General features: G+C 42.8%; 2 protein-coding genes across 2 annotated transcripts; both read left to right on the top strand.

Moving 5' to 3' along the window:
• The first annotated feature begins 31,894 nt into the window (after window positions 1–31,894).
• On the top strand, window positions 31,895–80,075 carry TFAP2D (transcription factor AP-2 delta). The gene is made up of 8 exons (XM_067294857.1): window positions 31,895–31,933; window positions 32,840–33,337; window positions 36,876–36,936; window positions 48,123–48,288; window positions 49,759–49,877; window positions 55,717–55,858; window positions 62,977–63,090; window positions 79,758–80,075. The coding sequence occupies exons 1-8, from the start codon at window positions 31,895–31,897 to the stop codon at window positions 79,975–79,977; spliced, it is 1,359 nt and encodes a 452-aa protein (XP_067150958.1). The 3' UTR covers window positions 79,978–80,075.
• A 24,419-nt stretch (window positions 80,076–104,494) lies between these two features.
• Window positions 104,495–131,048, top strand: TFAP2B (transcription factor AP-2 beta). The gene is made up of 8 exons (XM_067294856.1): window positions 104,495–104,575; window positions 107,755–107,781; window positions 109,059–109,517; window positions 114,873–114,933; window positions 123,053–123,272; window positions 125,876–125,994; window positions 128,470–128,611; window positions 130,748–131,048. Exons 1-8 carry the CDS (start codon window positions 104,495–104,497, stop codon window positions 131,046–131,048), a joined length of 1,410 nt encoding a protein of 469 aa, XP_067150957.1.
• The last annotated feature ends 13,131 nt before the right edge of the window (window positions 131,049–144,179 follow it).

Below are 144,179 nucleotides of genomic sequence, written 5' to 3'. Positions count from 1 at the left end.
CTGCTGCTGCCAGGGCCAGTGACTCTTGAGCCCCGACCCATTTTTTGTGTATTGCAGTATGGAATAGCAGTATGGATTCCTTTGTCCTGTTGCAAGGAATGGGAAACATTTAGAGATGAAGGGAAGGCAACTTCTCTTTCCAGTCAATAAACATCACGCAAACATTTTTTGATGCTCTGTTCTTGTTTGAAGTGATGCTACTAGTATTATTTTTACTATCAAAAAATGATTTAAACATTTCATCAATATAAAAAAGACCTCTGGTAGTGCTACATATATCAAATACATGCTCAGTGTCAAATGGCCTAGAACACCAAGATTGCCAGCATTATCCCTTCAGTGTATGCTGTAGGGGTAATTGTACTTTCTTTTAACACAACCGACAGTAGACAGCACTTTGGAGAACTGGAGACACCAATGATATTGGAATTCCTGAGCTCTTTTTGGACAGGGGACTTTACAGGGAACCTAAAGTCTCCGCTCCATCTCTTTTCCTCCGACTTTCCTTAGCAAGACAGAATCATAACATGGCAACAAGGAACACTAGTCAGTACAGTGCTAATAAGGCCTCTGAGGGTACAAATCACAGACGTGCGGAGAGAGGTCTAAAAACTGAGTCAGACTCACGGTTTGTGAGTGAATCTGTGAGTATCACTAAATACAGTGCAAGTTCTTCAATAAGAGTCTTGAGCAAGGTTCTTACAAGTTTCTCTGGACCTGTGTTGACTGAGAAGCATAACTTTTCTGCCACAGACTCCACTTTGTCCTTTCTTACTACACAAAAAGAAAAAAGAAAAAAAAGAAAAGCAGGGACTGCATCAGTCAACTGATATTTCAGCAAATGGAAAGTGTTTCCTTCCTGGAAACAGAGTGCTTTTCCAGACTCTTCCAGCATGGACTGTAAAGTTTTCTGTGATGGTAATAGTGTAGGTCTCTTAGGGTCTAGCTTAATGGGTATTTTTTAGTTCATGCAATGGAAATGAGAGTAGAAACTATTTTCTTTGGACACAGTTTTTGGGTTTTTTTTTTTTTTTTTCAATTGAAGATATTCCTTTATTTGTTACTTCATGAATATAGTGTTGAAATATTTGGATATGTTTACCTTTTGAACAAGATTGTTTAGAGCAGGTGAGGAGGGCATGATATTGAATGTCTTGGACATTTGAATAAGATATTTAATATTTTATAGGATATAAACACCAAAGATTTTAATAAGACTTTTGAGTCATATGCACACATTAATGTTGCTAATTAGGAACTGATTCTCACATAGATGTGTGATCAGTGAAATAAACCCAAATATAGTGTATGTTATAAAAGGAATATTTGGTGAACAAAAATAACAAATAAGGCCAGACCCTATATAATCTCAGTCTTGTCTGATTGTCAACACATTGTCTGCTGTAAATAGTATTTGTGGAGAATTTCAAACTGTTTGCAGATCATTTACCATGATTTTGAAGATGCTGCTGGTTATGTGAAAGTATTTGCTGGTAGCTTGAAATTAGTTAATTTATCTTCTTGGGCTTTTGTCAGTCTTTGGATATTTACTTTTCACTGTTCACTGTTGCAGTATGTTATTAATGTAAATCTCCTACCATTTATTCTGATATCATGTGAAAGCATTCTGAGAATTTGAACCAGATTAAAATTAAGATACGGAAAATTAGTAGGGTTCTAAATAAATTACACTTGGCAATAGAGAAGAAGATTTTCATAGCTTAAAGGAAAAACACCTTGTTGCTTTCTATAAATCAGATAACTCTTTTTATTAAATTCTGTGTCATATTTCTAAAAAAAAATTAAACACTTTCAGTATAAACTAAGAGCCAGTGTTATTATGAGATTAAGCTTTCAAGATACATGGAAATCAGAGCAGAGCAAATCATAAAGGAACAGAAGATGAAACAAGCCTCTCCAAATCAGTCTAATGTGTTTGGTATGCACAAACACGAAGGTTAAATTCACTTTTTGTTTTAGGCTTTATTCACTGGCATCCCTGAAATCTGAAAGCTGGTACTTGCTCTGGCTAACATGTCTGGTGTTTGCAAGATGCAGCAAGCCGCTTGGAAATTAGCAGAGACAGAAGGCAAAAAAGAGTTTAATTAGGACAAGAGAGGGCAGGAAAGAGGAGGTAAGTTTTGTAGAACAGAGTGGAAGCTGGGGCAGGAGGAACAGAGAGGAGAAAGGAGACAAGAAGGGAAGGTTTTGGAAGCAATTACAGATGTGTGAATTCTGGTGCATTGTAACAGTCCTCTTCATTTGTTCCCATTTGTTTACCCAGTTCTCTAGGCCTTCTCAAGAATTTCTTTTCCTTCTATTCACATGTTTTCTTTCCTCTTTATCAGGCCTTGACCTTCTATCCACACGGTAGTTTTTGCCTTCAGAAGTGAAAAAAGTACAAGAAAATAAGCATTTTTTGCTTTGTGGTAATCACTTTCTATCCAATCTCCAAAAGCATTTGGCTGTCTCCTTTTTTGCCTCATGCCTTTCTTCTACACACGTTACTTCTATACTTCTCGTATACATTGTTCTCCAGACAACTTTCATGATCAATGGATCATGTCTAACTTTATTGCCACGCTCTCCCACAGGGTTAACTAAACCTCACTGTCAACCCTTGTTCCCAGACACAGTGAATCAGCTACTTCCTTAGTTTGTTAATTCTTCTAATTCAGAAGATCGTGAAAAAAATTGCCCACATGCCAGTCTTGGTTTTTGGCATTTTTTAACTTTTCATTTTTTTCCCAACTGAAAAGACCAGTAGTGAAGCAGGTATTAAGGTAAACAACTGTGCCACAGTGCCATAATTTCTAGGAGAAAATGGAACAGAATGTATGGACATTTTAACAACTGTATCTTTTGGAAATTAAATTCGAAAATAAAGAGAAAACACCAGCTGAGAATAGATGAAACATGCAGTATAACATCCTGAAGAATTTAGATGGCTATCAGCTGTACTGAAATTAGAACAGAACAAAACAGAGACAAAGAAGGATATTTGTATGCTTCCAGCTCCTTACAACATTTAGCTTAAACACAGCTCCAGAGTTGGAACACTTAAGTACCTTTTTCCAACAATAGAGAAGGAAATTTCTGTAGGGCTGCAGTACAGGGCACTCAATTCAAATGCCTACCATCATCTAAGGTGTCTAGAAAGAACATCCAAAAGATAGTGAAGGTTACTGAAGCGTGCAGGTTTCTACAGTCACTAGTATTTGCACCCTTCAAGCTGCAGAAAGCCAGAAGATTGCTTTTCCACGCTGTCTTTCCTCCAGAGACCACTTTGCTCTGTTTCAAATGAAGCTAGCAGAAGGCAGGAACAAAACAAACAAAAGGAAGAAGTTCATTACGCAGCATGCAGTTAAGCTGAGAGACTCCTTACCACAGGACACAGTGCGTGGCAAGTCTTTAGCATTGGTTTAAGGGGAGATCGGACAAATTCATAGATTACGGAATTCATCAAAAACGTGTCTGGCTTAGAAAGTTCTAAAGCTACAGATGGTTAAAGGCTGGGAAAGAAGCTAGAGGAAATATGTTTGCCCTGTTTTTATGGCTCTTCCCTGGGCATCTGCTTTTTGGCAGCTGTCAGAGGCAGCATGCTGGGCTAGATGGTGAGATTCGGTAAGATCTCTCTTACTTTCTTATGATCTTAGTGGGACTCAGACAAAATAACTTGACTGTAAATTAGCACTGCCTGTACTACAGAATCACTGAAGAATGCAATAGTACTCAAGGGGTGCTTTAGACTTCTCTAATGCAGACATTCATATGTGCCCTTGAAGGAAACAGGCACATTCAGGCTTGATTCATTTGACCTACTTGAATGCTCTATTTTTGGTGAGATCAGTTACAACCTCAAGATAGCAATTCCTCTCCATTGACCACAGAAGGAGCCCAGGGTGACTAGCTCAGAGGTAGTCCTTTACATTTCAGACATCAACATTAAATTAGATTAATTCTATCTGGAGTATCTTTCCAGTAAGTCTGAGGCATTTGAGTCATGTTTTGAGAGAAAGAAAAAAAGTGCAAAACAGATGAATCACTGATTTCCCCCCACCCCCTAAACCTGCATTTCAGCCCACAGATGAGAAATGCTACAAAATGAGGCAACACTTGCATTTAACAGTCATGTAGATAGCAGGTCTAAATGCACATCAATTTTACATCTTAATGGCTTTTTTGACAATGGCTGACATTATGATAGAAACAGCAGGTAGAGACAGCATCAGGCTAACATGTCCTACAGGGGTCTAACTCCAACCACTACAATGGCAATCACTTGAATCACAGTGAAATTAATGTAATGTGATTTGTTTACTGCCAGTTTTTGACCCGTTTCACTCAGCTTCAAGGAATGAATGAGATAGGACACGTCCAGACCAGTGCAAACTGGTAGGCTCAGATCAGAAAGAAAGAGAAGTTGTATAGAGCCTGATCAAACATTCATCTAGCCCCATATTCTGTCTCAAAAAAATGACCCCAAAACGGGTGTCTTGAGAAGAGTATAAAATAGAATGAGATTAGATAATGCTCCCCTTGAGTATTATTGCAACCTTGAACAATTTGTGGCCAATAAACTTCTTGACTCCTGTGTTTTCTACACATCGGGAACCCCCTATGGATTCCTTCTCCATGAACTTGCCCAGCCTTTCATTGATCCCATATAAATTTTTAACATCCAATTAACATCAGGTACTTAATAGAGATGCCTAGATTCCCCTTACTTAGTCAGAGAGAGGAGTTCTTCTAGACTGTGATTCAGTATTATATATAAGAGCATCTCAGACAGGTAAGGATCAGTCCCTGTGGATTGTCTCTGTCTATGAGCTCTAGAAATAGGCAGGATGATATGCTTAGATGAATACCTAGTGTTTTTAGCTTGTCAGTGTTACAGGAGATGAGAACCTCAGAGTGTGCTAATCCTTTTCTATTAACAAGAGTTACGCTAGGTTCCCAGTTTAGGCATCAGGAGCTTCCATCTGAAAAATCTGGGCTCTAACAGAAAATTGCTATATCCCATGTTTAACGTCAAGGAGGGGTACTTTCCACTGGTTCAACTAGCAGCTTTGCCTATCCATGCTTAAAACATCAAATTCCACCTTATTATACATACCCTACCTTGAAGTGCTAGAGTTCAATTAAGACACCTCCAAAGCAGATTTGCTACAGATGGTTTTAATGGGGATTACTACTCATTGCAGATAACGTGTGAGCACCATGGGACTTAATGTCTAAGATCACTGTCCTTTCTCATCCTGTTCCCTTCTCCTGTTTCTCACATTCAGTTTTGCTTGCAAAAAATCTTACCACATATCAGCTGACTGCTGGTAACCAGCCATCTTCACACCTTGAGCCAAACTCAAATGAGAAACTAAGTGTCTTAGAAGGATAATGCTTAAGCAGATGGAACTTTTAAATCTTTTACCCATATTACCTCAAACTGTCTATAACTTCAGAACATGGACGTACAACAGGTCAACAAATAAGTGATAAACTGTGGTAACTTGATCAACTGTCTCAGCCTAAATTCTTTAAAACAGGAAACATTTTAGACCTTAAAAAAGCAATAGGAAGGTTTGGTCTGCTTTTTTTTAATTTTATTTATTTAGCCACAAGAAACTGCTGAAGAATAAAAATTAATAATAATTTAAAATAATCAGGACAGAAGAAGAAAGCAGAGGGAGAAATCAAATATACAAAATTCTCCACCATAGTGGATGACATTTTAAAGAAATGTCTCAGCTCAGCCAGTTGTAGAATGGATTTTTTTCAGTGATTGATAAACTCCAAATGGAGTTGTAGAAGTAGGTATTGTGCAACTTGCTCTGTATATATTCATGATACAAAATCCAGGAATCATATTTTAAAATTTTAAAACATGGCCTTGATTTCAGCTGAACTGGAACATTGCTCTTTAAAAAAATATGGAAAAAATTGGTCCTTCGGAAGAATCCACTCATCTATACTGGAATTTTAGAACAAGTTGCTATCAATGAAGAAATCAACTTTTTTTCTGAAAATTTCTCTGAAGCGAATGCTTTTCAGTTGCCATATAATTTATTGAGGGAAAAAAAATCATTAAAAAAATCAGTTTAGAAACAATTGATTTACACAAATTGTAAAATTCATATCTGGGACTAGAAGATAACAATTGAATTTGTATTACAAGAAGGAATGAAGGAAAGAATGAACAAAGGAAGGAACAAAGGAAAGAGGGAAACATTGCTGCTTTAGGACATTTATTTTTTCAAAGTATAACTGACATATTCTTAACTGTGGATATTCATGTGGAACAGTGGCGGTGATTAAGGCATTTCACCAAAAACCTGTGGTACAAAATGAATCCACCTTCCAGGTTCATGCGAAAGGCAAGTTAACCCAGCCGTCATATAATCATCCAGGCTGAAGTTGGGGGAGCCAAGGTAACTAATCCTGATGCTGGCCATATCGCTGCCTTATAGGTCTTTGGCTGCAGAAACTAGAATATCTTGGCAATGCTAGTCATGCAGGCTTGCATGTATCCCTGGTCCTTTTGATAAAGGATCTTATTCAGATCCATGGGAATGAATTGACCCAAACATCTGGACTTCAGCTGGATGCTAAGAATACTGACAGCAGTTTGCCATTAGTGGGGCATCTGATATGCCTGGATGTGGATCCAGCACCCTTTCCCATGGAATATTGGCAGGAAGTTTATTTTCCTTTTAAAATATTGAGTATGGATCATATCTTAGTGGTCTGTGGATATATAGCGACAACACCTAAACTATCTACTGAGAATGATCTCTGGCCCATGCTAATTCTTGCCTATGCCTAGGAATTATTTGAGAGACTGATAGCTGGATCAGGCCAAAATGATTCTTTAATAATTTAATAGTACAGATGACCAAGTTCCAGTGTTTTGGGAACAAGCTCTGGCTCTATTTAATACGTTAGTGCCAAAGAAAACATTGCTAGACCCAATAAAATAGAATCAAAGGCATGAGGAAGAAAGCAAGTTCTTATACTTGTTCTTCTATATACAGAGACTAAACCTGTGATCTTCTCCCACTCAAGATGTTTTCTCAAAGACTGTCTCCTAGCATGAAGACACCCAGAAATGAAGATGAAAATGATCATACATCACTACTCCGAAATATCCTCACCACCTTGAGAAGGCAAACACAGACAGTGATCTGTGAATTACTAATCCACGGCTGAACACCATCTGTAAGGGAACACAGTACAGTGACAATTGCTATCAACAAAATGACAGTTTCCAGCTGCATCTGGGAGCCCATGGCATTCATGCTAGAGAATTATTCCCAGGCATTCTTTATATATACAAGAGAAGCTAAAGGCACAAACCTAATTGATTATTCAGTCTATCTTGGGAAAGAGCAAGAGAAAAAGTTGTGTGAAGTGGCATGTTTGTCCATTATGTGATGCTTAGCTTTTCTACGTATAAAAATAAATATGTTTGCATTGTCTGTGGGATAGCTGTGGTTCTTGCTAATGTTTTTCCAAGTCATTATATTGTAACATGAGTGCTTTCCGCTCTTGGATCAGAAATGATTGGTTCTGTTAATATTATTATTTACCATTCTCACTGCAGTAGCAGACAGACCTTAACCAGGTGAGGATTCATTGTGAGAGCTTCTGCACAGACATGGTCAGTTATAGTCCCTTTTCTCAAAGGGTTTGCAGTCCAGTCTGTAGTAAGTTTGAGGGGAGAGGAGAGGGTGTTAGTGTATAGAACTGCTCTGCTCTTCCATAATACCTCACTGGCTTTACACGTCTTATGATAAGACTTTCAGGAGACATGTCATGGCTCCAGTCCTATGCATAGGATTAGAGGAAGGAGTGGAGGAAAGGAAGTTTATCAGTTAGTTTTCTGTTGGTCATATGAGGAGGGATTCATATCAATTTAGGTATCTCAAGGATAGTTACCCTGTCTAAGCCAAGCTTCTAGCCTTCCTTTGCTATTACTGGAGAGGGCTAGGCACCTCCAGAAGGTGAATCATCCCATCTGTTTCAGACACCTCTATTAGGAAGGGACTGAATAACCTTCTGGAGGTGCCTAGCTCTCTCCCTTGTCTCCCTCCAAAGTCACAAAGGTAATCTAATTGATATCCTTAGATTAGGGGTTAAAATCAATTGCATAGCACAAGGTGCTGTTTGAGATGCCTTACAGGGTGTATGACATCTGTTTGGGTCTAGTAGATGTAGCAGCTGACTTAATGGTAGATTCACCTTCTAGAGTGGCAGCTGAAAACCAAGTGGGTAGATACCTACACTGCAGATTCAGTGCACCTAAAGGTAGGTGAAATTATTCCCGCTTACAGTTAGATGTGATGGATTTCATCCTTAGTTTCTAACCTATATGTCTTGACTGCAATTCCAGGAAGTTTGGACCAGCCTAAGCCTGGTCTTGTTACCTGACTTGCTAAAATCCATGCAACAAACAAATTGGACACATATAGAAGGTTGTGTCCAAATAGCCCTTTATCAACCTGCAAGTTAATTCCTTCTCTGCAAAATGAGAATAATGCTTACTTTCTCTCTCTCTCTTCTCTTTTGATTGTGAGGTCTTTGGGGCAGTGAAGACTGTGTGTGTGTGTGTGTGTGTGTGCATGTATATATAAAATATATATGTATATGTATATACAGTGCTGTGCACAGCAGACACCTGATTTCACCTGGGACCTTGAAACACTGCTGAGCGGTATGCATTTAAAAGAAAAAAATGTCATGGATTGCTGAAATTCTGAAAGACCTTGTGGATTACATACTGCACTGAAATTTTACCAGTCCAAAATTTCCAAATGTGTTAAAAATATCAGCGTCTGGGAGATGCGGCTATTTTTTAAACTCTCCGCTGTAGAGCTATGGTCGGTTCAGACTTTGTGATTTTGCAGCTTCAAAAAACATGAAGCAATATCACTTGCCATGCTATTGTGCTTGATATGGACTGCCAAGCGATCATTACATTAGAAAAATATATATATAAATATATTAAAGAAATAACCGGAGAAACTCATGATACTCTGAAAGTAAAAGTATGAGCCGTCACCTGAGCCATGCCATTTAAGAAGCCTCATGCATTAAACATAATGGAAGGGAGCAGTACAGCTCCAGTTCAATATGTGACTTGCGAGCTATCACAGGGCTTCTGACTCAGTATTACTAAGAAATGTTCACTGACTGTCACTGCAAAGGTATGCGAGGGAGATTCTCTAAGGACCAATTAATGGGAATGGAAGAGAATTCTGGTAGATTGGTTGCCAGTGGGAGGAAAGCGAGTGGAGAATGGTGAAGAATAATGTATGTTTGCAATTTACTTATTAGCCCTATATAAAAAAAAAGCAACACATGCCAAATGAAATAACAAAAGATCTTAGCAGCATTTGTAAATACCATTTTAATTATTTAAGCTGAATGTGAATAGTAAGCTTCTTTTTTTTTCTTTTTTTTTCTTTTTAGGGACAATGTTGCTAATCAACTCAACAGCCCTATTTTGTGTCATAAAACCATAGCGTTCTGCCACAGTGGAAGCTCACTGCTGCATTTTCTTAAAGCTTGTATCCTTTAATCACAGCTGAAATAATGGCATCTTAACTCTGCCAAGCTCGTGTTGAGATTTATTATTTTGCTGTTTCCCTTTCTGTTCATGTGTTTGTTTTTCCACTTGTGTACAAACGTCTTTTATCTGAGGCTCTCCAAGCTCACTACAAAGACTCATTAATTAAGCCTCACAGTACCCCCATGCAAATTAGGACTCTGAGAATAAAATTTACCAAATGCTATATGGCTGTAGTTCCGTTTGATAGCAAAGGGTCTTATGATGAATTGTTGCACAAATTTGGGTTTTGTTGTACATTTTGTTGTACGTTTATGTAGTTGGTGTTGCACCTTTCAGTCTCAACCAATTTACTGTAAATCTTTGGCTGATGTTCTCTTTGTATCTGAAAAAAAGAGCTTTTTGTTCAAGCTTCTCTATTTTTCAGGAAATAATATAGCTAGTCTAATTCTGACTGAGAGAGGCAAATTTCTGTCATTAAAACCACCTGGCTTTTGAGCATGGCAACCCAAAGCCAAATTCCTTCAGATACACTTGTGCAAAACATTTTGGTCTCTTAATTGCCAAGGTCCTGATTCATTCAAGCACTTAAGCGTGTGCTTAGTTGTGAAAATCTTGTTTCTCAGAGCCAGGAGGCTTTTTATTGGATTTTATTATCTCATCAGAAGAACAGGATTGAAAATTAAGAATTTTAAGGAATTGCTATCATAATCTGGACAATGTTCTAACAGAGTAATTAACTCCTAGACTTATTTTTAATTTTGTCTTTTAAATCTGATATACTCTAGAAATGTCCTGGGGTCACTAAGGCTGGTGCCACTCTGCTCCTATTAGTAACCATAGGCAGAGCAGAAAGTGAGACGGTGGGATGGAAAAGGAATGGGTCTGCAGCAGTTTTCATCAGCTAGGGAGTGACCCAGGAGAGTGTTCATTTTTTTGTCAGTATAAATTTCCTTTAAGTTAATGAGAGAGATCTGAAACTGGTGAGTTACCAGAGCAAGGAATGAGGATGAATTCACCTAAGGAATGGTACTTCTTTTGGTCTTCAAAGAACAGAAGAATTTGATTGCCATACTGATAGGTGGCACAGTGTCCTGTGTTTCTCTAGTGGAAGGAATTTCATATAAAAACTTATATAAAATTAGTCTTTTCTATTTAGCTGGCAAAGAGTGATTTCAGTAGGCCTACTGAGTGTGGTGTGAGGGTATGCGTGCATAAGTATGTGTAAATCCGTTTTCTCAACTTGGGAATTGCAGTCAAAAACCACAATTAAGAGAGATGACAGGAGTCATCGGGGAAAATAAATGTCCCTCAAAAATTCACAAATGGTGTGAATTTTGCTCTTCCACTTAGAAACTTTTTCATTATACAGAAGCTCTTACAACAAAAAGCTGATTAGCAGTAAATTGAACACAGAGTGAAACAGGTCTCTGTTTGGATCTAAGTGCTTACTAAATGTTATAGTCCTCTAGAAAATAAATTGAAAAACAAAATTCAAAGTTAAAGTAGAAATAATAGGTTCTGGTGTTATTTAACCTACATATTTATCTGTATAGTCCTTTAAATACAGTGTTTCTATGGGTGTGAGCTCTATAATTGGGATTTCCAAAGGTGGGGGGGGGGGGGGATGCTCTTTACAGTTTTGTTGGTGGAAAGGGAAAAGCCTACCTGATTCTCAGGATAATAGCTCCACAAAAGGATCAAAAAGAAGAAAGAGAACCTGGTAAGAGATGCATGCAGGGCTAGAGGCAGCCATGGTATGATTGGAATCTAAAGCTAACCTTTTTAGGTCTTTTCCATTTTCCCCCTCCTAAATTTGAAAATTCTTCCCAACAAGATGTTTTTTCCTGGTTTCAACAGGTCAGAATTTTCTGAAGAGAAAGTGCTTACATATACATTCAATTTTCTGTAGGAGACAAGAAAAAGGAATAAAATTTCTAAGTGGTTACGCTGGATACTGCAGAGGAAGTAAGAACTATTTCAAGCAAAATTTCCCCAGTACTACATTCCTAGGTCAGGTCTCCAAGGATATTGTCTAGAATGATGGACCTGCACCCTAAATGGGTGAGCTGCTCTGTGAGCTGCATTAAACTGAGACAGTTTCTTCATGAAGTCAGACCTTCTGACTGGCAGGGACCCATGGTTGGAAAATGATATGATGACAGTAAGGATTAGAATGACCTTACCAAAGATACAGTCAAAGCCTGGTTTCATAAATCCAACTGTTTCTATCTAACCACTATGTCATTTGTTTTGCTCTCTGGTCATACAATGGCTGTTCAGCTGCATTAGTATTACAAACCCAAAGCAAGGCAACAGTGAGTCAGGACTCCCATAAAGTACCCATGAGTCATTTAATGTATCCAGTAGTATAACAATTTAGAGAAACAATCAGTTTAGGCAACTCTTTCTAAAGGTCTTTGGATGCTTTTATGAAAACGTAATTACTAGCAGAGCAATTTCCCCACATCAGTGAATCAAAGCCAAAACCTTGATGAGAATTCCTATTGAAATGGAATATTAAATCACTCAGTTGAAGTGATGCAAGATTTTTTTTGGTAAATAATTTGTTTGGTAAAAGAAAAAAGAGTTTGTGGTCATCTTCTGCAACAAGAGTAAACAGGAAGTAGCAACGAGCAGCAAAAAGAACAGTTCAGAGGAGAAGAATTGGTGAAAAGTTCTGTATTTGCAGCTTCCAAAATATAAAATTGCTAACTTATAATGGGATTCACCTAACATCAATCGAGCCATTTAAAAGGCAGATGTCTCATTTACGACAAGCATGTGGGATGTCTCTAGAGCTATTGGAAAGACAGGCATTTTCAGACAGCAATTCACCCCATCCTAAACAGAAACCTAAAGTGGATGAGAAGGAGCAAACAGCCATTCGTTCATAATGGTATAGAACTCTATCTGAGTATGGAGCTGGCCAGGTGGAGGCATCTCCAGGTCCTTTAACTTCTAAAATATCTTATACAAAAAGTTGTCAAAAGGATTCAGCCAAGGAGGAAATCTAGGTGTAGTCAAGAGGTGATGATGTTGTGCATACACCACAGGAATTGGGTACAGGTGAAACAGTGGTATGTTTTGTACAACAGATATCACAGCTGTGATGTTCATGCTGGATGCCTCCTGTAAGCTGATGGAGGTAATGAAACCTGGGGAAGCAAGGAAGAGACAGACAGACAGCACAGGAGAAGGTAGAAAGCCACCTTTAAAAATATTAACTGAAATGTGGTTTTGTCAGAAGACAGATGACAGAAATTTCTAGAAGAGTAAATTCTGAGCAGGTATGATAGAAGCCATGCAGGAAATCAAGGAGCTTTACACATCTAAATCTGGTGGCTAGTGGTTTTAAACTGATAATTAATCCTCCAAATATTTCAAGCCTGGCTTGGGAAGGGGATGGTGGATAGAATGAACTGGAGAATACAATTTAACTACCTAGACCACTCCTAGGCAGCTAAATGTGAAATATGAGTATGAACACTAGAGTACACTGACAACAGTTCAGATGGACAGAGACATGTTCTGGAATACCATCATCATTATCATCATCCAGTAAATAAAAATGTCAGACTTTACCAAACTTGCTCTATTACCTTTTTGAATAAAAACTACCTTGCTTATCCTGCCCCCAGTCAAAACTCTGGTTTCAGTACATCTCCTTTTTTTTGTCCTTCCAAGAAGTGTTGAGGATGATTCTCAGACAGAATGGTGATGAGTGCAGTGTTAAACACCAGGTCAAATCCTCAGCTGGAGTAAAGTGGTGTAATTCTATTGAAGTTGCTGGTGCTTTGCTGCTAGAGTCTGATTCAAAGCCTTTGGGAATCTTTTCATTGACTTCTGTGGGCTTTGGCACTGTTAAAGATCTGATCCTTCAAGTAAGAATTGACAGGATAAACAAGGTTGGCAGTTGTGGGAAATGTGGGAGACTTTTTTACTATGGAAGCTATGGTCAAATATAAGTTAGAAGAATTAGTGCCACTTCAAAAGTGAGACTAGCCCAATATGAAAAAATATGAAGGCATGAACTTTAATGATAACAAATGAATCCTTCTAGCAAGAACAAATGCATGCAAAATACTTAGCTAGTAAAACAGAAGCTTTGTCTACTTCTCATTTTATATGAACACATTCATTTTGCAATCCTCTGTAAATCCTATCGAAACAAAAAATGTGTTTACAATGTTACATATTCCATAAAACATGTTTGCTACTCAGCAATCTGCTTGCTTCTCTTAAAATGTATTTTTGTGACAAACAATCATTAAACCTCACAACCACCGTGTGCAGATAAATGAAACTAGCGCAGATATTACCATTTGGTTGACACATTTGTTTTGACATTGTAAAAGAGCTTTACGGATTTTTTTTGTATAAAACTCTTCCTTTTTTCTCAGAAACAATAATATGTTCCTGCAAATGCTGCAAAAGATCAAAAGCTGTTCAGATCATATTTACAATACTAAAAGCACAATGAATGCCCCTGTAAATGACATGTAAATTACTGAACGATGATTCAACTTCAGTCAGCTTTGCAGATGAATTGAAGGACCTTAATTCCACTTCAGCTTAGAAATCTGATTATTCTACAGCTTGTAAGAAATCAGCTTTAATCCTCTTTTAAATGTCATTCAACAGGTTCTTTCTGCACAAAAGATGTAAATGAATTTTCCCTTACAATATCTTTTCAAATTCATTTTCTTTTCACAGGACATTCTTAGAAATAATTTAAGTCTGGGCTATCATCCTGATAACTCTCCTTTGCTGCATCTGCTCAAGAATAATAGTCATGATTCACATGTTGGCTTTGTGATAGCATAACTCCAGTGACCTGTGCTTTATTTTTACTGATGTAAATGAGATCAGAATTAGGCTCTCTGATACCATTTGCAGCTGAATTTATATTCAAGAAAACAATAGAATTGTCTTCCTTCAAGGTTAAATTTACTCTGGAAAGAGTTCAGACAAATGCATACCCCTGAATGGGTCGTGCAGCCCACGTAAAATTGAACACGTGAACATTCTTTCATCATCACTTTGTTTTATTCCTTTAGTTTCCAGTATCTATAGATTGCTCCTATGTTATGTTGAGAGGCTTCTAATCAAGAACTGTCTTTTTGGCATCTAGTTGCACTCTAGAGTCCAGTTCCTGATTAGAGGCAGACTTATAACAGGCACATGATAATGATATCTTCTGTTCATGAACCAAACTCGGTGCCAAAAATCACAGGCTGGCTGAGCCACAGCCCCAGTGGATGTAAAATCAACACAGGTCCTTTGGGAGTTGTGCTGGTTTACACCAATGACTACAGAGAGGTGTTTTTTAAGAGAATTGACCTAGATGATCCACTCGTGCAAAAAGGTGCAACACCACAGATCATGTGGCATTTGAGCACTTGTTCCTCCCATTTCCCATCAGAGCTTTTGGCCTCTTGGTGACTGAAAGAAAATCCAGGCCTGGGTTAGGACTTCAAACAGTGCAGATGAGAGAAATGAGATGAGAGAAATGAGAGAAAGTTCTCTCTGGTTGATCTTCAAGAAAAGGTTGCTTTCCTGATATATATTTCAGATGACTTAAAGGAAAGTCATTTGAGAATTTAATTTACTCAGGTGCTCTCATTTTCTTCATTCTGAATGCCGCAGTTGAAACCACTGTACTTCACAATGCCCCAAATATATGCCATTACTTCATGGCAGTTCTAAAAGCCTCATTCACATCGGGGGGGGGGGGGGGGGGAAGAGTGGAATTGTGCCATTAGTAATAGTTAGGTAATAGCAGTAGCAGTGTACTTTCAAGAAATTCCAGGTGGTTGGAAATTCAGAGTCAGGACAAATAGGAGTGGCACCAAAGGTGGGGAACTGGCATAAGTGACAAGGACTTCTAACTCCACACCTTACTGTATGGAGGGAGGAGGAGAAGGAGGAGGAGGAGGAGGAAATATTTCTTTCCATAGGGGTCAAGGGATATCAGTGGCAAGAAATAAAATGTAGCATAAGAAGATTTTTCCTGATAGCCAGTGAAAGAACCTGGCTGCAATTTTAATGACCATATCTACTATGGTAGCTTTTCATTTATCGGTGTGGACCAACCAACAAAGCCTAAAGCTTTCATTGCACTCATCAGTTTTATCTTTTTAACTAATGGAGTGTCTCTGTTTGTCAATAGCAATAGCAGACTTGTACCCTTTATACGGACCTGCGCACAGGCTGTGACACAACAAAATCTTTCAGAACAAGTTTAAAAGGGAAAAAGTCCTTAAGTGTTCTGAGGATTCAGTCCTTAAGTGTTCTGATGTATTACACTTGTGTTTCCTAGAAAGATGCAAAACCCTTTCACTGTTTGCATTACGAGTGACCTCAAGCTTATATCAAGGTTCCCTTTTTCCTGAGAACGGTATAGTCAGACAGAAGAACTCAGCCCTCACCTTGAGGAGCTTAAGTGCAAAGAGGCAAGACATAGAAAGAAAAGAAGAAAAGGGTATACCATACGAGCAAAAGATAAGGAATGTAGTAAGAGCTTGATCAGTGATTTGTCCAAGGTCACGCAGAAAGTCAGTGGCAGAGGCAAGAAGCGATCTTAGGTCTTCCTTCCACACACAGCCCAAAACCTCCCCCCCCACAATCATCCATTCTCCTCTAATCACATGCAGTGCCTACTATGTCACAAACTGCAGCACACATCACAGCGACTTGGAAATTCTCCCCTTGGTCTGTCAAGCATGAACTTATAAAGTGTGTCTGTAACACTGTTCTAAAGGCCTTGGAAGCATTAAAGAGCTTGTCTGCTAAGGATGTGTTAAGGTCACAATACCAGGAGCTGCTGTTGAAGGAGAGACATTTTTTTGCGTGACTCTGACAACAAACAGGATCCATCTCTGCCGTGTAACAGGTGTAAAAGACTTGCACTGACATTTCTCTTCCTAAAGTACAGGGGCACCACTTGAAAATATAATATAGCAGAAGCTGATAAAATTCAGTGGTACAAATCTTGATTAGTATGACAATCCAGCCTTCAGGATAACAATAAATAATGCAAAGAAGATGCAAATGCATTACATTTTAGTGAATGGTGATACAACCCTATTGAAAATACCTTGGGATTGAGAGGCGATTTCTTTCATGGCAGGAGGAGTTTTCACATTTGAAATGATCATGTATAAATCCTATTAACCAAGCCTATCTTTGGCCTGGTGCTTTCAGTTTGATATGATGTGACCCGAATTTCTGCCCTAATGTAACACTCTTATCTAGTCCTCATCCAAGCAGTCTCATGGGCAGCTGAGTTTATGCTTTGAATACAAGAAACCATTTTCTGCTTTTGAGGGGCAGCACAACTGAGCACAGGAGTCTGATAAAAGATATCCTTTATGTGAAGGGAAAGGTGATATTCAGGCACCCCCAAATTGAAATTAGGCTGACAGATTTGGAAGGAAAAAAAACCCCTAAACCAGACAGAGAAGCACCGTAAAAATACATAAATGTTAGGAATTGATTTATAGGAGGAAAAAAATGTGGGGAAAAATAAGAGGCAGAGTCTTCCAGGAGGAAAATAGTTCTCTGCTTATTTTGCTTTTGTGGTAGCCTTTATCATTTCCTGCCAGAACGTGATGACGTGGGTCATGGAGGAAGACCTCAAAAAGTGAAGGCCTTGGAGGTCAGGTTGTGGTCGTGTAGCCATTTTCTTAAAGTTAAGAGAGAAAAATGGAGTTAAAAAAAGGAATCTGGTTTTACTGTATTCCCCCCAAAGCTGTCCTGAGGCAGCTGTGTTTTTGATGATTTCTCCCATGCCTGGGCAATGATGTCTTATACCTTCCTCTTTAACATCTGGAAAAGTGGGGCTCCAAAGTGCACATTCTTTGTCCCCTGTCTGTCAGTGTTCTGCTGTTCACTTGACTGCTTTCTGAGCACTTTGAAGGATGCCTGCAGAAGTCTTCTCAACATGCTGACCCTTCAAACACGCTGTTTCGTGAGCACACTCTGGAGGTATCCTCCAATGTTGCCTGGATTTGTGACTGCAGCCTCAAGAACTGCCCAGTCTAGTCCTGCAAGTGGTTGAATGGATGGCTGCAAAAGGAAATGGAAACATACCCTTCAGTGTCCACTTCCAAGACAACTGGATGTCAATAGTCTCAAAGCATTGTGTTAGTGAGGTGCTGATCCCGCCACACCCTCCTGACAGCAGAGGACTTTCCTATTCTCTCCAAACAATTTTTTTCTTAGAGTTTGGCTTTAGAGATCAGGCCTTCACTGAGGGCTGATTCTCCATGCTCTTACTGGCCTGCTCAGAAGATTTTTAATCTCCTGTTTGAGCCACAACTGTGTCAAAACCCTGCTATGAGACCTATTGTGTGGATATTTCCATGGCTGTACAGTCTGCATGAAAAGGAACTCTGTTCAAAAAATGAATGTCATTATCTAAGCCAGTGAAGGGCCAAAACCTAGCTAATTATAATTACATTAATATTCCACAAAAACAAATTTTGCTCCCTCCTTTTCAGACATTAAGCATTTCATGTACTGTGAAATCAAAAACATTCCGCAGTACGCATTGGCAAAGTCAAGTACACAATTGGCAAAGTCTGAACCACAGTAACCTGTAAGTATGCAATTGCAAAGCCTTCTGGCATAGTCTATAGGAATGCATATAGGTTGTAAAGAGGCAAATGTAGAGTAGTCTTCTCCACATGGACTCTTCAGAATGACCTCGGTCCATTCTGTCTCCTAAACCTGCCAAGACTTTGTCTTAGAGAGGACTAGTTGTCACAGAACAAATCTAGCTCTAAGCTAACAGTTATGGAGTATGGCCAGTGTTCAGGCTTATTTCCTGGCCTGATTTATTCAGCAATGTAAATATAATCTCTGCATTAAAAGATATTGGGTCTAATAGGGAAACCTCAGATAGAGGCATGAGGATTAGGAATAGATAAGGACTCCGGTCAGTAAAGATCATAGCATGGTCTGAGGAGATTCATGGAGCTTCACCCTGTCCCATCACCATGTGCCAGGATAGGTGCCCAATGTCCTGTGTTAAGACCATTCACATCCCTGAGGTTATATTGTCAAGGAGCCCGGGTCTTAGAGATCTGTCAAGATATGTCATTCTGGTGCCATCTTTCTGGATCAGGCCCAAGGTACGATCTAAAGGAGACTGGCATTAAATGCAGCGATACACACAGAATTTGGAAGAACAGTCATGATTCACTCATTTGGTGGAACTCTATCCTCACTGAAGCATCTGGGGAGAAACAAATCCAAGAGATCCAAAGCAACTGACCTTTTTCCTTAACCTTCCCTCCCCTAGGTTTTACTGCAAGGGGGATAGCAAAGCCAAGTGGATCAATTGCAATACTTTGATTTGCACCTGAAAGCTATCAGGAAGTTGGTGGAGACTTCAGAGATTGTTTAAAGAGTCTGGGTGTAAGAAGTAATAAATATTTAGTAGTACAGATGGGGGAGGAGAGGAGAGAAGTAATACAGGCAGGTAGAAACACAAAAGGAATGAGACCAAGCTTAATTCTAATATTGCTGCTAATTTAATCATCGCCAATCTCATATATTGGTTGCTGGTATGTTTAGTTCTTGCCTCATATAAGCTGCCAGTTGTTCTGATGTCTAATACATTCGACACTTGTGGAAATCCCAGACAGATCTTAACTCCCAGAACTAGAAACAAAAGAGAGAAAAAAAAATGGCAATCCTAACAGCACAGATGGGATTTTTTTAATGTAAGTAGTAAAACCATTTCTATACTTTCCCCTATGTCTGGATGCATGTGAATGTGTTCTACCACAATGTTTTTCTCAATGTATGGCTTCTAGAAGTCCCCTCTATCTCTATTGTTCCAGGATCTTATGATTCTAGATGCTCTTTTCAACTATTTAGATATTGTGCAGGCATTTTTCTTTTATTTTTTATTCAATTTTTTTGAAAGACCCAGTGGAAGCAGTCAATTGAACACTATCTTTGAAGGAAGCAGTAAAATCCCAAACAAACAGGGAGGAGGGCTTGACCATGGTACAGCTGCAGGAATTTAAAAGAGCAGATTCAGAATACATGGCACTCCAGTGACCTGGCCTTCAGGCTCTGAACCCCAGAGGACTGAGTGCCATTTACCCACAGATTTTTGAGGAAAAGCACCTGTAAACCTAATCAAGAGAATTTCATTTTTGCACTTGTCCTTGAAGACTATGTGCATGGTAAATTTCTTTTCATATCTCTGCACAAAGTCTGTGACTTATTACAAGTCTTATTTTTTGTCAGGGCAGTTTATGTCGCTATTTCTGGAGGCTACCTGACTCAAGATGATGGCTAAGAGGTATCATCATGCATTTAGGTTGTGCCTTATTGAAGTCGCATAGGAACATCCTGTGAGATTTCTCTTAATGGTGATAGTTCCATTAACTCAATGAAAATGGTTGGCAGTGTGTCATTCTGCTGTTCAGACACTGCAAAGCAAACAGAGAACTTTTTGACAGAATTTGTCTTGTCTCAAACCCTTCACCCCTTTCCTTTAAAGATCCAAGGTCTCTTTCTTGGAAATAAGAAATTTATACCACTCCACTGTCCAAAAGTTTCTTCTTATGAAGTGAACAGAAATCTGTGACAATCCATTGATTCGAATGAGACCAGAATTTCATCCTGGGTTCAGTTTTCACCCAGACAACTTGAAATATGAACAAAGTATCTGCTGATGTGAAGAGAAAAGAACTTCACTATCTCACTACTTGAGGCCTTCTTGTGAATGATATGGCTAATATATGGCTGTAAAAGTACTTCCAGGACTAAGTGCAGAAAACTCTACAACTTAAGGGTTTCTAGAGGAAAGCTTTATGCTGTAACAATCTATCCTATTTCATTAGCCACAAAAAGATGCAAGTCTCACATGAGTCCCCCTCCAATACAGCATTTGCCCCTCCATATCAAGAAATTCAGTGAGGCATTTCTGTATCTGCCTTCATTGGATTTATGGCCCATTTCCATACTTTATTGAATCCACTTTCTCTTGGAGCCTGGCCAGAAATAGTGTATTTTAACTGCTACATTGTAAAAAGCTTTACAAAGGAGCTGCAAAACTGTCAAATGGGAAACTGAAGATAAACAAGGAGATATGACTTTAAACAAAGCCAACATCTCCCATGTCCCAAGATCTGTGTGATATACTAAGTTATCCTGTTTTCCTAAGACAACAGCTCCTTACCCCTCCATCATTATCATGATGAATAAGCAACAGGCTGTAGGAAGGAATGCCAGACTCCCAGTTCATGTGGTTTTGTTTTGTTTTGTTTTACCTTAAAAGTCCCTTTGATATTTTTTATACCATCAGACAGCAGCCAGCTCTTTTTTTTTTTTTTTTAATCTCCTCCCTCTGGACAAGTGGGATATTAATATTATCCCTGTAACAAGCAGCAGAAGGAATAAAACATCTAGGTAAACACTGCAAGTGAGATTAAAACTCTCCAGCTTTCTGATGTAACCCTGTGACATAGAGTTTCCAGTGAATTAAACCAAATGTACAAGTATTTAACGACTAATCCTTTTAAGCATTTTAATGCCCAAATGAAGATTTCTTATAGGGAGAGGCAAAGCATATGTGGTTTCCGTTAGAGTCTGCCTGCAGGCAGAGGATTGAGCAGATTGGCTTCTTTTTTTTTTTTCTTTCTTTTTTTTTCCCCCCTTCCTTCTTCTTCATTCCCTCCTCCCCCCTCCCCCCCCCTTCCTTGTTTTTAATTAATTAATATTTCCCTTCTTTTGTGTTTTGGCGGGCAGGCAGCACGTGGACCCGGGTCCTGAATGGACAGCTCCTTTCAGGCCGGCTACAAAGCGGGAGCGCCGCCCCTGCGAGGGGGACCCAACCTGCTGGTCCTCCAGGAGCCAAAGGCGAGGGGGGCGGGGGAGGCGGGGGGGGGGGGAGAGAGCTTAGTCCAAATAGCAGCCTGCTTCTTGCTACAAGAAAGAAGAGGGATACCAAGCAGGCTTTCTTCCTCCCTTGGGTTACTACAAACGGCTAACCTAGCTCAGGGGCTCTTTGAAGACGATAAAGAAAAGTAACTTTTCATTTTAGAAGCCCATCCTGCAGGGCAGCAGGTATTAAGCTGATGATAACACTCCACATCTATCTATAAATAAATAAATAAATATATATATATAGAAGCCCAATATATAGGGCTTTTTTTTTTATAGATCTTCATAACCATAGGGAATAATATTTCCCCCTCTATTAATAGCCAGGCCAGTGGCTTGCACTGCAGGGAGAAAAATCGATGCTCATAGCTATAAACAAAATTGATCTTCTGTTTAAGCTAATCTTTCAGGGTTGCAAATTTAGGGTCAGGGTTAAGGTTGTACGGAAAGCAAACCCTCATATTTCCAAATGAGAGAAATGTATCCCCTTCCTATGTGCTTTTGATACCCAGTAACTAAAATCATAATTTGGGGGAATGCAAAAATGGGTGCAAAGTCTACACTATGCACTTGGATATATGCAAGGAGATGAGATAGCTCACAATATCTTAGCACTTCCAGTTGGTGTGATGAGGAATTACAAGTGCACAAGAAGAAAGTGTGTTTGTTGTTTTTCAAAATAGTAGACCAGATGCTCAGCTGATGCAAATGGGAGGTGAACCAGTGATGTTAATGTAACTGTCTTGATTTGTCTAAAATGAAGATACAGTCATGAAATAGCTGTGTAAATGAGTGCAAAAATCTCTCTTTCTGCTTATCTTATGTACATATAGGTGGATGGTGCATCTGTGTGTGTGTCTGTGTCTGTGTCTGTGTGTGACATACATAAAAAGACAGAGGGGTCTTTATATATTGTGGTCACAGTTTTATTAGGAAATACACAGATATATTTTATTTCAATAACCTTCATTATTACAAATAACAATAAGGAGTATATTTATGGTAAATGATCTCTTTGTTTATACATCATATAATACATGGCCCACGTTCCTTCTACCCATATACACCTGAAATAAAATTATACCCTCTGCTACCCAGAATACCAGTTCTGTTTTCATCCTGAGTGAATGTTGCTTACTGATGCTAAATGCACTTCCTTGCACTATTTTTTTTTATTTTATTTTACATGCAGAAATAAAGTTAAGCACTCGTTTCAGTTGAGTACTTTGCTGAATGGAGTCAGTGAGCTATAGCCCATTGTCTGTAAACTGCTAAAGTGCTAAACTTCAATTGTGGAAATTTGTTGATTGTCCATGTTTTGTTTACTGGTCTGCAAATAATGATTTCAAAACAGCCAGGCAATATGAATGAAGGGAAATTACTTCTGAAAATCTCATATTAGGCAACAGTTTAGAAACTGATTAATTAGGCAGTTCACAGTTTTTAGTACATGTATGCACATCAATATAATGGAGGAAGGAAGGAAGGAAGGAAGGAAGGAAGGAAGGAAGGAAGGAAGGCAGGCAGGCAGGCAGGCAGGCAGGAAGGAAAGTTTTTTCTGATGATTTAAAAATATAAGAAATATTTTTCAGCTTTCAGATTATGTAATTAACATTTTTAAATAGATATTTTTAAAGAAACATTTTCTAGGTGACATTATTACCTTATTATTATCCTTTTTCTTCTTATATTTTAGTCACAATACAAATCCCAATGCTTGTTTAGAGCATTTTCCACAGCCCATTGAATTCCAGGGAAAGAGCCCCATTGACTTAAGACAATCTTTGGATCAGATCTATCATGCAAGGGAGCCCTAGTCTTTTCCAGCCTGACCCCTCCACCTTCGCTAGCATGCTCAGGCCCATGGAGGTCAGGGAGATAACTGGCTTATGCACGGATTACTGGTGTGAGCAGCGGTTGCAGAATGGGTCTCACAGTGAGCTCTATCAGCACGTTCATTATGAATCCTCTGCCAGCTATTGTCAGGTAGTGAATGGTGTCTCCTCTACCAGAGATATCAGATCTTTCAGACAAGATCTTATTTCTGGGGGGGGGGGAAGAATCTCCTTTGCCAAATGAATTTTAATGCCCAATTTTAAAGTAATAGAAATCCTAAATTCTCTTGATTTTATGCATGAGCTATTATGATCAATTGGGAAATTAAAATATGTTTTTAAAGCATAAATACCTATTCCCTTGGTGGAAGCTTATGTCTCTGAAGTAGCTGGCTTCAGTTTTGGGGATACATCTTATGCATTTTAATAGCAAATGCCTGAATACTGAACCAATAAAAAATATATAGTGGTTTCTTTGCAGCTACCCAAGATTCTTAGGTCAATACAAGTGCCATTTTCAAATATGTTAACAAATATATGTGTTCAGTGAAAATTATATATTACTTAACCTAAATACAGATTTACTTGAGCTATTCAAAGCAATTTCAGGCTCTTGAGGAAAGAATCTGTTTAAAATCTTAATACTATTACACCTCAATTTAAAGTGTTAAGGCTATAAATTAAAAGTAAGGGGTAAAAAAATCCATGAAAATGGATATCCATACAGGTGCCCAAGTGGAAAAAAAATGGAAAAAGCTGTCAATCCATGATTCATGAGTTGAGGACACAGATGCCAGCCTTATCTTTGAATTTACTCTTTTAAGTTTGTGACACAGTCTTAACATTATTTAAACATATAGTAGTGCTCTGTGTTTAATTAGGTAAGGAATCTTGCTCACTATTACTGCCAATGCATTAGTATATGAGCACAGTGGAGTATATTCAATAAGCCAAAGAACCTGACACTGTATTATTTATTGGAATGTCTGCATTAATTATGGATGACTCTAATATAAGATACATCTTTAATACATCACAGTCTACAGATGTTTTCATTCTCCACTACCAGAGAGAAGTTTAATGATAAGATTTTGCCTCAAATATCGAAAGGCATCCTGAAAATAATGTGGATAATGTCATCTTAGCCAGTTCCTGAATAGAGACTTTTCTAAAGATGTAGTTTATCCAGTTACATGTAGTAGAGTTTGGCTTAAAATCGCCCTGTGAACTAAGACTGGCAACCCCCCCCAAAAAGTTTTAATTAGATGCACTAGTTAGTTGTCAAGCTTCCTATTTTAACATCTGTGTTTTTTTCTGGATAGCAAAATGTAAGGTTGTGTTGACAGTTCCCAGTGAACTTCAGTGAACTGATACAGAGTCCCTTGCCATATATGAGGTTTTTTCCTGTTGCCTTTGTTGAGTATGGATATTACTCTATGTCACTGAGTAGAAATATCCCATACGACTTCCTATAGTGCTTTCCACAGAAGTAGGCTTTATAACTTTTCTGCAGTAGCTAGTTAAAAAGAAAAAAAAATCAATGAAAAAGCCTTACATATTTTGATGAAACCAGAATACTTTAAGGAAAATGATGGATTTTTTTATGGGATAGTTTACCAAAGCCAAATGTGGCTGGCAGGAAAGGATAGCTCTGCTAACTCCATCTCTTTCCACTGTTCCATTCTGGTCCTGGGGATTGTCCCTGTTGAAACCCATAAGCTTTTCCACAGATTGTTGGCTCTAGAAAAAATAGGTTCAAATTTCCACATCACAAGAAGTGGAGCAAGGATTTGAGCCATGACTCATGTTAATATTCAAGTCACACACCTTCGAGGCTTTTCACTGTCATGTCGTTTTCCAGAACCAGGTTTCACCCTGCTCTACTACGGAACTAAATTGCTAACTCCACCCCATTTCATGAACTGGGTTGGTTGTGTCTGGATTTTCTTTTATCAGTTTTCCAGTGTGGTATTAATAGCGAAAGTAGCTTACAGTGGCAATATTGCTAGGGACATCCTAGCAGAAGCAGTAACAAGGCATGGTCAGAGCAAGAAAACACACGATCACAGTTTGGGGGGGGGGGGGGAAAGCATTATCAAGAGTATTATCAAGGAGAAGGGTTCTCTAAGGGAGAACTTTTGACTTCTGTCTTGATATAAACTTGAGGGCACAAAACATTGCTGATATATCAGTGACTGCTTCCTTTTCCAGAACTTAAAAGGAGAGCTTGAAAAACATCAATCATTTGGAAGCAAAGAGGAAATGACTGGAGAGCTACTGATGTGAGGGAAGGCAAGGCTCTCACATTAGAGCAATTAGAGTCTTGTAAGGCCTGTAATTATAACCAAACATTCCCTTTCAGACCAGCAAAACACACAGAACATGGGAAATTTGACAAATCATTAGATAGGCAGGGAAAAGAAAAAGAGAGATTATTAAAAGAGTCTCCAAAATTATCGTCAATCTGTTACCCACAGCAGTAATTATCCTGAGGTGACCACAGAATCGAGAAAAAAAAAAAAAAAGATTTAAGGGTAAAAACGGTGAGGTAGGTGGATCAGGTAGGTAGAGAAGACATCTTGGAAGATTACCTAATGAAGGGAAGAAAGTGTAAGAAGAACGAGAGCAGCCAAGTTGAGGAATGAAGGGATTGCACAAGAGAGCAAGATAAATAAAGTAATAAGGCATTCTTCAAGTACAGAAGAGGTCCATAGAAAATAAAAATGACCTCTAAGAGATGGCAGGAGCAATTGCCAGAAGAACTAGCTTTTGCTTTCAAGAGAAGCCTGGCCGGAGGGAGGGGAGCTTTTTATTCTCTCAGTGTTTGCAGAAGTGGAGAGAGGACAGCTGCCACAGCCAGTCATCATGTTCACCCCTAAGGGACGCAGTAGAGATGCTGGAAGAAATTAGGAACGTGGCAGTAAAAGGCACTGGCAAAACTACAGCTGTGTGTGAAGTTTGGAAGGGGGGAAATCCCAAAAGGGAAAGAGTGGAGCCAGCCTGGCTTTTCTGATGCAGGTGCCTAAAGGAGAGAGAAAAAGCTCGTAGGTAGCTTGAAAACACACCCGTTAAAATAAATGCCTTAAAGCAGGAGCATGTGAAAGACCAAGACAAACCAGGGGCTATTGTCAAGGTGAACCAGGTGGAGAGGTCTCCATGGAGTGGGTACAGCCCAAGCAGTGATGCAGGAAAGGGCCCTAGGCAGCCTCCCCAGTAGCATCTCCCCACTTCTACAAGCCTGAGCCAAGCAAGGCTGCTTTCCTGGGGTCTGGCTGGAGAGCAAGGACAGATGGGATGGGACACTCAGCAGCTCAGGAAGCTGAGGGGGAAACATGGAGAAAATGTTGAGTGGGGCGCATAAAAAAACAAACAAACAAACAAACAAGCAAAAAAGGAGCAGCTCTGTGAAGGAAGCAATCCTGTGGTGGAATGGACAGGGTGCTTGAAGGAGAAAGCAAGGAAATCATTTCCCCAGGACAGCCATCGTAGAAGCTGCTGGGTAGAAGTAACAGGACAGGGACAGGGACTGTGAGGTCCACAGCCCCACTTGGCCAGCAACAGGCAGCAGCCAGCAGAGAAGAGAGAGGCTAAGGAAGGTGAGGATGGGAGAGGTAAACCAGGAAAAAAAGGAGGGGAAGAGGGTTTCTTGTTGACCCTTATCCTGACCCCTTTGGAGAAAGGCCCTTGATGACAAACAGAGGGAGAAGGGGCAGGGCAGGGGGTGGATAACCCCTACCAAAAGTCCAGGCTGGCTGGAAAGTCACATGGCAATGCAGTGGTGGTGAGGTCTCCACTCCTAATGCTTGCCCAGAGTGGTCTGAATGGCATTCACCGCAAGTGAGCATTTCTTGCAAGGCAATATTGATCGATACGGATCCCTTTGAAGTCATCTCCCCTCTTTCTTTCCTACTGACTGTGCATGATGCCAGATATCTGGCCTGCAATACAGCTGCCCTTGAGTCTTCATGAAAGTCTCAGCAAGCAGAACGTCTTGCTGCCATCAAAGAAATGACTGGAGACACCAGTTATCTCCTTTAATTTTCGACTAATCTATTCACAGCATTTTAATTGCTTGCAAATGCGTTTTCTCTATCCCATTATGTTGCCTTTTGGCTGCTGTGTTGAGGCAGAATACAAATTCGCAAGGAGGAGGAAACATGGTGGTGGGCATCAGAGAGGTTAGTTATGCTCAAAGGGAAGGTGAAAGGGCTGATTTTTTGCAGTACCCTGGGGCTGGACATCTCTGCCCATAAGCTTGAGTTGGAGAAACCGCCTCCAAAATGCCCCGCACTCACCGCCCACAGCAGCAACGTGTGAATTGCTGTGTCAAATCTTCCTCTGTCCTTTCCCCCCTCCTTGGAAGAGAAAAGCAATGAACGGCTGTAAGTTGTGGCCTCAAAATGATTTTTAAAGGGGAACAAGAGAAAAAAAGAAATCCAGTCTTGAACCTTCCGAAAAACCTCTTGCTGCGATATCTTTTTGTTCCCCCCCTGGAGGTCTGCATGGTTTATCTGTTTGCCAGTCTGGGGTTGTCTCTGCCTATTTGGGTGAGGGGAAAGGTAGACGCATACGCAGGTAAGGAGATGCGTGCCTGGAAGCAGAGGTAGATACTCTGTGTGTGCTTGTGGGGGGTCAACAGCTCTCGCGTCTTGCCCTCCATCCTGCAAAGCACCTCTGGGCTCCTCCCGGAGTTTTCCCTGCGGGCGAGGTGCAGGGGAGGGAGGACAGAGCGGCCCATGTTCAGGTTTCCCCCCTCTGCCAGGCAGGATTGAGGAGTTCAGTGTCTCGGGGGGGAGCAGGAGAACTCGAAAAAGCTTTGCCGGGGGGAGGGAGAGACAAAGGGGTCGATAACAACAGACCTCCTGCAAACAATGGGGCTGCCTTTGTTTTAGGCCGGCCGAGTTTGGGACTCACAGCCCCCAAACTTCAGGAACTGCGGAGGACAAAAGGGGAAGAAAATGCACATTAAGGAAAAAGCTGGCCACTTTTCTGTGGGTCCTTGGCACACAAGGGTTTCGGGTGGACCGAGCTGCGGGGGCGTCCTGGCACTGCAGACCCCAAGCTCCCTTTGAAGACCTGAGCTGCTCTCCGGCTCGTTTAGCATGCAGGAAAGTCCCAGAAGAGTCGCCGGGAGTTTAGGTCCAGCAAGGACCAAGCTTTGGTGACTCTCAGTGGAAAAGCAGGCTCTTAATTAGGAAAGAAAATAAACAGTCATGGAGCGGCCAGCAGAGCACGGAGGCTAAGGCAGGGTGGGAGAAGGAAAGGAAAAAGAGAAGTGACTTCAGGCTGGTCTCTAAATACTGGGGAACCTTTTTGGTTCAAACACCAGGTGAATGAGCTCTGTGAGTCCAGGGAGCCAGACATCAAGCCCTGACTCTGCCCCTGCGGCAGCACCAGCCGCTTTGCACACTTCAGTGAACTACCAGGGAAACGGAGATGATCCCAGAGAGGGAGCTTTTTTTTTTTCTTTCTTTCTTTTTCCCTCTCCTTCCAGCAGCCCAGTCTGCCTTTCCCAGCTTTCTTTTCAAAGGATAAAAAAAAAAAAAAAAGACCGTTGTAGCCCAGGAGCAGAAGCAAACCTGGAGCAGGGGACCACGCTGGGGTAAACAACGTGCCCAGCCACAATGAAGCTCAACGCCAAGTCTGTCTGCTGTGACCACCGGCTTATGGCGCTGGTTGGAAAACCAGAAAGCTCCCAATTAACTTTCCTCAAAGAATTTCGTCGGGAGCAATTAATAAGTGCTCTGCAGTTTGACTCGCTTTATTAATTGGGTTGCGGGGGGGGGGGGGGGAGCGGGGGGAGGTAAAAGCGCGCACGACGCGAGCGGGCTATATGATTTTTAAGGTCTGCAAGCGAAGCTAACAGATGGAACTGACCAGTAACGTGCATCTGGCAAGCCGGGTTTCGTAGAAACTTCCCCCCCCCCCCCCCCCCAGACAAAACCATTTCGGTGGCTTTGTTGTCGTTTGAAGCGAAGTTCGGGCTCCGAGCTGGCTGGGTGTTGTGGCTGTGGGTTTGTCTGGGCCGTGCGTGCGTGGGGAAGCGGGGAGGGAGACACGGGGCAAAGGGAGGGGGGAGAAGGGCCGGGAAGGGGGTGATTATTTTTTTGCAAAAGGCGGGTCTCCTCATTTTCCAAACAATTAGAGGGACAAGGTGTCCCGTGGAGACGGTTGCTTTCCTCCTCGGAGGGAAGGGGGGTCTTTCCCCTGTGGCAGGAGTGTGTACTCAAGACGTCTTAACTTTTTGTTGGTGGTGGGTCTAAGCCGTCCTGGTCGAGCCTGGCGGGGCTGCAGGCACCGCCCGCTGGACGCCAGCGGAGTTTGCCTGTTGCTCTGAGCTTCTTCTCTCAGCCGTCGTGGTCCTGAGGTGTCCCAAACAGAACGTGGATTTGGAAGAGTTCCTAGACATTTTAAAAAATATGTATTGGGAAGAAATATCTGTTATTTCACTAGCAGCGTTAGAGCAATCGCGGTAGGAAATCCAAATGAAAAGAAGCAATCAGTTCCTTCCTTCCTTCCTTCCTCTCTTCCTTCCTTCCTTCCTCCTCCCTCCCTCCTTCTTTCCTTCCTTCCTTCCTGCTCTCCATCCTCCCTTCCTTCTTTCCTTCCTCCCTCCCTCCTTCCTTCTTTCCTTCCTTCCTGCCGTCCATTCTTCCTTCCTTCCTGCCGTCCGTCCTTCCTCCCTCCCTCCTTCCCTCCTTCCTTCCTCCTCCCTCCCTCCTTCTTTCCTTCCTTCCTTCCTACTGTCCATCCTCCCTTCCTTCCTTCCTCCCTCCCTCCTTCCTTCTTTCCTTCCTTCCTGCCGTCCATCCTTCCTTCCTTCCTGCTGTCCTTCCTTCCTTCCTTCCCTTCCTCCTTCCTTCCTTCCTTCCTTCCCCATTATCCTCCTGCTTCCCGCTCTTCCTTAGGAAGGAGAGGAAACGCCACAGCCCCGCCGAGCCGAGCGCCCAGCGCCGCGCTGGCGAGGCAGAGCGCGTTTGCTGCTGACCCCTGCGCCCGCCTGCGTGACCGCGCGTCCCCCTTCCAGACAAGGCGTTTCAGTCCTAGCCGTGCGCCTTTGTCCACTCGTGGAAGGAAACGAGGGCTGAATGACAGCTCCTGTTAGCCTGCAGGAACAGATACCGAGAAACCCTCCCCAAACCTGGACCTTCAAAAAATAAGAGAAAAAAAAAAAGGGGGGGGGGGGGGACGAGAGCCACATGCCTATTTGCCTGCGGCTTATTATTAAGACACCTTCGCAGCTTAAACGCTTAAGAGCGGACCAAATTAAATGGCAACTAAAAGCGAGTTACACCCTCTCCCGTCTCCGGGCTTTATCATTCGTGGGAGCTCGCCCTCGGCAGAGGCAGCCCGGCGGGAAGGGCCATTTGGCCAAGCGCCGCCGCCGAGGCGGGTCCCGCCTCCGCGCAGCCCCGCGCAGCCCCGCGCCGCCCCGCGGGCAGCCAGCGCCGACCCGTCCCGGGGCTGGGAACTCCGCAGCCCCAAACGCACGAGCAGCGCCAGCCCTCGGGGCTGCGACCCGGTGTGACAGCGCAGCCTCCGCCGCTGGGACACGGCGGCGCTTGCCAAACTGGAAGGGAAGACAGCCGAGATGGTCCTCAGCTCGCCCCTTCCCTTCCTTTCTCCCCCCTCCCCTTATATATAGATACAACTCTTTAGGTCTACATGTATATTATGTATAAATATAATATGTCGCTGCAGTGATACTTTGTGATCTCACCCTAGTTTTATGTTTGAAAAAGCTATTTAAAGAAGCTTGTAAGAGAGCATATTAGGAAGCTTTACAAGCAGGTTGGAGTGTGGGGTGGACTTAAATTCGATGTAAATTCAAGGGTAAAAAAAAAAAAATCAAAACCAAAACAAACCACGGAGTTTTCATTTAGAAAAAAAAAATACAGTTAAACAGACACACATACAAATGTGCATTCTTAGATGCTGGTCAATATTTAAAAGCAGTATAATCAACAGGAAGGAGCACTTACCTATTGAAAAGGACGGTTTTAATAATAAATATTAATATATATTAGCTCTATGTCTTCCCAATAAAATGTATACAAAATACCCCTTTCGATCAGATTAGCTCCCATATTAGCCTGGGTAAGAAAAAGCATTCTAAAGAGTGGAGGAGAAAAATGTATAAAAATGTTGAAAGAACCTACAGTTCCTTATTAGGCGAAGATACAATATTTATTCCTTGTCTCCTGGGATGAAGCTCCTCTATCTATTGTCCTCCCAGTTCTCAGTGCTGATGCTTAATTTTCAAAACTTCTATATTACCAAGGGACCTACGACATCAGCCAAAGAAATACCCAGCAAGTACAAAATCTGATCCAGGGAGCAGCTTTTGTGCAGAGGGAAAATTTTGTTCCTACAGGTTTTTAAGGAGGTGCATGGAAAAGCGAGAGATCTGATCTATGCAGATACATTTCAAATTCTCTCTGTCTGTAGAGATTTTTTTCTAAAAAAAAATTGGGGAAATACATGAACTTTGGATTTTTTAAATTTTATTTTATTTTTTTTTTCTAATTTGGAGAGGGGAATTTTATCCAGAGTTTTTTTCTTTTTTTTATTTTTTTCGGAGAACCAAAAAATGTCAACTACCTTTCCAGGTCTCGTCCACGATGCAGAGGTATTTTGTGTGTGTGAGAGTGTGTGTGCGTGTGTGTGCGCGTGTGTGTGTATGTGTGTGTGCGTGTGTGTGCATATGTGTGTGTGTATGTGCCTGTGTGGTTGTTTCCATTTTTTTTAAATCCATATTGGACCGTTACATTTAATTATAATCCGGCTTCAGAGATAACTTAAAGAAGTATAGAGAGAAAATTCGTTATGACATCTGTCGCCAGAAAGGGCAACTCATTACCACGTTAAAACCGTTGCCAGAACGAAAATCAGAATAATACCCCTAATAATATAATGAAGTGGAGAGAAATCACCAGCTCGCCAGGAACAGGGAGTTCTCGCTAAAAAGCAGGACTCCCCTTTTCTTTCAATACACAGGAAAAGGAGGGGGGAAATTTTGGATCTGATTCGTTATTTAAAAAAGAAAGAAAAATAGGGGTTCAAAAAAAAAAGGGAAGGGAAGGGAGAGAGAAAGGCGAGCAGGCGGCAAAGCTTTCTCAATGTGTAACGCTCTAACATAGGGACGGGACTTGTGTGTATTCTCGTTAGTTTCTTCTGTTTGATGACTTTTTGTGTCAGCCCCAGATATTACAGCTGTGATCAGGAGGTGGATAGATAGATGGATGGATGGACAAATAGATAGATAGATTTTTTTTTTTTTTATTTCAGTGCGTGGATTTCTTTCGCTTGACGGTATTAAGGGCAGGCTGGGCTGTTTATGATTTTTTGAACAGACCTTTATGGCACCAGCCCAAGGTGGGAAAGGAGCTTTTGTGGCTGGGGTTGCAGCTCGCAGGCTTAGACGCTTCTGAAGGGCGAGAAGCGATGCAGGACAGCGTGCTTGGAAGACCCGCACCCGGGGTTTTAAATGACAAACCTCCAGTTTTTGGGTCTTCTTTTCACTTCTTCCTTTCAGATACGTCACGATGGATCAAACAGTTACCGCTTGATGCAGCTGGGATGCCTGGAGTCTGTGGCCAACTCGACCGTCGCCTATTCCTCCTCGTCTCCGCTCACTTATTCTACCACGGGCACCGAGTTCGCCTCCCCGTACTTCTCCACTAACCACCAGTACACCCCCCTGCACCACCAGTCCTTCCACTACGAGTTCCAGCACAGCCACCCGGCCGTCACCCCTGACGCCTACTCCCTCAACTCCCTGCACCACTCGCAGCAGTACTACCAGCAGATCCACCACGGGGAACCCACCGACTTCATCAACCTGCACAATGCGCGGGCGCTCAAGTCCTCCTGCCTGGACGAGCAGAGGAGGGAGCTGGGCTGCTTAGATGCTTACCGCCGCCACGACCTGTCTCTTATGAGCCATGGGTCCCAATATGGGATGCATCCAGATCAAAGACTCCTGCCGGGACCAAGCCTCGGGCTTGCAGCCTCGGGAGCAGACGATTTGCAGGTAAATAGCGTGCGAGCTCCTTCCGAGGCACCTTCTTCTCCCCTCCCCCTGCCTTGTCCCCCCACCCCCCCCACCCCCCGCACCCTCCCCGTTTTCCTCTGCTCAGAATAGCTCTCGTGTAGCTCATACAAAGGAGGGAAGATTCACCCCAAATCCGGTCCAGAGCCCGTCCCCTTCAGAATAAGAACAATAAAAAAATTGGGGGGGGGGGGGGAAGCAAGTAGTCTTTCTTGGCCAAACAAAAAAAAAAAAACTCGCGCCTGACTTCACAGCGTAGCTTGTGTCTCTGTTTAGACGGAGACCATGGGATTCGTCGGGAGATTTCGGGGTGTGTGCGTGTGCACTGCCCTCATCAGAGGCATTAGCAAGAGCCACAAACCAAACCACACCAAACGCCCCTCCCTGCTTTTCTTTAACTTTTCCTTTCTTTCGGCGAGCGCATCCGTCTGAATAACTTGCACCGACATAGCAGGCAAACGTGCTAAGGAAGGGATGAAGTGGGAAAACAGGAAAAGGCAGGACAGGAGAAAAAGAAATCTGCTTTTCCGCACACGTAGAAAGGCAAACCTCCCGTTGAACTCTGAGGCATAAAGCAGGGAAGAAATAAACGGGAGCAAATGCTCGTCAGAAATATTCAGTATGATAAAAATCCCTCGCAATATCAGATCTAGATATTGATAGGGAGGGATACAAAGAGATGAGCTGATTTCTTCTATGTACCTATCTCTCTATCTATTCATCTGTCCCCCCCCCTCAACGGGGCTCTGGACCCGTCAAAAACCTCTATTTATATGTATCATAACCTGACTTCTGCCCGCTCAGAAAGCCTTTCCCCATCAACTAAAGATTCACCGCTGGTAAATTCAGCTGATGCCTGAAATGAAAATTGTATTCAGAAATGAAAACAACGCCCTCCTGTAAATAGTGCTCATTTCGGAAAGCTCTCCCAAATCAAACGCAACTGAAAAACCGAAGGCTCCCAAATTTGGCCGTATTTACTGTACTCTCTTTCCCCCCTTGTTTCGCTCCCATTCACACAAAGCCGGCTCTTTCCAAAGACACATAGGAGTCAAAATCTCGGAAAACCCCGAAGTTTGTAGAACTAAGAAAGCTTATTTTCTTCCCTTTAAAAAGAAACTCCCAAACCCTCTATTTAAATCGGAGGAAAAAAAATCTTTTTTTTTTTAAAGGGGAAAAAAAACCCAACAACCCAACAAAAACGTTATCTTTTATGTTCGCGTGGAGGAAACCCTAACTATTTAAACCTGGCTTTCTCCATTAAAATTCACTATATAATTTTATCTTCTCTGGGCATTTTTGTTTACATTTTTCACAAGGATCTCCTTATGTTACCCCCCTCAAAAAAAAAAAAAAAAAAAAGTCTGCCATTCACTGCTCAGCCCAACTAAAACCTATTTACTCCTTTTTATAACCACGTCTGCTGCTGATTTTTTTGTATCTGTACAAATTTTTTTTCTTTGGCAGGCACAAAGCCTTGTATTTTTCAAAAGAGGGGATTAGGAACGTTTGCAAGACAGCAGACAATGCCTAAGTCCCGGGCAAAAAAGCACCATAGTTTATCCAATTTTCGACTTAGTGCCATTCAACTGGTCATTTATGCAATGTCATCCGACCAAACAACATGTTTCCCCTTTTTTTAAAAAAAAAAAAAGGTTTGGTTAAGCTGCTAGAGGCACATTCTTATTTTATTTATTTAAAGAAGAAAAAATAAACAGCTTTTCTTTCGAAAATATTCATCTTTCGATCACACTTTATTCGAAGATAAATATCCTAATTTTCCACTTACGTCTTTGTACCTAACCATTTATTTATTTCCCTCCTTCCTCTTTTCCGAAAAGAAGAGGGAAGTGTATTGAGGTATCGAAAAGCCTGAGCGGTGAGAAGTTGAAAATACTAATATTTGTCTTTATGATTTAGGTGATTCAGAACAAACTTAGACTCTTGCGAATATCACCTTGGGCTTAGTGGGAAGCGTTTTGGTGGCGAACAGAAATAAGACTGCACGCAAACACTTTTAAACCAAAATTATGGTCTAACCAGTCTTCCCCCTTTCTCCTTAGTCTTTCTTTTTAAAACGTTCATCAGCATATGCCTCATTTCAAATGCAACAAATGTAAATATACTTTTCCCTGCACAGAATTTTAAGTGAATGTCCAATAGTTTCGAGGGCGGTTTAAGTCAGCCTAACAGATGCAAACAGTCTTGGAGCTGGAGTGGCATCTTTCAGTGCCCTAAAAAGATTTTCCATGGGCAACAAAGAAAACTGTCACACCTTTTCCCATCACCGCTTTAATTTATGCTCAGTCGCCAAGTTTTTTTCATATTGATTTCATAATCACTTTAAGGCAGAACACTTAAAATAAAAAAGAGCCTTGAAAAGGAAGGTCTTACAGGGCCAGCGCCAATATGGTGAAAGTGGGGGAGAGAGCCAGGACTGTAAAGGTTGTTTTGTAAAGTGGGGTTTTTATTATGCACCGACTCTCTCCGCATTTACTTAACTCTTCACGGGCTGTTGAGTAGGTTAACACCCTTAAAGGCCTCTTTCATGTCCAATACCTCGTTTGTTTGTAAAGGAAAATGCGTCTTTAACACATTTCCACCGGGCAAAGATTTAGGTTTGGTTTGTTGTGTTTTTTGTAACCCCCAACATAAGGAAAACCCAAAGAAAACCCAACCCTTTCAAGTCTTTTATGATTCCAATAAAAATATTTATTAAAGAGGGCGAAGATCTCAAAATAATAAGAGTCTTAACAGGAGAATAAAGAAGCGAGCTCTCTTCGGATGCACAGCAGAACCCGTAGGCAGGCTTTTGGAGGGTTCTTCACGCCGTACTCACATATATGTGCCTGTGTAGCTGTGTATACGTGCGTGTATGCACACAGATGCGTATTCGTCCCCACCTATGGACAGACACACGCGCAGACAGACGCATATCCTCGTCCCCATTGTTGCACTCCTTGACTTTGCATAGCCGGCAAAGCCCACCAGCAGCTCCTCTTTGTGTACTTTGCGTACACTTTGGAAGTCGATATATATGCGTCACTAAACATATATATTTAGATGTGAACACACATATATATTACTGTATGTAAACATACAGATATAGTATATAAAACCGTGTATTTTTAAGTTTCTGCGTCCAAAAGCACATGTATTTACGCAACTGCAGAGCGCGTATATATCTGTAAGGTCCGAACACACTATTCTCTCAAGAATACTTGTTTGCCTCTCTATCCTGCCGTATAGCTACCGATCAACCTCCTCCGTCCAGGAGAAATTCGTATTTAAATGACAAAGAAAGTGACATTGTTCTGCATTTCATGAGGTAGGGACAGACTGCAGGATGGCGGTGTGTTTTCGCGTTGAATTCGGTGAGAATACTTCTGTTTTTCCAGTTCACCTTAACTATTGTTCCTGAGAGAGTCCTGTGACAAAGCAAAAGCCGTATGATCTGTCTGTGGGTTTCGGTATCTGAATTTTCTTTCTTTTCTTTCCTTTTTTCCCATCCTTACTTAAGAGCTCAGTGGAGGCCCAGTGTGGACTTGTACTGAACGGTCAAGGAGGTGTGATAAGAAGAGGTAAGAGGTTGTAAATACTTGTGACTATAATTTTTTTTAACATAAAAAAGCCTTCTGTTTCTTTCTCTCTCTTTCCTTCTGCAACTGTTTAGCGTAGTTTGGATTTACTGCTGAAATACTGATAATTTGAGGTTTGACAGAAGTATGTCCAAACTGGCTTAGAGCACGTCACATTTCACAGTCCATTTGCACTTTACAAGTGATCTGTTCCTCGGTAGCTCTCGGATAATCCCGCTGAATCCAGAGCTCTCTTGTCTCGTTTTATCGAGTTGATCCCTGATAGTGAGTTTCAGAAACGTGCTCCCTGGCTCCGGGCTGTTAAATTGGCAGTTTGATCTCATGTGGGGAAAGGAAAGAGCTTTTTTGGAAATGTGATTTCAGTAACGCTACAGGCCAGTGTGGAACCCGCTTTTGACAGCGTAACTTTATTTGATACCATCTATTGATGAAAATATCTAATGTCGAAGTTAGAGGCAAGATTTGAATTCTTACTCAGTTCTTCAACATTTGGGGAATTTGAGCGTTCTGGGGGCTTATTATCATTATTTACTGCGAAAAGAAACAGAAGAAGTCTAAAGGCCTAATGTAGGAACATATTCTAACAAGCTTAAAATCCATACTTTCATTCACAGTATAAAAACGAATAATGCAGTCGGAGACAGGCTACTTCGGGGCTCAGCCTCTTGGAATACGCTCTTCTCACTCAATTATTGTCTTTCCTTGTTCATTATTTCCGCCTTGAAAGTCGATATTTAGGGAGAGATTTTCGGTGAAGTGACAGGATAGTGGCAGAAAGCTGATTTTAGCAGCCAGCTCCCTCGGCAAACTTTATGCAGAAATAACCGCCTCAGGGTGAGGAGCAGATCTGGGAACGAGTGGACACACAGGCGGTTATCCTCAGCCGATCGGGGTGGTGGTGGGGGGGGGGGGGGGGGCTCCATTCCCAGCGCCTCCTGCCCCTTTGGGAAGCGCTCCCTGAGAAACCGCAGCCGCGGTGGGGAAAGGAGGCGGGGGCGCAGGGAGGGCGGCTTTGTCTGGGCTTTCCGCGGGGCGGCCGGCGGGAGCGGCGGGCCGGGGCCGGGGCCGGGGCCGGGGCCGGGGCCGGGGCCGGGGCCGGGGCCGGGCGGGCGGCGCGGCGGCGGCGGCGGCGGCGTGGTGCTGAACGGACAGCTCCGCTCGCCGCCGCGGCCGGGCGAGGGCGGGAGGCGGCGGCGGGACTCCGCGCTGCCCCTCGCCGGGATGCGAGCTAGCAAACCCCGGGTGCTCTCGGTGCGTGTGTCACTGATTCCCGCTGATATTAATTACCCCCAAGGCAGTGCTTTCGGTTTTGACCTCCTCGGAAGAAGCGGGGGTTGTTCGCCAAAAGAGGGAGAGGGAAAGGCTGGATCCCCTTCAGATGGGGTCGGTGTCTGTCATGTTTGACTGTGGTTCTCATATCCCAGCTGATGGGCGATTTAAACCTCAGCTCAGCTCAACTCCACTTTATTCATCTCTCCAGCTCCTGCTAAGGAGATTCCAATTACCTGTGCAGATGATTATAGTCAAGTCTCTCTCTTTCTCTCTATCTCTTTTTTAAAGCGATCAAATTATTCAAGGATTTAAAGATTGATAGTATAGGAAATCCAGGATGCAAGTTCAAGGTTTTCTCTACCCTGATCTAAGTGCTGAACTACTACTGCACTGCTATCTATCTCTTGGCATATTCAGGGACGATATCAAAGACGAGCGTATAAGTTTCAAATGTATATTAAAAATACATAATAAATATTGTGTCCGACTTCAAAAAAAAGCGATAGGTGTTAGCAGTAATCAAACATCCTGCGCCTAAGCGCTATACAGTATCCCATATAAATAAATCAGACTTCTTTTCTAGTAATACATCAGTAAGAATATATTAACTAGAGAGTGGCTTCCCTAATATTTTAAACATCTTGTGTCAGATTTTTTATTTTATTTTTTCACTAATACACACATATATTTTTGTAAAGGTTGCTTTTGAGTGTTTTAAATGTGATAGCAAGAAGGAGAGGAAAAAGGAAGGAAAGAAGGAAGAGGAAAAGGAAGGAAAGAAAAGGAAGGGAGGGGGACGGAGGGAGGGAGGGAGGAAGGAAGGAAGAAAGGAAGGAAGGAAGGAAGGAAAAAGAAGAGAAGAAGAAGACAGAAAAGAGAGAGAAAAGAAAGAAAAGGAGAAAGAAAGAGAAGGAGAAAGAGAAAGAGGAAGAGAAAAAGAAAAAGAAAGCTAGAGAGAGAAAGAGAAAAAAGGACAGAAAGCAAAAGAGCGAGAAAGAGTGAAAGAAAGAGAGGGAAAGAGAGAAAGAAAGGAAGCAAGGAAGAAAGGAAGAAAGAAAGAGAGAGAGAGAAATACTTTCCCAATGGGCAAACACTATTCTGTAGTCCTCTCCAAAAAGCAATCTTTAGGAAGGCCCGTGGTTAGCAATCCTGGTATTAATACTGATAGGAATGACAAACCTCACAAGCACGGCTCTTCCCCGCTTCCATCTCTGGCTGCCATTGCACATATCATCTGCCTTCGAGATTGTTTAGTGCAGTGATTTGGTGTTTGCTTTTAATGAGGCTCGGAAAGTAAAAGATTTTTGCAAGGCTTAGGTGCTGGCGAGCTAATTACTAGCTAGAGAAAATATTTGCCACCGATTCCAGGGCAGAGATCCCCATGCTATCACTTTCAGTTAATGGTGTGCAGGATTTAGCCCGGAGCTTCCCTGCTCTAACCATCAGAACCAATAATCTTTACTTTTCCTACTGCTCGTGTATCGATAGCTTCTCTAGCCTCAGGCAGCGGCTTTGATATGTTAATATTTCTGAGTACCAAATTCTGCAGAGATCATATTAATGTTGTACATACAGAGTGGAGCTTTGCCTTAAAGTTGAATATTCAGATCGCTCGTTTCAAAAGAAATCACTTGAAGAAATGAAGCTTCTATTTACAGGAGTCGTCTGTGTTTTTTAATCATTAAAAAAATCCCTCCCCTCTTATACATTCCCATTAATCGTCTCAGGCTTTTATTACATACCCACTCCCTTTTAATTCCCTTCTAGGTTGCCATTTTAAAAGCAGAAGAACCTGATTCCTGTTTGATTTCTCTCTTTCTCTCTCTCTTTCTCCCCCCCCCGCCTTTTTTTTTTTTTTTTTTTTTTTTTTGTGGAAGCTTCTTTTTAAAATGCTCCCCTCCAAGCCCCCTTCCACACCCATCTCTTCGCCATCCGTCGTACACGAAATGTATGCAGTTTTGGTGTCCTCACCTCCATATATTTGGATTAAAAAGACAACACGGTGACATTTGGCCTGCATCGTTTTATGAAATCGAGATGGCAAACTCCAAAAAAAGCTCTTGTTTCGCTTTGTGATCATCCATCGTTCCTGCCCCAGGCTAATTTCAGAAGCTTAAATACTGCTATCGCCTCTGGGCCATGAAGAGAGAAGGGCCAACCTATCGGCAATAGCTCTTTTTCGATTGCCCTTGGCAACATAAAATACAAACTTCTTTGAATCAAAACATTTTTGGGGAATTAATATGATCTGAACTCTGCACGTTTTAAGAGATCTTGAGTTTGTCAAATCGCTTAGAGGTGACTGACATCCGAATGCATTAGTGCCTAGCTAGGAGCATCCTCAGATCTTATTTGATTAAAAAAAAAAAAGAAAGAAAGGAAGAAGAAAAAGGAAAGAATGAAAAAAAAAATACTCTTCTTAAAAGCTCAAGCATCAGTCACCATAAAGTCTGCCAATAAAATCCGGGGAAAGACGCTCCCCTTTCTAGCGTCTGCCTTTTATGTACTTAGCCGTAGTAGCGCCTCTCATTTGAAAGGCGCTCGCTGAGCCTTGATCCTCTTCCCCAACCCGAAATTTTAATTTGAGGCCCTTAAACTGCCTCTTGACGACTCAGTCATTAAGGGCGAACTTCTGGGCAAGGAGGTTGTAGGAGGCGAGTGAAGGCTTTGCACCCCCCTCCAGGAGAGTTTTGGGGCACAGGCGACGGGGAGAAAACAGGGGGCTGGGGCGCTACTACTTTTCCACTGCTTTACCCAGGCTTTTTCCCAGGTGGGCAAGGTACAGGGGCTTACATCCCCCGCGTGATCCCTTCCCTGGCCGGCTCCAGGGGAAGAGCCAGGCTCAGGCCCGCGGATCTCCCCGCCAGGAGCCCCGCTTTGCAGCCAAGGCGGCCTCGGGGCAGGTCCGCTCCGACTGCCTTCGCCTCGCTCTTCTCGCCTTTCCCTTTCCCCGGCTCTTCTGCGCCCCGCAAGAGCCTCGGGACTCCGGTAAAAGCCCATTACCGTGTGTTCGGGTCCTAATGCGCTGTCATTAGTAGTGTTGTCTTTTTTTTTTTTTTTTTTTTTGTTCTCCTTTCTTTCCTCTTCCAAGGGCCAATTTAAATCGCATTAAAACCCTAAATAGCTGGCTTAATTAATGGCCCTCGCGGCTCCAGCTGAGATAATCTCCCGCGGACTAAAGCCAGCGCCTCCCCAAATCGGGCGGCGAGTTTCAGGTCTCCGGGAGTTTGGGGCTGGGGAAGGCGGCGGAGGTGTCCGAGAAGCGGGGCTGCAGCGGGCTCTGTCAGGGCATCGCCTGCTCGGGAAGGGAGCAGAGCTGACTTCTTCCAAAATGGTCCTGGAGGGAGCGACCCCTTTGGGAAAAGTTTAGGAAAAGGATGTGAGGATGGCTTTTGGGGGGGGGTTGAAGCTTTTTTTTTTTCTGCTGATCTGCGAGGAGATCTTTTGTGGCTACGTACAGAGGGGCGGTAGGAAGCCTTTGGGCAGGGATCCTGGGGTCTGTGCTGCTCCCCTCTCCCTGGTGGGACGGGGAAGGTTGTGTTTTATACCTCTTCTTGCTCTATTCCGAGCTCGGGGCTTCCGTGGTCGGCACAGTCTCGGGCTTGTCCTGCGTGAGCGGGGATTTCGGAGCCGCGCACACGCGGCGCACACAGCACAGCGCAATCCCCCGCACCCCGCAAACCCGGGCACGCACGCAGGGCAAAAAGCGTAGACAAGCAGGGCACGCGTGGACAGCAACACACACGGCTGAAAAGGGAGAAAGCACACGGGGCACCCAGCAGGACCCCCCCCCCCCCGCGTAGGGTTGAACACAACACGCGAGCTCACAAACATACACACACACACACGCTCGGCAGCGCAAGGCCACGCACACGCGCCACCTGCCAGCGCCCCCTCCGCGCACCCCCGCGGAGGGCCCGGGTCCCCCCGCCGGCACCGCTCGCTTTGCCCCCGCACGCAGCGCAACGCGTGGGACGCCACGGGCAGAGCCTCAAACCCTCACCCCGCGCTCACACGCGGAGGGCAAAACCCGTGGCGAAGAGCGCGCACGCACAGCCGGAGCGGGCACGGGAAAGTGCGGAGGAGCTCTTGCGGCTTGTGCATACGAAAGAGAAATGGGGCTTCTTCTTCTTCTTCTTCTTCTTCTTCTCTTTGGGCTCTATTCGTGGTTTGGGTCCCTGTGCTTCACCCTGAGAGCTGGGGAGGTGTGAGCTCCTGCACTGGAGCGCCGGTGGAGCGCTTCTCCCGGGTGGCCGAGACTTAAGGTCTTTTTGCAGATCGGTGCAGTCTTCAAAGTTGAGTTGCAGAAACGGATCCTCTTTATTTATGCTATTGTGTTTCCACCACAATTCCTTGCTTCTGCCAGGCTATATTTTGCGTGGTCTAAACTTAAACGCTTAGTTCTCTTAAACGCTGTACGTGCTTAAGTGACTGGTCTTAAAAACTGCTGACCTCATCATTCCCACTGAGTAGATGTGCTTAAGTTATATGAGGTGTTAAACCTGACTGAATAATCCACGCTTATCTTCTAGTTTATATATAAAAAATATTCTGTGCACACAGGTATGCCCGTGCTTCCATAGGATGAATGTTGTGGTGAAGGACGTTTTCTCAGAATTGTTCATGGCCACGAAATGATCTGGTTTATGTGACTAGTTACATAATGCAAAGTTTTAACTCATAAATTAAAAAAAAAAAAAAAGGATAACTGTGCGTGGAGGGGGGAGCGATACTTATTCTATATTTTTCCTGACTAAAGTACATGAGTTTTAGAATTTTGAATATTTAGTTCCAGACCCAATTATTGGGTCATTTGAGGATAATTTGAAGATAATTTAAATAGCTTATAGACCTTTGGGAACTGAACATGGGATTAAATAAGACTGATAAACCATATACAGTTAACTGATTGCCTAGATTTGCCACTTGTTAGAGGAAAAAAAGCTGAAGAGGGGCAAATTTTCATGCCTTCATTTTGTAGCATATTGTAACCTTGCCAGAATTTCAGAACAGAGCAGAAAATATAAGCTGTAGACTCCTAATAACAGCACCTGTAGATATAAATAATGGACTAATAAAAAGCATAGCACGTTATTAATATTTTATACAAGATTAATCTCTAGGCACTCACACGCGCTTATACTTAATAATGTACACAAGCATACACAAATACATATATCCTGGAAAACAAAACAAACAGCACATCCTCAGCATTGTCACCAGTAAACTAGGCAGTTTCCTTCCATAGCGGCACTATATTTGTGGGTGAATATTTTGGAGAAAGGGACTACCTTTTCTTGAACAAATATAAATTACCCGTCGTATTGCAGCTGTTACTATTAACAAACAAGAAATTACATTGGAGAGTGTGAGTATGTGTTTATCTATACAAAATTATACACATACATTAAAAAAAAATTTTTATATCTAACATGCTAAAAGGTGATCCCATGATATCGATGGAATTTTCTCTATTTCTAATAAAGCAATAGCATTACTTGTTATGAAAGGTATAAAATGTGTTTTTACCTTTTACTTTGCGGAAGAATAATATGAGAATAGGTATTTTGACAATATGAAGTTACACAAATATTTAATGCTGAGGGCATTGGGGGGACTTACATTTGAGCAGATGCCTAAGCGCATAACTTAATCAGAGAATAAATCATCTCTAGCCACCCTGTTGTCCTGCTCATCTATACAAAGGAAAGCCTACAATCAAAATAGAACAATCCCCTTTTGCATCACGAGTTTTTGGGATTTTCACTGTGTTGACAAGACTGGAGCATGTTGCCGTTGGGTTAGAGTATGGCTCTGTTGCTGTTCTCACTGCTGTCATCTACACAACTCCTCATCACTGTGTGCTGGCTTTTTGCACTGACTTGCGTTATTTGATGGGCAGGCAGGAACAAGGAAGGGGAAACACTCTCCCGACGTTTGCTGTGACTACCTTTTTCAATATCACGTAGCCTAACTTTTGTTTGTTCTGGGCTTAGGAAATGAAGCAATAGCGCAGTTCACACAATGGAGTACATAGCGCTCAAGGCTGAACCAGTCAGCCAGAGAGAAAAGGATTGGGCCCCAAAAGAGGGGCCGCAAAAATGAACGTAGTCTTTCCTTATTCTTCTCTCTCAGACCATTTGACAATAATCTCACCTTCCAGTTGAATTTATTGTAGCTGAAGTGATTCAGGATATGGCAGAATTGGGCCCAGGGTCTTCCACTCAGATGTGGTCTGCTGTTCCTTCTCCACAAAGTGTCTGTCTTCTCCTCCTGTCCTTCTTCTTTCGAACAATTATACTTGTTGAAATCAGCACGAAGATGACAGATCAGAGGGTGAATTATGCTGTGAAGAAAGAAGAAGTAATTGAATAGATCTGGATAAAAGACAAGCCCTGAAGAAGGGTTTGTGTGCCTGAAAGCTTCTCTCATTTTTTTCTCCAAATCTATCAGTTGTAATATAAAAGATATTCCCTCTTCATCTAAATCTTGTCTCGCTTGTGCCCTTAGACTTTTGCAACTGTAGCTACACAACTACCACTGGTTATAGTCATATCTAACACAGCATTTTATGACAACAGTTAATGTGGGACCAGACCACGTAATCACTTCACTGCGTGAATAGTCAGCTGTCCTAAAAGGAGCCCTTTAAAGTTCGCAGGTCCATGTCGGGTGGTACCCGGACCAGTAAATTGCTGAAGCAATCTGCTGGGCCATCATACCAGTTATCTCAGCTTCCACCTGCTCGGATATTCTTTTTCCTAGCCTCAAAGTAGGACCACTTGCATGGGTTAGGAAGCAATCGGCTGCAGTCTCCCCTCTTTATGTACACTGGTGGGCACATTACCTTGCCGTGGCTATATATGGGGCTCATCTCATGAGATAACTACTTCTTATGTATCCTGACACCAGAATCTAGCCCGTAAACATTTCTAAAGAAAGTAAAAGCTACAAAGAGGAATATGGATCTCTGGGTTGAACTGCCAGACTTGTGAAAGGCATTATTTCCATTTTCTTTTTACGGGCACTTCCTTCTGCTTCTTTAACTGTTTTCTGTTAGTGTCCCACCTCTCAAAGACCCCGTTATCACAAGAGCAGCTCAGTGGTTGAACAATGATTGACTTTTCTAACAGCAGCTACAGGGGCATTGGGCTGACACGAAGGAAAAGCTGGTCGCTGCCACTGCTGCTTAATGCGATATAAAATATCTTGTCCTCTCCCTATTGAGCTGCACTTCTTCACAACATAATTTCTCCGCTTTAATACACAACCAGAGTACACTAAAGAGTGTGTGTTTGGCAGAAAACATAACCCCTCATCCTCCAGTGTGGTTACACTTATCTTTTCCGTTTCCACCAGCCTTACCTTTATTTACTGCTATTTCTTTTTTTGCTACCGCTTGGTGTCAAGGCCAGAACGTCATCCCTCACCTCTCCAAGGTGGTGTCTGGGGGAGGAAAGCCTTGCCTCGAAAGCTGCATGCAGTTTGAGACAAGGACACAGCTTTGTCTGGAAAGCACCACACTGCTCTCTGTTGCTGTGTCAATGAATAATTAATATAGTGAAATAATTATATGCAACAGATTTTGCCTTCTTGTAATTTGCAACTTGTTCTCCATGTTTCTGGAAAGCAAATGACTTTGACTTGTTTTATTTTACATTTAACCTATACCTGGCTTACTTGGAATTGCTTGTCAAGGTGTTTTTAAACATTTTAGGCTGCAATTAACCTTTTACTAAGTAGTAATGAGAAGTGTTCCAATAAATCTGGTTAGGGTAGGAGCAGCTGCAGGATAATATATTTTTGGATTAAAGGAACAACTATTTATCTGGTATAAATGGAGCACATACAAGCTTAACCTGGCAAGGAGATAAACTTTAATATTGCACTGATTTCAGTGCAGTCTCACTGATCATAAAATTTACAGACTTATTGAAGTAAATAAATATGTACCCATTGCTACTGTTTTCTTGACACATATATATGTACATGTGTGTATATATATTTGTGTATCAGTGTGGCAAGAGATGCCAAACAAACAAATCTACCCAGTGTTAACACTCTTCACAAATGCACCTTACAGACCAGAAGTTTGAAAATGTTGATTGAAAATATTTATAGTTTTCTGTGCAGCCTTGCCTTAAATATGAAAGAAAAAAAAAGAAAGAAAAGAAATTCAGGCATGTGGCACCAGATTTCTGCATTTGAGCATCTGAGCTCATATACTGTAACACAAAGCTGTGCAAAAATGTGCATATGTGACCTTCATGTGTATGCATTTTTTGATGCATGATTTGTCTTTATATCCCAACAGAGAAGTGGACACTAACAACTTGCCTATACTGTAATTTGAAAAGTCCTAAAATACCCTGCTGTTCTGAGTCAGAATCTCACCCATCTGGGATTTATACCAAGAGATGTTCTTTTCCAACTTTGTTGTCAGTGCAAATGTTTAAACGTACCTTTGAGAGCTGAAATATTTGGAGAGAAATTCTGTTTGCCTTACGCAAACAAGCAATAGTGTGCTTTTAATGAAGTTTCATCCTTGGACTATATCCCTCTATCTCTGATAAAGCTGGAACATACATAATCACCTTGATTTTAAGAGGTTTTACTTGTGGAAGAAGATAGAGTAAAAGTCTTAGGATCTGGCCTAAAGAGAGCTAATCTACTCTACTGTACTCTACTGTACTCTACTGTACTCTATTTCTAACAATAATAAAGCAAATTTTTGCAGTGTAAAGGAAGCAAGATGTTCATAGGAAAGAAAAAAATGTAATGGTAGCTTAAAAAATACAGTATCTTTCCTTTAAACATGAAGGAGGTGCACGAAGTCATTCTGCTGTAAGAGGGTCTTTATATCATCGTCCTCACAGAAACCATCTGAATTCCTTCCAGTAGCACACTGAATGATGTGATATGTTATATCACTGTCATATGCAGTTCATTCTTTTTCTCATCTTTCCCCCAGGGAAGAATTGTGCATGCAGTGGTAAGATTTATTTTTTCCACAGATTTTTTTTTTATTATTATTATTGCAGTCAGGTTGGAGAAGGCAGGTCAAGGAAAAGTGCTTTGCACTTAGTGATGAAATATGTGCTAGTTAGTCCTTAAGTTTTTTTTTTTTCTGAGAGTTTGTCCTATCCTCTTGGATCAGCTCCAGAGAAAGTTTTCTCTCTTGCTCTCTCACAGATTAACTTTATGAATATGGTTAAAAGCTCCGTTTTGCCTGAGGAGTTATTGATCACAGTCTTCGTTGAAAGATTTGGTGATCGTTCAGCAATTTTAGAACCTGGCCAAATAATTGCTACTTTCAAGAAATAAACAGTGCCAGAACTAATCTGAGATAAACTGCTGTAGCTCAGTAGAACTCAGTCATTAATATCAGCCTAAGAGCTGACCTAGCTCTAGAGGTATATGAGAGTTCAAAGGTGTGAAAAGCTGTTATGGCTGCAAATCACTGCAAACCTATAGCTCTCTCGCATCTTTGTGATCCTAAACACTGCTATGAGAGATAAAATGAGCATTTGTCATTGGATAGATATCCTAAATTTTTCACCAGCTGTATTTTTTAAATCATGAGTGATACTTGAATCTGATTCAATCATATGATATTGCCATACTGGATACAAGAATCTTCTGTTGACATTATGTAATTTTTACCGAGTGCGAGATCAGATGAGGTAGCCCTAATGACCTGTCGTGACTGTAAAGTTTCTGTTATCTAATACTTCACTTTTCCTGAACTGAAATTTCAATCCATTCATCCTTCTCAAAGGCTGTGGTGCAACATAAAGAAAAAAAAAAAAAACAAGTACACGACAGCATTGCTCCTCATGATTGAATTTGTCAGAGTACAAGAGTTCCCTCCCTCTAACGCTTCATTTGTTTTGTAGGTGGTACCTGCGTTGTGAACCCCACTGACCTGTTCTGCTCTGTACCTGGCCGCTTATCTCTACTCAGCTCCACTTCTAAATACAAAGTGACCATTGCAGAGGTGAAGAGGCGTCTTTCACCACCAGAATGCCTCAATGCTTCTCTCTTAGGAGGTATTTTGAGAAGGTAAGTTGAGGGCAAGAATAACAACTGCAAGAATGTGCTGTCATTTCTGTGATTTTATTTTCCCCAAATATATTTTTTCCCCCCACTTGGATAGACGATCATAGCTTGAGAAAGCAGAAGGGTGTAGATTGTGAGTAAAGACTGTTTCTAGGGACATTTTCAATTAAAAAGAACAAAATTAAAGATTGTGTTGCCATTTTCACAGGAAGGTTACATTTTTCAGTGAACTGATTTTTTTTTTTTTACTACATCAGCTCTTAAAAGGTGGACAGGTGTTGTTTTTCTTTGTTTTGAATAATAAAAGCAAACCAAACCAAACCAACCTCTGTGCATGGAAAATTTCACGAGACCCACAAATTTGACTTTTTGTTGAGAAACTATTTGAAAGCAAACTGTTCTACGAGGTGTAGTCACAGTCCTCGCCAAACCAACAAAGAGAACATGGAGGTGTGGGGCTGCCTCACTCTTTCAGCCTTCCTTGAATGTGCTTTGAATACAGAAAGGACAGAGATAGCAGAAGACACTGGTTTAGTTCTTCTTGTTGTGAGACACTGGAGGAGAAGGAAGTATTTGGGTACACCTGCAGAGTAGTCACAGAAAGGAGGAAAGCGGCAGATTGTGCATCACATTACAAGCGAAAAACAAGGAGGCAACTGTAATTCAGCCAGGCGTATTTAAATCGCAATGTCCCTGAGGCATCAACTTAGATGGCACAAACTACTCGAATGCCCTTTGATCAAAACTAGCTGGAAACTCATAGACTGTTTCACTGCTGTCACTGAAGGCCACATTGATCCTCATACTCATGCTGAAAGTCATTTTACACAACCTGCACTATTCTAAGACTTATAGTAGTCCAAGAGCTGTCTCAAGCCATCTTGCAGAGGACTAGATCCCAAAATTGTTTCAGGGCACAAGTCACGTTTAACTGCCTTTATGGGCTTCAAAATCCAAAATCTACATCCTCAAAAATTTCACTCTGCTGCTGCTTCACCCTGGAGTTGCTTTCAGCTAGTAGTCACATCGTATTCACTTTAAATGCTCATACCAAAGACCTCATTAATACCAGGGCAAGGTATTAAGAATGCAAGGCCACGAACCTGAACACTGGGGCTCAGTTGTCTCTGCTTTAAACTGTTAGAGGGTCCCCATACGTTTTTGACTCAGGCCAAATATCAGTCTCCTAAATCATTCCTGGGCATGAGTCAGGAATTAGCACAAACTGTGAACTATTCCCAATCAGCAGCTTGGATGCAGCCATTCTGTTTTGCAGGGATGAGAGTGTAGATGTATGGAGTAGGGAGTTAAGAATCTGGCTCCGAAAGACTTTCCACTGGCGTCATCAGAGCAGACATTACCCTATATATTTACTAGTAAGGTGTATATGATTTCTAGTGTGATATGAATGGGCGGGGAGAAAAAAAGCAGAATAAAGATGAGTTTCCCTTTCCTACTCTTCTCTCATGACAGAGCAAAATCCAAGAATGGAGGACGCTGCTTGCGGGAAAAATTAGACAGACTGGGACTGAATTTGCCTGCAGGAAGACGAAAAGCAGCAAATGTCACACTTCTGACTTCTTTGGTAGAAGGTACGGTTTATAATATTGCAATATAATGTAAGCATAATTCAATTGTTTCCCTGTATACAGCATTTCTCTGTCACATTGTTAAATACCATAATCTGTATTTTGTGCAAAGAGGTGAATTGACTTGCCTAAAGCCACAGACAGAACCACTGGCAAAATGGAAGTTCACTCTGAGGTGTCTTGACTCCCAGCAAGTGATTTGGTCATGCAGTTTCCTCAGCATTAATCTGTGCTTTTTGTGCTGGAATATGACTTACAAATCAATGATCCAAGTGTCCTTGTGAGAGAGATGAATGTCTTATATCAATTTGACAAGTAGGATTGTTTATCTTCTCTCTTTTTTTTTCTGACTAGTGAATTTCCTGGAACTGATCCAAAAGTGTGATGTTTTTCTCCCATAAGAAGGCATATTATTTAGACAACCTTTCCCCCCCTCCCCCCCCCCAAATGAATGAAATCTGTTTTCAGAAAAACTCTAGACTGACCCAGGAGATACTTTCATGGTCTTTATTTATTGTTTAAATATCATTCACCAAATACTGCCAGGCTCTTGGAGCATTCAGCTGGGAGATGCAGGTTCAAACCCCTCAGGCAAAGGGAAGAAACTCTGCCTGAATCTCTTTTATTCTGTGTGAATCCACTAAGTACTTGGTTTGTTGTTTGGCTGTGAGTAGCAGCCTCGGGAGTTTCAGATCCCTCCTTCTTGATGTTGAGAGCACTCAGTCCATCATAAAGGTCAACACCATTTAGGTTCATAACCCGAAATGTCCACACAGATCTAGGCAAGTAGGCAGGAGTCTCAGCATATATTACTGCAGAATCACAAAATTACAGAATGGTTGAGGCTGGAAGGTACCTCTGGAGATCCTCTAATAAGACCTCTATGCTCAAAACAGGGTCAGCTAGAGTAAGTTTCTCGGGATCTTGTCCAGTTGGGTTTTGAATATCTCCAAAGAGGGAGACTCCACAAGGCAGGAACAGAGCTGAATACACAACAGCGGAGATTGTTCAGCATCTAAGAGGAGAAACTCAGGTCCTCAGAGACCACTGAGCACACAGAACTACACTGGGATTGCTCTGAAATACATGTGTGTCCAAACCACACCTGGCTGTAATAAAGAGAGAGCCCAAATGGAGTTGCAGTCTTAGAAAAGGTACCAGTTTAGGGTAGTAAGAGATGTTCCTTTCCTTACAGTCCTTCACGGGTCTTGAGTTTTAGCACAGAAGAATAAACAGAGCTATACGGACATATACCCTTTAACTAAAAGCTATGGAGAGGGAGAAAGCTCAATTTCAATTACTGGCCTGAGATTGACAACAATTTACTTTTACTGCAAATCAGAAATAGATTCCTTTTTTTCCCAGGGATGGAGCTGTTTGTCTCCCTGCCCTTTGCTCAAAGCCAATAGTAAACCTGTTTTCAAGCCTATGACATTGCTTTTGTTCCTTGACTGGATTACTGTGAGACTCTCAGACTAAGAGGCCTCCTAACGACATATGCTGAGGAGACTGAGTTCACTTTGGCACGGACCTGCTTGCCTAGACATGCTAAGCATGAATCATGTATACTGGAATTTTGGGGGAAAGGGACCACCATGTGTGCTAATGTTCCCACGGAAATCAAGACAAGGCCCATTTTCTGTCTACATGAACAGTCCTTGATCAGACTTGGCAGTTTTCATTGAACTTTGTGGGTGTATAAACTGTCCTCCCCTTGTACATGCAAATATTATTGCTGTAATACCCCCAAGCGATACTATTTTGTCAGATGAATCCTTCAAAAGAAACTGTCCCTCAATGGCCCCTGTTGCTGGAGGAAGCAGAAGCAGAAAGACACGTGCTTACCCCAGGTTTTAGAGGACATGAAGAAAACAGCATAGGCTTTTCTTATGTGATGTCAATACACAAGCTGACATAATCATTTATTAGGCTTATTAAATCCCCATACCTCAGGTGACTGTGTGGACTTCTCATAATAACCTAGGATTGTGTCATTCTTGTTTTTCTTAGATAAAGTTTCTTATTACTGGAGTTAATGAAGCACAGTCTTCAATGTATTGATGTCTTTGGTATCTTTGTGAGGTAAAAATGTGCTTGACCTATTGAATATCGCTTTGAGGTAAGAAAAGGCAAAAACTAGTTGTGTGGTGATTACGTGTCATGACCAAAGGTATCTTGAAAGTCACTGGCAAGACTAAGACTTTTCTTCCTCTAAATTCACTAAACCCACTGAGCCTTTGGGCGTATTGCTAAGTTCAAAAGAGGGACTGTTGAGAATTGCTAGGCTGTGGTGGTCATGTGAAGATCTGGACTTTGTGAAAATTATTCTGTGGCCTTTGTTTTCTGCAAACTCACTTGTTTTTGGCTGCTGGCTGGTTAGTGGTGTTCTCATTCTGATCAGGCTGCACCCTTAGCGTCTTTGGTGAAGACTTTTGGGATCCAGAGTAGGAACTGTTTTCACAGATCAGTCCTATTCTTTGCGTTGTCATCCACATAAATCAATGCAATGGGTGGAAACACGGACTGGGAGAATAAAATCAGCATTGCAAGACGATCCACAGCAGCATGGGACAGAGCTTTGTGTAACCTGTAAGTGAGGGGTGCCCTCTAGTGCCTGGATTAGACGAAGGGAAAGGTCACTTTTCTTACCGGCTCTTAAAAAAATCAAAAAATTCTACTGCTTAGCTAACAGTGTAAAGACTTTTCCATTAAGTACCAGCAATGCTAGGGTTAAGACTTACTGCTGTCCCAAAGGAGTTGAAAGTATCCCCAGTAGGAGTAAGGAAGGATGTGAGAAGATAGATATCCCATCTGTTTGGACATGTCTCTATAAGGCTGAGACTTAGTGTAAATGTGATTGCAGATGCAGGTAAAAGCAATGACTGGATGAATTTAAAAATATCAAATTTATTTATAAAAATCAGAAAATATCACTTAAAAAATCTGTAATTTATTTTCATGTCAAACCTAATTAAAACACTAAATTTACTAGACACAGAATTGACTATATTGATGATCTGGGGAACAAAACTGTTGAGAAAATAGGTCAGTCGTTACTTTTGTTCACCCTGCTATCAACTGCTGCACTTCCCTCATTCCTCAGCTTTTGTTTTAGTATTATTCCACTTGTTCCTCCTCCCTTCTCATCCTATGAATAGAAAAAACAAAAACAAAAACAAAACACTTTCCTTGCACTTCCCACCTGTACCTCCTCCCCCTAGAGGAGGTGAAGCCAAGGAGAGAAAAGGAGGTTCAGATGCCGAGTGGTCCCCTCCTGGGACACCACTGCTGCCTTCACTCCAGATAGGAGCATCTCTTGCTCCTGCTAGACCCAGGAGAGTTTCAGGCTGCTCCTTGCACCTGCTGGCAGAAGCCTGTCAAGGTACGTGGTCTGGTCCCTCCATGGAGGCTTTCCAGAGCTGTTTCTGCCGGTTCAGCCTCAGCAACTGTCCTTTTCAGTCGTGCAAAGCTCTCTGTTCAATTAAGATATATAGGAAAGGCTGCACTGCCTATAGCATGGCCAAACAAAGCCGTGTTCTGGATTTAAGGGAAAGACTCAATGATCCCTGGCACCATCCTTTGTCTCCATCCTTTGTCTTTGAGGAGGAAAGAGCTGGGTGTATTGCACGCAGGGGAAATTGGTTTTGTATTGAAATGAGGCAACTGACTACAAAGACCTGGGATTTTAGGGGTTTCTAACTTTCATGTGACTCTTCCCTGACGTAAACAGTAACAAGCTGGAGGAAGGTGAAATAAAAGAGGTCAGATGATCAACATTTCCTACATTTCTGCTTTCTCCCCTAGAACAAAAATGTTTGACACAATTTTGATGCAGAAAAAGGAAGAACATCTTTTATGACATTTTGTACAGGTTACTTCTCCCCACTAAGCAGGCTAATTTCTTACTCTGCAAGGGACATCTATTCACTGAGATTAACAAATAATATGCATAGAAATATAACACAATCCACTTCTAAATACATTGTCATCTTGTCGTGGTAGAAAATGACATATTTGTTCAACAGTGAGGTATGAGAAATCATGTTCTGAAGAGTATTTTAATGTCCAGATTTGTATTTTTATTTGGAATTTGATGTTGTAATTTAGAACACCTATTCCATAAAAAATTAAAGCTATTTATTTATTTACATATATTTACCTCTCAGACTAGGGGTATCATTTGATTTAGGTGACTGGGGGGGCATTATTACATGCATATATATAGTGTGTATAATCTATATCATCTTAACATCTCTGTCATAGTTGCTTCTGTCATCTCAGATCCATTGTAGTCAATCGGGAGAAATCAGCGCCTCTGGGTTATTAAAAATTAAACACCAGACTAGGTTACCCAGAGAAGGGCTGAAGTCTCCATTTCTGGAAATATTCCAGCCTAGGCTTGAAAAGGCCCTGGATAACCTAATCTTCAACAGAAGATTGGACCAGATGATTTCCAAGAGGTCCCTTCCGACCTGAATTTTTCTATGAACCATCTGACCCGCTTTTGCCTTCTACTTTAGCATGGGATATGTTCTTCAAGTGACAGTTTCTCTCCATTGACTAAGGAGTCCCAGCTTAAATGTCAATATTGACATTTAGCCAGATGAATCCCACTGAAGGTATTCTCAAAGGGGTGTATTACAGGTCCTGCATCCCTCCTAACTGTCCACCTAGAACATTAATCTGGTTTCCAAAAGTCCAGGTTCCAAATCCAGCTCTCAATTTGGCTCTTAAACACATCTCTGAAAAAAGATCCTAAAACTATTCTGGAGCAAGTCTCTGGCAGTCCCTCACACAGATGTGCTTCAACATACACCTCTGGTCAGCTGACCTGTTTCTGACTTCTACTTTGAGATGAGAGAACGTGTGATCTAGAAATGCTTATTTCTCTTCAGAGAAAGATTAACTTAGGTGCTGCAGATGATCGCATTCAAGACAGCTATGTTTGATCAGATAAATCCCACACCAGGGTTGTCAGAGTGAGAGAACACAGGCCAGAGAGTGTTCAGTTAATCCTAAAATAAATGTCTGGGTTCCCTAAGTTCTCAGTGGAAACAAGCAGGTACTTCCAAAGGCATTTGACACCCAGCATGGAGGTGGGTTATAATGTCCAGGCTCTATAGCTGAGGTAGAGAGTCATTCAGTTCCTGCCTCTGCCACAGACGCCTCAGAAAGCTCAGTCAAGTCACATACTGCTTTTTCCTTGATTTCCCTACATATAAAATAGGGACTGTGATATTCATTACCTTCTCTTTTGGTCTGTCTGGTCAATTTTGATTGCAAGCTTTTTGGAAACAGGAGTGCTTCTTGTGCTCTACTTAGGGGTCTGCTCATCTTTAGAGTGGATTTGTATAGTGCCTGCTGACTTAAATTAGCCCCTGAGCAAATACGCTGAACTGAATTCATTATCCCCACAACACTCTCCTGAGGTAGAAGGTTATTCTTCCTTTGTATAAAGGGAAGTGAGGCACCAAAGCCTGAATCTCAGCTCTTCAGATTTATTCCCACCTCCCACAAATTTTAAATACCAATGAAGATCTAAGCTTATAAAACTTGGCCAGTACACTGGTGGCAAGGGAAGGAGTTAAGCCCAAGTGTCCTGAATAGTATTTTCTCATGACAGGAATACCCCTTCTCTCTTCTGGGTGGCTAAGTCTGATGACTAAGTATAATCGGGCCAAGTGGGTGGAAACCTGTACTGGTTCGGGATGCATGGCTACAAAAGTGACTTGTCATTGTTCTTTTTTTTTTCTTTTCTTTTCTTTCAATAGCAGAAGAAATTCTATAAGCCCAAAAAAATAAAAATCCTAAAAACTGACTGATCCATTTTGTTTGCCCACAGGGGAAGCGTTACATTTGGCCAGAGATTTCGGCTACACCTGTGAAACAGAATTCCCTGCCAAGGCGGTGGGAGAGCACATTGCCAGGCAGCACATGGAACAGAAAGAGCAGACAGCAAGGAAAAAGATGATCCTAGCAACAAAGTAAGAAAGGAGGGAAAAAATAATGTTGAACTAAAAAAGAAATCTGTCTGTCACTTTTTCATTTTGAATCTGGGGGCTGCGGGAGGGGGGGAGTGGGAGTAAGGAGTTGGGATTATGATGACAGCTATCACAACAGTACTCAGTCAACGCAAGTGAGAGAATGCCTCTTTAGAGTCACTGTAAGAGGAACCTTATTTACTTTAGTAAGGTTCTAGTGGCTACACTGTAATGTATGAGGTTAAGCCAGCACATACGTCTCCTCAGGCCAGGGATATCATTTGATTTAGGTGACTGGAGGGGACATTATGACATGATGAGAGCTATAGAACAGATCCTGTTTTTTCTCCTGTTTGCAGAGAAACAATACAAGGTCTTGATGTATGAGTAGATCTTAGCACCTACTGAAGTACTGTTAGATATTTATCGTCAGTCTGGCGAGGGAGAGCTGGTCTGCAGAGGGACAGATCCTCTCTGGCGGAAATTGCGAGAGTTCTCCTGAAGACAAAGGAGCTAGAACAGTGTGCACCAGCAGGGGAGTTTGGCTAAAGTCATTAAAGAAACACGGAGACACCTGACTTAGTTCTAAACAAGCCACTGACCTCCCTGGAGCAGTAACATCATGTTAGGATAACACTTCATCCAGGTTAATTAGCCTTGATGAGGGAGGAATTAACCTTCACAAAACCTGGGAAACAGGCATAATTAGTCTTCATGGCATAATGCAGACCCGCACTAGGTGTGCAGTATGCCTGCATAAGGGTACCCTTGAACATAACCATATGAGCTTACTGTAGTGTTATGCAGGGAGGCTGCAGGAGAGCTTGGACCAGAAGCCAGAGCTTCTGAACTGTCATTCATCTTTCTCACCCAATGCTGGAAATGTTTGGAGATGATTTAGTCCTGGATGTAACCAGTAGAGAGTAATCATGCTGCTGGGGTGGGGATGGCCAACAGCCACAAGGACTGTTCCCAGCATCCTGATGTCCCTGTGCTTTGTGTTTGGGTGGGGAAAAGGACCTCTGGCCTTGTATGCTTTGGTGCCTTGGTGTCCCTCTTGTATCCAGAGCTCTTTGCCCTCAGGGTGACTCAGAGACAGCAAGTATTGAAACCTCTCAGGCTTGTGAATGCCTAGAGTGCAGCCTGTGATTCTCCTTTGGGTGGAAAGCAGAGTGTCATGAGGGTCAGAGGGCATTTGCCTATTGTGAGCATTGATGGGACACTTCACTCATCATGCTCCTAAGTCCCTTGTAGGTTAAAGAGAATAATGCGAGAGGAATATGATCCAATCTTTACCTACTCCTACTCTTGCTTTAAGGGCCCAGGGGGATCCAGAGACATCAGAATGAACCATCAGGGCACATCTCTCTTCTGAAAGCTGTATTGTTGTATAGTTCTTTTACAATCAGCCCCCCTATAACTATTTAGAGGTGGATTGTACTTCTGAGTGCTAAGCAAAGGTTAAGACTGTAATTTTCCCCACCTGAGTACTTGTCTCAGGAGATGCTGTAACTCAGCCTTGAAGATACAAATCTCCTTCTTTCTCATCCGGCACTAGGGAGAGAGCACAGTGCCACTAGTTGTTATTATCAGTGGCTGTCATCAGGGGCTGTCATCTACTCCCTCCAAAGGACATTCCCTTGAGGGACACATAAGAGTCTGGTTACTTTTTTTCCACCACTCCATACCTACTTTCCCACCCTCCTTTACTACTGAGGTGGGGAGTCATGGGCGTGCATTGCTCCAAACCCCCATGAACTTTGGGCATTTAGGCTCTTGTCCTCCATTTTAAAGGGATAAAATTCTTTCCCTCCCCTTCCAACACACCAGCAAATTGTTCGGAGTGGTCTGTCGACAATGTAAGCAGAAGCCATATGCTACTGCAGTCAGAGTGCTTGTTCATAGGGGACCGATGGGCCAATGTGTGTGCTACTACTGCCCTCTCCTGTCTGGAAGTAGAACAGTGACTTCACCAGACCAACTCCATCCAGAGGACACGAGACACAGGTCCACAGTGTCAAAATATTAACATCATACTTCCAAGCCATACTTCCACTTATCTGATAACAGGTACTTAACTTTAGTCATTTGTCTGGACTTGCAATTGTTTAGTGGGTGTCCAGGTTTGTAATTTTCATTAAGTTCATAGGCGTCCTTGTGAGCTATGACACCAGAAAAAGCAGTGGATTGCTATGCTGTCAACAGAAATGACGCTGAAATTCCAGGGTGGTAAAACTACCTAAGGCAACCTTTGCTTGTGGAAGGAAGTGGAGAGCCATTGCCTGTGTGTGCTGCTGTTGCCTTCTACGGCACAGTCAGGAGCCCTTCGAAGTGTGTCTTTGGCAGAATTGGTGAGATCATCCAAATGTAGGGGTTTTGAGGAAAAATAAGGGGAGGGAACAAAAACATTTCTATAATTCCTAGTATAGAGCTGAAATTCAGTTCTGGATTCAGACATCTAATTTCAGGGGTTTGTTTCAGTTACCTAGACACGGGTACCTACTGCCGTTTGAGATGAACTAGGTTATCCATCTTGGTTACTGGCTGCTGCTCCAAAAGAGCAGTGTTCCTTTTGTTACTGTGTTGTATATGCCAGTTCTTACCTATGTCTCTGATACCACAGATTAGTTCATGGGCACCTAAATAGAGCTGTTAATGTCTACAGTTCAGGAGTTTCCACCAAGCGCTAGAAGTTCCCAGTATAATCAAGGGAATCCAGAGAGCTACCCATCCACCCTGACTAGATGTGGTTCACTCTCCATGCACAGAATTGTGATCTGTGAGCTACTGAGGACTGGAGACTGCTCCTTTAGATGGCAATAGGCATCTTTAACCCAGCAGGGCACTAAACTTGAGGTAACACTCTTTTTACTGCCTTGCTTAGCCCTGCTTGGTCTGAGTCTATGTTGATGCTAGTACAGTGAATGAAACCAGGACCATTCTCTGTCATGGAATAAAACATATTCAATGTGTTAAACTAGTTTACCTTCCAGAACTACCTCTTGGAAATGGTCCCTCACATGTGTTAAAGCAGGACCTTGTCCAGGTGGGTGCTAGCTGGTCTGGGTCAAGATGATGCCACGTCCAATTCTAATAATTTGATGGTCTAGACAATGAAGTAACCTTACCTGATGATGATCATGAGAAGAAGAGACGATTGGGCTGTGCAGCCAGTATACAGTATCGAACACAAGTGACAGCAAGGGCAGGATGGGAGAGAAGCAAGCATTGTTTAAGAGTTGAATGGACAAGAAAAGGAAAAGTAATGGTAGAAGCCTGTCTCCTAATATTCTCTTTCTCCCCACGCACCTCCACTGACTAAGCAGATGATTATGTGAGTGCTACAGAGCAATATGCTTCAAAAAAAAAGGACTGAACTGTCATAATTCTGGCCAACAGGTGCTGATATTGGCCTCTTAACCCTAGGTTTTTTCAAAGGTTTCAGGATAAACAGGTTTAATCCATACAGTAAAAAAAAAGGGTGTAGGGGGAGGTCTGGAGGGACGTTAAGTTCATTCACCTTGCGGAGGTGTAGGAAAGGCCCTCAGTGACTTTATGACATGGGACAGAACCTGACCAGATTGCAGTAAGGGCAGAGACAGAACTGTTGAAGGCTCTGCCAACAATTCCACTTGATGGAGAGGCACGCTGTCTAAGGAAAAAATCCCAGAGTATCCCAACAAAAGGCCTAAGACGTGAGAGAGAGGACCAGATACACACACATTTACACACACCAGAACAGATCAGTGTGAATAATGGTTTTATTGTGGGTTCGATTATCACCTATGCAGGATAACTAACATCAGTGGAGACGGCTGTTCAGTGTGCAGCACACACACTTGTTATTCTCTGGTGTTTGTATCCCACTGCTTTCTCACTGGTGAGGAACTTTGTGGATTCACCGTATAGCCACGACACAATGTGCTCAATGTGCTGCTTTTAGGAAAAGTAGTTCTGAGACAGGGCGGACAGGCCCTGCTGAGCACTTCTCTGATGTCTGATCTTTGAGTGCCTGGAAACTCTGACATGCTTGGAATACATCAGACTCATGAGCACACGTTTGCCCCATTCTTGCATTCTTTCCTTACACATTTTTGGCCACTGCTAGTGATAGGATAATGGGCTATATGGGCTCTGATCCATTACAGCCTTTTTTATCTTCTCATGATCATATATTGGAGCATCTGCCCATCTGTAAAAGATCAGTAGGTGCCTCTCTTGCAGGAGTGACCAGGGTGTATATATTTTTTTTTTCTTTTTTTTTTCTTTTTTTTTTCTGCTGAGACTCCTGAGACATAACCATGTTCCTTTGCTTAGGCAAAGTCACAGTCCATCTCAGAGCAAACCCAGTGGCCCTACCCCAGGTGATGTTTTATTTGTAGTGGGAGGCACTGAGACAACACTTTACCTAGAAATCCCCTTGAAAAAGTAGGTTACTGCCTTTTGCAGGTTTTCATGTATAATACAAAAATGTTTTTTCTCCTCTTTCAATCTGAAAGACTCAGTAAAGACTTTTGACATATGAAGATGGAAAGGAACTTAATTGCATACTTGGTTTTGACACTTTCCTTTGTCAAAATATACGAACTCGTAAGATGAACTTTCTCAACAGGTAGAAAGTAAAGGTTGGAGGGGAGAGAGAGGAGCGATGCTGACAGGGCCGACTGGGGATAGTAGATTGTTTAGAAGCCAAAGTGACTGACTGTTTTCAGTTGTTAAAAGGAACTGTTTTTCCTCTAAGGACCTGATTCATTAAAACTGTATGCTGCATTTACATACATTTCTGCTGAATACCTCTCTTTGCCTGAAAGGCTAAGATGATGCTTCCCTTTCAAGCAGCTGGTGTCTAGGTTCATACCGATGACAATCATTTACAGAAATCAGGCTTGGATGAAGTCCAGAGGCACAGCAGGAAATAGTTTTCTGCATCTTTTCTCCTGTTAGGGATGCTGTGGTGTCAAAGTCTATGTCCAAATCTTGCAGAACAGTGGTATAATGAATACTAAAAGCAGGTCTGTGGAGTTTCCTTGCTTTTAACTGAGTAATGCAGGGCCTTCTAAAGATGAAGAAGCTGAGTTCACCCACTTATTTTCCATTATGTCACTGTACTAAAGGACAAGCATTACAAGAGGATAACCAGGGACTTGAACTTCATCTAGGACCAGACACGCAAAGCAAGATTCTTCTAACAGAAGTTAGGGACCACAAATACCAAGTGCTTTTCTTTAGTATTAGAGACTGAGCCCAGATACAGTCATTGCATCTGTACTAACAAAGTAAACCATGCACAAGATGAGGAATAAGATTGTAATTGTCTATATTATTAAAATATTAGAATGGTTCCTGGAACTCATCCAAACAGCTTCTGGGCACATTCTGGGAGATAGCTCGGACCAGGGTCCATTCTCTGGAGTCAGTTTGGATGAAGTCATCCTGCTTAGCAGGCTAGGAAAGCTTAAACATATGGACCTGATCAGATGGTGACAATCGGCCTCAGGACCTGAGGACAACCGATGGCACCATTTAGTTTATTAGTGTACATGTAGTTACTATGACAGGATTAGGCATCTAACACATAAGTAGATGTGTCTATATGTTAGGCATTTAGTTCAGGGCAATCTAGTTGAGCGCTCTGATCATCTGGTGGGCATCATGCCCTCCTGATCCCACAGTAAGTGTCTACATTTCCAGAATAGTCAATGGAGAATGATAGGCTCATTTGAAGACTTGGTGAGAGAGAGATCCAGACACCTCTCCTTTTCTTAATTGACCGTATCATAAATCAATTGAAAATGAGTGATATTTCTCTCCATCCATGGTCCAGAGAGCAGTTTAGCACTCTTCTGAGGACATGCACCATATGGATCTGGTTTGGCTTCTGTTTTAAACTAAAATAATGCATTGGTAGCACATTCCTAGCTTAATTTGCAAAAGAAACCAATACAACAATATTGCAAGAATGAAAAGGCCTATTTTCAGGTCTCTCTTAGCTTTAGGTCCCATATCCCATATCCCTTGTGCTATATCCCACGTCTCATATACCAGGTGATGTTTTTAACCCCCAGGTGCTGAGACATTCTGAGAGGGAGAGGGAGGGCAGCAGCACTGTCCATCCTTCCCAAAGAAGTTTGACTGCCATGCAGATGGGAGATCAGGGAAGACAGAGCCTGAGTTTCCCATTACAAGGGGAAGAATTGGGGTCCCAGGTCCTGCTTACTGAAAGTATGCGTTGCTCATGAAACCAAGACAGATAAAAAGGAGAGCTGACGGGATTTGTCTCACCTACCTGTGCCTTTCTAATATGTAGATACTGAAAGCTAAGGCAGTCACTCAGCTCAGTGACTGCAGTCACTGGAGAGAAAGAGGCTACACTGGGATGTGAGTCCTCCAGGCTGTTATAGACACCTACTTTAGCCTGCCTGATGCAGGGTGGAAATGTAAAAAAACAACAGCAACAACAAAAGTATGTTTCAATAGGAAGTTAAAATAGTTGCTACTGGAATGAATTCTTACTCTGGACAGACCTCTGGGAGAGGTATCAGTTGAGGGGCTATTGGTTTTTCTGCCCCAGAGCCACAAGGAAGCAGAGTATGGACACAGTCAGGAACTGAAAGAGCAAAGAGAATATTTTCCTTCACAAATCCCTGTGCTGCATTTTGCTTTAGAGCAACTCAAGGCCAGAATTGCTATGACTTTTACATGCAGATAAACCAATGTACACAAGCAAATGCTTGTATCTGCACAAACTCTTCAGTCTTGTTCTAGTGCTAGCTGATCATTTTCTTTAACCATAACCCTTGCTTCTAGTGTAGATGATCTAAACCAGACTTAAATTGTCAAACTGGACACAATCTAGGGGAGAAATCTCATTTTAAAATGTCAATACCAACATGGTTTGCTGTATGAACTATTCCCTTTCAAGGGAAGATTTCAAGGGGTTCTTTATGTTTTTGGCTTTGAGAATTCAGGGCAGGGAGGGGGGATTCTTTTGTCTTTATTTCTTTAACACTGCCTCTGCCAAACATTTCTGTTATGGAAGAAATTACTGAGGAAAAGGTGGGAGTCAGCTTTGTGAGAAGGATTACACCTATGTTATTTAAGGATTTCCTCTTTCCTTTTAGACAAATATGTAAAGAATTCCAAGACCTTCTGAGTCAAGACAGATCACCCCTTGGATCCTCCAGACCAACTCCAATATTAGACCTCGACATCCAGAGACATTTAACACATTTCAGGTACAACTTTGAAAGTGGAACAATCGCACAGAATTGGTATTTTTGGTAAAACGGGAGGGGAAATGAAGAAGAGACATTAGATATAATTTGTGGCAAAGTTCATCAGTAGATATTTTGTTTCTGAGTTTGGAACTAAAGACTACATATGATGATAGAGAAGTATTTGTTCCCTTATGTAGAAGACTAAGATTATGTCTATACTCTGTTATCTGTGCCTGTTAAAAGCTCATATTTGTCCAGAACTGTGGCTGAAGCTAGTTGCATACACCTTGCTTCTAGGACCAGTCTGAATTTGAGCCAGTTCTTTCTTATAGCCTCTGGCCAAATCTGGCCATCTGGCCAGAGGGATTCCTTGCTCTAAATGCAAACCAAATCACAAGCCAACCTAAAGACAATGTGGATGGTGCAGAAGTGTGGAGACTCAAGTTGAGCCAGACGATAGTATAGATGAATCAAAATAGCAATAAAAGGAGGAAGACTTAGGCTGCATCCGTACCAATTAACTAAATAGCTCAAGAGTCTCTTCTTTGCTGCTGAGCCTATTTGACACCAGCTCGACATGTCCACACTATTTACTCTTTTAGCCTCCAAAGCAGATTGGCCTCAAAGCAGACTGCCTGCTGGGAATGGTCTCACTGCATTAATTCCTGAACAATACCTTGGAATGGCCTGGGAGCTATGTGGCTCAGACCAAAACTGTGCCAGAAACTCTGCTAAACATTTACTAGCATGTTTAGATCCAGTGCTTGGATCCATGCCCTAGCAATATTAAATCTACTGGTATAGACAGCCTAAGAAGCTGTTATGGAGATGAGGACTTACTGTGCATGCACACCAAGTCCACACAGTATGGGAAGTTTATCCAGATTGTTGGTGAAAGTGTATAGATGGCTTTGGACCAGCAAGATTTATCATCTCAGGAACTGCTGCCCAACTACACATTTTCTGATTTAGGCTGTATGCCAGATACAGCTCAGAGAGTGGTGGGAACTTCCAAAGAGCCATTCTGAACTAGCGCAGTCACCTAGCATATTTATCAAGGATAGGTATGGTGAAACATTGTGGAGGTTCTCCTGTCTTTACCCTGACCACAGAGGGGAATGCATGACTAACTGAGGCTACAAATTTAAATTCCAGCTCTCCAAAATGAGAGCATATGAATTCACTCCAAGATTGTTCCTTCTTCATACTGAATAGTTGAACATGACAGATCACAGCCCTTGAGCATATTCTTACCATCCAGAAGGTACTTTATTTGATCGCAGAGGGGCACCTCTGTTCTGGAGAAGGGGAGAAGAGACATTAATTCCACAGTGTCTTCATTCTTGGCCTCTGATAAGCACGGCTCACAAAACTGCTAGCTCTTACTCATGGAGAAGAAGGTAGTTTAACTGTATGATAGTTAAATGACATGATGGAGATAAATGCTGGTTTGGTTTGGTTTTGTTATGTTTTGTTTTGTTTTTCTAGCCATTAGCTAGTACCTGAAAAAATCAACAAGTAAAGAACTGCTTGCAAAGGGTTGTTTAAAGACCATGACACCAAGCAGGTTCATTAGGCCAATAAAGCCTCAGGGAGGTGCTGCATGTTCTTTAACACAGCCCTCTGGGCCGTTCACCATTCATTGGCTAGATAGATACCCCTTGTGCCCCAGCACCTCAACAACTTTTAGCTATTAAGATTCTGATATGTTATGAAGTACCTACCAGCCAGCTAGTGTGATACCTCACTTTTTTTGGCATCCAGATGTTGTATGGAATCCAAAATACCCAGCATCCCACCTCTTTCATCTTTCTGCACTGGGGGTGGGGGGTGGGGGGAACAAGGGTATGCAATATATGCATACAAATTGGGAAATTTATTGGATTACAAGATCCCAGGTTTCCTTCCAGTGAAAACAGGAGCACTGAGGGGATGTTGTTCCCCCAGCCTTACACCGACATGCAGCCCAGAGAAGGACAGGGTGCACCTCTTGACCCAGGAGGAGAGAAACTTTTCAGTCCTTAAATTAAGATGTAACTTTTTTTTTTCCTAGCCCACAAATGCACACACCCTGTTTATGGTTATGCCTACCAGTGTGCACCCTATGCATTTATGAGCACACCTACACAACATCACTTCTATTTTCATGCAGTGATGTACACACACACACACACACACACACACACACCACCTACATCTCTGCATACTTTCCCTTATACACACAAGCTCCATAATACCTAACTACACAAGTGCACCCATTAGGGCATAACTATCTACACAGAATGCCCATAGAAGGACTTGAATTTGCCACCTAGGCTAGGGAAGACACAGATAATTCCCCTTTACAAACACACAAGGTAAATGTGATACAGGTCAGCTAATCCCCAAGGATTTCTGTGTTTAAAGAAGAAATAGCAGTCAGGCAAAAATGCTGAATACTTCGGCTACAAAATCTAGCAACTGGTATAGCTCCCATCCTTCTTTCTCTGCTTCACTCCAGTGGGTTAGAGCACAAACAAAGCTTCTTCAGGCAACTCCTGGATTATTCAGTACTTTCTTTCATGCCTGCTGTAGGCCATAAGTGTTGGACAGAAGATGGGCGCCTAGAAGAGCACAGGTCTTGATTCTACATAGATGCTTCCCCAGGCTTAAGTCAGACAGCCTTCTCTGATGTCTCTGCTCATGGGAAAATGAGTACTTCAGCTTGCCTGCTATCCAGGTCTGCCAGAGCCAGAGGGAAGAAGAGGATGAAATGAGACCACCTACTTTTTCCATCTATTATAGAGAGGTCAAGGTCAGATCCAGCTTCTGACCCAGACCTCTAACTTTAGTCATCTACATTTAGGTGCTTCTATTTCAGCCAGATGTCTGGTTCCTCTTCTAGTCCTGGGGATCCTGTCCATACAGCCAATGACTTCTGTAGTACAATTAAGCAAGCATCTACTTTAATGTGACATTAATTTGTCTCTAGACTCCACTGATTGATCAGTCTAGACTAGATCTTCAGCGGAATGGGAGCTTAGATAATCGGTGCACATGTATATACTTATATTGTAAATATGTATATTTAAGTGTAGGTTAAAAAAAAAAAAAAAATCCTTTCCCCTATATCTGGCAGCCTTCACAGCTAGGTCGTCTGAACCACTCCTACCACTACTTACCTTCCTGATCTTAAATATCACAGAAGGCACTTAAGTCTGTCTCACATGTCAGACAAGATGTGAGAATACAATTCACCGTGCTTTTCAGGAACACTGAGTATTTTCAGAGTCAGTGTTTCAATGCAGACTGCTTCTGACCGATCACTTGGTTTCTCTGCCTTTCTCTGAGGGATGATGCTCAAACTGAACTGACCTCCAACACAGGCAATTCTCACCTGATCAGTTGGGGAAATCATGGGGGAAAATTCCTGGTACTCAGACACAAGGAGAAAGCCTTGTAACCCAGGAACAACATGGTCAAGGCATAGCACAGCCTCCTACTGGTCACAGACATAAATAACTACTTGTCATTATATGTCAGTTGGGAATAATTTTATAACAAGATGCTGAAAGCATTCGATATGCCTAACTAACAATTAAAATATTTAATGTATAATGGCCTCCACATGCCTAAGCATAGCCTCCCCCCAAAACCCCAATCAGATTTCCGAAAGAACAGGTTGATCCAATCTGTTACAGTAGAATGAACATAGTTATATATCTATAGATAAAGAGCATTGCAACTCCATGCCAGAGAGGTATTTGACTTTCATACTATAGTCATTGTCAAATACTCTAATGACACCTATGGTGGTTAGATTCTAAAATTGGACTATCTTAATAAGTGGCTGGTCTGAATAGCCAGATAAAATTAATGTTATTTATGTCCAAAATGCCCAAGAGCTGTTGGTGCTCCGCAAATATGTTTTGCAGAAGGGGCATAAATCTGATGCAGTGACTACTTGCAGTCATCATAAATTTCATAACATGCTTTTTCAATAGTGAAGTTTCATATTCATTCTCATCTGTATTCCAGAACTTTGGTCTTTTTCATGATAAGCGCTCTATTTCTATGCTACATAGATTTCTGGATTGGGATGGAGCCGTTATATTACCTTTGGAGAGGTCAGGCCATAGACTTTCACTGGCACCTCTGACAGGTCTTTGTGAGTGTTTTTAGCATAGGCAGACAGCCTATCCAGTACAAGCTGATTTACAACCATGGGTAGAAAACATGAGAACTCTCATATAGGTTCATACAGGTTGAATACAGCTAGAGGAGGTCAAAAAATTCTGCCGCATTAGCCATTGTCAAGGGAATAAACAAAGAAATCACAAGATGAAAAATTGAGATTATATATTTTTTTACATCATTCACAGCCATCCTACCATACCCTGTGGTATGATGTCAGAAAGTCAAACAGGTTTTTTATGAACAAAAAAATTGACAAGTATCATACAAATCTCAAGTGCTAGAATAAATTACAAGATAATAAAAGCTGTAAACAACTATTTGAAGGGGTATAAAATCTTGTATCTAGAGTATAATCCAGCCTCTACTCCCTTTGAGTCAAAAGGAAATTTTCTTTAGGAATAAATTACCTTATAGTTGGTAAGTGTGAAGTTATATGCTCTACTTGCTTGTGATGTTACTTCCTCAACATTAATAATTACCATGAGGGATTGCAGACCGGCACAGGTCAGATCCAGGCAGTGATTCCTGTTTCCTCTGTTTTAATTCTTCAGGCTCACATTGCTCTGTGAAGTTTTTTCACTGAGTCCCAATTCATCAAGGTTTGTACGCATGTGTCCAACTTGAAGTGCAAGACAGTCCCCACGAAGGGATCCAAATTGCTGGGTTTGCTCGAACCCCAAACTCAAAGTTCATGCAAAACTTAGAACAAGGGAAATCTTCAAAGAAACCGCCAGTGAGCCTGAAAACTGCTGAGTTTTGCACAACTCCACTAGGCAGGCAAAAATCAAACTCTCATCCACACCCCGATACAACCACGTGCATGCAGCTGCTTTCTGAGATGCCCATCTGACCTGAATACAGAAAGCTCTAGGCAGCAGGAACATCGATTTCCTAGTATTGTTTGTCCCTGAACAGCTATTCTGGAGACACTGTTCATACCAGCAATAACTTTTTACTATCTGAGACTTGGTAGGGAGTTGTAAGTGCCTTATACAAGATTCCTCTCTTTTCAGTGCCTTTTGGGGTATCTTACTGCAGAGAAGTTATATCTGTATTAGTAAACAAAAAAGCACCAGGGCACAGGCATGTTTTGGCTGCCTGTGCTGCTTTTTAGAAAGATCCCTGGGTTTCTTTTGGCCAGACTAACTAGCACTGTTCCTGACTATTCCTGGGCACGGTTCAGGAGGTGGATCAGGATGTGTCCCAGCAGTCTGGGTACAGTTTGTGAGGTTAAGAAAGCTTAGCCAGACTGACTTGGCCAGATGGTGCCATTTGGACTCAGGGTCTGAAAGCGGGCCCTGAAAGTCTTTATTTAATAATGTAAATGTTGCCTGAGAATATAAGCATCCGCCCTTATTGCAATAGCCCATTTTTACAGCACAGGCAGGGCTGTAAAAATGTACTAAGATTTAGAGAACTCCAACTTTGTCAGGTCTGGATCATAATAAGCCACTGACTTCATGGGCTAAGTGTTGGGGCAGCTCATGTTTCTAAGCACCTCCGTAAGTGCAGTTTCAAGAAGAGGTGGTAGGCTGCACGGCACCCATGCTGTCCTTCAGCTGTTCTTTGATTCCTTCATGATAAATGCAAGGGGAAGGTGGAATAATCCTGTGGGTTGTATCTGGTGCGACAGCCACCAGCTGAGATACACAGTCCCCCCTGAAAACAGAATTAGCATTAAGCAACAGGGTGAACAGGATAACGCTGGAAAAATCCAGTTCCATTGCAAAGTGCTGAGACTTTCTGTCTGGATACATGAGTGTGTCTGTTGTCCTGTAAAGGCTGATCCATGTATCAGCATGTATGAGTCCATTGCAGTAGAGCGCAAAGCCATTAAATCGATGGTCCTCCTCGTGTTTGCACAGGATTTTATCCCATCAAGCTGGCTGTAGACATTCTGTAAAGGCCAAAGCTGACTATGAGGATTTTCAATGAGAAAGAAAAACCAACACACACAACCAGCATACTGGTACTAGAAAAGAACCCAAATGTTTCCACCACTTTAATGAGAGGAGCCCATTTCTCCAGCCCTTTGCTTTCAAAATGCAGTGGGCATGACAAAATAGGAAGGAAGAGAGAGGACAGAGGAAGGAGGAAAGAGGAAAGAGAGAGAGAGACAGAGAAAGAAAGAAAGAAAGAGAAAGAAAGAAAAAGAAAGAGAGAAAGAGAAAGAAAGGGAGGGAGGGAGGAAAAAGTTTTTTAGAGAAAATACTTTATTTTAAAATGCCTCCTATTACTTATAATTCAGAGTTTCTTCTCTCACTTCTGTGTACATGTGCATGTGTCTGTGTATGCAAGAAAAAAAAAGCTGGGTTTCTAATTTATCCTGAAACTAAAATCATTTTCAAATCCCACTGATGTCAGTTAAGCTGAGATTTCATCTTGATTTATTTTTTCAGGATAGCAAGGTTATACAAATCTCTCCCTAGTATTAGAAGTTGGTTTTCTTTGGTTTCAGAACAGATAAAAGCACCTATCTGCACACTCAGTGAAACTGAGAGACAGCTCTCAATTATCCAAGGGGATGAGAGGGAAAAGGGGAATTGGCAGAGTTAAAGAAAGCAAAAAGATGGATGTAATCAAAGCACCTATATAATGATTTGAGAGCAGCTCTCCTTAGAAAACCTTGAAAATGGTGAACCAGGGCAATCACGAGCAGATGAAGACAAGCCTGTCTGAAGGCATGAGAGCTCTGAGACACACACTCAGGGACCATATGGTGCAGGTAGTCATTATGGAATATGGTGAAGGCTTGGCTAAACCCAACACATATAATCCTGCCACTAACTCACCAGAGCTGACTGGGTGCGTTGCAGGTCAGCAGTTTCTTCTGCTGATTCTGAAACAATGTTAACTACTGCAATCATCGAGCCCTAGCCATCTGCAGTTAACGGTGTGCAGCTAGATCTTGATGAACCGGTTGGGGTTATCTTGCATGTTATCCGTCTGTCTGGTACCTTAGATCCTCCCAGGCATTTAGTGCATCAGGTCCCCTCCATAGCAGAGAACTAGACTAGATGAACCAGACAGCCGCTTTCAGTTGTATAGATCCCTGCTGTGAAGATGGGAAATGCTTCTGTCCTGTTTCAGAGAGGCAATGGGGACATGGGGTAATTAAGATCCCCCCAAAGATATATGCAAACTAATCTATTAAACCGTGTGGATATGGTCCCAGACACTGGAACACAATTGTCCATGAAGTTGGATTGCTATGGTGGTTCCTTGTATGAATCTGGCCTAGACCAACTCTTATCGTCTCAAACAATTCCCAGGCACAAGTCAGCATTATTACAGTCAAGGGACTGTTCCCAACTGGAAGCTTAGATATTGCCATAACCTTACAAGTTAGTAGTGAAATCAGTAGTGAAAATGAGGTCAGACTGTTCTACATGGCTCAGGACCAGAGAAGGAGCCTGGGCACTCTTACTTTGCTGACACAGGTATAGATGACTACAGGCATCCCCTACCTCCAGTTTAAGTACTCCGGGGGGATTCAAGTGTCTGATCATAGGGATCTAGGGTTATTTTCGAGGTACCAGGTCATCCTGTCTCACCTTTGTCTGCCCTCCCTGAGTTTAAGGTGTTTTTGTGAGTCCTGTCTCATATCTACCAGCCCCATGCTCTGGATGCCCCACAGCAGCGCTGATGGTGCGAGAAGCCTATGTTTAATGAAGTGATTTCTATCCTTTGCCTCCCTCATACGGTTTATGGGGCTCAAATGAGCTCACTAAAGGTCAGGGCACTAAGTGAGAGTATTTGCTTAAAGTCTTGCAGTGAGGTGCCCTGTTTCAGCTGTGAAAAAGGGACTTGATGACGGCATTTCTCTGAGTATCTCAGAGGCCAACATATTCACCCCGTATATGCGAGACACAGGCTTGACACTTTCCCTTTGATAGGGAAATGAGAGTTACTGCCCCTACCTTCCAGACAAATGGTCTAAAGCCAGGTGACAAGCAGGCACGTGTGAGCCTTCGTGTTCACTTTCCATCCCTCCTCTTCAAGCTGCTCCCATTTGCAGAGGAAAAATTAAGGTTGGAGTGAGAATGAGAGAATATGACTGTATAATGTAGTGGCTTGTGCATTAAGACAAAGCTAGAGTTCCGCAGCAAGGATTCTGCCTTATTCGTTTTATATTTAAGTTAATCAATAAAGTACCTATGCAGCCTTCAGCATAAGGATCAGAATTTAGGACATCCCTGCATCCTGAACAAATGCCCAAACCACTCATGATGGTATTTTCCGTGTTTTATACCCTATCCCTCTCCTGTTGACTGGAGAGAAGGCTTGTATCTACTTACCTCTTCCACTTCACTGTACTTTCTGACCTTCCCACAGACTCATCCATGGATCTGAGAGTCACACTGATACACGTCTTCTTGTCATTGCCTTCATAGCCTGTCCTTGCTTCTGAGCAGCCTTGCTGTCTGCCTGGGACTGCTCAGTCTTTAGGTGAAAGCAGGAGTTGGGTTTATACTGGGAAAGTAGCTCTGCTAATTGTATGGGCAGATTCACGCTCCTGGAAATGAGTGGTCTCTGCTTACCTGGTAGAAGTTAGAATTATTAATGTTTTAATGTGGAGTAGATATCTTTTTTTATTATTATTATTTTTTGATGGAAGTCTTTTTTAACCACCCCCCCCAAAAAAAAATAGTAACATACTGAGATTTCATCTTGGTTTTGCCAAATTTTATGTCCACAATGTCAAACACAATGCTTTAGGGCTTTTATTTTGCAGATGATCTTTTGAGTTTTTCTTCGTTATTAAAACACTAGAAACTGTATAAGTCAGAGGTCAAAAAAAGGACTTACTGAATCACCAAAAAATTAGTGATTTTTTTTTTTCCAGAAAGATCCAATAGAAACTGGAGTTACCAGAGAACTCACTGAAAGTGATCCAAATTCTGTGCTTGGAAGCCAAAAAATGTGGCACAAAAAACCACCCAAACTTATAAAGAAAGGATTTGCTGAGATTATACTCAAGAGATCCGCGCACATTTCTTGGCTTACAAGTGCACAGACTCCCTGACCTTGTTAGTCAATCCCTTGATCTCACTTTTCTTACTTGTAAAATTGGGGTATAAACATATCTTCTACATCTGCTTTAGGGACACTTGTAACCATAAGAATCTGTACTGTATCAAAAGCTTAGATATCCTAGTGATGTCGTCCATCATATAAGGAAAGAAGAACACCTACCGGTTACAGAAGTTGGATTTGATCCTTTAACTTCAAGGTTACATTTCTTCTTAACACAAATGACTAAGTCAAGATACAAATTACACCCAGATCATTGATTTTATATATAAAAGATAAAGACAGCAAAAAAGCAAAGGGAACACTTTCTTGCAAGTTACACTTTTCTCAGTGGAGAAACCATATATAAACAGACAAAAAAATAATAGGCTCAAAATACTAAAGCTAGATAATGAAAGCAATCAGCATCCTCACAAATTTTTGTGCGTTTTGCCTAGCAATCCAGCTGCTATGAAACACCCTTCCTGTGAAACCGTTTGAGACGAGAGTTTTGTCATTTAGCTAGTCTGAGCCTGGAGCTGTCAGCCTCCTGCGAGCACCTGGCATCACGCTGACAAGGTGACACGGAAAAGCGACAAGCAAGAAAGCAGCGGCTCAGATTTTGGGAGCCAAGAGAAAGTAGCATTCTTCTTTCTGAAGGGTAAAAGAGAGCAATGAAGTGGGTTTTGAAGCTCGACACATTTTTTTAAATTGCAACAAAGAGCCAAGCCCAAAGCCTTACTGATGGGTTGCCTTTACAGATCTGCTTACCCCCTTGCATATTGTTCTCTCTCTGGTGCTCTTCTTTGCCCATCAGTAGTTAGAGCAGCTGCTGTCATAATTCCAGTCATCTTGATTAGTGGTAGCAGCTTTCTGTTTGGATGCATGGACTGGAAGAAGCCTGGTGAGCTACGAAGTTCGTGGTGAAGCAGCTCTGGTGCCCTCTAGAGTTCCCTGATTTCCATGGTCTCTCTCAATCTGGTTTTAGATTCAGCTATTGCAGAGGGACAGCACTGGTTCTTAGGGCTGAGGTATAGTAATCAACAAATTGTTATTTCCTTTTTTCTTTTTCCTTTTTTTTTCTTTTTCCTTTTTCCTTTTGTTCCTTTTTCCTTTTCTCTTTTCTCTTTTCTTTTTTTGGTTTTCAGGGTTTTTTTTCATTTCTTGTTTCTTTCATTTCTTGGTTTTTTTCATTTCTTGTTTTTTGTTTTTCTTTTTCTTTTGTCTGTTTTTTTCTTTGTTTGTTTTTTATTTTTTGTTTTACTTTGCTCCTTGTTTGCAAAAGTCATTAGGGCTCCTTCCTCTGGGATCACCCCTCATTCCCTTTCTCAAGGATACCATCTTACGTCTTTTCCTGCTCTTCCTTTAAGAAGAATTAGGAGATTTTTGTGAGCGGGTGATGAATTGCCACTATTGCCAAATTGTATTATTTGTGTTGTGAGTCTTGTGATACCAGATACTGTTAAAGTCACAGTTTCTGGAGTCAGGAAATAGATGAGAATCTCAGTTTTGTTCTCTTTATCCTCCTCATTAACAAATAAATTTCATGATTGTGGAGAAAAGGACATACATACGTTCCACAAAGATGAAAAAAGCTTGGCAGGGTTGATTTTGTTTTTCAGTCCAACACTTAATATTTCTTAAAACATTTAAGGCAGTCACCTGATTCGCAGGAAAAGGAATGCCATCTTCTCATTCCCAAATGACTGGGTTAGAAAGCTGCATTCTTCTCTGTCATCACTGTGTCCGTAGGTCTTGGTCTTTCTCAGTGCAACTTCTTGGCTGTATTAGCTGCTTTACAAGAAAAGTCTATGCATGACAGCAAGTTGGTTGAATCTCATCTCATTTGCTTCTTTGCCTTGTCATAGGGCAGAGATGTGACAGCTGACTAAGGAAAAGGAGAGGCTGAAGGAGTTGATGGCTGTATGGGGTACATGCTTGCTCTTTTTCAAAAGCACCCACTTGTCTTGGATCTCTTTGTGGTTTCTTCAGTCTGTTTGGCTCCCCAGGTAGCGATGGACAACAAGACCAGATTTTTTTCATCCATAGTTAGCCTGAAGCTTGCACTTTTCTTTTTTTTCCCCCCTCATTGGAAATCAGCCAGTTACAGGGTTATCTAGTGTTTTATTATTGCGGTATAACATGCTTTGCTAGAAACACTTCTTGGTGAGTACCCAAGGGCTTCTGTGAGTGCCACCTGCACCACCGTCCCCAGCTTTATCTTTGGCCTGTAGCTCTGAAACAGTCCATAGTCTCAGTCTTGGATGTTTCAGAGACTTCCCCTGGGCATTCTCCTAGTGTAGAAGATCAACCCTGAGGTCCAAAATCTGCACAGTTGAAATAGAATATTTTGGAAATACAAGGCATCAGCTCTAGCACTTCTCTCCCGACTCTCTCACGGAAACTTCATTGCTTTTATGAACAGTAAAAACAGATCTGTCTGCTTAGGAAGACATTTCCATAATGCACTTGTTTAGTTATGAGTGGAAAACAATCATCAGGGCCTACTTCAAGCTTTGCAACTTTTGTATCTGCTGTTTGCCACCCTGATTCTATACAACGATTATCCCTGTAGTATATGCAGGTCATGTTCCAATGTTTATCTTGACACTCAGACTAATCATGCAACATGGTTAGGCCTAGAGACTTTCTCAGGTAAAGTTAGCACAAATTAATTCCCCAGGCAACCTTCAGAGGCAACATCTTGAAATCAGTAGAAGCACCCTGAAGTCAGCAGAAGCAACTCTAACTTTATATTCTGCTCATATTAGTAAAGATAACCAAACCTGTTTCCATTTACTCTACAGCTATGAAAATCTTATCTGATTTCTCATTTTGCCATCCACTATGTTTTGTTAAATTTTGGTAAACATGCAGTGTCTTTCATATTCAGAGTTCTGAGAAACTTAGACCAAGTTCAAGCTTGCTTTTTTCTTTATTAACATTGTTTTACAGTATTTATTTATTTTAAATGAGGATATAAAGATTCAGTGCAGATGGCCTCTTCCTCCCCCATGGAGAGGGAATCTGTTTCTTTTGCAGCATGTCGGAGTTTCACCAGCCTGGGGTATGGAGGAGTCCTTGAGGTAGCTGCCAAACAAGAGTCCAAGCCTTCAGGCACACTTGGATCTTTTCACTTCTAAGTAAGGCCATCATTAAAACATGAGCAGACATAATTGCATCATAGTGCTGGGCAGGATTGCAGGCAGGTCTGGATGTCCTTAAGCATAAGGGTTTATAATATCTTGGCCTGCTATTCATTGCTTTCTTTCTTCAGATCTCTATGCACAGTACCAAAATCAGGGATTTTAGCTTTGCCTTTTAGAACAATTAAGTCACTAGTTTATAGGAGTCACAATGAAATGTAACACAGTACAGAGCTGAGAATACCCAGATGACTCCATTATGAAGCCACAATGTTTAAATTAGGCTCTAAAATCTAAAGTATCACTATGAAAGCAACTCACTTCCTAGGTGTGGGGCCTACCAAAATTGGACTGTATTCAGAGGGAGTTCGGTCACTCTGAAAAATCAGACAATTAAATGTGACTTCCAGGAAGCACATTTGAATGCTTTGCCATTAGCCTTCTGTCTGTCATACCTTGCATTTAAATATAAAATTAAACTTTCTCCCCTGACTGGAAACATATTTTGATCAGCAAAGAACAACTATCCAACATTCTTAGATTTTTCAAAGACTTTAATTTGCAGATGAATAAAGTTCAACAAAATTAGAGCGGGGAATTACTTATAAAAAAATAAGATAAAGTAGAAAATAATACCTCTCAGCCTTTTTACGGTCATTACATAAGGTGTGGCTAAAAATGCTCACAGGAGCAAGGACGGCTGGTCAGAAATTTTGCATGAAATGGTTTCTTTCAATGAAATCCAAGCAGAGCATCATGGGGAATTTAATGGGTTTTGCATATCCCCATCTGTGGAGAAGAATACACTCATCAGGAACCCAAACTAGAGTTCCCATGAGACACTGCAGTGCCATTTCACTATTTTTCCCCCATAGGAAATGCAAAGCTTTATCATGAAAAAAACTGCTGTGTTTGATGATTAGTTGTATATGAGAAGCTAAAAGGAGATAGGCTCCTATAAACCTTCTCCTGTGAGCACTGGTTTTCAGACAAGAAGTGTAGTATCTTGCTCTGGATAAAATGCCAATAACTTTGTGTGTCAATATGACCTGGGTATCCGAGCTGCCATTATTGCCAGTGAAGATCTAGGCAAGCTCTTCAAGGAAAATATAGCTGAGTAAAGATAAGCATGCAGTGTCTTTTTAAATGCTATGAGGTATTCCACCAGCCCATTACTTCTTCAAAAGGGTGCTGGTCTCCTGTAAGCCCTCTGGGTTATCTGGCCACCTGATGCAGATGTCTTGGCACCATAGGGCAACTCAAATGACTGTAGAGTCTTAAGTATAGGAAAATGAATTAAGCTCCCTTGGACTATAATGGGAGTTTAGACACAGCTGATGTATACATATACTTGTAGACACCTACACTTACACACCTTGATATCAGACTTTGTCCCATCCTGGTGTTTTCTACAGTTTTGTTCATCATTTGAGAACATTAAAGTTTTATCTTAACCCCGTGGATCATTTCTGAGCCAATCCCTGTAACTTTCCACTACAGTATTCCCACTTTGCTCTTCAGGGTGTATTGAGCTATGATATGAACACAATACTATTTCTTTTTCTGCTCAAGACATGGAGAAATGTTCAAAGAGAAGCAAGACAGAAGATATTTTTTCTACTCAAACCTTTGTAAAACTTTTTTTTTTCATCTGTTGGAAATGATTTTTTTCAGATATTGCCAAATCTTAAAATAGATTAACTAGTTTCTCTTGCATGCAAGTTTGTAAATATTTAATATATCTCTCAGTAGTAGCCATTTTCCAAAATCCCAGAAGATCCCATAAGCAGTGTAAAAATTATGAGACATTAAACTAGTAACGATACATTTGGACTTCCTTTTCATTGCTTTCTGGTATTATAAGTTCCTTTGCATTTTCAGTCATTTCTCTGGACTTACAAAAGCAAGAAATGATGATAAAATGCAAACTGGAATCTTCTTGAAGTCACCTGACTCCTAAATCTTGGGCTTGAAGCACTAAAAAATGCTATTATTTTACTACTACTGGTGATGTTGCTATTGCTACTATTAAAAACATGGCTTATGATGACTTTTTTCCTGGTGTGCCAGACATTTCTCAAAAAAAGTTTGAAATTTATAGCCAGGTATATTTACCTCTTTTTTAATGCTCAAGAAAAATTATCTTTTTTTTTTTTTGTAATAACAAGTCCAAACTTTGAGAGTCCAAACTTCAAGAGTCACGTGATATCATTAATTGGTGTCTGCAAAAGAGTCCTTGTAAATATTTAATTACCATTTTCATCTCATTACTAATTGGGATAAACATAATATCCTCCTTTGAAAAGTGCCTGGAGACTGATGGATAAACATCCTAAAAGCTAGTTATTTAGTAATTGATAGTGCCTTTGGGAGACCATTCATAAAAGACTGGACCACTTCCAGTCTGAAGTGGAGGGATATCTCCAAACTGAGCTCTCATTTTGAGTAGGACCCCCATAGGTTTGGTATCTTCCTTAGGATACCAGCATTCCTGGTAAACAGGATTCCCATCTCTAGCAGAGACAGAAAGATCACCCTGAAAGTTTTGGAGCCTTTCTGCTGGTCCTTTTTGGAACTTCCAGCATCCTGCCAATTGCCCATGCCCTGTACAACATCTTTTGCTTTGACACTATGTAACTCTTTTTCACTCATTTCTAAAATTCCTGGGAAGACTGGAAAGCCAAAGTGCAGAGGAAAAGGGTTCTCTTGCTCACTAAAGTGACATGCTCCCATTTCTGACCTACATACATTTCTCTGCATTAGATCAGGGTTTATTGGCATGGTGCCTCAAACAGCCAGAAGGTCACCACAAGGACAAGATCTTACCTGCCCTGGGATGGGAAACAGCTATTGGGTTTTTTTTAAGTAAAAAAATCACTGTAATCTGATTTTTTTCTTCATCTAAACCAATATGAAATATTGATTTCCCCAAAATGCTAGTGAACTCAAAAATCAGATCCTGTTTCTATCCCTGTCTTATTTATCATCTCAACAGAACTGAGATAATTGAAATAAGACTTTTAAAACTGCAGTGACATTTTAACCGTTAAAATAATTTTCCATTTATGTTTCTAAATGAAAACTAACAATGTTGAGGGATTTTGGGGGGATTTAGAGCCTACCAAAATAAGTCATTATAACAATAATTTGGTTGTCCATACAAAGGTATCTAGGGCTATTTGAGATGTCCTAGGCTTTACATGACTATGTCACACTGTGCACACAAAGTTTAGGCAGATAGGTCTGGAGTCAGTTACCTAAAAACAGGTCTCTAGTGCCATTTGAAATGTCCTAGGGCAGTTGAGACATCCTCACAGTGCTGATATCTATGACACAGGACCTGTGGGAAACCTACATGCTTGTGGCCCAAGAGCATTTCAATCAACTATAGGTACTTAGGTGTGCACTGAAATGCTCCTCTAAATTTAGAGACCAACCCACTGCAGCTCTGCCTGTCCACTGCATTAATAAATCATTTCAGTAATTGTGAGCGAGAAGCACCACTGACATTCAGCTACTTTGCAGTGCAGCATTACAGCAAGACAAATTCATGTTGTCTTGAGAAAACTCCTTATTTGGATAAAAAGTGCTGTGGGGTAAATTTACACTAGCAAATTCAACACCACCAGGACAAGACTGTTGGAACTTAGTTATTTTTACTATTAAATTGTTAGAACAGTCTCTGGCTGAACTACCTCTCTCCAAAACATTTCCTGGACATTGTTTGGGCATTAGCATTGGCCAAGGACCATTCCCAATAGGCAGTTTGGATTCCACCCTGTTGGATGCTCAGAGGGCTTAGTGGCATGGGCATGGCCAAACTATGCCAGTTGCCATGAGGGTCAAAGATTGCACCTTGGCATTGCTTCATTCCCAGTACAGATGCAGCCATATGTCCACGCAGAATAATCAGAACTTGTTGTTTAAGAGTCTGGTTTGGGAGACTGAATAAGCCACACACAACTGATTTCATCTACCTGAGACGGAGGAAGTCATCCCTTCTGGGAGCGAAACAGTAGCAATGCTAGAGAGCCTAGGGCACAGATCCTCTCCTGACCTCTCTGAAGTCAACGATGCTGTGTCAATATACATCAGCTGAGGATCTGTCTCATGGTGTTTCAGAGCTGATGTTCCTACCAAAAACAACCTTTGAAGCTGTATGTAGTCTGCTCTACTGCTCTTCTCTTTTCTATTTCTCCCACAGGTAATAAATAGTTTAGGGAGCAAATCTTGAATTTCACTGTAGCAAAGTCAGTGTACTGTAAACTCTTCAATGTATGTGAGTGCTTATATATTTATGTGTGCGTGTGCATTTCTTTCTTTTTCTCTCTGTCTCTCCCCCATTTATAGTTTGATCACTCATGGTTTTGGAACTCCTGCAATATGTGCTGCCCTAAGCACTTTCCAAACTGTTCTCAGTGAAATGCTGAACTACTTGGAAAAGCACACATCGCACAAAAACGGAGGAGCGGCGGAATCCGGCCAAGGACACGCCAACTCGGAGAAAGCCCCCCTGCGGAAAACTTCAGAGGCTGCTGTGAAAGAGGGCAAAACAGAAAAGACAGACTAGCTACATCAAACAGAATCTATTTCAAGAGAGTCTTGCTGCTGATATTTTTTTTAAATATATATATCATTGAGGGTGATTTATCTCCAGTGGAGCAAATCCAAAAAAAGGGGGAAAAAAGAAAAAAAAAGAAAAAAAGAAAAAAAAGAAAAGAAAAAGAGAAAGATTAAAAGAGAGAAAGAGAGCGTGAGAGAGGAAAGTATTCAACCCTAAGAACAGCAGTGTACAGTAAATGTGTGATGAAATTGTCACTTTTTTAAAATTTATGTTGCTCTAAACTACTTTTTCGTGCACGTAGTATTTGATTGTTCTGAATGATACACTAACACTGTTTTTTATAAGCACTTCTGGACTTGGCTGAGGTGGCACATGAAATTTGTCACAGGCTAACTTGAAGCACTTTCTTCTCCGGCAGCATAGTTAGGGCCAGCACATCCGTTGTGGGGCACACGGTTCCAGCATAATGGCTTTGCTCGCACGCTGGCTAGATTGAAAGAAGGGCTTCCTCTGATCCATCAGAAATGCCTGATCCACTCACCATTGGGACACACTATGGAAACCTGGCAAGAGAGGAATCCTTGGGTCGTGGGACGAATGAACTGTTCAGTGTTGGGGGCTGTATACCCCGACATAGGAATGTACAATAAAGCTGCACTGGAATGAGGCCAGAACCTGTTAGGAAACTGTCCTGACCATTCAAGAAGCAGCCATGGTGTCTCTTGCGAGAAGAGCGTCACAGACTAAAGTGAAAAAAACATTGATAGTTTCAGTAAGAGCCCTGATCCCTTTGTGAACTTCAGATTAAATGACAGCACGGGCTTCTGTCCTCTCTCTTCTCAGCCCCTGGTCCCACAGCACTGCAGTCTGCCGTATCTGGGTCTCTATTTAACCGGATGAATGCAGGCAATTGGAGTCGCCTTTTGTGTTGCCTTGATTTTATGATACTTTCTTTTCTTCAACAACTAGTTTCTGCAGCTTTATTGTCTTTAGAAATCCAACTGAGGTGCAGAGGTTCACCAGAATCCACTCACTTACAGAAAAAAAAATAAAATAAAATAAACCAAAATGACAACCAAGACAGATTGGCTTGGTCCACAACAGCTAAAGGGTTAATAACCTAGCTCTTGTACTTCTGAAATATTACTTTACTACCTACCACACATCTTCACAAAGAAAACATTTGAGGCATACTTTGAAATCAAGCCTCTCTGAGCCCAGAGGCTTTTTCCAGCCACGTTCTAACTCATCCTTTAACAAGACTTTTATTCCATTCCTTTTCTTGTTTTGCTGATAAAACTTTACTGAGAAAGTTAGAAATGATAGGGTGGGGTTATGCCGGCCATCTAAACTCCCTTTAAAATCAACAGAGCCAGAACTTTTCTTCCAAAGGACAATTCATCTCATGCTACAGTAAGACAACATATAGTTGCCCACATGTGAGTGTTTAGCACCATTTGAGATGCTTTAGGGCATCTAAGACAGCCACAGGGTTTTGACAGGTATGACATGAAACCTACAGGAGATGAGGACCCTCCTGGAGCAGGAACTGGAGTATTCCAGAAGACAGCACTAGACAGATACCTGTGGGTAGCCAACTGAACCCCACACCAGGTGTCCAAGGCAAGTAGCAGGAATCATGTGGAAGTGCCTGTCTCTCCACAGGTAATAGCTGGAATTTAATGGTGGCATTTTCCATTGCGCATGGAGTAGTCATCTTTCTCTCCCTATAACCAGTGGAGAGGAAAAGGCACTTGCAGGGTGAAGATGAATCTCATCCCAAAGTAATGATGAATCATGCCCTGGAATTGCGTGTTTTTCTCAACTAGATATAAAGCAAACAGGATAAAAGTGCTCATACACAGGTGACTACACTGTATATTTCTAGAGCTAGTTAAGATGCATTACATCTTGGATGATCAGCTATAGACTCACAGACCTGGGGGATGTGAAGACTATCCAAGGGCATTTGCAGCTATGCTGTAAGGAGCCAAACTGAATTAACAGGGTCAGAGCAATTATGGCATGATGCTGTTCCTCTTGACATCAGTAGGGATGTTGCCATCAATTAGGAAATATATTAGGAGTTAACTGAGCCCCTATCTGCTTGTGTAAGGAAATCTGCAAATCAAGTGGAACCCTGTGGTTTAGCCCAGATTCGTCCTACCTATGGTAGGTATATAACTGAGACACCTACTTTAATGCAATCAGTCTAGGCTCCCTCTGTACGCAGTGAAGGAAGTAGATGTGTGTTCATGGGACTCCACCTCCCTGACTCACTAAGATCAGCTAAGTGCCTAACAGAACTTAACCTTTACTGAATGAATTTTTCACTTCGGCACCTGTGGAAAAGTGCTAAAATCAAATGAATGTTCCCCAGTGATGCCTGCAACAGAAGCATTGCAGAATTACTCTAGAACATGAGATACCTGAGTGTGAAAGCAGCTCACCACCGATTGAGAGTGAAAAAGAAACTCATACTTCTATTTCTATTGCCCAAACTGAGGGGGAGAAAAGGAGAGGGGAAAATTTTTAAGTGTTTGACTGTGTCAGATAAACAGACTTGCCGTATGAAAATGTATTGTAAAGCCGTTTAATTGTGATCTTCTATTTCAAAACATGAAGAAATTTAAAGTAGATTTTGATGGGGGGAAAAAAGAAAAGAAAAAAATTTAAAAATTCCTTTTCAATTTTTGTCACTAAAATATCAAACTCCTGGAGATAGGGGGAATGAGTCGCTATGTAGCTTATTCTGTAAAACTGTTGAGAAAGCAGAATTATTTTATTATTATCTTATTCAAATAACTAATATTGGAAATAACATGTATACAGCATTATTTGGAATATTCAGCTATTCAGGATACATTCCAAAGTCATTACAATAATTTATTTAAAGACTTACATCTTCTGTTGTTGCACAGTTACTGTCAGTCTCTGCTCTTCAGGTAACAAATTATTTTTAATCTGGACTACCCTTTGATCTATTAATATTAATGAAGCTGAGCACTGCTGAACCCCCTTAACTTCCAGCTTTTGTCCCATTGACCTCTACAGATTTTTAAGAATGTTTCTGTACAGAATTTATTCAGGCTGATTGAACTCCCTGAGATTCTTAACATTAAGAAGCTATCTACATTTGCATCCTGGTCTTTCCCCTGTTTTTTTTCTTTAATATCTTCACACCTTTTGAAAGTAAAATTCTTTTAAAAAGGTATCTGCAAGGTTTGTTGACATTCACATGCTCTCTGTGATTTTTTTATCTGTAGGTATTTCATTAATTTTGTTGAGAGGAAAAATAATTATTACAACCTTTTCTGTTGAACTACCTGTAAGAGCACCTTGGTGTCAAAATGTCTTCGGTTTTTGAAATTGGAACTTTCAGTGGGGTTTTAAGCAATGAATTCACTGATGTTCCTCTGAAAATTTCAGCCTAAGTTCTTATCCATTTTCCACATATACAAGCACATTCCCATTGCTTTCTTCTGTTTTTAGTCCTTGTCTCTGTGGAAATGTTACCATCTCAGAACACATTCATGAATTAGATCAGCCTGAAGGAAGGGCATGGTTTGAAGTTACTGGGTGGCAAATTCAAGTATATTTGTACCTTTTTGACTTTCAAATAAATCTGGTCTGAAAAAAGTCCTCCTTTTGAGAGATCATGAAATTGTTTATTCCATTCAGGTCAAAAAATCTAGGGAATACAGAAAAGTGTCCAAACCTCCATCCCCAAAGCAGTGAGTCATTAAGGGTTGTAAACTTCAAAAACGGATACACAGTTCAAGTGCTGGCTGAGTATTTGGATCCTGTTATACTTCAGCCCATTGCCCAACTTTATAAAGTTCAGCAGTATTCCAGCTTTCCCACCACAGATCTCAAAATACAGTAAGAAGGTCCCAGAACTTACCTTATATACTGTATTTTAGTGCTATATATTAGGACCAAAAGCCGTAATACATTTGAATCACAAAGACCAGCTATTGCTACTTGGACTTATTAGTAACCCACTCATCAAGTAGACTCACTGACTAACCACATGCATTTGTTTATAGAGCAAGGTGTTATTCACAGAGAGTAAGGTGAGCACAAACACCAGCTACATTGACTAAGTTTTGAAGGTGAGCCTCTGGCAGAGCTAGGGGTGAGATTCTCATTTCCAGTCTCAGCCCTAAGTTTTGGACCTCTTTTCACACTAACTTCCATTAGTACCATTTAAAAGTAGAGAAATGTAGCAAAGGGAGAGTTTTATGCAGATGACAAGAGAATTGGAACAGTATTCATATGGCTGGTAAAGGGGAGTGAACCACAGACAAGCAGTGATGATCCTGCCACCTTCAACTGAAGACTGTCAAGAGTTTTGTCCTTCTTGCTGCAATACAGAGCAGTTTGCTGCCATCCGAAACCCTAATTCCTTCCAGGTATCAGTCTGTTGCCTTGGAGAACTGGCACAAGGGATGAATTTGGACTCTACTTTTTTAAAGATAAACTCCAGCATCCATTGGGAGAAGACTTTAGCTCTCCAAACCAACAAGGAATCCATTCTTTGAAGCTTCTCTTTAACTTTTGCTAAAAGCAAAAAATATCTGCTACAAAGCAAGCACAATGTATAGTCCTTCCAAATCCTGGACCTCTGTGTAAATACTTCCCCAGCTCATTTCCTCCTTTGAACATGAATCACTGGCACAGCTGTGGCTCAGCACTTTGCAGCAAGGCTCTTTCGAGAGGGGCTGCCTTAGTGTCCTAAGAGCCATGTTCTCTAATGGCTTTTCTTTTTCTTAACAACAATAAACAATTTTTGGTCTTAGATATCTTGGGTATCCAAAAGGGCTGCTGGTGAATTCCAAGGTCATCTGACTTTCTTTTACCCTTTGGAGAGATAGCTCTGCTGCTCTAATTACATATTTTTAAGGGCAAGAAGAAACAGCATTAATAGAAGACACTAGCCTGCAACACAAGGAAAATCAATGAACATAATTATACAGGAACTGTAATTATAAAAATATCCTCTGCCTCTGACCTCATTACAGGTTCTACAAGACTTCAAGTATAGCTGTGTGGGGAATGGGGGAGAGAAGAAGATAATGCTATTTTCCTTTGCCAGATGAAGGTCATTTGGAGAGGTCTGATATTTTTTATTGCTATTCTTTTCTTTTCTTTATTTTGTACAATGAATTCTGTTCTGTACAGCAGCTGTTGTGATTGTATTTAAATGTGAGTGTGCACTTGGTCACCAACAAACAATGTCCTATTTATTGGTTTGGAGTTTTGTTTTGTTTTTTCTTTCCACTTAATTTAACTTAATTTATAATTCAGTGGTGAAAAACATAATCTTTTATATTTCTATTTCCTATACAAGCTACCTGTTTTACATGAGTCTATGAAGATAATGACCACATTTGATTGAACATTTCACGGCAATAAAATCTATGTTGATTTAACCCCTGGTTTGCCTGGTGCCTGAAAATAATTTACATCTCTGGATAAATAAGGACAGCCAAACCTGGCCAGGAACTCAGCTTATACAGAGATTAAGGGTGGGGTTTATCCCACCTAACTGCATCTATTCTAAATAGGTATTTTTTCTAAAATCTGATAAAGCAATTTCTTTCTTGGTGTACCAAGAGAAAAATATGCATGCAAGGCAATGTCCTAAAACATGACCCCAAGCTAGATAGTACGCCTTACATTAGATTAGTCTCTCTCAATTGACCATAGCAGAAAACTGATAAGAGCCCAAGTCGCTCTCCATTGATGCTGGATGGAGTCTAGAAAACTACCTTACATTGGATACTTGATGTTTAGATGTCCAAAGTAAATTGCTATAAGTGACAGCAGAGGTGCCTTGCCCATGATTGCAAAGGAAGACTATGACAATGCTGGCAATTAAATCCACATCTCCACAAATTCAAACTATTCTTTTAATCTTCTCGACATAAGTTTACAGCAGCTCAATTCCAAATCCTACGTCAGCTCAGGGTTTGGGTTAACTACCAGTGCTCTCCCTTTGGATTCAGGACCCAGTTTACTGACTCGAAGTTTGACTTTTCCCAGGCAGAAACAGTGAGAGTCAAGAAAACTGTCTCTAGATGTAAATCACCACCTTGCAGCTTTGGTATGAAGCAACTCTACTTTATGTTTATTGAAACCTTCCAAAGCAAACGGATCTGAAAAATTTTGCTTAAAATTTTTCAAAAAGTTTTTTTTAAAAAGGAATTTCCTAGACATCTTGTTTCAAAAGTGCTTGGGAATCCAATGGCAACACTTCTTCCTGTGTTGTTTTAGTGCTTGCAGAAATGACTTTATGAGTAATTAAAAACAATGACACACCAAGCGCAAAGCTGCAATGGCAGAAGCTTCACAAGGATTTCAGGTGAAAAAGGAAGCAGTTTGGAAGGTAGTTCTATATTTTTGAACCTGATTTATCCAATCTCCATCTCAGTTCCCTAACAAATGAACTCTCAGTAATTAATATTATCCCTCTAATCTTCTGGGAAATGTAATTTCCCTGGCGCCACAGTGAATTCCTCTGATCAGTCTTGTATGTGCTCTTGTCCAAAGTCAGAAGAAATACAACCATGGAAAAAAATCATCAATATTTTAACTACAATTACATGAGAGGTTGGCTCTGCTATTTCTCTGCACTTCAGTGTGTAAATTTTTGTATTCACTCCAAACAGAAAGAAGACTAACCCACTGAGATTCACAGAAGTGCACTGCCAAAATACATGTCAATATGCACAAGTAGCCTCTAATTTGTAGAAACCACAAACAACATGCAACATACAATCTACCATACAAATAAGATGAAAAGCAAAAGTAATAGAAAAAAAATCACCTCTGTCAGATTTTATATAAAAAACTGCATATAGAAAGTTTATGTAAATTTTCATTCAAAGTGAGAGACCAAGCAAAACAAGGGACCAAATCTGTAAAATGCTGAGTATCTTGAACTCCCAGATTTATCAGAATCGACCAAGTATATATGGTAATATTTGCCCCTGTGTTCAATGACAAAATTCTCACTTATGCTAGAAAGGTTTTTCTTTCACTTATGTTTTGCTGAAAAATTCAGTTTAGTTTCTAAGTAGGCTCCAGAAGCCAAATCTAACAAAATGCGGAGCCTCTTAACTGCTATTTAGACTCACCTTCCTGTTGAAATGACATGACCAAGAAATCAGTGGGAACTTGAAGCCTTAATGGAAATTGTTGCTCTGGACAAAGGTTTATTTTATTTTACTTTTTAATGGAAAGATATTTGAGTTAGTGATATATCAATGCAACTTCTGAAGCAACTCAAAAAAACCCTACTTTTGGAGAAAACGTCATTAGGATTACATTTCAGCATGGGTTAGAGTTCTGATTGTCCAGGATTTATCACACTAAGCAGACCCGCACAGAGAAAATCAGGTTTGTTGTCATTTTATGCCAATAGACACAATGAAGGCATGTTTCTGTTACCTGCATATAAGCATCTCATGACATTTTAGGCAGCCTTGGATATCTTGCCTGGCTTCCCACTGGTTCTCCAGGCAACTGGAGAATTCTCCGGAAGGACGTAGGCCTCTCACAGCTCCTGCACCATATTTGTCAGTCTCTTGTATACATCTTAGATACCCAAGGGCATCTGAAATGGTATTAGACACCCATCTTTCAGCAAACATTGATTCCTACACATATAATACTAGCTCTATTAAGTTGCCCACACATAGGTACCTGGTGCCATTACAGCAGCCCAGGAGTACTCTGCCAGGAGTCCATCTGCCACTCCAGAGAAGCACAGGCTTCCTACAAGTCCTGTGCCACAGCTGTCAGACCCTCATGGATGTCTCAGGTATTCCAGGGCATCTCCATCAGCATCAATTACCTGTATTTACATGACTGAAACACCTCCTACACGTCTTAAAGTCAGGTGTAAAGTTTAAGCTAGACATCTTAGCTCCTGAAATCAAGGGAGAGATATGGTCTCCTTTCTCAGAAACCAAGAGGACAGCATTGTGGAAAAGCTCTTGTACTTTTCCTGGAAAACTGGCACAACTGGGTGCCTCTCTGAAGTGCCTGAACACTAACACATACAGCATGGAGAATAAACAGGAGGAACTGGAGGTCTGCCTGCAGTTCCAGGTCTATGATCTCACTGAGGCAACAGAGGCATGAGGAGATACCTCACACAACCAGAGTTCTGTGATGGATGGATACAAGCTCTTTAAGAAGAACAGGCCAGGAAGGTGAGGAGGGGCAGCTGCCTGTTATGTGAGAGAGCAGCAGTAATGCATGGAGCTCTGCCTGGGAGTGGACGATGGGCTGGCTGAGAGCTTATGGGTCAGGATTAAAGGGAAGGCCAATGCGGGCGATGTTGTGGCAAGTGTCTGCTATAGACCACCTGATCAGGAAGAAGTGGATGACAGATGGCTTATTCAGACAATTGGAAGAAGCCTCACATTTGCAGGCCCTGGTCCTCATGGAAGACATTAAACACCCCAATATCTGCTAGAAGGTCAACACAGCAGGGCACTAACAATCCAGAAGGTTTCTGGAGTGCATTGGTGATAACTTCCTGACACATGTGTTTGATGAGCTGATGAGAAGGCTCTCTGTGCTAGACCTAGGAAGAACTGACTGGGGATGTGAATGGATGGGTTGACCATGGGATAGTGGAATTCAGGATCCACTCCTATCTTCAAGAAGGGCAAGAAGGAGGATCCAGGCAACTACAGGCCACTCAGCCTTACCTAAATCCCTGGAAAGGTGATAAAGAAAATCATTCTGGAAACCATTTCCAAAAACATGAAGGACAAGAAGGTGATTGGAAATAGTCAGCATGGATTTATGAAGAGGTGATCATGTTTAATCAACCTGACAGCCTTCTATGATGAGATGACTAGCTCAGTGGATGAAGGAAGAGCAGTGCATGTTATTTATATTGACTTTAGCAAAGGCTTTTGCCACTCTCTCCCATAACATCCTCATAGGCATAATAAAGTACAGGCTAGATAAACAGACAGTGAGACGGATTAAAAACTGGATGAACTGCCAGGACTCAAAGGACTGTGATCAGTGGCACAAAGTCCAGTTGAAGGCCAGTCACTAGTGGTGAACCCCAGCATCAGTACTGAGTCCAACACTGTTCAACATATTCATTAGTGACCTGGATAATGGGACCAAATGCACTCTCAGAAAGCTTGCAGCTGATACAAAACTGAGAGGAGTGGTCCATATACCAGATGGTTGTGCTGCTGTTCAGAATGACCTTGATAGGCTGGAGAAATGGGCAGATGGAAATCTTATGAAGTTCAGCAAAGAGAAATGCAAAGTCCTGCCCCTGGGGAGGAATAACTCCATGCACCAGCACAGGCAGCTTTGCAGAGAAGGACCTGGGGGTCCTTGTGGACAAGTTGATCATGAGCCTTTGTGGCAAAAAAAGGCCAACAGCATCTTGCGCTGCATTAGAAAGAGCATTGCCAGCAGGCTGAGGGAGGTGCTTTCCCCTCTGCTCAGCACCAGTGAGACCACATCTGGAGTGTCACGTCCAGTTCTGGGATCCCCAGTACAAGAAAGACATAAACATACTGGAGCAAGTCCATCGAAGGGCTATGAGAATGATTAAAGCAATGGAGCATATGTCATATGAGGAGAGGCTGGGAGAGCTGGGATTATTTAGCCTGGAGAAGAGAAGGCTCAGGGGGATGTTATTCATATGTATAAATACCTGATGGGAGGTGGTAAAGAAGATGGAGGCAGACTCTTCTCAGCAGTGCTCATTGAAAAGACAAGAGACGATGGGCAGAAGCTGAAATACATGAAGTTTCATAAGAAAAAACTTTTTCAGTGTTAGGGTGGTCAAAAACTGTAGCTGGTTCCCAGAGAGAACACAGAGTCTCCATCCTTGGAGCTATTGAAAAACCGACTGGACATGGTCCTGGGCAACCTGCTCTAGGTGACCCTGCACTGAGTGGGGAGGATGGACTAGATAGTCTCCAGAGTCCCTTCCAAGCTTAGTGATTTGGGGATTCTGTGAACATTTTGGGCCCAATTCTGTTGCCCACACACACAGAATATAGTAGCTTTCAAGAAAACTATCCCGCCTAGCCTCTCTTTGCTTTTCCAGACAGGACTTACATCATATTATCCAGCCTTACTCAGCTGCCTTAGATACTCTTGTCCATAAATCTGTGAAACACTGAAAAGAATGGCTGTCTTGCATCAGTTTTGCTTATATCTAGGTGCAGTGCCAATGCAAGCCAATGTCCTGGTGGCACATACACAAGCAGATTCCTCACCTTGCGAAATTCATGCCTTCTGCTGCTAAAGTCTTCGACTCGATATGAAATGCCAAGAAGATGAGGCCCATTACCATTCCCACTCAAAGCCATCTAGTTTCCATATGTTTTTGTTAATATACATTCAATACAAATATTAATGAACCACCTTGGGCTATGTCATTATGGCCAATGAAATTAAAGAGTTATCAAAGCATTGAGCTTTTGCCAATTAATATACTGTGTGAAGCCAGTAATAAAACTGCACAGGAAATTAGGAATGGTCAGCAGAGAGCATATTAGTGGAAGTGGATTTTCTGTGAATAAACTGTCAGAAGTATGTCAGGATATGATCTCCTCATTGTGAAATTTGGATTTGGGAAATATTTGGGAAAACTTTTCCTTAAAAATTGTCTGTGATGTGAAAAGAAAAATGAAATAAAAGCAAATGAAAGATCCATTATTGACCAGAAAAGTGTTGCACAATATACTAGGGAAAGAGGTAACAGAAAAACAGTTTAAAAAGCAAAATAACAATTTTGATTCAGATGGAAAGGGATTAGGATGAAATTTTTCTCCCTTTACTCCCGTCATTTAAGACTGAAAGTAGAGATGTTACATAATGAAAGTATTTCTGAAAACTGTCTTAGAAGAGGGTAATGCCTGTGGTTGGCACTAAACATTCTGAGTATGGAAAAATTGTCCAATGCCTGTTTAATGGGCAAAGTATATTATTGTAACAGAAGATAGTTCTGTGGGTTCAATCTCGTCATTTTGGAACAGACTGCAGAGAGAGAGAGGACTGATTCAGTCCTTTGCCTACTCTTCGTTGTTGCCACAGCATTACTGTGATGATTTCTAACTGTTCTTAATCTGCCTTACACTGATCTCCTCAGATAGCACCGGTCTCTAAGTTTTGACATTTAGAAATCAGTTATCTATTTAGACTAGTTGTTGAGGGTTTATCAATTGACCGTAGAGGAAGCCTGGCTTGACTAAATACTTAACTTTTAGGTGGAGGAAGAAAAACAGTAATCCCACCTTTGGTTAAAACGAAATGATAGAAACTTTTAATCACTATCAGTTTAGATCAGAATTAATTTGATGCCCTTCAGGAGAAAGCTGCAGTTATCCTATCTGCAGTCTACCCAGGTTCTCCAGTATTAAAGCTTCAATTCATCCATCAGACTGGAAGGTGTTTTGAATTGGAGTTAATTGGCTGGGATTACAGCCTCTGCTCTGGATCCTTGACTGTTATTAACCTGATTAGCTAGAGTCAAGGTTGTTGTCTTGGGGGGAAAAAAAATCTGCTCACCTTGGAAAAATAGCTTTTGTCTACAGTTGCAAGAATCTACTCAGGGCAACCAGCAAGTCCATAGCAAAACTATATCAGCTGGAGACCAGGCAATCCCAGCTGACGTTCTGATTCATTATTTACTTGATGGGTTTTGTTTGTTTGTTTGTTTGTTTTCTTAATACTGCTAAACAGTGCTGGACTGTTCTCTGGTCCTGAGGTCAACAGTCATAATCTGGCCATACCTGTACAACTAAGCTTTCAAAGATTCCAAAATATGGTAGCCACATTCAAACAGGCAGCCACAAACCGAACAGCGAATGGTCCCTAGTCTGTGCCCAAAACATGTTTTTCACCAAGTTATCAAGGAAATGATGGACTCCCCATCATTTGGCGTCTTCATATCAACATTGGATGCCTTTCTGCAAGACACATAGGCAGCAAGACCAGATGATCTAGATGTCCTTTCAGCTATTTCAGGCAACAAATAAATGAATTCTCCAGTTTCAAAGGCATTTGGGGCAGTGAATGTAGTTTAGATCAGACAACTGTGTCACTCCAGTTATCAGCAAGCGCATATTGTAAGAGGGAATGATACGAAACCAAAGCCAGAAGAAGCCAATGACTCATTAGCTTCTGAAGAAAGCTGAACATATCTTGTTATTTTATAGCATTTGAATAAGTGTTCTAGAATTATGATGTGCATCTCCTGTAGGTCCTATATCATATTTGTCAGCCCCATACTTCAGGGGTTCTGGCCAGGATCTGAGGTAACCTCAGTGAGGTGGGCATAACCAGGTGCCAGAATGTTCATCCGAAAGGCATATCCACTGCAGCTTCTCAAGGTTCCTAAGATCAAGGTGAATGAATCCCACCTTACAGATGAATTAAATATATTATTATGAAAATCACGATGATGGTCCAGCAGCTTGATCTATTTAACAAACTGATCTAAATAGTAATAATAATAATAATAATAATAGTAACAACAACAAAGCAAGAAGACTGCAGATGCTATGATTATATCCTGCAATCCTAAAGATTTTGTTTAGTTTTTATTTATATTTTAATAATTCTGGGATGAAAAACAGAAATCTGATTCACTGAATAATATTCAAAGATAATTATGGAAAGTAGGTCTATTACTTGCAACGTAGAACAATGTACTTTCTTTTATCTTCTGTAAACGCTGTTTCAAATTGAACCTCCTAGTTTCTTGCTTTCACCTAGTTACAGAATACCCTGAAAGGGAAATAATTCCTTTTATTTTCCAATATCACACTACATCCTTGATTTCTAGTACTCAGTGCCTTGGGGCCTTCTTAATAACCCTATTCTGCCTTTACCTGAGTCAATATCAAAATCCCCATGGACTTCAGTAGGGCCAGGATTAATTCCAGACAATTCAGTTTATTAGGAATTTTTTGTCGCTTTTTCTATGGGGCCTTTTCTTGTACTCCTCAAAAAGGTGAAATTTGCAGAGCAAGTACACCGGAAACTGAAGACTAAACAGGAATCATGAATGGACCAGGCACTGGCAGCCTCCAGGACAAAGCTTAAAGAGCTTTCTAAAAGAGCAGCTGGAATATGGACAACTTCCTACAGACCTTCTACAACCTGTTAAGGGAGAGTATAGCTGGATGCATTTTTTACCTGCACTTTGAAACGACTTGTCTTGTGGAACAATTTTCTTTTTGCACAGGAATGTGTCATGACTGTTTTAGAATTATATCAGTAGCAGCAGTAGGAAAATGGTTAAACAGAGAGCCAATGACTTCACTGATAAAGGTAAATCAAGTGTGCCAGGGACTATTCTCCGCCCTGAGGCTGAGTGGTGTAGCATGATTTCTTCCCCTCAGAAGAAGGGGCCGAAATACAGACTGCAAAATAGGAAAGGTCTCTGATTTGTGTTAACCCCATGTTCAGGAGACTGCTAGTTGGCCCAAGCCATAACTTCTCCAGGGATGGTTCCAGCAACATGGGCACTTGGTGGAGATTGCAGGACAGTGCTCAAACTGTTTACTCTACCTTCATGATCCCCCTCTCAAAAACGTCAACAACAACAAACAGCTCTCTCCAGTGCCCATAAACCCAAGCAACTCTTCACGAACATCTCCTCTCCCACTTGCAATCTGCCCTGCTGCTACAACAGCACTGCACGTGCACCACACGGCTGAGCAGCAGTCACTCTGCTCCTGGGAATATCGTGTTTCCCATGAGTGGATATGTTATTGCTGATCTACAAATTCCAGTTTGTATCACTTACACGCTTCAGATGTGATGCATACTATCTGCAAAGTTCTTGTAAGGTTGTTTTTTTCTTTTTTTCTGTATTTCAATTTCTTTTCTTCAAAGAATATGTATATTAGTGTGAGTAGAAGTTCTGATTTTGTACTTATTTGGGGGGAGTGCGGTGGCACAGGGGATGGAAACATTTCGCAGAGTCTTTCAAGTGATTTTTTTTTTTTCTTACAACTATGCACCATCTTGTTTTCAGTGATCTATATGAAAGCATAGGAAGCTACTGTTTTCATTTGACTTCCAGGATCACAAAACCTCAAGAATAAGAAAAAATATCCTATTTTTATGTGAGATTTTCATTTAAAAGTATGTCTGTGTCTTGCTGTATGCGCACAAGTATGTGGATGAAGAGTATAATAGAAATTACCCATGTAAGAACAGTATCAAAACAGACCATCTGGTTCAGGAACCTGTCTCTCACAGTGGCTATTACTAATGCCTCAGAAGAAGATAACAGAAGCTCTATAAATAAAAACAAAGAAATAACTTCCTCTATGGTTGCTTAATATCTTAGAATATGACAATTTGAGGAGTTTTCAAATAAATGGTCAGACAGCTGGAACATAAATATTTATTTTTCATAACTTGGTGAAGCACAGAAGCTAATTTGTTGCCAAAACTTTTAAAAGATGAACAGAAAAATCTACATAATTATATACTTCAGTCTGGCATCAGTTCTGTGTCACTAATGTAATATCTAACTGAGGACTCAATTAATAAAAAAATAAAGAAGGATAATGTAATTAATACTAATCAATAAGGGTTTACAGAAAACAGATGCTGTCAAATGAACTTGTTTTTCTTCCTTTTAATGAGATTACAAATTTGATTGACTTCTAGAGCACATTTAACTTGCAGCACAGGGATGTTGATTGCAATTATAACTGTTAGACAAAATACTAAATGCGTTAAATGGATCTAAAGCCACCTATTTGAACCTGAAAATGGATGATGAAGAGAAAGTAACGACTGAGCATGCAAACTCCTTGTAGAGCTTCAGGTTTCAGTTTCTGCTCTGTCATTAGCTTGCATTCTCATCAATGAGAATATTTAGCGTTATTGATGATATTGTTTGTAGGTGACTGAAAGCTTGTGGGAAAACTGATGAGGAGGACACGCGTACCATGCTCCGGATTCTTTGGTAGGCTGGCTGCTATTAAAGAATTTATTGCAATAAAATGAAAATGAATTTGCATATCTAAGAAGAAAAGATTCAGCCCTTCCTTATGAGTTGGTGGACTGTGATTTGAAATGCAGTGGCTCTGAAAGGGAATAGTTGGTCATGGGGGACAATCCAGTAAATGTGAGCTTGAACTTGATACACCCTAACAGAAGATTTTACAAGATTCACGTTTGACTGAAACACTATTAGAGCAGAAAACAGGTTTGTATTTTCACCAGAGACAGCAATTAAGAACAAATCATTAAGGTAAGGATAGATTTTAAATCTTCATTTTTAAAAAGTGAAGAACAGACTGTATGACTGTTAACCCAACAAAATTAAAATAAGATACACTGCAGCTCATTCAACAGTTAAGCCATGGAGGGTTTTTTGTGCCTGTTCTGCAGGAGTTCAGATCAACTGATCAACTCTAGCTTTCATTTTGATGAAGCTATGAATATTCACAATATTCAGGCCTTCCTGGCCTATCCATCGCTATTTTCAGGAGTTTCAAGAGATAGATTGGCTGCTCCACTTTCCATTAATTCCATTTTCAGAGAACGTGCAAATAGAAACCCAGAGGGAATGAAAGAAGCTGACCAAACAGGCTTCATCCTTCATTTGTGCAACAGTCCTACATGGCATAAGGGATTTTGACACAATGGGGAACTTTGCTGAATGCTGTTCTTGCTGCTGCAAGATGGATCACTTCTATTTTCTTCTCAGCCAAGTGTCTTCCTGATGTTCACACCTCTAGGATGTGGTCAGGTTCCTTTTAATTAGTTGTGTTATGAGGACAGATGATTAAAAGGGATCAAGCCATGCCAGAACTGAGCTGTCAATAAAGAAGCAGTTCCAAATGAAGGTCAGGTACACAGGAGCTGGAGGAATATTGGCAGAGATGGGAGACAGCACTGGATTCCCAGATTCCAGAGTGCCCTCTCCACTAAACTGGTTTAGGTCTCCTCTTTTATATTCCATGTATTTTGAGGGAGATAGCCTGTTTTGTTTTTTTTTGCTGAAGTCAAACAGACTCTTCATACGCTTAGGAACAACCGTAGGGATCAGAGCTACCGAAAAAATAAAAACTAGACCAAAATGAGATTAGTCATTCAGGGAACTGTGAAACTAGTCATGTGATTTCAACCCGTGATAAAACCTGGTCTAAGCCTCCTGGCATAAATTTGAGCTGAAACTTTTTAGTATCTAACCGTGGAAAAAATGATTATGTTGAACTTCAGCAGTGAATGGGGTCTCAGAGACCGAGGTGTGCAAAACTGAGTAGTGATTCTGTGAGCCTTTTCTTTTTAGGAACACTGTGATCATATTTTTAGTAATGCCAGGTTTTCTGAAGATTCATAAACAAATCTGATTATCAAAGGGTAGGCTGAAAGCTTATAAGCTTTTACAAATTAGGTTCTTTTCAGGTAGCCCAATCAAATCATTAAAAGATGGAAATTTCAAAATTGGAGGGGAAAAAGGTTACAATTTTCATTTTCAATCCCCTCTTTTTGATACTGGAGAACAAAATGTTTAATTTCAGTGCTGTTAGAATGATTCATTTACAGTTGCTCATTCCTATGCCTTTTAGTTAGGAAACACTGATTTTTATTGTTTTTGTTAACTCATAATAATGAAAGTGATGATATACAATTACATTAGGATTACAACTGCAAATGGCAGCTTTATATTAACATTAATATCATATTCTAGCACTAGAATGAATATTGCATGGAAGGCAGTAAGGATGCTATTGACCTAATTTAGACAATTAGCTTGTGCCTTAATTTTAAGACTATATATATACTATACCATGAGTCCAACTGGCACAAAATAGCTGGCTTCTATATTACTAAGCTCAGCCTCTGAAACAAGGTGGCCATATCCAAACTGCTGACTGGGAATGGTCTCTGTTCTTGCTTACTCCTAAACCATACTTGGGAGGTGTCTGGAAGAGCTGCCCTGGGCCAAAATCATACCGGGAATCCTGTTAACAAATAAGCAATTGGATAATTAAATAACCAGAAAGCTGACCAAAATTCCTTGGCATCGTTCAATTTGTTAACATTGAGGCAGCCAAAGTGCCCAGATGCGCAGGAAAGCAAAGGGAAGCAAAGGAAAGAAAAGGAAGAAAAAGGAAAGGAAAGGCACCTGACATCAAGAACCTAAACTCCCCTAAAAATCAAACAAATAAAAGTTGAATTGCCTAACCTTCTGTCATATCAAACATTCAGTAAAACACAAAGCTTCCTTTAATGGCTGCAGTTTGTTCTTCCTTGATTATGCTGCCTCATTACTTTGCAGATTTGGTTTTGGTTTTGGTTTTGGTTTATTGCAGGGGGAAGCGGAACAATAAAGAAATAAAAATTCTATGCTTTATTCAGAAGAACAAGCTGGTTCCTAATTTCAGTGCAAATCCCCAAACTGAGGAAACTAAATGAATGTTAGTTTAGAATTTTTAAGGCAACAAGTTTAGCAACTTTTCTGTTTGTTTTGTTTGGCTTCTAAGATGAAGAGGAGAGATGGAGAGGACATGCAGGGTAACCCTGCAGTTGAGAGAGCAGCTCTTGGGACTCTCCAGACTCTTGTGTTACAAGGGATATGTCATTCAGTAGTAGACCACGGGAGACTAAACTCTTTGGTTTAATATTTCAACATCTAACTCCTACTTTTCCTGTTAGCCACAGAAATCCCTCAAGTTATCATTCAGATTCCCTATCCGAAGAATGAAGACAGTTGTGGGTCTTAAGACTTGGAGACACAGAAGCCAGCAACAAAGAGCAATCCAAGCTCATAGGAAGGGGCACTGAAGCAATGAGCAAGGTTTTTTGCTCTGTGTTGTAGGGAAATAAGCACTTATTTGATGTTCACTAATCTTTTCTTGAGCTGAGTGCCTGAATCAGATCAAAATAAAGAGGAGATGGTAGTGGTATGAGAAGAAAGGCATGAAAAACTCTTAACTCTTCATCTGGAAGGTCTGATTGTCATTTCTGCTCCAAAGAATTTGGAGTATGGAGAATAGCTTGCAAGAGGGGACATCAAGGCTGAATCCAGAGGTTTGGTGAGATATCCCATCACACTGCCTTGAGGTCCAGGTCCCTGTTGGCATGATGCATCCAGGACTATTGGGGGGGGGGGGGATTAAAAAAAAAAAAGAACAAGTTGTAGAGAGGAATATAACATCAATACAGGAGTAGAGCACATAATTCAACTTGGGTACCAGAATACTCCTAAGTCTAGTAATGCAGACATCATTTGGTGGGGTTCCCTTTTCCGAACAGTCCACCGACTGTGCAAGACTTGGCGAGGGAGAACAAGGTCGGGATTCCTGCTCCAAGGCAGGTAAAGGAAGAAACAAGTCTTCACCTCCCACGTCAGCACTATGATGGCTGAGCCATTAAGTATGGATATAGCCTTAAAATTTAGGCAAAAATTAATTGTCTAAATTAGATTAACTTCATCCTCACAGCCTTACATGCAATATTCAATCTAGCAACAGAATATGTTATTAATTTTAATATAAATATGCCATTTGCAATTGTAATCCTAATGTAATTGCAGAGGAAGAGTTGTTGTTGTTGTTGTTGTTGTTGTTGTTGTTGTTGTTGTTGTTTTTCTTCTAGTATGGACAAAATAATCCCTACTGGAGCAGAGTAATGTAGGGGACACCTCCTCCAGAACTTAGGCAGCAGCTTGCTTCCTGGTGTCTGAATATGTTCCATGTATGAAATGTTGGCCCTAGGGCTATATAAGTGCCTGAAAGTCAGAAGGTAGTTGAGGGGGAGAAAGTGGTAATATAGCATAGAAGAGCTAAAAGTTGAATTTAGGGGCACTGAGATCTCTGAAGGCCGTTGTGAATCTAGACTTTGGTTCTGTATAGCTTATTTCCCATTTATAAAGGACTCTACTTCACAGGCTGTATTAAAGACTGGAGGGCAGGTAGGTACCACAGGTAGATGAGGTGAGTGACGTGTCAACTCAAACTCATTTTTTAATTGTGATTGGACAAATCCAAAATTTTAGCTCTATTTCTTAAAACAAAATAGGGTTTTCCTTAACGTCACTGACTGTCCGTTAGTCTGTGTCAGTGTGTGCTTACTGGCTATGAATGGATATTTGATATTACTAGCTCAGAAAAAAAAGAAAGCTTTGACATTTTGTATCCTGCTGTTTTATTTGTTTCTATCTGCTATTTCATATCTGAAAACACTCCCATCCTAAAAAAAAAAACAAAAAACAAAAAAACCCCCACCAAATTGCTGAGATGTTATCTTGTTTTAAAAACTTTTTTCTTATCCACTTCTCACTCCTTTTAAGACGCTTCCTCTCTCTAATTTTCCAGGTATTTGACAATTTTACAATTGCTTCCAAAAGTAAATAAAAGTTTCCTCTTTCTCTCTCAGCTGGAAGTATTTACCAAGGGTATCTTCAGCGTCTCCTAGTGGTGAGGACTGGGATTTCCCTAGTTTCAAAACGTCCTAAACTCTTTGCTATTACTCTTTGCAACTCTTCACAATCCTAAAAGACCCAGATGCAGAGCAGGAAGGCAGAGAGAAAACCCCGAGGCAAAGGCAGCAGAAATGTCCTCCCCTACAATGTCTCCATGTCTTCAGACATACTAGGAATGATTTAGTAACAGGACTAAGGTTGTACTACCAAAAAGGGGTCCAAAGCGTTCCCTGAGTTTGCCAAACGTGTTGTTATACTCATGCCTGTAAAATGGGAGTGGGACAGAGACAACTAACCAGGTGGTGGGTTCCTGGTTAGTGACTCTTTAGTTGATAGGTCACTACTGAGTCTGTCTGGTGGAGGAGTTTTGCTTCTCTTCCTCTCAGGTAAAAGGGCAGGAATCACAGAGAAGTCCCTGCTAGCCTTTGAAAAGATATTTCTGGGCCTCCTTTTCAAAAGTGCCTAGTGCTGAAGATTGAAATGGTCACACCAGCCCTTTCCAGAGCACGGCTCTTAGGATGCTTCAGAGCCCTTCTTGGAGAAGACATTTCAGACCAGGCTACCATCCTGGCCATGTCTTTCCTGGCTGCAGACAACGGTATGGGGAGGGAAGGGGGCAGCATGAGGTGGATCTCAGTGCCGAGGTGTGACCCCTTTGCCCTGATCTCATGGTTTGGGGATGGTCTGAGACAGAGGTCCCAGGGAGGTCGCCACCGATGGGACACTCCCAGCATCTTCCCGCAGGGCTGTTAAACTTAGCAAATGCTTGAATCTGTCTAAGAGGCTTCAGAACATGTTGCTGCTCTTTTCTGGCTTGCTACAAGCTGTTTCTGGCATCTAAGTGAGCAGACAGCAGCAAGAGAGTGTAGAGATGCCCCAGCTGGAAAATGGGTGCTGATGGTTTGGGGGGGGGGGGGGGGGAAGAAAGAAAATCTCCAGTTATGTCTGCAGATGCAACAGAGAAACTGGATTTACCAGCAAATAAGATGAAAAGTTAGGAGTTGTTTTTTCTGTTCTTGTTTTGATTTGTGTGGTTTTCTTTCTTTCTTTCTTTCTTTCTTTCTTTCTTTCCTTCTTTCTTTCTTTCTTTCTTTCCTTCTTTCTTTCCCTTCCTTGCTTCCTTCCTTCCTTCTTTCCTTCCCCCCCCCCTTTTTTCGTTCCTTGCTTGCTTTCTCTCTTTCTCTCTCTTTCTCTCCTTTTTGAAGAGATGAGTCTTGGGGTTATTCACAATGAAGAGGGCTAGAGTGCACAGCAGCTAAATGATTTTTGTAGCCCATGAAAAAGCTGGCAATGAATTTTAGCTACATTCTTAGATCTCTGCATTATTATAGTAATTTTTTTTTTTCTCCAGTGTTGTAAATTGCGAAGAACTTGAGGTTTTGCTTGTTTGTTTGCTTTTAAGACTGAATTCTGAAATACACATGGGAACATATGGAAAATAAAAGGCACGGGAGAAAAGTGTTAGTTTGCAAGAAAAGGTGCCAAACACGTCTGAAAGGACTGAATTTTTCACTCGGAAATATCATAAACCTGCCTTTGCATGAAAGCCGCCAGCGAGCAGCAGAGGGCGCTGAGCTAAACTGATTTAGTTTAAACTCCAGCCAATAACGCATACTTGCTAAGGCGTAGGATCCGGGAAAGGATATACTTTATGATAAAGACCCATGCTTGCTTTAAAAGGCAGAGAATGACTGAAAGTCCATTAATGAAATATGATCTTTACGAGGTAAATGGCTATTAAAAAAAAAAGGCAGAAATATCATATGAAATGAGAGCAGCATACTTGTTGAGTTAAAGTCGATTTTTTTTCCTGACTTTTCACCAAAGTGACCGTCATGGTGTGGAAGCTCCTTTCCCTCCTGTGCCAGGGGGATAAGCTGTTGGCAGACAGCTAAGTGAGATTATTTGAATATTTAATTCAAGCTCTACATTGCATTTAAAAGTGGCGGCTAAAAGATATATTCCTGCTCAATCACAGCACCGAGCTGCAAACACTGAGCAGCCTAATGAGAAGCTGCAGCTCTCTGCGCCTATACAAATCAAGCGTCGAAATTAGCGTCATTTCTAGAAATGGAAAACGCTTAGCTGCTTGTGACCCCCAGTCGGCGGCTGGAAATGCGCAGAAATCCGGGGGACTGAGCAGCTTTCGGCGGCAGCTGCTGCATTTAGCGAAGCCCCATCAGAGGGCGCCGCTGCCCCGCTCAAGGCCGGTGCGCGGCCGCTGCCCCTCGGCGCCCGGCGGCAGCGGGGCGACTTCGCGGGACCCCGCGGCCGCACAGGCGGGGGGCATCCTGATGGACAAGCAGTGCTAGAGAGAAAAGTCTCCTTTAAAAAAAAAATTCCTATGAAATTGCAACTGCAAGGCTGAGTTGCAATGGCTCTGCTCAGCTCACCCCTGCAAAGATCCGGGGCGTGCGTTGCCAGAGATTGTCAACGCATTCCCCAAAACTGCCGAGAAACGTCTTTTTTTTTTTTTTTTCCCTTTCAGTTTGAAGGTATGCAACTTCTTAGGGTCAGTTTTGAAGACGTGTCTCGCATTTTGAACTCAGTTTATTGAGTATTTCAGATAAACGGATGCAACAACTCCCGTTTGTTATTGATAAAGTAGACAGACTTAAATATTTAAGCTGCAGAGGGGGGGAAATAAAATAAAAAATAAAATAAAAAGGAGGAGAACCTTTGCTCAATTTAATTTTTAAAAAGCTCATTTGAGACATGTATCTCATGTTTTGCAAGTGCGACTGAATCTAACGATTACGGGACTTGAAAATAAGAATTTGCAGCCTCTGCCGTTTTGTGAGCAGGGAACCGGTGGTCGGCAGATCTATTTTAGCTTCTTTCTTTCTCCCCTCCTCCCCCCTGCCCCCAACGCGGAGAGCACATTTAAGTCAGGGTGCCACGAAATGGTAAAGCAGTAGCAGTCGGGAAGCACATTCGCTCTGCCCTGTGCCAGCCTCGCAGAACACGACTCAAAGACTTGAACAAAAAGTGAGGGCAAAGTGGCCCTTTTTGAGCCTGGCGTTTTTCGAACAGGGCCATTCGGATCTGCAGGCGCAGGGCAGCGTGCGTGGCGTGTCCGCACGGCTATCTCCGCACATCCACATGCAAACAGCACACATCCGTTTTCCTTTTCAGCATTTTTTTTTTTTTTACACTATTGCTTCGCCTGCAAAGGTCTGCCCAACCCACTCAAAGATGTGCTCTTTTCTCCTCCTCCTCTGTGCAGCGGTGGCTGCAAAGAGAAGGCTCCGCTGAGAGAGGGGGAAAAAAAATCAACTCGTATCTGCTTTAATAACTCCAGCAAAACCGTTGCCCGGCTCCTCTTGTAATAACTAGCTATTATTTGTCTCTTCCCTTTTGCGGGTTGAGTTTTTTAGAAGAGATATGCGCTTTGAAACGGGGGGAAGGGGGGGCGTCTACAGAGGCTGCGAGAAAGAGGGGTGAATTTACGCTCTGCGCTTTAATTAGGGGCAAAGCAAACAAAAAAAGAAAAGCCCACCCTTCCCACCAGCCAACCAAACAACGCCAGAAGGGTCTTCTTATGAAGTTTTCCTCATTTTAGAGATTATATATATATATATATATATATAATACGTATATAAAAGCGTCTTTACCTGTAGGACCTTTGAAAGTACAAAGGACACCATGCACTTTCCCATAGGATCCCATGCAGAATAACAAAGATTTGTAGGAACCTTACAGACAGAGCTTGAAATTTCCAGAGATAGGACCCTGAATTTAGAAACACCTTCTTTCTCTCTGTCTCTCTGTGTCTGTCTCTCTCTCTCTCTCTCTTTTTTTTTTCTTTTTTTTCCCCCCCTCCTGGTGCACCAGCCCACTGCAAAGCTCAGTTGTTTCCTTTCAGAGGCAGAGATGGGCTCTGCTCGCCTGCAGAATAGGTCGCCTCTTTGCGGTGCAACGTGTTAAAAAGGGACAATGCAAACGAAGGTTTGCCTGGGGGGGGAAAAAGAGAAATAAAGGTTAAAAAATGGTCCAACTCCTCCTCTCCCCTTCCAAACCAAGGGTTAAGCGGGAAACGCACGAATCCAACTATATTTTTAATCATTTTAAGAAAGTAGCTAATCACTCTTCAAATATGTGCGGAGGAGGGTTTGCTACAGTCTTTATTTTTTTTCTTTTTGCAGAGAAAGTGCTCCCAAGTTATAAAATATGCACTCCAAGTCCGAAGTATAAAGCTTTCATATGAAAATCATTAATTTTAGATTTACTCCTTTTAGATTCTCTTTAATGTTCTTGATGAGACGTTGTTTGGGTGTTTTACTGCGTGTGAGACGATAATTTCTGGACATGCAAATAAAAGCATATTGCGTGGGGGGGAAAACATGATATCTCACTGTAAATGATGAATCGCTTAGTACAGAGTCAATCTATTCTTTATTTTAATATAAAGAGGATTGAAAACATATCCATTAATTTCTTCTATCTATCTATCTACCTATCTTCAAAACAGTAGATATATGTACTATATAATATGTATGTATGATCACCATATATCCACGTGTATGTGTGTAGATATATAAAAATATGCACACATGTGCATTTATATAAACTGCTATATAAATTGATCAGGTTTATATATATACATGCATATGTAAAGTATAGTATATATGTGCCTACATATGCATGAAGATATACACATTTTACATGCATATATGTATCAATTTATATATGTGTGTTTATAGGAAAAGTTGTATGTTTGGAGATATATGTGTGTACATGTGTCTGTGTATGTATGTGTGTGGGTGTGCAACTGTGCATATATATATGTCTTTATATGCCTGCATATAAGTCTAAGTCTATATATGTGTATATATGTATATATGTAACCACATATATGTCTGTAGATATACGTAAGTATGTAGCAGTTAATGTTTTTTACTATCCGATTGAGGTTTACTTCTGCAGCCTATTGTTTCAGACAACAGATATAAGTTGCAATGGAAGAGGAACGTCGGATTTGGTGTCTGTCCCCCATTTCCAATTATAGATGGATCATTACAGACAGAGAAGTACTGAGAATCCAGACATCTGCTCTTCACATGAATGCACTCACCTCCTAGAGAACAGCCTGCCATCATGCTCTGGAAACTGGTTGAAAATGTCAAGTATGAAGATATCTATGAGGTGAGTATATAATATGCATATGAGTAAGAGAGTGTATGTATATTTAAATATACTTCTAGCTGTATATAGGCATGACTATATAATATATATCTATATCTACATATACATATAGGCAGCTATATAAACGCACACACCAACACACACAAATATATAGTTAGGAAACCGAGAGTAAATGCTTAAATGCTTATTTATTTGCATATTTGTATTCAGCATGCCAAGTCCTAAACTTTTTTTTTTTTCGCGGAAAAGCTGTTTGATGCGATTTAAAACATCAAAGAAATGATCTGGGGGTTGGAATGAGGCAACTTAAAGGCAAGAGTTTGATTGTTTAGACCTCGAATTAAATATAGTTCGATTAAATATGGACAAATGTCGAGAAAAAAAAGCTGAAAATAGAAGAGAAACACAATCTGGTATTCATAGACTGGATACATGTCTTTTTTTCTTCTCTTGTTTTTCTTGTTTTTTTTTTCCTTTTATTTCCAATTCCAATCTAAGCTCATCCTGAACCTGGATTTTTTTGTCTTCTTCTCGCTTTCACAATCGGATACATTTTTACGGCTTTTTCTACCTATATAACAACAGATACGGTATGCAAGTATACATATATTTATCAAAGGGTACATACATTCTTGCACGTATATGAGCACACACACCCGAATTCACACACTCAAAGCGCAGCTCCGCGTAGCCCGTCGACGAGAAAACTTGTGCGCTTTATTCAGACCTCCGATATTTTCGAGCAGACCGAGAAAAAAAACACATATATAATAATAGCGCAGCAAAAAACACCGCGAAAGGTCTCCTAATTTTGCACGGCGTCACGAACGGCATCTTTTCCGAACGGGCTCGGCGAACGCACGCCGCGTAAGTTAAACGGGATTTGCTCCGAAACGGGGGCAGATGCGTCAGGAAAGGCGTCGGGCTTATGGCTTCCGAATTTATTTTTAATTATTTTTTGTGGTTTGTATTTTCGGGGGACACGCGGGCGGCGGGAGCGGCGGTGCCCGTGGCAGCGGGGCGGCGGGGGGCGGCTGGCGGAGGGCAGGGAGGGCCGCGCCGGCGCTGCCACCCCCGGGGCGCCGGGACGGGCAGCGCCGTCGGGGCCCCCGCGGCCCCCTGCGCACCGCCCCGGCAGCGCGTTTTGGGGCGTAAAGCGGCAAACTCCGGGGCAAAGCAGCGGCAGGGCTGGGCAGGCGCGGGGAGGGGGGGGGGGGAGCACGGCACGGAAGCACCGGCGACCCGCCGGCACGGTGAGGGGCCGCCGGGAGGGCGGCGGGTCGCCCTCCTCCGCCCGGCTCGGCTCTCCGGAGCTCCCGCCGGGCTGATTATCGACGGGAGGCTGGAAAGAGGCAGCAGATGCGGCGTGAGGCGCCGGCACAGCGCGGTCGCCCCCCCCGGCCCGCTCGTCCCCCCCGCCGCCGGCCCGGCCATTGTCCCGCTGCGGCGGCGGGCGCCGGACCCCCTTCCCCGGCCGCGGAGCTCGGGGACCCCCCTTTCTTCCCCTTTCTTCTTTTCTTTCCCCCCCCCTTTATTTATTTATTTTATTTTTTTTTAAGAGGATATTTTTAATCTGGCTTGGCCGCTGTGCGCTTGGTGGACACTCGCGTTTCTAAATTGCTGTGGGAGAGAGGCAGACTCAGGGAGCGGCTGGGTGGGCTGCAGGCATGGTATGCACTAACTTGGTGGGGCTAGTAATGTGCAGAGTTAAAAAAAAAAAAATCCCTGTTTATTTTTATTTTTTCAAGCAGCTAAAGCCTTCTAGGTTTATCTCAGGGAAAAAAAAAAATGTTCCTCTCTCTTCCTCTTTCCGATTTATAATTAACAACACGGTGGTGGGGGAGCCTTAGCCACTTAAACTGACTGTTCTTAAAACAAAAGTGTGTATGTGTGTGTGGAGCGGGGGGGGGGGGCTGCTTTGGGAAGTGTGAGTCTATTTAGGAAGGAACGTAAGTTGAACTTTAACAGAAATGGCAGACAGTCCAGTTGAACGGGTTCCTGCAACATCAAAAAGGTTTTATATCGCCCCTGGCTTTGCCTCGAAACTATAAATTTACTCTCCTTTAAAATTCACTGCATGCGTTTAACTTTTGGGTGAAAATTGGGATATGTGTGTGTGTATATGTATATATTTATTTTTATTCATTTTCACATCGGGCAGGAGGAACAGGATTCGGAATTAAATGGAGCCCAACTTAACCCCGATCCAAGTATTTATTTTGCTATTGCGAATAAGTACGATCTGTAGCATTCAGCAAAAGGGCTTAATCTCCGCTGTAAATAGTTATATTATAATCGCTGCACATTTCTTCTTCCTTCTTTTTAAAAAGGAAAGGATTAGAAAAGCCTATTTTTTCTCATTATTTGTTAAAAAAAAGCTATAAGAACAAAAGCACCAAAGGCAATCAATTTCTCGTATTTGGAATGTATAATTAAATGTAAAAGAAGGAAATACGGTTTTCTTCTTCTTCTTCTCCTTTGCCTCTAGCATTGCTCCATCTCATTTCCTTGCTCCCGACCAGCAGTGTCTACTTTACACATCTTCCTCCGCTGGAGTTAATTGAAGTTATGCCTCTTCCTTGCTAAACTTTTTCCCCCCCTCTCCCTCTCCCCAAACTCTGCCTCTGCCAGCCCCCCTCGTCTGATTACATCGAGTAATTCTCCACTGAATGAACGTCATTTACAATAGTAGGGGAGCTCTCGAGCTGGCTGCCAGCTTCACGCTCCATTTGGTCCTGCATTCTCCCTTTAAAGTAGTCGTGTAATATTAATAGTCATGAATATCAATTATTATGAGGCGGTGTAGAGAAGGAAAGGGAGGAAGGGGTATCGGAGCAGTCTGAGCCTAGCCTTGGGTTGAAGAGGATTGTGTCTGGGAGCTCAAAGGAAAAAGAAAAAAAAAAAAAAGGAAAAAAAAAAGAAAAAAAAAACAGAGAGGGAGGGGTAAATCATATATGTAGATATAGGTTTCCAGGCTCGGTTTTGGGGGCACTGGTCTTTTTTTTTTTTTTTTTTTTTTTTTTTTTTTTGATGGATAGACTTCGAAATCTCTCGAGCTGCTCTCCCGTGTCCAACACGTCCCTTTGCAGATCTCCTTGATATTTTTTTTCCCCCTCCACTTATTAGCATTATCGCCACTATTTTATTTTTAGCTATTACAAGACTTTTTTTATTTCCAGATGTTAGTCCACACCTATTCCGCCATGGTGAGTTTGGATCCATGTTGTACTAGAATTGCATGTTCTCTCTCTCTCTCGATCTGTTGTCTCTCTCCCTCTCTCTCTCTCTCTTTTTAAACGCCTTTGGCTTGGTAATTTAGCACAATAATTGGAGGAGGCTTGCAGCTGCTTCTCCCTTTTTGCATTGTGTGTTCTCGATTTGAGCTAGGGGAGTTTTGGGGGGGGGAGAGCAGGGGGGGGAAAAAAAAGTTTTTTGTTTTTGTTTTTTTTGAGCCATGTGTGCCATTGCTTGTGGGGATTGGAACTACCCTTCGTGGAAGAGATATTTTCTTGTTTGCTTTTAGCCTCGCAGCTTCAGCTCGGTGGAGTTGGACAAAACTCCTCTGCCACCTTTCCGCACACGCTTTCGCCCCCCCCCCCACATGCCCCCCCACACCCCAAAGAGTTTTCGTTACAATGAAACCCCCCCACGCTCCCACCCCGTGCTCCGGAATATAATATCGGAAAAGGAGACAAAAGACACTGGAAGTTGCTGCAGAAATCGTAGCGGCTGGATTTGTTCAATACCGATGTTTCATTTGGGTTTTGTCTGAGGGTTTTTTTTTTTTTCCTTTTTTTTTCCCTAGGGGTGTGCTCTCCTTATACAAAGAGCCCCCCGTGTTTTTGATTTTCTTTTTTTAAAGTCCTTTCCCGGACTACTTCTTACCTCGGAGTCCTCCGAGAAGTGCAACTTTCCTTCTGGTCTTTTCCACGTGAAGATGGGTTGGTGATTTTGAGTTTCAGGACTTCAGCAGAGGGAATAAATAGATGTTTGGAAACTTTAGGCAGGACAAGGGGTGGCTTGTTTGGAGGGTTGGGTTCTTTTGGGGGGGGTTCATTTTGATTTTTTTTTTTTTTTTTTTTTACCTTTGGATTTATTTTGGGGGCTGATGCAGGGGGAATCGTATTACTGGACTGAAGTCACACATCTTACACGCATATGAAACACCAGTCCTACATTTTCAATTATGACATTTAGCATTTCTCCCTCTCGCCCCCCCCAACTCCCCCTTCCTGCTAGTTATTGGGAATAGACACGATCTGGGTGAGAAACGCTGGAATATTTCTAATCCGCGGCGGGGGAGGGGGATACATTTGAACACCGGTTTCCTTTATTATTATTATTATTATTATTATTATTATTATTTAGTTCTTAAGTTTTATTTTGGGGTGGGCGACTTGCTGCTGGGTTTGTGCTTTTTTTTTTTTTTTTTTAAGGTCCTCCTTTTTTTTTTCTTTTTTTTATTTATTTAATTTGCTTTTAGGACCGGCATGATGGAGTGCCCAGCCACAGTTCCCGGCTGTCCCAGCTGGGATCCGTCTCGCAGGGACCCTATTCCAGCGCTCCTCCGCTGTCTCACACCCCGTCCTCGGATTTCCAGCCGCCTTACTTCCCACCCCCCTACCAGCCTCTTCCTTACCACCAAAGCCAGGACCCTTACTCCCATGTCAATGACCCCTACTCCCTAAACCCCCTGCACCAGCCCCAGCAGCACCCCTGGGGCCAGAGGCAGAGGCAAGAGGTGGGATCGGAGACCGGCTCGCTGCTGCCACAGCCTCGGGCCGCCCTGCCGCAGCTCTCGGGCCTGGACCCCAGGCGGGACTACCACTCGGTCAGGAGGCCAGACGTCCTCCTGCACTCGGCTCACCATGGCCTGGACTCCGGCATGGGCGACAGCCTTTCCCTGCACGGCATCGGACACCCGGGCATGGAGGAGGTCCAGGTAAGGCACCGCGCTCCTTTCTCCTCCGCGGGCAAGGCACGAGCCTCCCCCAGGCCGCGGCCTCGCTCGGAGATCATCTAGGGGGGCTTCTGGCAACCGTGTGATGGCTCCCCATCCTTCTCTCGCGCTGGAGACTATAATTTAATACTCCCCTCTTTTTTTCTTCTTCTTCTTCTTCTTCTTCTTCTTTTTTTTAAAGGAGAATGTCATCACGCACAGGCTCTCTTTGGTAAACCCTCCCCTAAATGGAGAGCTAGCAGAACCCAGTAGGAAGACAGGCAGGCAGACACACTGCTCGAAATATTCCACGTGTTTCGAGAGCTGGCAGAGTTCAAGCCGGCCTTTCAAATTCCAGGTATTTCCCAGGAAATAGCAGCTCTCGCTAACCAATTTCCTGCAGCTTAGGGATTTTTGATGAAACTGTCAAGTGACTCTATTCTTCATCCGTGAGGGAGGGGGAAATAATAATAATAATAATAATAACAACAACAACAGCAATAATAATAATAATAATAATAACAATAATAATAATAATGATCAAAAGCAACCACCCGCCACCAGAAACGAGGCAGCCCCCCTTTTTAAATACAGTTCTTAAGGGTAGCACTGATTTTAAATTTGGTCTATTAGCTCCGCTGGGTAACAAAGGAGTTTCACGGGGCTCAAGGCACAGTATTTCCCAGCTTCCCCCCATCCCACGCGAAACTCGTCATCACGTGTTATTTCCTTAAAACAGAAAGGCCCTTAACAGCTTTGGCGCTGGGGCCCTCCGCGCTTCGGTGGCTTGGTTTCCACCTTGCTGGAGGGGGGTAAGACCAGCCAGCTGGGGACCTCGAGCTGGAGGCAGGAGCCTTCAGGGGCCAGATCTTGCATCAGGCTTTAGAAGTCGGGATTTGGGTCCGCTTTTATTCCTTTTTCCGAATATATATATATATGTTATGAAGATATATGTATACATGTGTATTTATATGTATGTATATATATATGTGTGTGTGTATATTCAGACCTGGAATAAACAAAGATCTGGACTACTGGATAATATACGGACTCCCAAGTCAGTCTGCAGAGGGGGGAAAAGGAAGGAGGAAAGAGGAGGCTGAGAAGGATAAAATAGCGGTGCAAAGGGATCATCGTAATAAAAGAATCAGTGGAAGAGGAGCAGAGGGATCATGTCGCGTTGGCTTGCGGGTTTTTTTTAGCGTTTCACGGGAAAATCTCGGAGCTTTGCTGGTGATGAGGACTGGAGCGAGTGCTTTAGAGCTGGGAAGGTTTTTCTGCTTAGATTTCCTCCTGTCTCCCGCGGGTTTCAAAGTTTATTTGCGAGACCTGGGAGTCGTCCCTGGCCTCCTCGGGCAGCATTCACAGGTCCCGTCTCGCCTTCCTGACTCAGGCAAAACTCGCAAGGAGGTCGAGGCGAGTTTTGCCTCGGTGAATGCAGAAAAGTGGCTCTCTCCCTCTCTCTTCCTATCTGTAACTGAAAGACTTAACTAGTGCTTTGATATTTCCACCTTCCCCAAAGGAAGTCCATAACTGCATGCTCTCTTGTCCTTACACTGTTGTGAAGGGAGAGAGAGAGAGAGAAAGAAGGAATGAGAGAGAAGGAAAAGAGAGAAGGAAAAGGTAGAAGGAAAAGAGAGAAGAAAAACAGAAAGAGAGAAAGAGAGAAAGAGAGAAAGAGAGAGGGAGAAAAAGAAAGAAAGAAAGAAAGAAAGAAAAGTGTAAGAGAAAGGAAGAGAAAGAAAAAGAGAGAAAGACAGGGAGAAAGAGAGAAGAAAGAAAGAAAAGGAAGGAAGGAAGGAAAGAAGGAAGGAAGGAAAGAGAAAGAGAGAGGAAAAGAAAGAGAGAGAAAGAAAAAGAGAAAGAGAGAAAGAGTGGAGGGAAGGAAGGAGAAAAAGGGGAAACTCTTCCCGGACACTTCACATAAAGCATCCCCCCTCTCTCTTCCAGGGAAGTGGCCTTTCGGGGCGCAGGGAGCCGCGCTGGCCCCAAGCGCAGCCCGCGGGGGTCGCCCGAGCCCCGTGGCCGCTCCGCGGTGCCGCCGGGGGCCTCGGTCCCCCCCGTCCGGGCTGCGCTGAGCAGGCAGCGCCGGGCCCTGGGGGAGCAGCCCGGGCCCTGGTTTGCAAAAGTTTGGTCTCAGGCTGGGGGAGGAGGGGAAGAGAGAGAGAGAGGGGAGAGAGGGTGACCCAAGCAGAAACACGTGAAGGGAGAAGTGTCCAACTGCAAGTTAGCACAAATAGAGGGAAAGGTAGCCCAAAATTCACCCCTATCGCTGAACATTTTCTATTCCCCCCCACCCCCCATTAGTGACAGATGAAGTTGGGCAGTTTTCCACCCTGGTTTTTAACATAGATTTGTCGTAGGCGCACTGCTCCAAGGAGCATATATGCCTATTATCCATAAACACCAGAGACGATTTCCAGGAATGGTCCCAGATCGCTTTTTCTTTTTTCTTTTTTTGGTAGTCTTCTAAAAAGTTGAACCGATATCTAGGTAGATAGATACAGACGCATATGTCTTCTTTAACTTAGGCGTCTCTGATTAAACAATGTCACAAGGATGGGCTGGGCTGACAAGGGAGAAAGAGAGAGAGAGAGGGAAAAAAAAAAAAGGAGTGCGTGACAGAAAGAAGCAGTGGTTATTGTATAAACACCGAATCCAGGCCATGTGTAACCCATTGTCCGGGGATATAATTAAGTGATTGTAACACGAGAGCGCTCTGTTATGGTAAACAGAACGGATCGTATTGTCATTGCTGCCCCTTTCGAGAGGAATTTCCAGTCTGCAGTTTGCAACCGTGCAGCCAGGGAACGGGGAAGGGAAAGAGCTCCTTAGTGAAAACCAGTCTGCATCATCTAGTAGAGACGCTGAAAAACACCACTGCAACCCAGGATTTTTTTATTATTATTTTATATACATATATATATATTTTTACTTAGCGACTAGGCAAAGTGTGGTTTGTGGGTCTTATTAGGACAAAGCTACTATAAAGAAAAATCTGCAGGGGAAGACCCAGGTGCTTTAGAGCCTTTGGGGGGGGAGGGAAGAGATTAAACTCTTTTTTTCCTTTCTCCCTCTCAGATATTTTCCTAGCTGTTGAATGAGGTATATATGATTTATAGGTAGCTCTGTACTACTTGGCTGCTGGAGGAGGGGAGGGAGGGGAATCTTCCTCTCTGGATTTTCTAAGTATATCTAGAAACGCATCACCTCTCCCCTCCCTGCACGCACACCTCCACTCCTCCTCTCACCCACACACACGGCAGTCACCGCCTCTGCGTGCTAGGTAGCGAGCTGGAAAGTTAAGCTGAACCAAAACACCCAAGTCTCTTCGAAAGTAACCCCTGGTATCACTTTTAACTAAAGAAGTCTAGTAATTAAAAGTCTGAGTTGTTTTTTCCACGTTTCCGCATGCAGTCCTAATTAAATCTTTACGATCCTCTCTGTGACTATTAACTGCCAGCATGCTGAGCGAATATCCTGTACAAAAACCCAGCAGGAGGGCGTAATTAGATAGAAAATCAGACAGGAGTCTTCTCATTAACTACAACAACTAACCCACGTTGCTGGCGGAGCGAGCGGAGGGCGCGCACGGAAAGCGTGGGCAGCGCCGGGTGCCCGGGAGAGGAGGGAGCAGGAGGGAGAGGGAAGATGGCGTTTCGTGTTTCCCTCCCCTGCCGGGCCACCGAGCGGCGAGCAGGCTGCAGGATTCGTTCCTCGTCCCTCTTTGGTGGCTGCTAAGGGGGAGGGAGGGAAGCCTCCGTAATTTTCTTTTTTGTGCCCTTTAGGTACGTAGCCTATCGATTACGGGGGAGACGCGCAGGCACGCGCAAACGCACGCCACGAGGAGCCACTCGTGTGTGTGTGCGTGTGCGTGTGTGTGTGCGTGTGCTCAAGGAAAATGAAAAGAAAGGACAGAGCTCGAGAAAATATTGGTCCGTCACATTGTTGTTGGGGGTTTTTTGCTTTTTTTTTTTTTTTTTGGTGCGCCTTTTGGAGATGTAATTTCCTCCTAAATCATATTCCATCCTGAATGTCTCTCTGCTGAGCGTAGGGAGATAAGGGCTGGAGCAGGAGAAACTCAGCCACTCAGCGTAGCAAAGATAAAGTTAAAGTAATAGGGAAGAAAAGCTTTGCTTTGCTGTTAAGAGGTTTTTCCTTATCAGGGAAAAAAAAGGAGAAAATTCTCCGAATAGGTAATAATCCGGAAAAAAACAAAACCTCAACTAATGATCAAAACAGAGAGAGAAAAAAAAAAAGAAAAGAAAAGAAAGCTCAGATCCTCCTTCTAGCTGGAATCCAGAATCTATCCTAAAACGGAACCTGTCGTAATTCCTACCGTGAATTGTTCCTATGACATCTCTGCTTTGTAGGAGATGGTTTTGCTGTGCCGACCGCAGATTTAGCGGCAATTTTTGTGTACTCGTTTTTTTGTTTTTTTTTGTTTTTTTTTTAATGGCAACTTCATGTTAAGGAACGAAACATTTGCTCTGTCCTCCGCGTCCGTCTTTGTTCTCTCCCTTCCTAAAGAAGTTAACGCCGTAATAACAGGTGTGCTCCCCACGGGGCTGAAAATAACACAATAATAATGATAATAATAAAAAGGTTGAGAGGGAAAGCGGGAGACTTCTTCTAGGCAGCCAGTTTAATAGTTTAGGCTTTTGCTAATGTGCGACCCCGGCCCCCCCCCTCCCGCCCCCGCACACTGCCGCCCCCGCAAACTCAGGCCCTGTGAGCAACCCTGGGAGCTGTAAATCTCTTTCTGCTCGTACCCTATACGATGTGGGCGTTGCGCTGCACTCCGAAGTGCTCAGGCTTTAATTAAAAGTCCATAATGTAAACTATTATATATAAAAAGTAAATGGCCCTTGAATTATTAAGATGTGGCGGGGTTAAGCAAACAAACAAAACACAACAAAAAAAAAAGGGGGGGGGGGAGGGTGGGTGGGAAAAGGGGAGGGAGAATTTAAGTTGTCCTTAATCGTGTTCATTTATGCCATGCAATAGATCTTACAGATGTTGCCAAATTACTAGGTTTTCAAAGAAAGAAATATAAAGCTTTATCGAATGCAAAAAAAGTCTATGCAACATCTACGTTTTATAAGATAACAAAACCAGTATTGCACCCCATATGCTTCACACCTCCTTCTTTATTAGAAAACTATATAATTTGTAAGAATTTCATTTCCTTGTCGATTTGGTGGGAATAATAATAATAATAGCAATAATAAACCCCTCCTCCCCTAGTGAATTAATATAAATGGAAATAACAGAAACGCCAGTTTGGAATGACATGATTTATGTACGCGATTCTTTAATATCCAGTCAATTTGAATAGTGATGTTTTTATATCCACAGTCAGTTGAAGATGCCAATAACAGCGGTATGAACTTATTGGACCAGTCTGTCATTAAAAAAGGTATGGATTATTCCAACAAGCTAGACAAACTTTTACTGTGTAGCAATATCTTCATGATATATATATTTTTTTACTTTGGGGCAATTAATTTATCCGGGAAGCAGGCATACACGGCAGCAAGATGAATAGCTGTTTGGGGTCGGTAGATAGAGTGAAGGGAAAAGGAAAGACATGGGAAAGGAGAAGCGGGTCCCCCCCCGCCCCCCCCCGTCCTGCACTCGGATTAATCACACCTAATTGCAAATATTTCTTTGCGCTGTTGCCCATAGCAGTTCGAGTAGGAAAACACGCTCCCCCCGATGTGAATTTGCCACCTTGCTCGCAAATACCCCCCCCCCCATGCCCAAACGCGGTTTCCACGGGCCCCCTCCTTCCCACCCGGCTTTTACCGCGGGAAGGGGGCTGATCCCCTTTGGGGTTTTCATGCATTTCCCAGGCGATTCAGGCGTGCGGGGGGGGGGAGAGAAATGCACGCCGGTGGAAAAGCAGCCTCGGCTCCTTCCCCCCCCCCCTTCTTCCAAGAATCCCCCCCCCCTTTCCACATGCCCTCCCCCTTTTTTAAAAAAAAAATCTTTCTACATACGCGTGCATGATTTAGTGCAACTGCAGCCTCACCCCATACTGTTAAAGGGAATGTGATATTAACAAATGTTTGCAGTCTCTTGTACAGCTGTAAGCAAAATAATTAACTAATTAAACTAATTAAATGTAATTACAATAACTCATTTTGGGCGTATTGCAGCTGCTTAATTTTTTTTTACATTTCTCTGACAGTCACTCGAAGATGCTTGGCGATTAGTGTTGTGTTATGCTGATAGACATTAAACAGATCACACGCTGCAAATGTAGGGAAAGCTATCTTTAATTATCTAAGGAGTTTCTATTTCTAGATTCAATTTTAAGTACCAGAGATGAGAGTTAGAAATGCTGTCCCTTATGTTTACTATCAGCAGCACTTATCGCCAGGACCTTGTTATTTGTCAAATGCGGAACTATTAAGCTACAGATAGTTGAATAGAGATGATCTTCTAGAAGGCAAAGAAAAATAATAGGGAGGGTGTTTATTTAAAATGTACTGAAGGCACCATGAGGTCCTTCCGTTTATTTATTGTTTTTATTTAAATCCTCGGGTACGGTCGCACACACGCATATACACACAGTGAAGTTCTAGTCGTTTGAGGAAGGATAGATGAAAACTTGCAGATCATTTGACAGCATCGTTTATGACCACCGGTTGAAAAGACCAAGGATTTTTCGAGAGAGGAAAAAAAAAAAACCTTTAAAAAAGTTGTCTTAATGCAATCAGTTTGTGTTGTAATTAGTTTTTAATGGAATGAGCTCAGTCTGCATGTGATCGGTAGGTTTCGTGCTTATGGTCTGTAACACGGCGGCTTCTGGTTGTATTTTTTCCCTTTTTTCCTCTCCCTTCCAGTCCCTTCTCCGCCCCCCCCTCTCCCCCCCCCCCCCCCGCCCGCTTGATAGCTCATACACGACGTTTCCTCTTGGGTGTATTTGATTAATTGGTGGTTGATTTGTGGTCGAGAGACTTCTTTTTAACGTTGGTCCGTGTTGGCATTTTCGTTTTGCAATTTGTTATTCGCAGGACGCTCTGCTGTATTGTGTGCGATCACCCAGTCAAAAATAGCCTTTTTTCCCCCCTCTCTCCCTGCCTGTGTCTCTCCCTCCTTCAAATGACGAGGAGAGCAGAGACATCTAATGTGCATGCTGACTGGTACGGTTAGGTAGGGAGTATCACGCGGTTAAATTTGTCAAATTAAGATTTGAATTATAATGATTATGGGGAAGCTATTGGGTATAGATCGAGAGGCGCTTGCTGGGCCTGGGCGTTGGAATCGCTACAGTTACAGCAGCTGCCACACGCAGAGACCCAGACACACATATAGGTGGGATCACATGTGGGGACCTGCAGCTAGCGGAAGAGATACTCTGAGTTCTAACCCTGATGAACAGGATACCTATGCACTTTGGAAATAACTAAAAAGCTACTGGCGTTCGCTTGTAGCTGTTTTAAAGTCCCTGGAGCAGTATTTGCTTCCTTAGAGGTAATGCTAAGCTCTAAGGAACTTTTCAGCAGAAAGGCATGTTGTGAGCTGGGTTTCTTTTCGAACAGCGAGTTTCTTGGGTGCAAAGGAAGAGAAACGTGCAATAAGCAGCAGGGCACATTTGTGGCAGACAATATTTAATCTGAACGAGAGAAGGAGCAACCCAGAAAGGGTTCAGCAGGACTTTCTCTTTGTTTTCTACACTTTGCAGCTGTAAGGATGTACTCTGAAGTAACGATAAGTTATTTAAACTCTGTAAGTCACTGTTGCAGGCAGATGACACAGATAAATAGACAGTCAGATAGCTATTGATTGATTTTTGTGCAGTGCAATACTCTTCGTGATAAATATTTTGTAGGTTGAAGGGGGCCTATTTCACCAAAACCTAGTTTAGTGTTTCAAATGCTGTAATAAAAATGTAGTGGAAAAAAAAAATATGATACAGACCTAAAGCATAAACTTAATTATGTCTTCCAGCCTATAAGTGTTTACTTCTTTATGGTCTTTCTGAGGCCTGCAGAGGGAATCATCCATCTATCTATCCATCTATGTAGAGATGCAAAAGGACTGCCAAAAATATTAAGGAGATTATATAGGGACTCATATATAGCTATCAATTTATCTTGCGCATCGATCCCACACAATAGATTATAGATACGCGGTCTCTTGTTATGTTTGCTATCTGAGCTTACTTGACATTTCTGAAGTAATTTAGTTAAGAGGAAATGAGTTGTTCCCAGTAGAGAGAGCAAACGAGTGGAGTGAAGGTAGCCAGCGTGATAAATGGCTCTTTCATTTGGAGATCTCCAGAGCTCGTTTAAGGCTAATTTTCTGTATTAGCCCCCTTTGAGCTATTAATGCAATAGGCAGGGACCGTGGCCCCTCGTCTCTTAGCTGCCCCATTAGAGCTAGCATTAAGCTACCAAGCCTGAACTCTACTGTGGTGGCGGTGGTGGCGGTGAAATAATGAAAGGTGCTTTTTAAACCCTCCTAATCTAAACTGGCAGAGGGTGGTTAATACGATTTGAAGGGGGCTGGTCAATGAACAATCAATAAACTAATAATGAGAAGGATGCGGTACATTAGCAGTCTAAAAATCCAACGAGACATTAAAAAATCATCGTTAACTCCTAGCCCCATTAAGATTTGGGTGGCTGAAGTGGGAGGGAGGGAGCCAGATAAATCATCGAGATGATAATAATCATCAAGAGCATTAATACCAGATTTAACTCGGCTTTAAGAGCTTACCGGCTACATGTTTTGAGGCCTTTCCTCGATTTCTGCTGAAACGAAGGGAAGGTTTTCCGCACGTCAGGAATAAAAGATCGGGTCCCCTTGTCAACTGCTCATCTGAAATTTGTTTGGCGCGGGCGATGGCGAAATAAGTTGTCGTCTTTCAAAATCCTGCGTGGCCCGAGTCCAAAGTTAATTTTTTGTGACTCTGGGGCACAGTCAGTGACCTTAAAATTATCCTGATGTATTTATTTACTTTCAGCTCTCTCTGTAGCTTGTCGGTGCGCTCACGTCTGAGTTAGCACGAAAGACCGTTTTAACCCTAATAACTTAAATCATTGTCTCCTTGCTTACACACGCGCTATTACTAGCATTATTTTAAAGAAGCATGTGAAAAGAGGTGTCCTAGCATTTTCTTTTAAAAGCGACTCTTAATCGTATAGCATGAGATTGCTCCCCACCCCCTTCCTGAAGTATCCAGCAGTAAATGATTAACTGAAAACCACCCTGGCCACAGGCTTTCAGGTGACAGACCTGGGAATCAAACGGTGCTTCAGAGATTGCGCTTCGGTGTCACTGTGTCGGGTACCTTTTCCTGGAAGGCTGCCGGAACGTTGTTGTCACCTTTAATTTAATGCAAAACAGTTTCGAGGGAATACATTTCACTTGGAAATTTCCTCCTGGCTTTCGGGGCAAAGGGGCTGCGGAGGAGGAGGGGGCGGGAGGAAGAGGAGGAGGAGGAGGAGGAGACGAGCGGCAGAGGAGGGAAGGGAGCGTGAATACCCACTTTCTGTGCGCGTTCGTTAAGAAGAAAATAAGAACCGAGTCTTTTAGTGGCAAAAGGGTGACACACTGTCCCTGGACTCCTAGGTTTGTCTACAGAGCCAGACCAAATCAGCAGTAAATACAAAGCCTTGCTGTTATGATGGACAAAGAGCTTTTGGCTCGTTTCGGGCCCGATAAGTAGCTCCCAAGATGTGAACACAGCAAGCTGATAACTAATTAGTAATAAGTTTCTCCATGGCATTTTAGAAAGAGAAACATTTCTTTTGACTGGTGGATTGATTGATTGATCGACTGATCGGCTCTCACGTTGTTCTCCAGGTTTACCGCAACGACGTCCACAGATTAGAGAATCGTTATTCCGCTATTTTCGGGACGTAATGATTCTTTCTGCTCGTTTCGTTTTTCGTGCTCTTGACATGCCCTTTTATTCCCATTTCTTCTTGTGCGTGTGCATCGGGGCGCGTTTTCACGCGTTTGTGGTGAGCAGCCCAACAGAGAACCGCCACCACCACCAAAAAAAAAACAAAAACAAAAAAACCCTCACAGCCTAAGACTTAATGTATGCACAGAAAATTGTAAACATGTAAAGAACTGAAAGCTTCACGCTGAGTTTCGCCATGCTCCATTTCCCCACCATTTCCTGCTGTCGTTTTAAAGCGATCTCACTCATCTAGAGATCCCGTTTGCAGGAACAGTATGCTTATAATTACTAACAAATCAAGCGGCTACTGTTGCTCTCCCGGTTTATTGATAAGCTGAAGAGAAATGGAAGGGGGAGAAATGACAAAGAGATTGAAAGTAACCGGAGGAAAGGAAAAAAAGAGAGAGGAAAAAAAAGAGAGGAACAGAGAGAGGGTGAGAGTGAGAGAGAAAGAAGAAGAAAGAGAGAAAGAGGGAGAGAAGGAGAAAGGAGGGGAAGATTTTGGAAGGGGGGATTGTGAGAGCGCTCACGTACACTCGCCGAAAGGAGTTTAGGAGTGAAAGTAAAACAGCTCCTGCTGGGGACAACAAGAACTATATAAATGGGATAAAGTTACCGTAGGGGTAGTGGGGACGCCGTGTATATACGTGTGTGCTCTTCTGTATCATTACAAGTTACGGCAATCCCTAACCACCCGGGAAAGTTGTCAGCGACTAAAAATACCCTGCGCATTACAGTTTATCAGAGTTTACGTGCACGCAGGGATCTGACACATGCAGCTGCACACACGGACGTGGGTATTTGTTCACCCACCAAAACCTCCGCGTCGCATTAGCTCTGGTACTGGCTGGTCTCTATCTGAAATGCTATAGCCATGCTAAACATATAGATATGATAAAGATAGAGTTAATTCATTCCGTGGCAAACAAAATTTTTTAAGGAAGTATTAGGTAATTTACAGAAGATACAGAGGATAGATAGAATACATCTCTCCGAAGCTATGAAATTGCAATAGTTATGCTTACACCGCCTGGCAAGACTCTCAAATGGGCTTAGAGTTATTAGACTCCAACTGCTCGGTATGTTCATGTAGTCGTTTTTGGTGAGCCACTGGTAAGAACAAAAGCTGAAGAGTGCTCAGCATCGCAGGGAAGGCAGCCAGCCTGCTTACCAAAAGCAATTTGCATGGAAAAAATATCGAACACGTGAAAAATCCATATTTCAAAGGTTAACTAATGTAATAAGTGCTCCAAAAGCGAGCGAGGTGAGATATATTTAAGCATTACACGGGGACCTCTCTCTCTCTCTCCTTAGTGAGTTTAGACTAAGATCAGATGTTCTTGGAATTGCTGCCTCTTGTTTAATTTCTCAGTTCACTGGACAGTGACCTGATAAACTGGGCACTAAATATAGCCCCTGTAAAGGTGTACTCGAACCAGCGAGCCTGTGTGCTTGTCCGAAGAAAAATGCCAGTCATGAAAATATCTCTGTTGTGGCAGTGTTTTAATCTAACTCTTTTTTTTCTTTTTCTTGATTTTTTTTTGCACTCGAATGACGCTGCAGAACAAAGTACATGAAATATGCGACACACACACACAAACATATAAATATATATGTTTCATGGGGGAAAGAGACAGATCCTTTTATTTTTGAATGCCAGTACTGCCTCTGATACCCCAAAGGAGTCTCTTTCTATAGCATCAATGGCAAAATACCTACTAATGGCAAGAAAAGCAGGAGCGGGCCTCTAACTCTTTTATAACTGTTTCTGTGCCGATTTCAAACCATTTGAAACCGCCTTTATGAGCTGTATAAAACGCCCAGCTAAAAATAATAGAGAAATAGGAATCCATTTCACTTTCCGATTCCCTGAAGTAAAGCCACTCAAAATAATTTGTTTATACTGGAGACTATATACGAGGCATACGAAGCAATATGTATATCTGAAATCTACTTGCCTTTTGGTTTTTCGCTGTTATAGAGCTTTTATTGTGGGGGTCTGGTCTGGCGGTAGGAAATGATCTGTAATAAAAACAGTGAAACACGGTTGTGTCTATTCCATACACTGAGGTTATAAAATTGGCAATTGCCCAGTAGTTAGCACTTGGTAATATATTAGGATACCCGATCTTATTGTTTAGCAGCTCCAGACGACTTAAATATCCCCTCAGCCCTAATGGTTTGATTCTCCAGATATGTTGCAAATAAACAGGGCTTTTATTGCTTAACTGACATGTATTATAACTACCTAAATAGCTGGCATATGTGCATAATAGAACCCTATTATTTGCCGAATTGGTTTTGCAATTGATTGAGTGAAAAGGGGAGACTGGGAAGCAGGATCTGCTCCGCGAGGGTGTGTAATCAATTAGTCTTCTCCTCTGAAATATGCCCGCTAGACTGCCACTAGACTACCACCAGCGAATCTGCATTTTAGGAGTACACTTTCTATACGGAAATGCACGTTGCAGCGATTCTAAAAGGAAGCAGCAGTAGCAGCTGTCAGCTCTTATTAACTCCTGCATAAAACATACCTTAAGTACGGTTTGTTATCAATTACTCGCAGAAATGAAACAACTGGGAAAATGCAGCGAGGCTCTCTATAAATTAAAGTGATTGGCTGATTGATTAGAGCACCTGCTGTAAATCATAACAGTTACACACAATTATGAGGGAGCTGTTTAAGTTCATTTGTAAACAAAATTCATGTCACCAGGGGATTGCTCTCATTTTTTGCTTTAGCCTTTTTTTTTTTTTTTTTGCTGTTGTTTATTTCTAAGTGTGTCTGTTTGCTATTATAGGAATTAGCTCATTATAATCCCCTTGGTTGCTCTTAAAATAACCTTACTAGTTTCTCAAATAAATTAAATATTTTGTTTTATCGTGAGCAGAATAAAATGTTTTCATTTTTGCTTTGTTTTTGCTTTTGCTTCCTTTAAATATGTGTTACAGTAATTAGATCAGCTTTATTCAGGGACATGAGAGTTCCCAGTACTTTATGGATAGTACAATATGATCAAGATGGTGAATGCTATGGTTATACCAGTTTTTTTTTTTCCTGGCGATCATTTTTCTGAACTAAAAGGTTCATTTTGTTTCATAAACCAGACTTAATAAAACCACAAAGCAATAACAGAGCTGTCTTCTGGTTGCTGTATCCTCCAGCCTCGATATTTATTTAAGACAGAATCTCTCTTAGTGCGGTGAATTTTTTACTAGTTCAGCAAGAGAAATAGTAGAAAAATAAGCAAAAGTAGCAAGTTTTCCTTTTTTTTTTCACCTTCATCAATGTGCCAGGCGCTGTCCATTGTACAGAAAGGCATTAGAGGGCTCTAGGCAAGCCTAGATCCGAAACACGAAGTTGGTGCTTACACGGTGTATTGTATCTCCTCATGATGAAGCGAGGCATGCGAGCACGACCCTGTTGGCCATCCCTGGTTCTTGGGGCACTTTCCTAGAGGCCTGGTGGAGCAGCACCCCCTGAGGTGGCTGGAGGTAGCAGGAGGTTGAAAATCCCCTTTCCTTTCGCGGTGCGTGTCAGAGGCAGTGTGGTTAGCTGTGCTCCCTCGTGGCGTGATGGTTCATCTCTCCCCTCCTCCCCTTTTTCTCTCTCCAGTTCCGGTTCCTCCAAAATCTGTTACTTCTTTGATGATGAATAAAGATGGCTTCCTGGGTGGAATTTCAGTCAATACCGGCGAGGTGTTTTGCTCCGTACCTGGCCGCTTGTCTTTGCTTAGTTCAACCTCAAAGTACAAAGTCACTGTGGGAGAAGTTCAAAGACGCCTTTCTCCTCCCGAGTGTCTCAACGCGTCGCTCCTCGGAGGAGTGCTCCGAAGGTAAGAGGCCGAGGCGAGCGGGTGTGTGGGCATCCTTGTCTCTACCATAAGTGCTTGGCCATCAGGAAAGAAGATCTCGAATATGACTTGATCTTATTACCTCAGCAGGATGTGCACGTGTGTGTAATGCCCAGCCTCGGGTAAAAAAATATCCTGTTTTGAGGTATTGAGACGAATGTCTGAAGGATAGAGACAGATGTGGCCGTGTACTTTTTTTGTTAAAGCAGCTCAGAATGGAAGACGTTTTTGATCCCTGTACATGCACACAGACACCTTCTGTCTTCTTTCCTTCTCCTCCTTCTTCTTTCTTAGCAAACGGATTATAAGATAAAATGCCACCGTGGGCGTGTGGAAGTTAGATGTTGCGTGATGGACCTGATGTATTTCAGGGACAAGACAGTATATTTCCCAGATAACTGGAATCTGTGGGGCTTCCTCTATATGGCAATAACCACGAGGCAATTAACAGGGTGCCACGTGGGACGTCACTGAAGTTGGCAGGGAATTAATAGGAGAATTGTTAAGTAGTTAAGTATCTGGTTAAAGAAAAGTCATCAACAGAGAGCTTTGAAAGTCAACAACTTTCATCTAGAGGAAGGTTGCTGGTGGAATTGTTCAAGGTTGGTCTTGAGGCCTATGATGTTTCCACATTTGTGCAAATCACCCACTAACGTGCTGGTGAACTGTGCGGAAGACCCCAAATTAATTGACGTTTATCTGAAGAAAAGGAGTAGCAAGGCATGTCCTGGCGGCCTGGTTGCCATTTCTTCATGTCAAGGGAGAAGTCATGTATTTGGGTACCAGCAACAAGAATTTAAGCTCCGAGATCATTGCCTGGAAAAAAACAGGAAGACAGGCCTTTACGTTCTTGATAGTGACTGAAGGACTGTGAATTGCCAGTGTGGTTTGTCTGTGAGAAAGGTGAGATAAGGATATATCTCCAGTCAGAAAAGGGAAGAAGTCATGATGTGGTATAAGGTAACAGTTCAGTAGCCAAAGGAAGGCTGAGAGGGGATAAGACTTCATTTCCTACCTGGGAGGTGTATGGCAGGCTGGAAGACCAAGGATAACACCCGGACAGGAACAAATGCATATAAATTGGCCATGAATAAATCTCAGGTGGCGTTTGAAAGCTGTTAATCTTAGAGCAGTAGAGATCTTGCCAGCTACCCTATAGCAGCCGTTGAGCCACATCTTTTCTAAGTTGTTTTTAAACGAAACCTGGGCAAAGTCTGTTATCACAGCAGGGGATCCGGCTCCGTGTCTGGAGCCGGGGGGGAGGGGGGGGGGGAGTCCTGCTGCATGCACGGTCACTCATCCTAAAATGCAGGTGAGACGTAGGGTCTCCTTAAATAGATGCACTTCCACGTGAGTTCTGTAATCAGTGTTCAGCTGTGATCCGTGCCAGTGGAAGAAGCGGGGATTTTTACTTACAGATGCCAACCGGTCTGCTCATTCCGTGTAACTGCAAATGGAGCAGAGAAAACATCTGAGAGATACACTGTAGAAAATATAATTATCAAGGTAAAGAAACATCATTACTGAACTTCAGTGGATTTCTGGAGATGGCCCAAGTCGTAATCATTGGCTGCTGCTGACTTCAGTTCCTATCTTGAGTCTGAGTTTTAGACAAGCTTTTGGTTCAGAGCGAATGAAATATGAAAAGCTTCTCTTTTGCAATTCTGCCATTTATTACTATTTGCTTTGATATAAAATAGTGAGAAACCAGGTTGGCTTCTCTGTCACTTCTGATTTCCTTCCGCTAAGTGTGACTGTTAATTTTATTTATATATATTTATATATATATGAATGAACTATGAAGGATTTGGGGTGGACTCTGATTCCGGTGTCAAAGCTCCCACTGGTTTCACAGGTGGCAAAATTTCACCCCTGGGGCTTTACTCTCTGGGTACATATCTATAGGTGTGCAAACAATAGTTCTGTATTTCCCATCTATAGCTCACTCATCCCTCTGTTGTCCTTATCTGTAACCTCGGGCAGATCTTCAAATCTTCCTTCAGGCAATGCTTTATATAGCGCACTCGGCTTTTAGGTGTTCCTCCCAGTAGCCCAGCATTGGCTTTGCTCACACACACACACGAAACAGTTCCAATAGTTTCATAAATGTTTTTCTCCTTTTCTGTTTATCCACGGACACACACGCACATTACATTCTCCCTTAGAGCCCTTTAGATTTTTTTTTCTCGTTCTTCTTTCCATTTTGACTCTTTCCTAGAATAACTGAGGATCTAGCTCTCACCCTCTATCTTTCTGCTCATCTCTACACTCCACCCTAACGCATGTTGGTGTCGTACAATAGCAACCCAGTTGCCGCCTTCCATATCAGGCCCCTGCACAGTAATTATTGCTGTTTGGCATTATTTGATTTCCCTGGATAAAAGGAGGAGAAAAGCGGGCTCGTCCCCACTCCCACCCCTGGGAGAAATTAAGCAAATCTCAGCAAACTTGAGGAGAAATCCACACGCACGAAGTGCTAACGTCGAGCGAAAAACCCTCCCAGGCTCCACTGACTGCTCAGACTAAACGTTTCTTCCAGGAACACTGCGGGGTTAATCACAATGTTAATTTCTTTGCAATTCTAGAGCCAAATCGAAAAACGGGGGGAGATCTTTGCGAGAAAGGCTAGAAAAAATCGGTTTGAATTTACCAGCCGGCAGGCGTAAGGCCGCAAATGTCACTTTACTCACCTCCCTGGTGGAAGGTAAGCAGGGGACCGCCGTCCCCGTCCTCTCCCTCTTGCCTGCTCTCCACTCGCGCCCGACACTTTGCGAACCCCCAAAAGTTTCGGGATCAGGTGGGAAATCGCTGCGGAGGTGAAATTCAGGGCGGGTTAGGATGCCTAAGGCCAACACGCGTGAGGAACCCATCCCCCCCCCAAATGAAGTCCCTGGCCTGGGAGGGGGTGGGAGGTGGAGAAGGCATTGGTTCCTCTTGGTGGCAAGCATGAGGATCTGTGTGTGTGTAGGTGTGTAGGTGTGTGTGTGTGTGCAGGACAGTCCCCGCTCCTCATTGCTATTAATTACCAGGCTGCGTCCTCCGCCTCTACTCCCTGCTCTCGCTAATTCGCTCCTCCCGAGTTTATTTATGGCAGATGCCCACTGCCGTGTGCTCACGGAGGAAAAAGGATACAGACCCCCTCGTTGTTTCGGCAGAGGAAAGAAATCGGAGCATTTTAGCAGCTGCAGGGTGCAGGTTACCTTAGGGTGACTAGACGTGAACAAAGAGACGAGCTCTTCCCGAGGAAGGGAAGCGGGAAGGAGAAGCTGGAGTTTTAAATGGTTTCAAGCGAACTAATGCCGTTTTGGCGTTCGGCGCGTTTCTTTGATTTATCGTTACCGTATTGAAGAGTAAAATCGAGAGCCGCTAATATGCTTAGGATATGTGCGTGCGTTTATGCTAAGAAAAGTTGGACCTTCTCCAAAAAACATAACCAGAATAGTATGGATGTAATTATGAATTACATGTATCTACATTACACAGACACACCGAGAGGCGCAGAAATAATCCGGTTATCTCTTCTGCATATAAGCATGCACAAACATCTGCGCTAGATATTAACTTTTCAGCTCTTTTTGGTTGAGTTATGCGAGTGCTAAGACCTCATGCAGAGATGAACCCAGGCCCCAAAGGGCCGGTGGGCACCGACTCCCCCGACTTGCTGTCGGCATATGGCTTGCGCCGAGTGCGCTAGGGGTCCGGGGGGTCCGGCTATGGGGTACAGATGCCACCAACCGTGTCAAGTGTGCAGCATCGCCTACCTCATGCTACCCTCCTCTGATTTACCTCCAAACCAACAGTTTACCTTAAAAGAGCTCCCTCCTCGCGGACCAAGCTGCACCCGCTCGGGCTTTAGCTCGCTTTCTGCCTCCGGTTCAGGATTTAGCATCGCTGTTACGCTTTTGCCTGTAGCCAAAATGCTGCCTCCAGCCCCGGGCGGGATGAGCGGCCTGAGCGCAGCCCAGGACGGGGCTCCGCTGCCCCGAGCGGCCGCGGAGCCGAGCCCGGTGCCCCTTCCTCCATCAACCCCTTTGGCGCTTAGTGAGAAACCTCGGAAAAGCAAGATGACGTGGTACCGCAAGTCCTGATCGTTAAAAATAGTGCGGTCCTAGAGTTATTATATATATCTGTTTTGCGTGTTGGAAATCTTTCCCCTGGTCCCTCAGGCGGTGCTTTAAAGGGTTTAGTGCTTTATTCTAGAGGGGGTGAGCTATAATCTGGCGGAATCCCCCTAGAATCTGAGGGGTGGTTGTGTTTTTTTTTTTTCCCTTCTCTTCTTCTTTTCCTCCTTTCTTCAGCTACTGTGTCTTCTTCTTGTGCCATAAAGTACATCAGCAGGAGTTTGATGACGCGGACCTCTGGAGGCTAGAAACCTGAAACCAGACAGGCAGAGGAAGCGACAATTAGAATTAGAGTTAGAATAATTATTATTTTTCACAGGAAAAAAGGTTGCCATTAGTTGGTATCTTTTCACTGGGGAAAGAGGAGTTTCTGCTGCATGGTCAGATCGGATAGCGGACTGATAATTTCCAGCGGATGAAACGCAGTTATCTGCATCATTTTACAGATGTGGCAATAATTGCGATAATGATGCAGGCGCTCTCTGTCCTCATATGTGGGTGTATATAGAAGTATACACATAATGTCCCGCAGAGAAAGGACTTTTATATCAAAAATTACGCGCGCATCTGTAAAGTTCCGGACAATGTTCTGGTGTGTTGAAATAGGAGTGAATTCTCTGCTTTAAAGGAAGTTCAGGGGTCCTCCTGAATTTAGGGACCTAAGTAGTTCCTTCTCACTGTTTCTTTTTATTTTATTTTATTTATTTATTTTTGGTCCGGTTTACTTGAAAGTGTATGTGTGTGAGTCTGTGTGTGGGTGGGTACTTTTCCCACAAGTTTGCCTGGGATCAGACTGGAGCGAAGACAAAGCTCATCAGCTGAAAAGCTGCCCCATAAAGTTACTTCTGGCGACAAATAGGGCTTGTAGAGGGAAAACATGAGACCGGAGCCTGTCCCTAAGGTGCGGGCGATGTCAGCGGGTTCCCAAACACGGCCCCAAAGAGCTGATCTGTCCTAGGGGGTGGAGATGGGCAGCAGAAAGCTGCCGCTTGGCCGATCCGACTGCCGGCAGCAGGGCGGGGATCAGAGGCTGTTAATGCCCCTCTCCTTTTGTGCAGGTGAGGCCGTTCACTTAGCTCGGGATTTTGGGTACATCTGCGAAACGGAGTTCCCAGCCAAGGCTGTTTCTGAGTACCTGAACAGGCAGCACACGGACCCCAGCGACCTCCACTCCAGGAAAAACATGCTGCTTGCTACAAAGTGAGTGCGAAGTTAAAAAATAAAAATAACAATAAAAAAATCCTCCCCCTTCCTTAAAGCCTTCCTCTGCGCTCTTTTTACAAGCAGGCGGAGTTTGCAGTCCCCAAAATTATAGCGGTCCGGGGCAGGGGAGGAAAGGGATGCTCGTCTGGTGCCCGTATCACACCATGATCCCGGATTGCCTCCGTGACCTTCTGCAATGGGGTTTCTGTGTGGTGTAGGCGACTCTCCCTAGGTCGTTTCCAAGCCATACACCCCCGCCCCCCCCCCCCCCAAAAAAAATCATGCATGGAAAGGGGACCAAAAATCTATATTTTACTTCCACTCCCATGGCTGCAGGGGGACAACACTGTCTGTCGGTCTGTCCCTCCCTGCTGCACGCACCTGCAAGGTTGCTGCCAGATTGCAATGCTTTTTCCACACAGTTTAATTAAAAAAAAAAAAAAAAAAAAGTATATCGCTAATCGTCCCTAGTTCTAACAAATTTGCGGCCGCCGCTGCGAAGCGGGTGAGGAGACGGGGACGTTGAATCTGCCACCGGGTTTGGGTCCCCCCCATCCATCTCTTTCCCTTGGGACTTTCTCCGTGGCTTTTCTATATCGTTTGATTTACACCCGGCTTTGCCTCCCGGGCCGGCTCGCTGGGTGTTTTATAGCTCGCTCGGGTGTTCGGTGGTGGGTGCTGTGTGTCTCCGCACATTTCTGTCTCTCTGGGGGAAAAAAAAGAAAAAAGGGGGGAAAACCCCCCAAAAAACGAACCCAAGCAGCTCTCATTTATTTCATGCTCTGGGACGTGGCTTGCTCCGATGACAGTGTAATTTAAAGAAATATATGGAGGGTTGAAAAATCATTTGCTCAAATTTGTCCAGATGTTTTTTAGACGTGATTGGAATTTGATTGTCCTTTTCCGCAGGGTCAGAAGATATTAATGTCCCAGAACTTTAATTGCTCGCAGACCCTGCTTTGCTCTTTGAAGATGTAAAATGTTGGACTCATTACTGTTTGTTCTCCAAATTCAAAGTTTCCTCTCTTGCACTTTCTTAATGGATAATACACATAGAAGTAGACCTTTATCTTTCTCCACCCTCTGAAACCTTTAACCCACTGGGAATTTCAGCGATTTTCAGAGGATGAGAGCTGTATGCCCTTTTAAAGTTTTTTTTTTTCTTTTTTTCTCCTTTTTTTTTTTTCCCCCTCTCTTCAGTCCTTTTTTCTCTGGTCCCTGGGTAGGCATCTGTCTCAAAGTGACTATTCTTTTGGGAGGACCTCCCTGCCTCCCCGGGTTTCCACTTTGCCTGGGTACCTGTTGACTTGAAGGCCTTCTGGACTAAAGCAAAGAAAAGAAAGGGAGAAAAAAACTCATAATAAAAAAAAAAAAAGGAAAGATCTGATTCTCCAAGGTGGGGGGAAAACAAACAGGAGCCGGATGTCAGCTCTGATGCTTTGATTCAGGTGCCTCCCCGCAAAATAAAATAGAAAGTCCCAGCTTTGGTCCTCATGTGAGGAAGCACGTGGCCTCAGAGTCCTGACCTTTCTTCCCAGGGATGCCTGGCCTGAGACATCTTGGAGGGGTTTTGCTCCCTCCTTATCCTACCCCATGGTCCTCCATGCATGGGGCTGCAGGTCCATGTAGGTCTCATCCAGCTGGTGCTCTCCTCTGGGAACAGCACCGATGGGACCAGCTCGGGGCCTGGCTCAGGCCTCTGGACAGATGGACAGACCACAGACTCGTGCTGCATCTCTCTGCCTTTCTGCTGCCTGGTTGTTTCTAGAGGCACCCAGCAGGCCTGGGTTTTCAGTGGTGCTTCAGAGGCATCCTGGTGGTGGAGGTTCCATCTCCAGGCCTGGTGCTCTTCTGACAACCCCGTTGCAGCAAGCTCGCTCCCTGCTGCTGAAGAGCCTGGTCCTGGGCAGAGGGCTGCTGGTCTCCTCCGACCTCCTGGTGTGGGAGCAGCGGCCGGGTCCCCCACGCCACTGGGGAAAGGAAGGCCTGGGGCTTGGGATCAGCCTTGCCATGGCTTGATCCTGCCCCTTCCTTCAATCTCCGTTGTCTCAGAGACCTCTGTCAGTGTGGCATGCGTCTAACCACCACTTTTTCTTTCTCTCTTCTCTCTTCATCTTCCTCTCTTCCATGCAGGCAACTTTGTAAAGAATTTACAGATCTCTTGGCCCAGGACAGGACGCCCATTGGAAACAGCCGGCCCACCCCTATTTTGGAACCGGGCATTCAGAGCTGCTTGACTCACTTCAGCCTCATCACTCACGGCTTTGGGGCCCCCGCTATCTGCGCCGCCCTCACGGCCCTTCAAAACTACCTAACTGAAGCTCTCAAAGGCATGGACAAGATGTTCTTGAACAACAACACTGCTAACAGGCACACATCTGGCGAAGGACCAGGTAGTAAAACTGGAGACAAGGAAGAGAAACACAGAAAATGAAAAAAAAAAAAAAAAAAGAGGAAAGAAAAAAGAAAAAAGTTAAATAAATAAAAGGAAAAGAGAGAGAGAGAGAGAGAGATAATCTTTTAAAAAAACCGTCTTAATTTTAGCTTTAAAAATATTGGATTGGGCTTTGGAAGAATTCTATTAGGTAGGACAAAATAATAATAATAATAATAAAAATAATAATAATTAAAGAAAGACAATAATTTAAGATCAGAGGAGCACAATGGCACAAGACCAGTGGTTCAGAGTCTCTTGCCAGGAACATGTGAAGACAACCACCAGGATTTTTTTTTTCCACTTCTGTTCTTTCACATTTTTTAAATAATGATTTGGGGCGGGGGGGGGGGAATATAATAATAATTAATAATAATAATAAAAGAAAGAAATGAATAACTTATTGGAAGAAATTGGAGAAACATTTTTGGTGTCAGTGCTTTGATTTCTTGAGATGCACGGTCTGTCTCACTGTGATTTTTATTTTATTCCGTTGCTTTTTTTGTTTTTTTGTGGGTTTTTTTTTTTTTTGGAACGATGTCCCGTCTCCACACTAGACAAAAGCATCTTCCGGAGCGCTCCTTTCCGAGCAACCCCATCGCCTCGTTCCCAAGCTTTTCCCATCTCATCTCACCACCCTGGCTCTGTCTAGACTAGGAAAGGAGGTGGCGCGAGCGGGCGCGCAAAGACCCAGACCTTGCACGAGGCCAGCGAACCCGGTCGCCTCTATCCGCGTTCGTGGCAGCAACTTCAGTTAATTGCGTTAGATCGGAGCTAGCTCAATCGAATTAGCTAACTCTGGTTTTGAAGAACCCTTTTTTCCTGGTCTAGACAGCCTCTCTGTTTAGATTACCGGTGTTTACAGGTGCGCATGTGCGCGTGGGTGCGGATGTGGGTGCATATGCGTATGCACGCACATAGCTTGAGAGAGGCGTGCGTGTGTACTGTGTATGTTTGTATACATATATGTGTATGTACGTATGTCTACATATATATGTATTTAATATGTGTGGACACTCACACATATTCATGCATGCAAACATACCTTTTTAATTTAGCACTTGCCTTCGACGGTGAAATGCCTTGTCTACGAGGGGTTTGCAAAATTCGAAAGTCAGGTCTGGTAAAATGTTAGCGCTAGCTGATTGCTTAATTTTCTGAGATCTCCTCTTTTTCTCTAGGGAGTTTTGTATTCCTAACTATGCCAATGTTACGATCCTTAACTTCCGTTAGTGGTGTGCGTGTGAGAGATGTCTTTCCCCATTTTTAAAGAACTGTTAACAGCAACAAAAAAAAAATGAGTGATATGAGTATGTAATTCTTTCTCAGGAGTATGCACTATTTTATTTTCTTCTGTTTCCTAAAGCTTTGCCCGCTTGGCTTATGAGCTTCTTCAAAGAGGACTAGAGATCCCTACACAATATATCAGGTACAGAGCAAAAAAAATCCACAATTCTGATATTCTGATACTTTTTTCTTTTTTTTTCCTTTTTTTTTTTTGTTTCTTTTTTTTTCAAATCGAAGCCAGTCGTTTCAGAATCCTGTAGGTGCACTTCTTTAAAGAAGCTCAAAGGGAATAATTCGAACGAGATTAAAAATAGAAGCTGAAATGCGGGCGGGACACCGCAAGGCAAATCGGAGTTGGGCCGCCTGTTGCCGCCCTCGCTTGGCCCTAGCGTCTCGTCCGCGGCGAGGAAAGGGCTGCCGTGCGGGCCGGCTCCTCGTGAGGCGAGCGGGGAGGGTTGGCCAGGCAATAGCCTGATCTCTGGTCTCGGGCTGAGGCAATCGGTTTTGCGTAGAAAGCTTCCGAAAAAAATGTCTCGTGACTCTTGCTTTGGAGCAAGTTGGGGTGGTGAGGGGGGAAAACCGATTCTGAACGCCCGTGTTTTTTCTCAGCGGTTTGGTGCGTGACAGGATGTCTGATGCATATGGTTTTGGGGGGTGGAGGGCAACTCTGACTTCTTTCTTCCGCTTTTTTTTTTTTTTTAAACATACCTTTCTTTGTCTTATACGGTAAAATAATGCTAAAAGTGTAAGGATACGAATTTCTGTTTGGATTCTGCCATACTGGGTAATTGCATATGGTTCGCAGTGGGGCAGGTTTCGTGCACTAACACATCTTTTTGCTTATGTCAGAACAGTTACTGGGTGTGGGTAAAATCCTCCCGGAGTCCCTGGCAAAACTCCCGTGGGGTCAGGCCTCCCCTGCTATGATCCCTTTTAAAGTCATGGCTCCAACCTGGCCAGACGCACCTGAGATCAAAGTGGGGGAGAGGGAGAAGACAGACATGCCTTTGCCTTGCTTTAGTTTCTAAAACTAACAAGAAAAAAGGTCTTCAAAAGTGTGTGGTGGGGAAGAATTAATTAAGGGATGCATCTTTTCAACAGTTTTTTCTTAAAAAAGCAAATGAGCCTCTTGATTCACACCCCAGAATGTCCTTAGCTGCTTGGGAAAGGTCTATAGGTGAGGCCGGCTCTATTTTTAAATTCCAAAGGTTTATCTTCACGCTGCAAGCGAAGGTCTCAACTCTTGTCTCATACCTGTGACCAGGGCATGTGTGTAGCAATAGAAATGCAGAAATCTTGATTTGCTTAGCTCCAAGGAGTACTAATCCCTCTGAAGCTGGCCTTCATCCATGTGTCTTTGATCCTTCCGGGGCAGAGCATCCTCATGTGAGAGAAGGGGGAAACTGAGGCACGCAGCCTTCTCCGTGGGCTCCCGGCAGGACCTGGGGTAGCTTTTGATCCTGGCAGGCCCCTGGCAGGTAGCAGTGGGTTTACACCTCTTGCAATCACAGACCCCTACACATGTCCCTGGAGGTGGCGTGGATCCTGGTGGGACGTAGACCTTGGGGATCCCTCACCCACAGGTTGTGGCCCTAAGATTGAGCAGTAGACCCCAGGCAACCCAGACCCTCTGCAGCCCACCCCTTTGCCAACCAGCCTCCCGATTTTGGCAGGCTCACGGAGAAGGATAACCCCGGCTCCAGCGCAAGGCGAACCCCAGCCGTGTGATGCGAGGAGAAGGGAAGGAATATGTGTGTATGGACATGGGGAGGAACAAATGGGTCTAAAGACCCAGGAGATCACGCGAAAGGCACGTCTCCCTCCTCCGCCACGCGAGACAGTTCTGGTTTTTGAAGCCAAGCGCTGAGTGTTGCCTGCAGCTCTGCCTGCCCTCTGCAAAGCAGCCTTTGCGAGGAGCCCAGAGGCCTAGCAAATCCTCCAAAATCTGCAGCATCCCACCTCCCTGAGTGGGCTCCTGGGCTCTGGGGAGACCCCAAGTTAGTGCTCAGTCTTCCAGCTCCCCAGCAGTGCATGCAGGGACAGGGGGACTCACTCCCTGCCACTGAGGAGCTTGCAATTGAAGGATTTTGGGCGTTGATGGGGATGCTCCTTTCTTTTAAAGGCAGGTGAAGATAGTATAGTGGATCACACCATCCCTGTGAGCTAATGGGAAGGGGGCAACCGCTTGCAATTTCTTGAGGGAAGAGCTGCACATGCATATGTGAGAGCCTGCTCCTGCTGCTGCTGAAATCTCCCTTAGGTGCAGGTTGGGTCACCTGGAGCAGGGTCCAAACCCTGGGAAGGTCGAGGGGAGAGTTTCAGTTGACTCCTGGCAACTTTGGATGTGCCTTCTACCTTGAAGATAGATTGCAAACACCAGGCCGTGTTTTGCTTGGGCAAAACTAAAGAGTTTGCAAAGTTCTCAGTGTTTCCAGCAGACTCCCCTCACCTGCTGCCCAAAGCCCTGAGACAAAGTCCCCGACGTTTCTATCTGAAAAGCAAACAGGCAGAAAACAGGGCACAGGAACACACCCATCCCTCTTCTTCCCCATGGTCTAGCGCTGGCCACTGAGGGAAACATCCGTTGTTTGCTCGCCACGCTCAGCGCTGAGGTCTCCCCATGGGAGCTAACCGCAGCCTCCCGCGCTCCGAGTCCCGCCGCAGCCCGCCCTAACCGAGCGGCGTTTCCCTGCGCTCCCCCAGCCGAACTGCTCGTCTTGGCGGGGCCACCTCAGACGTGTGTCTGATAATTGAGTTATTAAAGGATTCGGTTTCCTCGGGATCATAAATCAATAAACAGGAGGATTAACATGGCAGCTCTGCTCTTTAACTCAAGGGAAAAGTTTGAGGCGAGACCGTGAAAAGTTTGTTTTCAAACCAAACAGGTGGGTTACCGTAAATTTTATTTCGTTCTTAGCCTCACTTTTTTTTTCTTCTTTTGAATACAATTCTCTCTCTCTTTCCCCTCCCCGTTGGAAAGATCTTTGTTTTCGTACACTCCCTGATTTTTTTTTCTGGTTGTTATTCACACAAGGTGTGAAGGAAACGAGAAGCCAATTTTATGGGAATCCCTTTAAAGCCGGCTTTTTTCTTTAAAACCGGGTCGTGTCTTGTCCCACTTAATAGAAATTCTCTGTGAGAAGCTCTGTTAAAGTCTCATAGCATCGTAGCCTCCACGGCCAGAGACCAGCTAGGCGATGGAGAGGACCTTCCTGCTCGCATGGAAGAAATCCCAGTCTCCTACCCAGAACAATCTCCCCCCCTCAAAAAAATAATCCCCGAATTTTTGCTTTGGGGGGTGAGTGGATGGGGGTGGGGGGATTTAAGACCTTTAGCTGTGCCCAAGAGCTTATTACCTTCTCCTGCTAATCTCTCTCTGACCCGTTTAACACGCAGTTCTCTGTTTTAGTACGTTTTCTCGGAGAATTTGGTGCTCGTTTCAGGCGCCGGGGGCAGGGAGCAGCTCTCTGCCTCCCTGCTCTCCGGCCAAGCGCCCCTTCCCCTCGGCTTTCCCGGTGTGAAAGACACCCTAGGCTTTTTACAAAGAATATATTTTTCTTACACAACAACAACAGCAACAGTAAAAGATCCCCAAACACACTGACGGGCGCCCGAGCATTTCGAGAGAGGCTAAGCCTTGTGCGCCAGCGATAAGGGAAGGAAAAAACCAAGCAAATGCAAAGCTCTGAAAACGCGAAAGAGAAACTGGAGAGATGGGAAAATAAATAAATAAATAAATAAAAAAGACCCCGTTCTCCTTCCTATGCCCCAAATGATCCCTTTCACCTCCTCTTCTTGAAAAAAAAAAAAAAAATTAAAAAAAAAATCTGACCATGCAGTGAGAAATATCAGTTTATCGACTCTTCCTGAGAAGAAATGCGGAGAGGCATTCAGTATTGAGTTTGTATATATTTATTTATGCTTAATTTAACGGGAATGTGTAAATATGGCGAGCAAGTAGTTTTTGGGTTATTTATCTGTGAATCTATACCTCTGTGAATGGGTGGGGGAATTTAAAAACAAAAAGAGAAAAAAAAAAGGAAGAAAAAAAGAACAAAAAGAAAAAACAAAACCAACAAAAAAACCCCGCTTGACTAGATAGTATCCTATCTGAATCTTTTCTGTTCTTTATAGACAAGCTGTTATAGTAATGGGTAGAAATTGGTTTCTTGTCCAGTGATGACCTGATTTACATAAATAATAAGAATAAGAATAAAAAAAAAAAGAGATTGTTGTGTTTTGTTGTATTTTCCTCTTCAGTTTTTTTGAATGTTGGTGCTGCTTCGGTTCTGCAGACGGATTTACTTATAACGCCAAGAAGTCTTTATTTTCCCAATCTAGGCTTTGGGGAAATTCAGGACATGTCTCTACATGAAAAAAAAAAAAAAAAAAAAAAGGACAATAAATATTGCTTCTCAGAAATGTTGGTATTTTATTTCTGTCTGACTCGAAAGTGTCCATATTTTTACCACTCTTACCTCTTCATTCTAAGCAGACCTATAATAAACCTCATGTCATGTTAACGTGATCTTTCGTTTCATTTTGCCTTTACTAGCTAAATCCGGAGTAAATCTTCTTCCCCTCTTCTAAGCATTAGCCAGTAAAACAAAATGTTCTGTATTATTACAAGGCTTCAATAACAGGAACCGTTTTGTCCGCGATCCCCACTGCTCTGTTACTGTACTTTTTCACTTCTGTATATGTTTATGTGAGTGTGTTTGTATGTATATTTATTCTATAATATACAGCTGGGGCGTGATGTTCATATTCACAACGCAGGATTATTTTCTACCTTTAGGTCTACCATTGCAGCAGCAGTAATTAGCAAAGGGAAATGTTAAAAAACAGCCCCCCCCCCCAAAAAAAAAAAAAGAAAAGAAAAGAAAGAAAAAGTCGTTCCCCAACTGGCTTTATTTGGGTTTGTAATCGATACTCGTGAAGAATACATGAGCAGCTCGGGGTAGATCCTGATCTCCAGGGCCAAGCCGGAGCCACTCTGGAGCGACTCGGGATTTACCCCGCGGTTGGGAAATGGGACTGGGAAGGGGGGCAGATTAGGGCCTCAAGATTTTTTTTCTTTCTTTCTTTCTTTCTTTCAGCCCTGTCATTTTTGCCCCTGTAAATGGGAAAGAGCCGTCAATTTAACCCTCCACGCAGTCCCCCTGAAAACAAACGCGCACGTGTGGAGCCCTGGGGGTGGGAGCGGTTTCCAAGCGTGGCATTCGCGGCGGCGAACTATTTCAGTTCAACGCCCGTTCCGAAGAGTTTGCTGGGTTTGCTGCTTTTCGGAAGGGAGCGGTAGACGGAGAAATGCAGGAGCCGCAAAAAGACAGCGGATCGGGTTTTGCAACTTAATATTTCTCTCTTGGGTGGGGATCGGGTGGTGGTGGTGGTGGTGGTGGTGGTGGGGGAGAGCAAAAAATTAATCCGTCCCCACCTCCAGCTCCCAAACTACCTCCCTTCTCCCTCTCCTTCCAGCTCGGACTACAGGAGCAGACTCAGCTGATGGCCCAAGGTGTCCAAAATAAATACTAATAAAAACAACGAGGAAAAAAAAAATAGCGTTGCAAACAACCGGCCCCAAAGTCTGTTTTCTGGGGAAGCTTTCGAGGCTCGGCTGCCTCGGCTCCAGCCGGGCTTGGGCTTAGCCGTGACCTACTTTCTCTCCTTCGCGGTGCGACGGCGAAAGCGCCGGGAGCGAGTTTGCGGGGTCGGGGACGCGCTGGGGCGGCAGCGCCCGCGATGCGAGCGGGGGTCGGGGCAACCCGGGGAGTGGGGGGGGGGGGAAGGGAGCCGCAGGCCTGAGAGCCCAAGAGAAAAGGGAATCCCCCCCTTCTTCCTTCCCACGGGGGCTCGGCACGGCGAGGAGTGGGGATCGGCCACCCCTCCCCAAAAAGCATCCCCTCCCCAAGCCCAGCTGCAGGTGTGGGGTGAAGGATGCCCTGGGGCAAGGAGCGCTGGGAAGTCCAGCGACACTGGAGCTGATTTCCAAAAGCCTTTCTTGCTCTCTTTCCTTTTTTTTTTTTTTTTTTTTGGGGGGGGGGTTGTTGTTTTAATTGCGCTGATGATATTATTTTTAGTAGAGCATATGTTTTGCATGAAACGTTTCAAAACAGCTCGCGAAGTTCCCAGCGGAGTCGGGGAGGGCCGTGGCGGGGAGCGGGGAGGGGAGGGAATCAGGAAGTTCCTCTGTTGTCCAAGGTCTGTGCAACAGTTATGTAAAAAGGGGACGGAAAAAAAAAAGAAAGGAAAAAAAAAAAAAGAAAAAGGAGCGGGGAAAGCTCTTTTGCAACTCAGCAGAAACACTCGCTTGTGCAAACCGGGAGCTCTCTTTAAAATGGGACCAGATGAGACGAGGATGGGCTCAGCCCGTCGCCGGGAAGTTTCCCAGGCTCCCGGCGACGCTCTCGAGGTTGCGCATCGAGGCATATATATAATATATAAAACATAACATATTTTAAAACATAAATACTCTTCCCCCCCCGGGGTGCTGCTGTGTCCTGACCCGCAGGGGCCGGAATACAGCTCCAGCCCCGAGTGCTGCTCTTCGTCCCCCCCAGCTTACAGGGGTGGGCTGAGACACAAGTCGATGTGGATACGTAATGTCAGGAAAAAAAGAAATATTCCTGACGCTCTCTGCTCCACTGCATTTTCCCAAAGGTCCCCAACAAATCAAGATCAGATTCTATCTGTCTTTCTGCCTGTCTGTCTATCTATCTACCTATCTATCTCTCTTCTGCACTTTGTCGTCTTAGAGCATCTCCCTCAGCTAAAGTTAAAAATAAATGAATAACAGCAGTAACCTATCTCATCAAAACTTCCCCCTCCCCACTGGTCTGGTGTTATAATCTGCTTTCTCAGTCATGACCGGAGGGGACCTTCTCTCCGTTTCTCCTGCCTTGCCCCAGTCTCCTTTTTAAACTCTAGGTAGTTCTAGTTTCCATTACAAAACTTCACCTTGATTTATATAGTCATAAACATCATTTTTGTCTTCCATCCCTTTGGGGTGAACTCCTTTCTTTTCTTTCTTCTTTTTTTTTCTTTCCCCTCTCCTTTTCCCTCCCCACCTGCATGGTATGGCCCACATTTATACGAGACCTCATAAATAACATCTGGTGTCCCTATGATGAGACTAGTCAAATGTCTTAAATAATCCCTAGTACCAATTTATTCACTGAAGTCCTTTGTTTTCGCTGTGTCTCTCGTAAGCAGACATCCACACGTATTTTTTTTTTCCTTTTTCTTTCCCTGTGGCTGGACGTGTGTGTGTGTGTGTGTGTGTGCACAGCTGTACCCAGGACATCGCGTTACATCGGGTGTCGAAGAAACGCGCCTCTCCGCTGCGCGCCTCGCAGAGTCGCTCCCACTCACGCACCACCGCTGAGTTTTACGACTTGGGAGGAGGGGGGGGGGGCGGGGGAAGCATCTCGTTTTTGCCTTCGGAATTAAATTCTTGGAATCAACTTCAGCCGGCGACCTCCTCGCTGGGTGCTCCCCAGCGCCGGGCTGTGATTTCTTCACATCTGGGCGTGAGGACAAAACTGCCCGGGGCCCTCGGGGCCCTGGGGCGGGGGCGGGGGGGGGGGGATGGATGGAGGGAGAACTGCCCCTTCCAGCCGGCCTGCGACCTGGGTCGGATCCAGAATATCCCCCGGGAATAAACGTCCCTCCCCTCGGTGGGACTGTATCTCCACAGATCCAAAATAAATAAATAAATAAATAAAACAATAATAAAAAAAAAATCCCACAGCCAAAAACTGGGAACAACGGGATCCTCCGCTGCGCAAGGCAGGGAAAGCAGAGGCGCCGCGCTCAGCGCTCCCCTGGCTGTACGAGGCTTTGCGCGCAGCGGGACTTGCGCTGGTTTTGCAGCGTGGGGAGGTGCTGTGCCCGCAAATATTGGCGATATTAAATGAACAGCCGCCGTCTTCGCCTAACCCTCGCGTGCGAGGACGGCTGCTCTCGTCGGGCCGAAAAGAGCACTTCGTTTAAAGCCGAACCGTTTTGCTGTTTCCCGGTGCCAAATCAGCGCGTGTTGAGACTTCCAAAGAGCGTCGGGTAGAGCTGAAATCGCGTTCGCGGTTTTACTCGCGAACACAGGCTTGCTTTAAAACGCCGGGGCGCAAAGAAAGTGCGTGGGGACATTTCCCGGTAAAAAACAAACAAACAAACAAAAAAAACCGTTCACGTACCAGGGGGTATCTTTTGCCTGGTGAAACCAGGGCGAAGAAGAGTTTGTGTCGCCCCAGAGCATCACCTGCCAGCCCTCGCTCCTGCAAAGCTCCCGTTGCCTGCGATGAAACGCGCGGCCGGCGGCGACGGGAGCTCGGCGGGAGCGGCCGTTCCCCAAAGCCGGGAGCAGCAACCGGGGCGAGAGCAAGCCCCGCTCTCCTTTACACTCTGGCGCTCCTTTCTTTGAGTCCAGAGTGGCTCCTAGTTTGGCTGGGGAAAAGGGAGCCTGTTTCCAGCCCTGTACAGTAAATCACAGCGCGATAACCGGCAACGACGGGAAGGGGGGGGGGGTGGGGGGGGGAGGAAAGAACTGCACTTTGGGGATAGAAAGCATTTTAGGGTGGATGTTTTTCGTGGGAATAGACTAACTTTTCCAGCCGGTTTAAAGCAGGAATAATACGAACAACAAGAGGCAAAGTATTTTACAACGAAAAGTTACAGCTTTTACTATTAACATTTGATGGGTGAATTTGTTTTTTTTTTTTCTTTTTCTTTTTTTTTGGCGAGTAAAGCAAACGCCGGTTTGGAAACCGCTCGGCAGAGCCGGCTCTTCATGCGCTCGCTATCTCCGTCGCTCCGCTCGCATGACACCGTGCCGAGAGAGGAGGAAAGGAGACCGGGAAGGCGAGGAGGGGGAAGAGCCGGGATGGCCCGGAGCCCTCCAGGGCTGCTGTGCCGGGACCCCGCGGCTGCGGCCGGGGGCACCGGGAGGGGCGCAGTGGGGACCTCCTTCCTCAAGCTTCAAAGGTTTCTTTAAACTTTAACTTAGGAGTGACAGCAGACAAGCGAAAGTAACTCAGCCCCGACCTGCAAAGTCGCTTATTTATTTATTTATTTATTTATTTTTATTTTTGTCCCCCTCCCAACACACGCTCCGGCCCTGAATTGGGAAGTCGAGACTTGTTTGTAAAGTTTGGAAAGAAGACCTATCACACACACACACCAAAAAAAAAAAAAAAAAAGAAAGAAAAGAAAAGAAAAAAAAAGAAAAGAAAAAGGTGAGGGGGGAGGTGTATGTGATTACACAGATTACACAGAACTTCGCTTGTGGATAAAAGGTGGTAATTAGCGGTGAGCGAGGCAATGGGGAGAAACATCCCCCCCCTCCATCCCCAAAACCTCACACTGGGGCTGGGGCGCTGTGTAATTCTGGAGGATGGGTGTGAAAATCGGGAAGGGCTTTAAGGGCTTTTTTTCTTCTTCTTCTTCTTCTTCTTTCCCCCTCTGGCTGTGTGTGTGTGTGTGTGTGTGTGTGTGTGTTTGTGTACATACATGTACTTGTGTTACTGACCTGCGGGGAATATTTTGCAGCTACTTATCTCTCTCGGCGCAGAAAACGAAGACTTACAGGGGTGTTTTCTCCTTTCTGCCTTACTTTCTCCTTCTCTCCCTGTTTATACCATATGCAGCTGCCCCATCCCGTGCGGGCGGTGTTTCCCAGTCTCTTCCCTTTGCCGCCGCCCCTTCAGCTCTGCAAACCTGCCGCCCTCCAGCCGGATCGGCCCAGCCCCAGCTCCTGCCCCTGCAAGACCCCCGGCCCCTTTCTGCCCTCCGCAAGGCGATAACGAGATTGCCCTGGCCCCTTCCCTGCCCCAGCCCGCCTCCCCCCTTCCCTGCCTCCCCTCGCCCCCTTCCCAACATCCTGTCAAGCAAGAGGCTGTAAAATAGTTATCCAGCCCAGCACACAGGCAAGTGCCGTTTGAGAGTAATTTCTGCCCCGGGTGTTTGGCCGGGGGCAAAGCAAGCGTGCTCTCTAACTGATCAACCTGGATATTTCATTATTCATTAATTTACTGTTTAACCAAATCCCACTCATTATCAGAGGCAACGCTTGGCAGAGCCCAGCGAACAGTAGCAGTTGGTGTCAGGCGTGGAGAATTGGCCCATTTGATCCTGGGCTGTTTTATTATTCAACACCACTGACTGAGAAAAAGGTCCATGAATAATAAAGAGCCAAAGCGTGTTTGAACTGAGAAGCATGACACAGCCTTACAAAACAGCAGTTAGGAAATTAAAGGCGAGGTGGCCCAGGCTTTGCATTTTTTATTCTCACTGTGGGCACAGGCATTGGGATCCCAGATTTTTGCTGCTCCTGCGTTTATTGTTGTTGTTATTACTGTTTTCCCACAAGCCCTTTGAGCGGTGCAAAACCAAAACCTCCACTGGGTTCTTTCTATTGTAAAGTTTCTGCTCTATCCCGATTGTCATGTTGGGTTTAATAATGACACGGATTCACTCTGCTTGCTTTTTCTTCCTTCCTTTCCCTATAGGAAATGGCCTCACTACAAACATCGGGTCCCGACCATTTTGGGGGTAATTCCACAATAACATACACCAGAAAAGGCTAAGGGAGCACCAGGCATCAAGAGGTGCCTCAGGAACTCTGCCCAAGATCCTGAAGGACCCTTAGGGCTGCGACTAGACCATGAGGATCAAGTCGCCAGTAAAATATCACTTTGAAGGGTTTTTTTTCATATTATGACAGTGCTTACATCTTTAGGCATCTGACTGATCACCAGCTGGAAAAGTGAAGAATACTGCCTTCTAGACAGTGACAGCTTTCAAAAAAAAAGAAAAAAGAAAGAAAAAAGAAAACAAATCCCATTAGCAGAAAATGATGCAACAGTAATCATTATCATTATCATGCTTTTCACTCTTCAGAACCTAGTTCTTCACTTTTTGGCCTTAATCCTTCACTTACTTATGTCAGCAACTCACATATATTATCTCAGTTACATCAGGATCAGACTTCATTTTCCAAAATTATTCTATATTTTGTTTGCCCATCTTTCCAGGGCTGTCATATGGAGCAGTGATGTTTAGCATGTCTTAAAAAGAAAAGTTTTTCTCCTTTTTAGGTGGCCAAAATATGGGATCCTGGGAAAAGAATGAGAAACAAATGGTCAACAGCAGCTTTAAGAAATGATGACCAAAAGGGCTCTGTCTTATCTAAGTAGTGCAAGAATAGAGGAACAAAATAACTTCTACCTGCAGCTGAAATAATCACAAGAAGGAACCTGAGGTATTCAGAGAAACCTAACCCTAATCTAACTCTCTTCGAATAGGAGAGTATTGCAAGTCTTTTGGTCAAAATATTCCTTCTGTGTTGCCCTTTAGATATTGCTGATTCTGAAAACTGCTGTTGTGAAACACTCTCTGTTTTTCTTATGTTTTATTTTATTGTAATTTCCATTAGAAGCGACCTCTTTAATGTCACCAGGTTGCACCAAAGATCTTGCTTTAACCTTCCTGCAAACAAATGGCAGAATGCATTTTCTCCTCACTTTTCTGTCCCCCTCTGTTGACTTCTGCAAGGAGCACGCTAGGAGCAGTTGCCACATTTTAGTCCTCCCTGCAAACAACGTTTGGCACAACATGCTCTTGCAGTCTCAGAATGGGGGGGTGATTCCCATAATGATGAGACTGGGCCCCAACTTTGCCATTTGTATCTATTCAGGCTTAGGCACTGCTTAAGATGCCTGGATGGTGAAGCAAGATTGTTCCTCCTGTTTGTGTCCCTTCCTATCATCTCTCTTATCTTCTCCTCTGCCTCCATGAGATACACAGAATGGGGATTTCTGAGGTGTGGAAGCCGTGTGGGGAATGATAATT

Source organism: Apteryx mantelli, chromosome 3 (assembly GCF_036417845.1).
Source record: "Apteryx mantelli isolate bAptMan1 chromosome 3, bAptMan1.hap1, whole genome shotgun sequence".
NCBI lineage: Eukaryota > Metazoa > Chordata > Aves > Apterygiformes > Apterygidae > Apteryx > Apteryx mantelli.
This window is presented reverse-complemented; position numbering and strand designations above follow the sequence as displayed.

Bases quoted from the DNA above. Each gene is read 5' to 3' on its own strand.
- TFAP2B (XM_067294856.1), top strand. From the start codon at position 104,495: ATGCACTCACCTCCTAGAGAACAGCCTGCCATCATGCTCTGGAAACTG. The intron at 104,576-107,754 runs GTGAGTATATAA...TTTTATTTCCAG, and splicing joins AGTATGAAGATATCTATGAG to ATGTTAGTCCACACCTATTC. The intron at 107,782-109,058 runs GTGAGTTTGGAT...ATTTGCTTTTAG, and splicing joins TCCACACCTATTCCGCCATG to GACCGGCATGATGGAGTGCC.
- TFAP2D (XM_067294857.1), top strand. From the start codon at position 31,895: ATGTCAACTACCTTTCCAGGTCTCGTCCACGATGCAGAG. The intron at 36,937-48,122 runs GTAAGAGGTTGT...TTTGTTTTGTAG, and splicing joins AGGAGGTGTGATAAGAAGAG to GTGGTACCTGCGTTGTGAAC. The intron at 49,878-55,716 runs GTACGGTTTATA...GTTTGCCCACAG, and splicing joins TCTGACTTCTTTGGTAGAAG to GGGAAGCGTTACATTTGGCC.